Source organism: Alosa sapidissima, chromosome 19, assembly GCF_018492685.1.
Source record: "Alosa sapidissima isolate fAloSap1 chromosome 19, fAloSap1.pri, whole genome shotgun sequence".
Classification (NCBI taxonomy): domain Eukaryota; kingdom Metazoa; phylum Chordata; class Actinopteri; order Clupeiformes; family Clupeidae; genus Alosa; species Alosa sapidissima.
The window spans coordinates 11,296,231-11,440,409 of record NC_055975.1 but is presented as its reverse complement, the minus strand read 5'-3'; the positions used below and the strand labels follow the sequence as shown (position 1 = coordinate 11,440,409).

Here is a 144,179-nt window from a genome sequence, read left to right as displayed (position 1 = left end):
TCGAGAGCTGTCATACCTGCGGGACGATGGGTCATTCAGTGGATTTGGACAGCGCGATCCCTCTGGCAGCACGTGGTACTTTGTCTTTTAATTTAATGTATTAGTTTAGGACCATCATTTCTGTCAATTTAGCTATTCTTACCTGAATCTGATTTCAAGTCATAATCCAATCTCTCTGACACCCCCCCCCCCCCCCCCATTTTTCTCTCTCTGAGTGAAGGCTGACTGCCTTTGTCCTAAGATGTTTCTTGCAGGCCCAGGTTTTCATGCAGATTGACCAAAGCATGCTCTCCAAAGCCTTATCGTGGCTAGCGGAGCAGCAGACTCCAGACGGCAGCTTCACTGAGCCCGGCAGGGTCATCCACACAGAGCTGCAGGGCGGTGACCAGGTGTCCCTCACCGCTTATGTCCTCATCACACTCTTGGAGGACCAGGCCCAAATGGTAGGTTACCATGTGATGTAATAAACCTGTGTAAAGGGCTGTTCACACCAAGAACGATTGAAGAACTATAACGACAACTGAAAGTGACCCCGACAATATAGTTTTCATGTAGTTATCGGTCTAGTTAACACGTAGAAGAGTGAAACTTTTTTGGTGATTTAGAGGTCTGTTTTCAGGGGCTGTTCCCAGGTAATTTGTCCAAAGCCACAGAGTTCCTGGAGACGCAGCTGTCCAGTGGGATCTCCAGTAACTACAGCTTGTCCCTGGTGTCTTACGCTCTGTCCCTGGCCAGCAGTTTGAGTACACAAAATGCCATTGATGAACTGATAAGCAGAGCAGACATTAGAGGTAATGCTCACTTTACAACTTCTCATCAGTCCAATAACCCACCCTTCGCTCTCTCTCTCTCTAGCCTACTCTCTCTATCTCTCTGTCTCTGTCTCTCTCTCTCTCTCTCATCTGCCTACCTACCTTGCTGTCAATGTATCTCATAGAATGTCAAATTATACAAGCTGATATGTATGTTTGCTATGCCTAGATGGAGTTCCACTCTGGAGTTCCAGGAATGCTGACCTGACAGAGTCCTGGCAGCCCTCCTCAGCAAGTGTAGAGATTGCTGGGTATGTGCTGCTCAGTCGGTTCAAGCAGGGTAACATTGTGGAGAGCATCGACCTCATGAAGTGGCTGAGTAGCCAGAGAGGGTCTTCAGGAGGATTTGGCTCCACACAGGTAAAACACACACACACACACACACACACAGACCAATGTTTTGGTATGTTTCACTTATTCTTTTGTACAAATGGTTCAAATCTGTGATTATTCAAAAGACTAGTCCTTTCATGGTAAAGCATTCAGAATGTTCCTGATTGCTATTGATTTGTTTATCTGCCTTTCAGCGTTTAAGCAATGCTCTCTGTCTTTGTTTTTTTTTACCCAATTTAGGACACTGTTATTGCTCTCCAAGCTCTGTCACTCTACGCATCTTTTAGTGGCTCAGAGGCAATTGATCTGAAAATGAATTTCACATCCAAGGCCTCTCTGATGGTAACAAGCTTTACAATAAACTCCACAAACTATTTAACAGTTCGTCAACAACAGGTGAGGATACATTAAATTGAAATACCACACCTTTAATGCTTGATATCAGTTAGATAGTCAAGTTGCACTGTCTCATATTTAACACTAAAAAGCTTTTTTGTTCAGATCGACATGAACACATCGGTTCACATAGATATCTTCATTGAGGGAAAAGGATTTGCCTTATTTCAGGTAATTTCAAACATAATTGATTTTGTTTATGTGTTTATTAGGTCGGACTGATTAAATGTAAACATGTGCTTGCTGAAAGTCACCCCTTTTTGAAAAGACGTAGTGACCCTGAAATAATCCATGATTTCCCACACTGACCAAAGTCTGGGACTGAATGCTATTGCAAATTATAATTTCATGCTCACCTCTTCACCGTGGGTGATGACCATGCAGGGCATTCCAGCTGAAACATAAGGTTAACAGCTGCGTGCGATGGCCTCTCCAGCAGTGCACAATGCCTTCACTGTGATAGGTCAAAACAAAAGGACTGAAAATTAGTGAAGAGCTTGTGTACTCAGCAATTACCATCTGGAAGCAATAGATTCTCCTGATCATATCTTGGTGGGTTATGATGAAGGAGCGCTGCCTGCAACTGCATTCAATTTAGCAACATCAGTGTCTTCTGAAAAAAAGGGCTGTGTCTAAACAGCTTGCTTTTTAGTCTTCAAGTTCACAAAGACCAAGACTCATCTGGAGTGCATTTTTTTTTAAATGATTAGAATCCATTCAGCTGGAATGTTCCTGTTTTTCGATCTCACTTGGTCCTCTTCCTTTGTACCATTGTCTTTGGGTGATGCTGATTTCTTGTGGCATCAGTGCTGGAGGACCCCCTCAGCTGCTCTTAATCACCACGGGCGACCGTTTCAAACACTAGAGCCTCCGTCTGTGCATCGTTTCAATTTCCATTCTATTCTGAACGCTCAAGTCCCTATTTCGCAATTTTTTCTTCTTTCCCGCAACTCACTGTCTCTTCAAACTCCCCCTGCACAGATGAACATATTTTACAATTTGGAGAGCCTGGCTTTGTCTCAGGCACAAAGGCATGCCACAAGCCATGAGGCCTTTGAGCTGAGAGTTAAGGTGTTGGATGAAGAAAGAGACACAAACCATATCCTTTTATCCATCTGCACCAAGTAAGCTTCACACAGAACCATACAGCCTTTACTTAGAAGATGTGACAAATGTCTGTATAATTGATTGTTTGGGAAATAATATAATTTTTCACATGTTTTTGTCATCTATTTTAGACTGTTAGACAGTCAGAGTATCAAGCAGACAGGAATGGCCCTACTAGATGTCCAGATTCTGAGTGGATTTACGCTACGCCCGAATGGCATTGAGACAAATTATCTGGTGAAGAGCGTGGAACCTCTGCCTGGGAGAGTGGTGCTCTACTTGGATTCAGTAAGCAGACACAGAACATCACTGGCAAACAATCTCTCTGAGAACTGAAGCATGAATTTATGAAATATGAATTTAGTTTCAGTTGTAGCATAGTCTGTAAACAATCTCCTACTTTGCAGTTGGGAAAAGCTGAGAAGTGTGTCAACATATCTCTTGTGAGACAGTTCAAAGTCGCCCATGTGCAGCCAGCATTGATCCAAGTTCTTGACTACTATGAGCCTCGTAAGCATTTGCATTTTCAATAGTGATTTGTAGTTGTTTGTTGTCACTGTTGTGATTGTACAGTAATGGGCACTGCATTTCCTAACCTTCCTCATCACAGGGCGGAAGGCCGTGAGACTGTACCACTCCAAGGTGATGCGTGACCTTCCAATCTGTACCTTCTGTGGAGACACATGCGATCAGTGTTGGGGTAAAATAAGCACTAGTGATACCACAACTATTAACTTGAGAAACAGCGCCATCTACAGTTTGGGGTGTTTACTATTATTTGTTGTCAGAATGTGACTAAATAGAATGCTTCTGAATTAGTATAGTAGTAATATAGTATATATACTCTTTTGATCCCGTGAGGGAAATTTGGTCTCTGCATTTATCCCATCCGTGAATTAGTGAACACACATAGCACACAGTGAACACACAGTGAGGTGAAGCACATACTAACCCGGAGCAGTGAGCTGCCTGCCCGGGGAGCAGTGAGTGGTTAGGTGCCTTGCTCAAGGGCACTTCACCCGTAGATGTGGGCATGGGAGAGCAGTGCTCAACCACTTCCCCCTCCCACATTTCTCCTACTGGTCAGGGATCGACCCGGCAACCCTCTGGTCCCCCCCCCCCCCCCCCCCCATGATTTGTCGATCAACATGATTTAAAGAACATGATTTGTCATTTGTAAAATGATTTAGTCATTTGTAAAAATGTAATGTGTATATATTAGTAAAATGTCATAAATCACATTGTCAAGTCATGATCCGACACAAAGGCTGTAATCATAATATACTTTGAGGGGGACACCCCCCCCCCCCCCATGCTCCAAATGCCCCAAACGATTGTTACAAACTGGAAAATGGCATGCTAAACAGTTAAATATCTGATAAATATCTATCTACCAGGAAAACACTGACTTGACTTGCACAACAATCCTCTCATGAGCCAATGCTTACTGTATGTGAAAGTTGTAGAATATCATGGAATAATAAAATAGCAAAATAAGAAAAAAGCTGATGTACAGATTGGTCATTATTTCTGAGAAATGATGCACTGCCTTCTCTCTGCACCCTTCCTCTCTTGTAGCATTTGATCATACAGTGCACTTACACTTACCCCATCCACAGCCGTCGTCTGTCCCAGCCCAATTACCCAAGTCATCATGATTTCACCCGCCATGCACACCCCCCCAAAATACTTTTTTCCTGTGTCATTCCACTTTATTACACATAACTTTAATTATAGACTTTAATGTTTGGATTTCTTTATATGTGTGGATTTCCTTAGTTAATACTAATGTCTGGGAAAACTTTATGTGCATACCCTTATGGGAAATATACTTAGTGAATTTTTTTTAACGCGTCGTTCAATACTTATTTCTAAAACGGATAGTTCAGGTCCTTGTTTATGATTGGCTGAATCACGTTCGATGCTGTAAAGTCCAGCACAAATGTACACCTTGACCGCATTTCGTTCTATATCACTGCACTACCACAACTTGATACAAAAGAAAGTAAAACATTTCGAATCTTTTCAAAAATACTGATCCAACTTTTATCAGTATATCAATATGTAAAGGGTTCAGGGCATCAACATACATTCCGATGCATACCTTCAACTGATTACTTACATGTGCTTAGCAAACATAGCTGGGCAAACCAGTGGGGATATATCATCAGACTAAAGTGAAAGAAAGACCAAGAGTCCAATAAAGTGCTCAGTAAACTGGATAGACAAGCCATGATGTGCCAGATTGAACTGGTTACAAGTTGGATTACTTTGTAATAACTTAAGAAGACTGGAGAATAAATCTGACTGCTCAGTTCAAGAAATAAGATGAATTGAGGATTTATAATTGAACACATAAGTCAAAGACTGACTGTTCACATCCATTCCAAATCATCAAACATAGTCAATTTCCTGAATTTATGATATTAAATAGACCGACACAATGCAAGAGCAGAGCCATATGGCCACATCTCTTTGATTGTGCCCTAGGAAGTGAATATTAGAGACAGGTTAAGCCCCAGCCATGAGCGCATATTTACAGTGCTAGTTGACTCTCAGCCCTGGCCTATTCAAAAGGTTTTACTCCCTTGGCAAGTCCATCCTCTCTGTGCACATATGGATGTTGTTGTGTGCTCCAGACAGTGATTGAGAGCATGTACATGTATATGGACATACATAAATCTAGCCATGTAGTCCCTCGTGAGACTGAAACACCTGCACTTCCTGTGGAAGCCGGCGGCATTCGCATGCCTCTCCTAAACCAACATCACCTGTTTTGTGCCAGCTTCAGGTACGCCTAACTCACTGCATCTGTCCTGTCAGGAATGGGCACACAATTAGTGGATTTTTCTCTGTGTGGTTATGCTTGTAAGGGTAACGGTCTTCTTTGGGTGCTGCAGTACATGCTTAACTGTACTATCTGGGCTAATAAAAATAATAACTACTCTCTTATCTTGGGAAACGTTCTCTTTGGCATTTATTATAACTGTGCTCAAAATGACTCCCTGTTAATCTCTCCAATAAACCTGTAGCATCCTTGTCATGGATGACGGGAGAGGAAAGCAACATCCCCACTGAGCGGCAAATCAAAGGACTGTGATCTCTGCTCAGAAGACTGCCTCCCCCATGGAGCTTCCAAATGATGCTATTTTACGTCTCTCCCCCCCCCCCCCCCCCCCCTTGCCAGAAATGTGTCCTTGTTATCCCTGTTATCTCAGGGATCAGAGGAGCTCTGATCTATAAGCCTTGCAGCAGCAGGGAGAGCAAGCCCTGTCTTCAGGACTGTCCACCACACGTCTGCTTCATTCTCATCATGCCTTTCATGTTCTGGGAATAAGTAACCAGGCCTCCAGGAGACCGCTGCTTCGCCTTTCCTGTGCCGGTGTGATAGGGTTTCATGGCAACATGCGAATACATGTGGCAATTGACACACTGAGATTAATACAAAGCTTATTGCTCGCCCTGTTCGAGATTTTATTTTTGTTCAAGTGACAATAACAAAACTTTGGCAACGTGAGGTATCGATTAAAAACAGGTGCAAGAGGCCGGGGCAGACACGTGGGACTGCTAACACGTCCAGGAGGGCCTCCTTAACCTCATGTGCACAGCGACCGCACACTAATCAAAGACACCATGTTACGTAAACACGCAGCTCCCTCAACTGTGGCGGCACGCATCTCTTGTGCAGGAAACCTTTGGGAACATAAACAAGATGGAGGGCGAAGGGAAAATGCAATTTTCCCGTAGGAAAACTTTTCAGACTGTAAACCCTCCCTGGCTTTTTCATTACTGATTATAAACATGTCAGACAGCATGTTTATGTATACTGTACTCTGATCATGCAATGCTGGGGTACCCCTGACATTATAGAATGTCAAACATACACATTTCATTAAAACTGTGTAGCTGGAAAATTGTATTAGATAGTGACAGTTTGTTTCATTTCTTTGCATGAAAATAATTCTGTTGTAACAGATGGATGTCTACACAAATTAGTCCAATACTGTATTGGCAGTTTGTCATGGTTGTTTGTATTCAATGCTTTCACATACTGATAATAACATATTACATTTGAAATTACATTTCATATTAAGGGTATTAGCCGCTCATAGATATATGCCATAAGTTGTTTACTCATCTGTTTGTTTGTTTACTTATAACATAGCTTGTTTGTATCCAGGTCTTAGACCAGTTGTCAGTTATTAGATAGTGACAAACTCTCTGATTACTTGTAGAGCATTGCAATACAAAAAAGAAAAGATCATCCATGCGAATATGAACACGGTATAATTATTGCTGAAATCAATGCAATATATTTTAATGGAGTAGCAACATCCTATACCACAGTAATCACAATTATTATTATTACACGGCTCTTCACAATGCAAGTAGAACACTCTATTGACTTGAATGGGATTTCCCAAAGTTCTAGCAGACAATATTTTAGAGTAGAGGACCTAATCTCTGTCAATGGCAACGGAGTTTGTGCTTCTAATTCAGGTCTTTCATCCACTGCGCGTCGGGGTCTGGTTCGCCCTGTCGGGACTTATTTTCCCAATAATGACCGCCATTCTATACATTATCCCTTACTTATTATTATAGAAAGGTTTTATCAATGCAATGTACTTGGAGTAGCAACATCCTATACCTGTGATTGAGTTTTTTCTTGTGATTAACCTCTTTCATTCTAAATTTGTCTCAGCCCTTTGAGTTACAGATGTTAGTGCTATTCATTGTATTGGACAGCAGATGGCAGGCTAAATAAGCTTTTCTTAAGTCAAAGTGCAAGTGGGGTGCAAGGAGGAAGTATAGATATCCATCGGGGGTGGGGGGGGGGGGGGGGGGGCAGGAAATATTGCACTGACAATGCTGTTATCATCCCCATCCTATAATTACAAACATGATGACTGTTACTGACAGTAATCTCATGTGTTCTGGAGCCATTCTACTCTCTTTCTCTGGAGCCAGTCTACAGAGAAATCAACTTAATTCTGCCACAGATTGTTCACATTAGAGATGTTTGTTTGGACAGCTGCAAACCTTCATATTTGTGTACTATAGTACTATAAACACATTCATACATGATTATTAAGTATGTATAATGCCCCAGAATGATTGGCATTGAAGTTCATATAATTATTTTGTAAAGCACAACAATGTTTTAATATTAGCTCTTACAACGTGAGGTATCATAATTCTTTTAACCTACCTCCTGATAATGGCACGGATGACATTGTTGCCTTATGTTAAATGCTGTTTATTCACCAAATGCCCTTTATGGAGTCATATGTGTGCAAGCCTTCATAGTTGTGTGACAACATCATAACTCTTTATGAATGCAGTCCTACCTAACAATATATTGTTTTGTAGATGCCATTATGCATGAATGTATGGCTACAATGCATCGGTAATACTTACCGATGCATTGTAGCTTATCAACATTTCTAAATGAGAATGAACGTTAGGAATTTGCGATTGTGATTTTTTGAAATGGTATGTGGCTTTTTTCATTCATTACTTGTTCCCAACAGAGTAAAGGCCTGACAGCAGCAGGCAGATATCATTGGTTGACTTGTAAGAGTTTATTAGTTTATAGAGTGTAAGGACATACCACGTAATAGTTGTTTAATCAAAGTCAAAGTCAAAGTCTGCTTTATTGTCAATTTCTTCACATGTCAAGACATACATAGAGATCGAAATTTCGTTTCCCACTATCCCACGGTGGAGACAAGACATATTTTACCAATTAAGTCCACAGACAAAACATAACATTCAAGTAAACAATATAAAAAGTAAATAAGAAGGCACATACAATGAAGAAATAAGAGCAGCAAAATCTGGGTTGAAAATGTGCAATTGTGCATACAGTAGACAGTCAATATAATAGTGCAAAAAGTCAGGCCAATAAATGGCTGAGGTAGTTCTGTTTGACCTAAGTATGCAAGTGACATAGTGGTGCAAGTTATGTAAGAGCAGCTGAAGTGTGTTCAGAAGTGTTTTCAAGACAACAGGACAACAACAACAAGTTACAAAGTGTGCAAGTGTACAAGTGAATAGTGCAAGTGGAGTAGTGCAAGGCAGCCATTGTGGGTCCAAAGTCCAGGACGTTATGTAGCTGAGGGTGGAGGGTGGAGGGGGGAGAGAGTTCAGCATCCTAACAGCCTGGTGTATGAAGCTGTTGGTGAGTCTGGTGGTGCGGGAGCGCAGGCTTCTGTACCTCTTCCCAGAGGGCAGTAGATCAAACAAATTGTGAACGGGGTGACTTGCATCACTCACAATTGTGGTCGCCTTGCGGGTGAGGTGGGTGGTGTAAATGTCCTTCAGGGAGGGATTATGCATTATGAATACTTAGTAAACATTTCTAAATGCATTAATAATGCTTGATATATATCCAGTTTTACAAATAAAGTGTTTCGTTTATTATTTGTGGCACCTAGGAGACCTATTTTACAATGGTTTATTGTTTTTGTAATTAGTGTGTTTGTGTATGTTTTCCCTGACTGGCTGCATTTGTGCTACCACTCCCTACTTCCCTAAGGGAGGTATGCTTGCTAGTCCCATCTCACATAATTGATCCACCCATAGGGGAATTAGCATCTTGTGTCCCAGTGTCAATGACCTGTGTGTCTCTGTTACATAAGGTATTGAATAAGACTGCATTTTGGAGCTCCAGGGGTGCATCAAAAGCCAAGGCTTCCAGCTGCGACAGAACCTGAGTTCTGAGTATAGATTATTATCTCATTCTCATCATAAGCCTACGATGACGGGCCGTTCTGAATGGGGAGAGGCGGTGGGGGAGATCCTGAATAACCCAGCAGTAGGGTTATAGGGCCGTCATGAAACCTTATCACTGCATTCCTCTTCACTGATAGTAGTGTAGTAGTGTGGGGGTCAGCCCAGCAGGGGGCCTACTAATCTACCTCAGAACAAGAGTCAGTGTTGGGAGGCCTTGGACTGCTCCTCTGCCTTGACTCTGAACACCGGCCAGGTATTTCAGCCGCAGAGAGAGCACCTTAAGAGAAGGGCTTTGGCTCACGGTTACACCTACCTACGTAATGGAGATTGTTCTGTCTTGCGTAATCCTGTGGTACTGGAAATTGCAGTGTGCATGTAAACATTTTAAAGTGGTGTTAATTGTAGTAACAGAGGGTTAAAGAGTACTGGTTAAGATTAATTTTCTGTTCATTATCTTTGTCTATAAAAATAACACTGCCTTGACAGAAGAAATTTCAGTCCTGACGTAAATCACTGAATATTTTGCTAAGTGTTCATGTTTAGTTGTCGAGCTGGTCTACCAACAAATTAATCTTCGAGCCATGCCAAAACATAGGCTTTGTAGTAAGATCCATTGACATGACTTAATCACTGAAGGAATGTGGGGCATTTTGGAGGTTTATGCCGTTTAGCCTTACACTTCTAATGAACTCCCAGTGATGAACGATGGCCCTTGAGCGCAGGGGCGCTCACTGAATAATGGCATTTATGAAAAGAGTAAGCTTGGTGTAAAAAGTGTATAAATAATGTTTGTTTCGCTGCATGTGCAACATATTAATCAAGGCTGTTAGAACAAAGCTTTGCGCTGTTGGTGCTGGATGATATACAATCCAGGAGGAATTTTTAAAGAATGTTGTCAAGAATTCTCTTTTTTTCTGATCAGAGAACTCTGATGTGGTGCATTGCATGTGGAAAGGACAAGATATGAATACCCTTTAAGCACGGACGTCGGAACAAGTTGGAGAAAGACATCAGCTGCATGGCGTTAACCAGAACGACACACACAGCAAAACCTCTTTATCAGAGAATGGTGCCATGGAAAATGGCATGATCTGGTCGTGCGAGCCATAATTTGATGGGAGCTGGGTTAGGGTTCTTTACTGGTGGCATCAGAGTTTCTGTTGCAGCAAAAACAAAACAGATTAGAGGAGAGGAAACTAGGACAGGACTTCTGACATCTGTTTGGAATAATGGAACAAGATACTGGGCTGACCACTGAGGAGATGGCATCTGCCACTGAGACACACATGGCTCGGTGCTTGTGTGACTTATCCGTACATGTGTGGGTCTTTGGTGAGCCTGCATTTTTCAGGGCTGGTGCTGTGTACCAAATTTAGAGCTCTCCGTCAGCATCACATGTACCTCATATCAAAAAGAAAACAGACATTAAATATACAAATGCAGAGGGCTTGGTGAAATACAGGGCTCAAGAATAGAGTAGAGGAGGGGGAGGCTTGGGAAAATCTCCAGCAGTCATGTTGCACTGGTTTGGATACGATGCCGCTGTTTGTGAGCCTGTGTTAAGTGTCCCGATATATGGAATTAATGGACGAGGTGGAGGCATAGTACTCCATGACGCGAAGTGGAGCGAAGTATTTATCTATTTTTTTCCAGATCTTCTTCATAGGTACAGTTAATAGCCCTCTGTCAGCCAATCAGAAAATAGTATCTCTTGTCTCCGGGGGAATAAAAGCCATTAAAAGGACTCTGCTGAACCATTGTGCTCCTATCCATCCCACCCAGAGAGTTTGTTTACACAGGCTGATGGGCCCTGAGTACCAGTTCAGCGCCCCAGGCTCAAGACCAGGAACCACTGACAGGAGCCACTGTGGGGAGACTTAAGTAGAATCCTGGCCGGAGCCAGAGCTGGTGGGATTATTGGAGGAAACATTGATATTAATCTCATGTTGATGACACAAAAGAGAAACACTGAAAAGCATTAAGATGTCAGGGGAGTTGTAATGTACCATAAGATGATGAATTGTTTACAACACCTGAGCAGTTTGGGTGATCTGACGGAATCGCTGGTTAACGAGAGCGCAAATGTCCTTATATGCCTGGTCGGACATTCAGCAGACCCCTCAGGAAGTAAGTCAGCCATTTCACGTGGGCTGAGGGAGGGGATCCTGAAATGGGAGGGAATTACTTCTTTTCAAGGCCCATTTGGTTTTCCGCCAACACAAGCAGTCAGGCCTGAAGCTGCCAACAGGAGACATGGGCTTCCTGAGGTGATGGATGATGTCTGGCTGCGAGAAGGCTCTCGAATCATCACTTCAGATCTTGATGAATGTAAAATGAGATGCAACAGTGAGTCCCCCAAACCAGCAGGAGGGTAAAAAACTGTGGTTCCATGAAGTGGTAACATTACTGATTGACACCCTACAAGAGGGGATCCAGTTCTGAAGTTACAATGACTGTATTAGTGTCCAGATAGATAATCTAATTTTGTGGTGGTAAACCATCACCATGGACAAATGCAGGCAAAGACTCCATCACACTGAACACCTTACACCCACTGAAAAATAAATTCTTCTTCAAATGGTACACAGTGGCAGTTGGAGTCAAGGATATGACATAGTGCACATACTCACCAGCTAACTGTAGACCCTCGTGCAATCCCTGACCGAAGCCGTTGGTTACTTAGCGAGCTGAGAAGCTCTCTGTTTGCATTAGTCCCTGTGCAAATATTTTAGTACAAATTTCAGATGGCTGCCACACACTTCCTTTACCACAATGGCCAATTAGTATAATCGGAAACAGGTGGGATGGCGCATGGCACCCCAGACCCTCCGTGCGCTTTTGATTGGCATACAGGACGGAGAGAAGATTAGCCCTGGAAAAACTGAGGGCCCAGACGGCCGGCGAGAGCCAGCTACCAGGAGATCTCCACGAGTCGTGTCTGGTGACGCCGGAGGGGCGCTCCACGATTCCACGACTTTGATTGTGCTGTCATGTCGGGAAAAGAAACATCAGGCCGAAATTCCCGGGTTTAAACAGAAGTGAAATCCATACGCAGTAGCAGGGAGCATGAGACTGATGAATGGCCTGGCTGTGAAAATAAACCCAGCCCCTCTGTTATTCCAGTGACGTATTTGTTGATGATAATAAGGATTTGAAGGAGAGAAAGAAAAAGAAAAAAAAAATGCCAGTGGAGAAACGCTATGTGAAAACAGATTTCCTCGTCTGGCCAGGCGGAGAAGCTGAAAACTACCCCCCCCCACCTCCATAGCCTGCCTGATCTCCTCTCTCTGCCCAGCCTCATCTGGGACCAATGGCTCTCGTGCGGGAGACTGACAAGGCTGGGCTTTCTGTCTAAATATTTCCTGTCACACTTTAAAGACTTTTGCAGGATGGCGAAGAGTATAAAAGTCAGCGGCGTGCGTCCTTTTCCACTGCCGCTCTGGCAGACGTGCTCGGGACTTGGCGCGAGGCCTGCCGCAGCCTGACGGATGACCACAGGGGTGCTCGGGGGGCACTTCACTCCATGTGAGGAGAAGCACTGCTGCCGGGGCCCCACGGATCTTTCTACGGATTCTTTCTGTCCTCCTCCGGGAAGCGAAGCTGCTGCGAGGCAGACAGTGACTCAGTTGGTTTTGCCATTAAGACTATCAGTTGGGTTTGAGTCAGGGTTACTCATCAAAAGACTCAAATTGGTAATGTCTTTGTGCTGGTGTATATCGTGATACCAATGGCTAAAACAGTTGTCTGGGCAGATGTTGGAACGTGTATGAGATTTACAGCATGTTAAGAAAATGTTACATACAACACAGCACAGTTCTATAGACTACACAAGAAAACAGGTGCCCTGTTTTCCATTGAGCTTTCCTCACTGTCCCTAGACTTTAGGTCTATCGCAATATATTTCTGGTGAAACAATGTGATTAAGAACATCATTCATAGTTGCAGCATCTAAAAAAGTGTATGACATGACGTTTGTTGTTTGTTTCACTAACAAAGCAGCCATTGATCAAAGTTCCCACCACACATGAAAGAATTAAAGTGTACATGCCAAGACTTTTAAACTTCCAGGCTTACTGCATGTGCATTTATGAACCCTGAAGATGAAAGACTTCTCACATTTTTATAGCCAGTGTTTTCTGAAGTTACGGTATTTGAAGTATGTGAATTCTCCAAAGCATGTACGTATATACTTTTGGCAGCATGTTTCAAAAGTGGTACATCATCAACATTTATTGATTAATGGATTTAACATTAACACTATTTTGCGTAAGAACCCAGACTATTTTAAAGCCAACTATGTTCAACAGCGTCACTACTTCAACAGACGGTATGGTAATGTCTTTCCCATCCTACTGATGGGACCAGACACAGACACACAGGCATCATTCACACAGAAAATGCCCATGAAATACAAATAGGAAACAATAAAAAATTAAGCAATGCACATTATTAGGACATGTACCATATAATTTTGGTGTCTGTTTTAATAGACATGCTATTAAGAAAGGAATTATTACCCTTTGACTGCAAGGCAGTTGCACTGAAATATGAAACAACAAATCTTTAAAGTTTTCCCTTCCTGACTTTCAACCAAGTCCCCTAAACTACCAGACAATTGTCCAAATGTTGTTCCAGTTTGGTCCCAGGCCCAGACTTAATTTGTGCGTCTTGGACCAGAAAATAAAAATACTACAGAACCAAGGACACTTTTGACATCTAAAATGAACACTGACATCTAAAATGAACACTGTGAGATATGTCCATGCACAACTGAGCCTCATATAAGATGAACAGAAAGTTGCAATGGGCACTCTCATTTCACAGCCTCATAAGCAGGTTATATAAGACTGTATAGTGCCAGCTATCATTAGCTTAATTTGCCTCATCTTAATAAAACCTTTAATTTCCGATAATTAGCGCTTCTTCTCATCCGCCACACCCAATGGTATGATATGGGAGAGGTCACTGGTTAACAGCAATACCAGCTGCAGCTGCGCCCCTGCTTTTGAAATATGTTTCATAGTTGAGTCAGTCCAGGCAAACCGTGACATGCTTGGACATTATTCACCACGAGGGCAGGCTCAAACAATGGCTGTAGTGAGGAGGCTGACGTCGGGGCCTGTTCATGCAGGCGTGACCTTAACTGCTGTAAGTCAAATCGGCATGGCACTGAAGATGAGTGAGGCTCCGGGTGACCGATACGCCGCTCTGGGGTAGGGGGGTCACTGAGAGACCAACCCGTGTCCATACTGGCTGCTTCTTTTAATGTTACCAAAGTAGTCAGGCCTCACGCCTGCCCAGAGGTGCACATGTTCCCTTCTCAAGAGAAGCGTTTTGGTTCCCTTCCTGAAGGAGAAAAATACCAGGAACAGAGAGAGCTGCGTCTGAAATATGCATTCTGAAGAATTTTTCTTTTGGCACGCACAGTACATCTGAGGACCACATGAGCTCTGATGTCTGTTGACAAGATCAAGTCCATAAGATTCAGAGCAAACCCTCCCATTTAAACACATTTTACAGTGTGTTCGCAAGGAGAGGAGCACGAGACATTGAATGCACAGTGACGTATGTGTTTGCACAGCAATTCAAAAGACCACGTTCAAAGATACTAACTGCAAGATGCTTAAAAGCTTGGAGATGTTAATTTTATTCGGTCTTTAATGTAACTAGATCTTTGCTCTTTACAATTTATGACCAATCAACACTTGAATGTACCATGTGTGCATGATCTGCATCTAAACCACATAAAAAACAACATGTTGACATTGTTAAATTCATTGTGACAACATTTTTCTTTTTATCAAACCACACATTCTTTTGTGATCATCTGTGCACCAAACAAAGTCCATAGTGAAACTTTTTTTCTCACAAAGAAGGCGGCATCTACTCCAAGTTGAAATTGTTCTGGGATTACCCAGAACAATTACATCTCTTTGTCATCAGAGAGACTAGAACAAAAAAAAATACTGAAATTAAATTGCCCAAGGCCATGTCTCAAAGAGATATGCACCACTTCACACAAGGCTGTATTCAGCTATTTTCTAAGTACAGGGGCCACACTAGGTCATCCCTTTTAAAAAAAATAAACCCTTTATCTTGCCAGCTGGACTCCCTGTCTACCCGTAAAGACTTCCGCATTGTTATCCATCCTTAAATCTTATTGCGGAGCTCACACAGGAAAATACGAGAGTAGGAGAAAGTGCAACCAGAGATGTATTGGGAGGAGAACGAAACCCTCCACAGATGAGCGGCAGTGAAGGCCATTATCTTGTCTAGACGGTCACTGATGGATGACACCACTCTAGTCACGAGAACCCATGGGGGAGGCTTTCCATATGGGCCCGTCTTAGTCCAAACATTCCCTCCTGCTCAGGCACACTCTACCAGCAGACGCCTCGGAGCCTTGGCCAACAGTGACTGGAGCTTGAGTCATGGAAAAGTGGGCATGGGTGGTGGTTGTGGTTGGTGAGGGGGGGTGGGGGGTAATTGGTTAATTGGAATACATTGCATGTTTGCTGAGTGAACAGAAACCAGGAAGCTCTGTGGGACCTGGGCATTCAACGTGGGGATTTGGTTCAGCTCGGCTTGCATGTCCACACAGCTGCATCAACCTGGGGTTGTTGCCAGTGTTTGGAATGATTTATTTTCAGCAACATTATTTCACACAGTTAACTGTTAACAGTTAACAAATTTGTTCTCATAATTAACAGGCATTAAGTGGCTGCTAATGCAGTAAACTAATTTGACAACTATGCCCCAACCCCCACCTCTGTGTCCAAGAAATCAGTCAGTTAAGAACATACCAGTGACTTAACCACTATTCAACCACCGTGAAACTTAGCCACCAATGCAGCATAATACTGAGAACTTCAAAACAATGAGCACGTTTTCACACTACTTATGTGATAGTGGAAATGTCAGAGAGACATATGCTCTGAGGAGGCAAGTTGAGACAATGCCGTCATCCTCTTAAAGCGCACCCCAAAATAGTTTTGATGTCAACTCTCTAATGTTCCCATGTCTGAGAAAAAGGAAGCCTTGATTCTTGGAGGCAGTTTGATTGCTTTTTAAGTGGTTTCATATACCTCCCCACTTCCTGGTTTTAAATGCTAAGATGATAACTTAGAAAATGTAATGAGTAGGTGAGTGAATGGGAGTTTTTGAGCATGGCTTTGAGGCTGCAACACTTGGAAACTGCTGACTAATGTATGCACACACACGCGTGCAATCACACACAGACACAGACAGACAGGCACATGCTCACACACACACATTCACGCACACACACACACACACACACACACACACACATTCACGCACACGCACACACCCACAAGCACGTCCTCGCACACACACACACCCACACTTATACACACACACACACACACACACACACACACATCTTCACATGTTCCATCCTATCCCCTGCACTATCCCCTGTGGATATGACAAAAGTGTTACAATTTGTGAGTGCTTTGGTTCCGAATGGAAAAAGACGTGGTGTTAAAGAATTTTTAATGGGATAGCATATGTTTGGCTTAAGATTTATGCCCTCTAATCCTAGTCACTGTTCTATCCACTTTTTTTCTAGATGCTTCTAACAGAACTTCTCTAGGAAATGGCAGACAAATCAGCACCCTTGAATCAAATGTAATGGAAAGTTGATGTCATCAACACTTGGAAGTACATATTAGCACCGCTTCACATGTGGCACAGTATCAACATTTTCTAGACGGATTACAATTTAATGGCTGAAACGTGTCGCAAAATATGACTAGACATTGGAATCGTCTGGAAAAGTGTGTAGCCATATCAAAGAAATGATCAAATTCTTTGATGATGGACATCATCGACTGAGCCATTAGATTGGTGTCAAATTCCTCTCAAAGCTACAGTGTGTAGCAATCCAGGCATTTAAAAGGTGATAATATACCAAATCAGTTTGCCAGCACTTTTGCGGTTCACTCTATCTGCCAAAGGCACCCTGTAAACACATGATAAATATTGTAATGTTTTTCTCTCATTAGGAATACAATGCATTTATTTTTTCAGATCGAATTCATGTACGGTAATGCTGACTGTGGCATTCCAAGTTATTAAAACCTGGATGGAGGATGCACAGAATTGAAGCCATCTTGTGAGGACCCCTTTATATGCGCTTCCAACATACCAACCGACCGAACGACGGCTTTGGCTTTTCCCCACTGGACCCTCTGGCCACCCCCAAATTCTTTCCGACCCAACAATGCAAATATAGCTTGCTTGCACGGCTCTCGTTTTCCACTTGTTAAAGTGCAGATCCCGTGTCGTCGGATCATTTCCCTAAAACAATACAGTGACTCGCCGAGTCAGCACTCGAGGGGTGAGCACTCTGCTTCTCTCATCACGTCATTTTATGGGCTGTCGGAGGAGACTGCTCAGCTCAGCGCAGGTTAAGTCTGTGTTCGCGCGGAGCGGAGCCATGCCGTGCCGAGCGAGTGCGGTTCATGGGAACGTATGTATGCGTTCCCAGGGGAGACATGCGGAGTGCTGGGCCTGTAGCTTTTCATGCTGCAGTCTGAACTGTAACATGTTTTTCCTCAATCACTGTTTGTCTGACAATGTCTGACTACACTCCAGTCCAAAACGTTTTTGTTGTGAATCACCACAGTTTGGACAAGCAAGGGGAAACAAGCTGGACATACTACTGTATTTTCAGCTGGCTAGAACATTGTTTGAACAATCTGTTTTCTTTCAGAACTTCAATTACCAGCTCTGTTTTTAGTTGGTAATAGAGATAAGCTAAATCCTGTTTTCAGTTGTACCCTTGTACCCCAAGGAGTACATCCCACACTTGCAGTAAGTGTGACAGAAGCGTATTACCATGACACAGTGAATCACTGGATGGCCCAGGGATGTGCCCTTGCTGTTAATACTGCGCCCTGGGACCACATTGGCAGGAACGTGATGTATATTCAGCAGATAGATATGACCCCCAGACAAGGGGTCATATCTATCTTTAGTGTCTCTGAAGTGCATGGGGCATTACACTTACTGGTATTTACGACACACTGGCGGTGGCAGTGAGTTGGACTACAAATCTTGTCCTGCATCATACAGGCGCAGCCCTGTGCCTCAGCTGAATGCCTGCTGGGGTTCAGCTGGCTCTGCTCCTGAGGAGGGACGAGATTTTCGGGAAACCCTCCGTCTCATTGTTTTTAAGTAATAGCCAGCTGTCTTGGGGGAAAGCTGTAAAATGCTGGGTTAGCTGTAAACTGGCAAAAATGTTCTTGTTGGGCTACCAGCCCTGGATGACGTATGGGGTCACGGGCAAAATTATACCATCAGCTGTCTTTGATTAACACAGGAGCCGTGGCAAACTATTAGCAACCTATAGCTCCAGTTTTTTAAAAACGCTACAGTTTCATGAGCATTCTACTTTTACCAATCTTACCAGCATCATCATGGTGGTGGATCCCGTGGGATGACATTTAATGTCCCGGAAAATGTGATCCAAAGATCCAAACTGATGGTAAATCTACTTTACTTTAATTCACTTATTTGTATCGCATGGGTGCATTTTTAACACAAAAGTGCAAGCAGTGAATTGAGTTTGTTTGCTTTGTCAAGCTAAATTGCAGCACCAACACTTGTGTCACTATTTAGTTTGGCCCATTATTCTACTGGCTGAGCTAGTCCAGGGAGTGTGTTTCCCTCTAAGAGGTGTGCCGAAATTGTAAACACACCCCTGCTTACAAAACAGCCTGGTGTACCTGAGAATGGGGCCATTCTGAAACTGCCAGGGAATCATGGACCACACACATTCAAGCACATGCTTTTTGCACGTACACAGCAAACACACAATGTCCTGCACACCTTTACACATGTGTTAACATATATACACACATGCCACACACACACACACACACACACACACACACAGACACAGACTGCTAATACAGCTTTCTTTCACAAGTAGGGAGGAGCATACCTCCTTCCCTTCGACGACCTCAGTGATGTAATAGTGGCATGGAGCCATGTCTTACAGGAAGTGCTAGTGAAATCACCGCAAATTGATGACATCTCAGGATTAGGAGTGAGAATACAAATCCTTGATGGAATTTCTGCAGAGCGTCCACTTTAAGACCAATGGAATTTGAATAAAAATGTATTCTTTAATTTATCTCTACTCACATATCAGCTGCAGGTATAGCTAAGCAACAGGACATGGATCTCTATGAATGATCAGTCCATACGTTACAGTAATGTGATCTCACATACTGTACACACTCTTATATGAAAACCTGCCGTTCCTTGAGATGACAAATATGAATGTAATATGAAAGTAATGACACTCTCTCCACTCCCATGCACTGAGTAACATCTGCTGAGCACTGATCAATTTAAGACTGGAAATGCCAGACAGTTCTGTAGCTTATACTGCAACACATGCACACATATGGAAACAAATTATCTACATCTGGATTGTGTAAGAATAAAAAATTACAGGAAGAAGCAAAGCCTATTCATAACAATCTCCCCCACCATTTAGTCTGATTCCAAGATGGATTTCTCTGGAATAGCAGTTAAATACTGGCAACTTTATGCACAATTTAGTTCTTTAACTTCTATTGGTTTCACTCCATTCCTAGCGCATAGTTTTAGGGTGTCTGTTCTGCTTCAGACAGTAAAACCCTCACTATCATACAATGAATGCAAATAGTTGGTGAGATTGCTCGAGCGCATTTTATTGTGCAGTGGCCACACAGATGTCGAGTTTATCATGCTGGAGCAGCAACAAAGCCAAGTTCATAAAGTATTGGTTAATGGAACTGAAACACTTTACAATGTTCAAGTCTCTTGTAAAAGCAGAGATCACACTTCCTTTCCTTAACTAAATAAACATGCAGTCATCCTTGATATGAAATACTACTGTTGGTCTGAGGCTGGGGCACCATCATTTGTGAGCTCTAAATGGAGTTTATACAGTTTTACTTGATGGCATTTTCAACCTTTGACATTCAAAATACATAAATTTGGGGTGCAAGAACAGCAACACTGGAAAATCATACAAGTGACTGAGAATGTGCATGTTTGCACAGAGAACTGGAGTCCAATGTGGTCTGAATAGTGTTCTGAATAGTGGTCTGAATAGACAGCTAAAACCTACAGTGCACAACTGAGACACAGACCCAAATGCATGCGCACACAGGCTTTTTTCACAGCAACTTCTTTGAGGAACTTTGCTTGATAACATTCATGGAGATTCAAATCCAAAAACATTAAATCCTTTGATAACTTGATCATACATTGTACAGAATTTAAACTTCTGGCAAAAGTCAAAAGCACTGAATCATCATAGTCAACTAGCTTAGAGGGCACAGTAAGCCTATGTACTGTTTGTCTTCTGTAAGTGCTGAGTTACTACTGAGTACTATATATATACTACTATATATATATATATATATATATATATATATATATATATATATATATATATATATATATATTTATTTTTTTTAAGTTTCAACACATTAATCAAAGAGTAAATCTTCATCAAACATGTGAAAAGAACCACTAGGTGGCACTAAACATCTGTAAAGCCAGGTTCTACTCCAATGTGATGGCAAACCACCCAAAAGCCATTCAAACAGTATAGAGCCTGTTATTTCATTTCAAGACACCACTTCCATCCAAGCTCTCTGACCCCACAGACTGTGCCTTGCAATTCACCTTCAACGGGCCCAGACAGAGAGTGCTTCTTTTTCCACTACCTCATCTCACCTAGCCATGACCTCCTGGAAACACAATACCTTTAAAAAAAGGTTGACAGGAACTCAAGTCTTCATTTAGGGCACTGGTGTAGATCATGTGATATGTACCCATTATTTACTTAATTTAAAAAATAAATAAACATTGCCATTATTGGTGGTGTGGTTGGACCGGTGCTAACCACAACCGTAGGAAGCCACTTATTTTTAATGGTTGTGTTCTAGTGCCCTCAGACTCTCAGTGACTCATAGAGGTTTGACCATTGCTAGAGTTCCTTGTTCTTGTGAAATGTCAGACTTGACCATAATTCCATTCTGAACTTACAAAGACCACAGCAATCTATCATCTGAGATGGCAGCATTGTGTCAGCATTTTGTCAAACAAAATGCAACCCTGAAAATACTTTTTTAGTAATTGTAAAACTGAAATACTCCCCATGCATTACAAGTCAAGAGGATTGTGGACCTGGCTTACTACAACCTTTGAGAAGATATATGTGTGCATCTGTAAAGTGTATGTATGTGTGTGAACGGTGTAATAATCTTGCTTCTCTCCCTGTGTCAAATCAAACTTACAGGTTTGACATAAGGCAGAGCTACTTAAGATGACAGTGTTACGCCAGTGGCAACGGACTATCAGTGCAAGCTGAGTATGTTCAGGGCTCAACATATAAACTTAAAGGGCTTAATGAGTGGTTGATGACCAGACAAATGCCTTGAAACAATTTGTTACCAAATTGGTCCAGGGCAATTATATTCTTTAGAAAATCAGTTTCGTAAATAACAGGATAGACCAAACTGATGGTGTGCCATCATTGGCAATTAGTGCCGTACTGCATTATTGGACTAGCGTATCATTTAGCACTGTCCCCACACTTACAGGGAGAAATTAGAGACACTTTGGCTGTGGCTGCTCGACACCCCTCTGCCAGGATTTCATTTATCTAGCTCAAACATCCACCCCACCAAAAAGTGCTTGGGCTAAGTGCTAACTTGTATTCCTCTAATAGGCAAATAAGATCCAATTTAGGTCTGAGGCGGGCATTCAACTGAAAGACATACTGTCATAAATTCTGAATATAGACAGGATGGCATTTAAGGGCATATGCATAACTGGTCTTATAAAATCCAACAGCTAGCATTCCAGAGTCTGGGTCACTCTGTGTGGCGCTTGCAATAATAATCTCTCGGCTGGCTGCGAAAAGAGAGTCAAGGCCACAGAAATGGCAGCCCTAATAATGAGCAGCGCATTACAAGTTAAGGACACATTAATGAAAAGAACACATTCCAGAGGTAACCTCTGGAATAAGATGACAGAAGTCCAGAAAAAGCCTCTAGCTATACGCAAAAATAAGTTGTGATGTTCATATATAAAACATTGTTATCCAAAGCAAGAAATTAGGTGAATAAATATACATGTATAATGGGCTCTATGGTGAACACATATGTAAAACAAGGGAAGGCAGAGGCCTGAAAAACCACAAGACTTTTTTTACAGTAAGGTAATCCTGAGTTTGTTTTGCAGTGTGTCTTCAAAACTGGCCCTCATGTCTTCCAGGTGCAAACCAGATATGAGCGTCTGGACTACTGGCACAAGCCCTACACAAACAAAACAGGAAGCTTTTGCCCAGCGACTGAACTCGCTTCAGTGCTCAGCATAATGGGTCACTCAATATCTTAGTGATAAACTCTACCGGGCAAACGTACTGTACAGCTTTGAAAGTTTTTGATAGCTTTGTTTTGCTTTTGTTTGCTTTGAGACAGTGAGTAAAAGAGAAGCCTAGAGAAAAAAGAAAAGAAAAGAGAAAGAAAAAAAGAGTAAGTAATTTGTTCCATTTGCCCTTGTTTAATTACGAGAGGAGAGAAAAAGACAATCTACTCAAGAGGCACAGACACAACACACAAATAGCCAAACAATCCAAAATAATGAGGGGAAAATCATGTTTGACATTCACCACTGGCAGTATGCTCCTGTGACGGCTAGACAGACAGCAGCTGGGACGCTTCGTCATAGTGATGGTGGCCATATTCATTACACGGCCAGCCAGGAAGATATTTCAGCAGGGTGGGATGGAATTCCCACTACAGAGTAACCTCTCACAGGAAAAACAACTCAAAGGCAGCATTGTCCACTACAACCACAAGAATCAATGAGTCAGGCCTAACAAGCCCATCCATGTCAAGTATGACAATTTCCCGTTCATGACCTTGCAAAAGGCCATTAAAGGTTCTCTCGCACCAGACAGGCAAACTAAAGAGATTCACAATGTCTTAACTAGAAATTAACTACGTCTTAAGTATTAAGTACTAAGTCTTAAGTAAGTATTATCTAATATTTGGGCTCTCTTCATTATGCAACATGAACACATCAAATTTAAGAGGGTCTTGTATAACATGTACAGTCCAACAGAAGAGCCGATTAAAGAGGATCTTGTACAGTCCAAAAGAAGAGCCAGGCAAAAAAATATAAAAAAACACATCTTTTCTCTGCTGTTGACATGAGAGGAGCCCATCCCATAATCAATTAAGTAAGAATGTGTTTTACCTCGGACCAAATTCATTTAATTTCCATTTCCTTTGGCGATGATCAAGATAGTTCCTTTTTAAGTGTTTAGGCAAAGTTTCCTCTGTTTCCGGTATCTGATTCCTGTTAAATTCAGCCAATGTGAAAACTGCTACCATGCATGCCACAATCAGTTAAATCACTGGAAGGTGAAGATTTTGTAAACATTCAGGATTATCATGCAAGCAACACAGACTTCTGTTTGGAGTCTGTGTACAGCAAGACAGCAAAAAGCTAGCTAGCCTGCATCCCATCACCGCTGTCATCAGTCAAGTGGAGAAAACTGCACTAATTTCACTGATGCATCAACACTCCGTTGGGGTCCTCAGGAAGCAGGGTTGCTATAATAAGTCCCTTGATAGCAATCACATCAGCAGCTTTAGCTGTTTCAATGAGGCGTAGATACTAATGTTTACAGTGCGTTATGACCAATCAACAAGCTAATTCCAAATATTTACAGATCCAGATTTTGAAGTATCAGGATGTTTTTTCTTCTTCTACTTTTCCATGCCATTCCATAAATGATCTTAAACCTGCTGACGAGTGACGCAGTGGCTTTACACGAAATCTAATGAACTTAGAATTCTAATGAACTGACGTAATTCTTGGGATACTTAACTTTTTGAATGCCTCCACAAGAACTACAGTATGTGCCCTACTCTGTTAGAGTTTGGGCTACAGATGGTGTCACAAAAATCATACAAATTTATATAAATATTTAGATCAATTGTAAACTAAACACAAGCATAACAGGCTATTGCTAACTATTTTGTTTCTCAAAACAACTCCAATTAATATCACTTTGGTCCCGAATGAAAGTTTACACTTGTTATCACCCAAAGACAGATACTAGGTTGATCTTAGACTGGAGTTCTCCTTTAATATAATTGATCATTTAACTACTGGTATAAAACTACATCTGAGAACTTCTTGTTGACTTAAAACAGGCACCAAACACACTTTCAGCAATGTATTTTGGCCAGTTTTCTTGGCATTACCCCACAACATAGAAAAACTGAACTTAGGGATGTTGCAAAGGCAGCCATACCCTTACTCTTAGAGGTAGTTATCAATAGCTGATGTTTGGCCAAAACCACTACTCGACTCCTCTGAGAGAAGTCTTTTGCTAAGGTATGTTTTCACTGGAAACACCACTGAGGCAGAGCAATATAAGCAGAAGGCAGAAACATATAAATAATGAGAACAGGCAAAGACGTCTTTTGGAATGTTACGTAACACGGCAAAACAGAAGTAAATTTTCCCATCTCCATTTTAATGGCCCAGAGCGTAACTCATTGACCATGCTTATTTTGTCTTCTTTTAGGCCATCTTGTTAGGATTGTGTAAGCATGTATAAGAATTCACCCATAAAATCATGTCATGTATGACTTGGTTATGTACATCTTCTGTATGGCTATGGTTTTCACACTTGCACATTTGCAATCTCCTAAGTAGCAGTAGGCCTACAGCAAAGCTTGAGCTGGATCCTAGTTAAACTAAGTGTAGGCCTACACTTGCTATTTTATATATTTACATGTTTTTTTGATTAATAAAGTATATTCTTTAAAACATGCAACATACTTGGACAAAAATGTAGAAAATGTACTGATGTCCTCACACATAAATGGCTAGTGCTGTTGCCTGATGTAAATTATATGTAAAACCTGATGTAAATATTTACACTGGCTCAATTACAATCAGACCTCGTCTTTACCAATGTAATAAAGTGCTGAGGTACTGGGTCTATTTGTAATAATAATAATAATAATAATAATAATAATAATAATAATAACAACAACAACAACAGTTGTGCTGAAGATGAAATAGATCAAAAGCTTGTTGACCGAACATGCAAAGACAGAGAGTTTCAGGAGTTGGCAAGGTTAATATATGTTAGACCAGAACAGGTAGTAGTGATCAGTGATATATGATGTAATTTTCATAACATATGAGGAAATTAAGAAAAAACGGAGTGATTTCACAGCATAAGCAAAAATTCAGTCTGTGCTTTGCTAAACTTGTCCTGGCCTGCATCCAAAACAAATCTGTCTGACTTTTCTCCTTCAACACACCCTTCATCACAGCATTTAAATCACTTGAAGTGACCAAAACCAACATAGTGCCTTTAGGTAAAATGCTAAATGCTGTCATATTTCCATCTGTTTCCCAGCTTGAAAATGAAATGGCAATGCATGGCCAGGTTCTTTCTGAAGGGACATTAATCATATCTGAAACACTTTCTTTCTGTTGCATTATGCACGCTATCTCAACACTTTCATTTGGCCTTTAAATTAAGTCTTCATTAAATCTTGCTATTATGTTATAAGAGTCCTGATTACTGATGTTTGATGAGTATGCAAATTAGAATATCTTCATCCAACTGTGATTTTAAGCCAAAGCACAGTCTGGGGTAGTTGTGTAGAATGGCTTAATTTCTCTACCTTGTGTCTCTTGCTTCTCACCACAACATGGAGGAACCATCAATCAGCCTCAATGTCTTTCCTAAAAGAAAACAAACAAAGTATAATTAACAATGTCTCTGGTCATAAGTCAAACAGTGTAACTTTTACAAGAAAGGACAGGGTTTGATGTTGACATAACTCACTCAACATCAGTCAAAGTCAAACTTAACATTAATCATGACATTTAATATTTCATTTCAGCAATATGTCACTGGCAAAACGCAGACAGATTAAAAACTGGAAGATGAATCATAAATTAAATCTGAAATTAAATTTAAAAAATCAAAAAAAAATTAATAATAATTGAAATGTCTAGCACTAACTTAACTTTATTTCAGTATTTATGTCTGAGAGGTGTGTGTGTATAGTGTGTGTTTGTTTTGTGAATGTGTGTTTCTGTGTGTGTGGGTTTGCTTGTGAGTGTGTGTGTGTGTGTGTGTTTGTGTGCATGCACACATGCTTGCGTGTGTGTTTTTATGTGCGTGCCTGTGTGTGTGTGTGTGTGTGTGTGTGTGTCTTTATGTGTGTGTGTGCCTGCATGTGTGCGTGTGCCTGCATGTGTGCGTGTGTGTGTGTGTGTGTGTGTGCATGTGTGTAGCTGATATGGCCCCCCATGAACGGAATTCCATGAAACATTCAGAGGGTGTCAAATTTCAATTTTCAAATGTTGTGCAGTTCAGCTAATGATACAGTACCTGCGATTACAATGCCTTTGCCTTTTCATTTTTAACTAGGCGGCGCTATACCTCAAATGAGGATATGGTATGTGTTGACATGGTCTCTGGAGACCAACATACAAAAATAATTTGGTCATCTTAGGCCCTACAGTTCGCAAGATATTCACAGAAAACTGTCTCTGGCCATCTACAGCCCCCCCCCCCCCCCCCCATGAACGGAATTCAATGGAACTTGGCATGCATTCAGAGGGTCATAATGATCCTACTCATCAAATATTGTGCCGTTTTGAACATGTCAGCCAAAGATGCCTGCGATTACAACGTCTCATTTTTGCTTTTTCATTTTTAACTAGGTGACGCTATACCTCAAATGAGTGGATAGGGGATGAGTTGATATGACCCCTTTAGACCAACATACAAAAAAAAGTTGGTCATCCTAGGCTCTACGGTTTTCAAGATATTCATAGAAAACTGTGTCCGGCCTACCCTCCTTTCAGGGGGGCCAGTGCGGTGGGTGAGCACGAAAAACAATGGTTCTGTGTCATCCTTGTGGGGCTACATGCCCACCAAGTTTCGTGCAGCCCGGTCTTTCAGTGACCCGGGAATTGTGGATGTAAATTCACTGAAGAAAAAAAAAAGAAGAAAAAAAAAAAATTAAACCTATATGACCGCCGCTTCGCTAGCGCGGCGGTCATAATAATCAGTAGAGAGTGTAAGAGAAAGTTGAATGGCAACATGACCTCAGCTGCAGTCCAAATGGAAACAAAATACTACAGACCAATGACAACTACCCAGGGATAGTGAAAGTACCATTTTCTGTAAAAAAAAATTCTATGAAAAACTTGTCAAAGTATGACTATGTTACACAAAATTGCAATTGTTCAATGCAACAGAGCTTGAAAATGTCTGTCAATGACCATGGATTTGAGTAGTGATGGATGTAAATGTGGGAAGGAATACAACAGTTTTCTAGATTTGAACAATTTGATAGATCGGTCATTTTACCATTATCAATGCATCCCTGCTTAGCTACTTATTGAAGTACTTAGCTTTAGGTCTTTGCTGTGTGTGTTCCACCAAGCCACAGTATACGTAGATCTTGATTAGGGAAGGTAAACAGCAATCAAGAACTTTTACAGTGAAGACAAGAAAGGCTTAAACCACAGAAATGCAGGTCAATGTTTGTGTTTCCTGCAAAATGTATTTAATGACAAAAGAACTATGTACAGACAGAAGTGTTTCCTCTATGTTGCCTTTTAAATGATCCTGCCGACGTGTCCGTGTCCTTTCCCCTGACTGCCGCTCACATTGCAATTGCAAACAAAGTAGAACTAGTCAGAGGTTATTAGGGCCCGTCCAGATTCACTCCACATATTGATTGGAGGTTGCGGACTGGCCTACCCCCACTGCTAAAAAAAAAGTCTAGAGGAAACACTGGACAGTGCACTATTGTTTTCACAGAAAACATAGTTGGAAGGCAGGAAAGTTTGATCACGGACAGGCATCTGCAGCTGTGGATGTTGGGGGAGATGGTGTGACCGTGTGGATTATGTAAATGTGAATTGTAGTCTGGTGTTCTGTGAAACATCAAATGATGCATGCCTTTTTTAAAAGACACAAAAGCAAAGTTGTCTTCATTTCATTTTCCCTCTGAATAGCCTGATTTATTAATTGTTTGGCTCTTTCTGCGCTTTCAGATTTTTGAAAATTTGAAAGCAAACGCCTTGTAAATACTACCAAGTCATGTCCCGGGAAGTTAAACTAAAACACATTACGCAACTGTTTTGCAACACAGCCTTAATGTTTAAAGATTATGATTTATTGTTATTCCTCCAGAAATGTTACAAGGTTTCCATGTGAAATACTGCAATGCCAGATCCACTAGGTTCATTTTAGAGAAACAGAAAGAAGTCTATAAATATGTCTATGGCTGCCACCTCCTGCCACTCTAACAATGTTGGTACAGCATGCAAACTATTCTATGGTAGTGAGGTAAAACCACCACAAAAAATGTTAAAAGAATAACTTTTAAGGAAAACCAATATTCTGTTAAAATCACGTCACCTGAACTTTTAATCCATCAATTATCACCACGTCAGGAACTTTATTCTAAAATTATGTTTGATGTTTCAGCCACTGAATCTTATATTATATCCCACTGACATTCATAAATATATGTGAAACACTAACACTATGGTAATGTTGTCAACAAGGGACTGTGAGGAAGCTGGCTTAGTTGCTCATATGCTGTCAACAACCCTTAATGTAGAACAGCAGATTGTTCTTAGAGCACACAGCGAACAATAAGACTATTGACTGTTCAAAACTGTGAGAAGCACATGTTCTTGATACATGAAGGGATATTGTGTGCAATGAACACCTTACATTTGAATGTGCTGCCATTGTGCCATTTTTCCTGATTGTTTAAACACATTTACCAGATTTAAAGGCATCCAAACCATCTTCAATATCACTTCTCTTTGCACAAAAGAAACTCATATTGCAAATCTGTAACACATTTGAATTGATTTCATGCTTTTATGAAAGTAAAAAAAACACTCACCCAAATCCAAATATATTATTCAGAAAAGCATGAATAATGCTTCATAAACAGATACCGAATCTGCTCAAATATATGAGTCATTACTCTGAAAAAAGTCAGCTTGATGAATGATGGTGCATTAGCCAATGTTTCCTCAAATCAATTCATGAGAGACAATAAAGAATGGCTATTTGGAACCTCACCAGTATTAGCTCATCTTCTTTAGGTGGCAGCTGATACCAACTTGGCTGACTGTCACAGTTAAAAAAAATTACAGCACTGACCAATAAATATCACATGCTTTCACAGTTTCCATACTTATTTGTGTGTGTGTGTGTGTGTGTGTGTGTGTGTGTGTGTGTCTGTGTGTGTGTGTGAGAGAGAAAGAGAGTGTTTGTGTGTGTGTGTGTGTGTGTGTGTGTGTTTGCGCATTTGCATTGTATGTCTTGTCGATGGATGCTTTTCAGTTCCTCTGTGTTGGCTGTTTAAGCAGTGCTGACAGAAACTCTAGTGCTGAATCTAACCAGTTTTGTATTGAACCACTATTTTTTCACCTTTGCTCGGAAGCGTTTGGAACTTGAATTTAATTTATGGCTAGGCAGTGAGGTGAATCCACGTGGTTTACTCTGGAAAACTTAACGTCAGAGGTAATGATGCTCCTCTGTTGACTTATTGACAAATGATCCTGATTGGCCAGTCACAACTAAGCCCTGTCTGAAAAACAGCAGTTTTTCTAAGAACAGCTCAGACGAGAGAGAGCTGATCTAGGATACTGACGTGTGAACAAAGCAGACATGAACTGAGCATGGCTTTTACATTCGTTTTTGATAAACAATCCCCCCCCCCCCCCCCCCCATCTGTAAGGAGGCATATGGAGGACATGGTGATTTTGGTCAATTATGGTGTGACAGACATGCAAAGTCGTGTCCAAAGGCTAACCTATACATCAGCAGCCACACACTCTGCAGTGTGTAAAAATGCTGGAGGCTATATCACACAGGGAGCGCCATGGGTTCTGCATTTCATGCAAAGACACCTCACTTGTTCACCCCTGACAACTTTTGCAGAGTAAGTGTCTTGGTTTCAGGTTACCTGAGCCTGGCCAGATAACGGTTTCAGGGGTTTTTTTTTAGACTGTTCTAATCTGAAAGGACTATTATGTCAAAGAGGGTGTGGAAAATATAAGCAATAGAACCTCAGAATGGCACTTATGATGAATAAATAATAGAAGTCAAAGAGTAGCACCCTGGAAAACATTTTCCATTTGAAGATGAGATTCCTTCCCGGTACGCTAAAACAATCAGCAATGTCAAAAATGACAAAAACTGCCTGTTTTTGTTCTGTTGGTGAAACCTAAATGGTAATGCCATACCTTGACTTCAGCCTATCACAGGAAGTAGATAATAAGAGATAAGATCACCTGGACAAAATCAGAGAGCAGAATTGAAGACTATTCTGTCCTGATACTGGGTGTTTGCTTACTATGATACAACAGATGTTAATGATGTAAATGGCAATGAGAGTTTAATGTAAATGTCTTTAGAATGAAGTTCCATTTGAGTGGTTTTAAGAAGCACGCAACCTCTATTATTTACATCTGCAATCAATCATGGGGTTACATTTTTAGGCTCGCTCGCCTTCCATCATAATCCGGAAATGACACCAGGTGCAAACTAAACTTAGACAAACGGCATGAAATAATGAAGTAATAAAATCATAAAATCAGGCCAGAAGGATTCTTGGCATGAATAATTTTGGTTAATATGTTTTACGAAACAAATCATTTTTTGCAATTACAAATATATCTAAAAGCTATTACTGTATACTAGCTTGAATTATAAATGGGTTCATGGGAACACCGCATTATGAATCATTCACAGATTTAGTCATGTATGACAATTTTACCAGTGACAATATTCACCGGGATTGAGAAATACGATGAAAATGAAACTGGATGGAATTGGTGACTCTTGAGTGTCATACCAGTCAGGTTGATTTGTGGTGCTGCCACTGCATTATGCAAGTTAACATTAGAGCAAAAAAAAGAAACTTATTTAATTTACTGCTACTCATCTGGTTGTAGTTTATGCACATGTGTGTACAAGAGGACTCCAGAGGGGGAGGCACAGCATATGTTGATAAAAGTCCAAGAAAACAAAAAGGCCCAACCATTAAACAAAGTCTTTTACTATGCTACTGAAATGAAAAGAAGAGAATGAGTATATCAACTGTCTTTTATAGGCTCTACATGATTGAGGCTTTGGAGGGACAAATGTTTTTTTCCTGTTTGGAACAAACCCTGAAATCTGCTACTCCCTGAAGGCACTCCTGGTGTGCTCACTTGCCAGTTTCGGGCTTGATGAAATAAAAAGTGTTCCATATAAGGCTGGAAGAATGGGTAATATTTACCGTATGAGCTATTCTTGACATTTATGTAAATTCTTTGTAATGGCTTCATGGGGAAAATGTATAATTAGGTAAGGCATGAATTAGTTCAGTTTCTTCCTATCAGACCACTACTCTCTGCACAACTTAATAGACTTAATTGACATTGACAATTTTCACACTTACTATTAAAAAATACAAATACTTGGAGGCCCATTTCCCCCACTTGGAAAATAAACCAGCCACAAAGTCAAATTTTTGAGTTAAAAAGTATCTCAAAATGTTTAGCTCAAAATTCTGACTGACTATCTTAAATCTTTCACCTAAAATGCCTAAGTCAAAAGTTTGACTTTGTAACATCAAAATTTCTATTTCGTATCTCTTATTTTGACTTAGTGAGGCCAACAACTAAAATACATTATGTGATAATGCAAGATTTTTCTCATGTTCCTAAAAAAGAACTGGATCGAATAGTAACACTTTTAAATGCTTTTTTTTGACAACAGAAAACAGTTTTAAATTCCTTTCCCTATAGGACATAATTCACTGGGCAGTGTTAATCCAAATAAATACAGATTGTAATCTAGGTTTTATCCTTTCACTACAACTGAATAGATAAACAGGTGTCATCAGAGGTAGTGAGGTTTCATATCATTTTGTTTCAGTGCTGTATCTTCTGTGTTTTCTTAAAAGATTACCCGAGTGACCTTTGGCTTTACCTCAGGTTGCAATGCTCCTAAGGGATTCGGCTTTCACAGGAAACTCTACCTGGGAAAATCATTAGTGTGCTGTTCTTGAAATATTTCTGAAGAACTTTCTGATCTTTCCCACCAAACCAGCACTTGGGTAATCAGAGTCTAGCCACAGATGTCGTGACAATCTAAACACCAATGGTCCCCCTCCATTAAATATCATGTTCTGGGGAACTGGGGGCATCCCACTCCATTAAACACGTTTACTATTTTAAACCAGACAGAAAATATTCAGGTGGTGTAGCCTTCCAGGCTCAACCATGTGTCTGATCTAAAGACTTTTTGATTTAGGGTCCGATTCTAAGATCTTAATTTCTAATACATATGTTTTGAAAGATAAAGTGTTAGGTGATGTTAGATGGGGTTAATGATGTTCTTTAAAGTTAATGATTGCCGTAAAAGAAAGCTTTTGGGATCCTCGGCCTGACCCTAGGACCCCAAATCTTTCTTTAAGACTGCGCTGTGCTTATGTCATCCTGATGGAATGTTTTATCTCTTGACCTCGGAAGTTTTTTTGTAGATGACATGACCAATATGATCTCAGAAAGAACTTGAAGAACCGTGTCTTTTTCACATCCAGTGTCCTATAAAATTCCCCTCATAAGTTACAAGAAGCATGTCTTAAAAAGCTGATGTTTTGAATTGATGCATTCAGTAATGATGTCATTTGTTGATAGAGGGAACAAGCAAGAAACTTTATAAGCCATTATGAAGGGTGATGCTTGATGTATCAGCATTCTTGCATGTAAGATACTACCATGTTTAAAGAGTACAAAAAGAAATTATCAAACAACCTTATATGACCAGAGTCGGAGTCGGCACAAGACCCACCACTGTTCTTTGACTATGATGAAAGGACTACTTGATAGCGTACTTTATGATATGCAGGGGCAGACTGGGACCAAAAATCGGCCCTGGCATATTTGGCCCAAACGGCCCTCAAATCGGTCGGGCACAACTAATTAAATACACAATCTTTGCATTACCCTTAAATATGTATGTTTCTATATATAGTCTATGCTAATAATAAATCACTAACGTTAGCATAGTTAACTAACCGCTGCTAACGTGCTAGCATCGTGTCAGAAAAACATATGGGGCTGTGCACAGTAGTGTAACATTTATTCACTATAAATTAATACATTTGAGTGGTTCTGCAATGTAGGCTATGTTTCCGTTTTTTGCAGTACCATGTCCCTTACATGACATGGCCCAGTGTCCTTGTAACATGCATGCAGCAAAGCTAGATATGAATGTGATTTCAGAATCAAACCACCAATTCAAACCACAAAGACTCGTAACGAGGGATCTGGAATGTTGGTTACCTAGCAACCAAAACGCTGTCTATTGAAAAGGGAACTATTTTTGATGCGTAAGAACGATATCGAAATTAACATGTTTAAACAATAAAGGGGTGTTTTCAGATTAATTAGTTTGTGGTAGAATTGTTGTATAAAAGCAATATAGCACTCGTGATTGTGGGATTGGTCATGGATATTCCCACGGGTGTTGTTCGGCCGACCAAGCCCACTCTCACTCGTGTACAACTATACAATGCTCTATTGGCAGCAGCACCAAACAATTACTGAAGACGTTTTGTAGCCTACATTTCCGTCAGTCTACAGTCTTTTAGCCCATCTTTACCATGATAACATTTCCAAGATAGAACCCTTTCGAGACTCTACTTTGAGAGACCAACCACCACTCATGCCATCGATGTTGAATTTTGGGTGTCTGACGTTAACCCAAAGTCCTTTTAGGCAAGTCCCTCCACTCGGCGGCAGTGGTGGAGGAAGTACTTAAACTCAGTACTTAAGTAAAAGTACAAATACACAGAGAAATATTTACTTTAGTAAAAGTAAAAGTACCACAATGACAACCCTACTTAAATAAAAGTAAAAAGTACCTGCTTTTAAATGTACTTTAAGTATTAAAAGTAAAAGTATTTGCATAATGATTTATTCTCTTAATATCTATATTCTAAAAGGAAAAATCAGTATGGGCTGTGGCATTTTAATTAAGCTAGTATTAGGTTATACTCGACTAGATAGTTTTAAGTTAATGCAATTGTGCTTACCATCTGTGGCCCAGTTTACATTCTGACCTACAATTCTAGAGACTGTAATTCTGGTTATCTATTAGGGTGATCTGCTGAGTAATATCATTCAGCAAAACACGAGAGCCTGAAGTTTAACGGGGTAGACAGGGAAAGGGAAGGGAAACGTCGGGTGGATCGTAATGCCAATTATGCTGATTGAACAGAAAAGTTGCTGAGAAAGGTGTCTTTATGATTAAGTTCAGTTTCACTTGCGCAGACGCATAGACATTGAATGAGCGCTCACGTTACTACCCCCCAATTGTAGGCTATGCATCTTTATTTAATCACACACAATTAAGGAATATTTCCTAATCTGGAAAATGTTACGTTTTTTCCGGCCACCGGTTCATTAATAGTCTACCATTCATTTGTGCCGCAAATGATCAGACGTGTGACAGAAGCATGGGCATAGCCTGTAACTTCGCTGATCCGCGGATAGCAATCTCATCGGAGAGGAGGCCCTAACGCTGCAGATAACAGACAGAGAAAGGCACAGCACACAGTTGCATGTAGTGTAGCTGTAGCCGGCGACTACTGCGTTGTGTTCAGGTGCACTGATGACAGGACGCTGACATTCCTTAGGCACTTTATTCTGAATAAATCAAATAAGAGCACGGATGTGGTTTTTCTCCATACATATAAACAGTAGCCTCCCCTCAGTCTATGGTAAACAGACTGACCGTTGAATTGCATTCATTCAAAAAGCATAAAACAAAATACAATAAAGAATTACTATGGAAAATAAATGTTCGCATTAGGCTGTTTTTTCTCCGATCACATTGCATGTTCTTCTTAGGAAATATATCTTAAATCTAACCTGTTCACACATAGGCTACAACATAAATACATACAGGACTACACCACAATGATTAGATCTTCTTACATAATACATGTAAATGAACATCACATTTGCTAAACATGGTAATGGGAGTACATACCTGAATAAATCAAATAAGAGCACGGATGTGGTTTTTCTCCATACATATAAACAGTAGCCTATACAAAAAAGAGAAAAGCTGAAGCATATAGGCTATCCTGCATGAAGACAAAATGGCGAGAGCTAACAACACACACACGCATAAAACAACGTGGTTAGCTAGTTAGCTATTTCAAACATCTCATTATTCACTTCGGATATACATTAAGGAACACAAAACCACTCATCCCATATGCCCTTGCAATAATATACATGAAGAAATCAAAACCTGTGCTTGAGCTGACGTTAAAACACATTAATTATGTCTTAATGATCACATCGCATATAATACGTACCTCCCCTCAGTCAATGGTAAACAGACTGACGAGCGAACGCGATGTCATTCACTTAATACACTCTTCCCACAGAGGGCGCTGTTACACAAAATAATATAACTCCCAATACCAAAGCTAATTTTATACAAGGCAGAACAAGGATTTTGGAGAAATAAAACATATTGACCTGAACCAAACGCAATTGAAAACAAAAAAAGACTTACACATTTTCTCATATCTGTTACATTCACCCCTCTTTAATTTCACCAAAATCCTGAACACAGAGGGTTAATTCACTAGGAATAAATCATTAATACAAAACATAATGTTCACATTCACATGATCCGAAGTAACCCTGGAAATCTAATTCCTCACACAGCATATCAAGCTACTTACGAGGTAAGTTCAAAGAAAACAGCAGTTGATCAGGCTACTATCTCTTTTAGTAAATATGGTGCCTTTTACACCATATACAATCATGGCACTCTCCCCTCCAATATGAACACCCTATCAGAATGTATGCACTAAACAAAAACTTAACACAATACTCAGATTTTTAATTCATCACTCTGTCTAAAATAGGCTGAGCAAAGACAGTGATCTTCTATTGACCCCTTCAACAAAACCCTTGGTGAGTGGTTTTTGCACCATGTTCTCTATCAAGCGATTGACTGCCTTAACAACCCTACCAGTACGTGTCCTGACTACCTGTCTCTCAGGCCCTTGTGCTTGTGTGGGTGTCTGACTATCAGTCATTGTAACAGGTGAGGTGATGTTTGGGGATTCCGTCTCGCCTAAGTCAGGAGCTGCAGTCGGAGAGTCAGAGTCAGTGTCAGTCAGGTGTGAGTCAGGGGGCACACTGGAACCAGGTAAGTCTCTCACAGGTGAGTATTCGTTTTCCCCTTGACCTCTGACCTCATCAGACTGGGTTCTTGTCGATGTCCGTTGAACAAAGTCTCTGGACAGAGAGTGGGGTATCTCATTCTCCATTTCAGACTCATCAGCTTCAACTTCAAACTCAGACTCGACATCAGATGACGCATTTAACCATGAGCAGGTACGGTCCTCAGAAGCGTCTACTGCCAGGCCACTCAAGGCATCAACAGAGGAAGGCTGGAACTCACTGACCACATCCGAGGCATCTTCATCCAGCTCCTCTCCGCTTTGTTCTGGGACAGGTAAGAAGCTCACGTCCAACATTAGATTCCGATGAACGACTTTGGTTTTCCCACTCTCATCCCTGACTTTGTAAACGTGAGTCTGAGGATTCCGGTCTATGATGGTATACATGGTGGGCTCCCACTTGTCCGCTAGCTTCCTCTTCCCTCTTTCCGCTTTATTGGCAAGCAAAACTCGGTCGCCAACGTTCAAGTGGGTTCCACGTACTCTCTTGTTATAGCCATCAGCCTGATGTTGCTGTTCTTTCCTCGCATGCTGCTGAGCTATGCCGGCAGCCACATGAAGGTTCGCCATCAGCTTCTCTGCATAGGTCTTATAATTCACCACGACTGGATCCTTCAAGACTTGTTTGAAGACCATATCTACCGGGAGTCGGGGAACTCGACCGTACATCAAGTAGAATGGAGGATATCCAGTCGTTTCATGAATGGTGGCATTATATGCAAAGGTCAAAGTCTGTATCTGTTGGGCCCAGTGTTGTTTGGCTGCCAGCGGTAGGGCACGCAACATACTGCCAAGCGTCCTGTTGAACCTTTCGGTTTGCCCATTTCCCATGGGATGGTATGCCGTGGTGTGTGTTTTCGTAATTCCTGTGAGGCTGAGGAGTTCGGATATGAGTTTACTTTCAAAATTGGCTCCCCGATCGGAATGTACTCGCCCTGGAAAACCATAGATGCAGAACACGTTATCCCATAACTTCTTCGCTATTTGCTTTGCAGTTTGGTTGACACAGGGGAACGCATGAGCCAATTTTGTGAAGTGGTCTGTTATGACCAATACATCCACAGATCTTTGCTTACTGTCCTCAGCACTCCAAAAATCAATGCACACCAGTTCCATGGGTGCCGAAGTGCGAATGCTCTCCAAGGGAGCTCGAGCAGCTGGTTCAGGGGTTTTTGCAAGGATACAGCGTTGGCAGCATTTCACATATTCCTTGATGTCTCCTCCCATTTGCGGCCAGAAGAAACGCTGTCGGGCGAGGTGTGCTGTTCTAGCCTGCCCTTGATGTCCAGCGAGGTCATGCACACCAGCGAGAGCCTTGGCCTTCAAGCTAACAGGCAGCACAAACTGATACCTCTTCTCTCTGCTCAAAGGGTCTTTGGTTACCCTATATAAGACTCCGTCCAGGACTTTAAGATGATGCCACTGTTTGCACAGTGTCTGGGCCGTAGGAGCTAACCTACTTCTCCTTCGCCTAGGTGGTGGCTCACCCCTCTGAACGAGTGGCAGGACCTCCCTGATAACTGGATCAGTTTCCTGGCTGTGCCTTAGCTCGCCGATAGACAGGCCTGGAGGTGCATCCTGTTCTGGGGGCACCGCCTGGGAAAGAGCGTTGAGAAACTGTGTTGCTCTTATCTCTGCTCCCCTTTCCCACTCTACGTGAGCTTCACAAGTAGATCTCACATGCAAGGGTTCTTGACTGCCAGCCAGCCTGTCTCGAGCGGTGCCCATGGTTACACAACAGCCTGCATCGTGTGCCTGGAGACACTGGATCTTGCACCGAAAGAGATCCTGGACTTTTTCCTCCTTGGTTCCCTCTGCTTCAGCCAAAAGACTTTTATATGGCTCGCTGATCAACCTCTGACTCACTGACTTAGCAAAAGGATCTCTACTTAGGGCATCTGCCACGATGTTCTTTATCCCAGGGATGTGTTTGATACTGAAAGTGTATGGGGAAAGTTTTGCCACCCACCTTTGTTCACAAGCGTCAAGTTTTGGTTTGGTCATTATATAAGTTAAAGGATTATTGTCGGTCCACACTGTAAAAGTGTGGCCCTTCAACCAGTGGCTGAACTTTTCACAAACACTCCATTTGAGCGCCAAGAATTCTAGGCGGTGGGCAGGATACCTCTTTTGTGAGCCAGTGAGGGTCTTGCTGGCAAAGGCGATCGGGCGTGCCTTCGTTTCTCCTTCTGGTATCTGGGACAGAACTGCCCCAAGACCATCAAGAGATGCGTCAATGGACAGAACCAAGGGCTTAGAGAAGTCTGGATGGGTGAGGACTGCACAGTTCAGGAGCTTCTCCTTAAGGCTGGCGAAGGCAGTGTCGCAGTCAAGGGTCCAGTCTGCAGGTTTGAGCTTTCTGTAGACTCCTGGATTCTGACTGTACTTTCCAGCCTTTCCTCTCCGTTTCTGGCCAGCTGTGAGGGCAAACAGGGGTTTTGCGATGGAAGAGCAATTTGGTATAAAATGCTGATAATAAAATACCATCCCCAGGAACGACTTGACTCTGTGGACTGAAGGAGTGCAGCTATCATATTCCATCAAGTCCCTCTTCGACATTTTGGCGATGACCTCAACCTTCTCCGGGTCAACAGCAACACCGTCACCGTCAACAATGTGTCCGAGGAACTTCACGGACTTCCGCAACAGATGGCACTTTTTCGGACTCAACTTCAGGTTGTGCTCCCGCAGCCTCTGAAAAACAACTTCCAACCTGCTGAGGGCCTGCTGTTCATTGGGGGCAAAAATCAGATCATCTAAATAGCACAGAAGACTGCTGAAGTTAAGATCACCAAAGATACTCAACATCATCCTCATGAAGGACGCTGGACTGTTGCAAAGCCCCTGCGGCATCCTGTTATACTCGTGCAGGCCTAGTGGTGTTGTAAAGGCGGTATACCTTTTGTCCTCTTCATGCATGGGCAGGTTATAAAAACCAGACGTGAGGTCCATGGTGCTGAAGACAGTGTTACCGCCAAGAGCAGCCAAGCAGTCTGATTGATGGGGCAAAGGATGAGCATCCTTGATGGTTCTCGCATTCAGCCATCGAAAATCTGTGCATATACGAAGATCGCCGTTTTTCTTCCAAACCATCACGAGTGGGGAGGCATATTCACTCATTGATTTACGTATGATTCCCTGCTCTTCCATCTCGGTGAGAACCTGGCGCAGCTTTTGATAGTGGGCTGGCGGCACTCTACGATACGGAAGACGGAAGGGACGGTCGTCAGTGAGGCGGATTCTATGTACAAAGCCCTTGGCTTCCCCACAGTCTAGATGGTGCTTTGAGAATACATCCTGATATTTTTCCAGCAATGTCACAAGTTGGAGCTTGGTGGAGGGGCTCGCTTCACAATGATCAATGTCGACATTTCCCAGACCAGACTTCTGAAGCCTGTCTTTCAAATCAGTGTTGTCATCCTGTTTCACATGAGTCACTTTAGCAGAGCCAGCATCACTCTGAAAGGAACCCTGGAACAGCGGGAAGTCTTCAGCTGCAACACAAGTAGACACGTCTGCGAGCTTGCTGTTCTTTCTCAGGGTGAGTGGTTTATCAGAGATGTTGGTGATTTTCATGGGAGTCCAGCCATCTCCCCACAGCGGCGTTACAACTTTCCCCACCATGATGCCCCGAGGCACACACCTAGAGGTGGTGGGCTCGACCACAACTGTGCTCCCAGGTGACTTGGGCACATTACTGGGCAGTCTACCCCACAGCAGGTACTCTTGTTTGGGAAGAAGAGTCACCGCCTGGGTTAGTTTCACTGTCCCTACTTTTTCCGGCACATCTTCACCCCTCCATCTCGTGAGGCTTGCCATCATCTCCAAAAACTGTTCACCGTCTGAAGACCCTTTTGTGTTGCGCGAGATAAGTGTCCAGTAACTGTTCTCATTTTTCAGCTGATGCAGCACGTATTTCAACATATTGGTGCCTACTATGACGTCATCCCTCTGACCAGTGACTACCAGGACTGGGACCATGCACTTCACCCCATACAGACTCAGCTCCATGTCATACATGCACTTGGGGCTCACCCGTACTCCTCCACAGCCAACTAGGATGATGCGCTGCGGGAGTTCTTGCTGTTGGGTCAAGACGCTATCTGATAGCAGTCTCTGCTCTGCCTCTTCACTTATCGTGCAGGCCATTGACCCTGTATCGAGGAGCCCTTGCAACTGAGCACGGCCATTAACTGTCACTGGTGCGTGAAATAACTCGCTGAACGTCTCCACTGTGTGAATATTCTGAACAATTATTGTGCAATTATCTGACATTGCTTTACAAACATTGACATACATCTCCTTTAATTCTTCACTTTCTTCAAGGGTTGATGCTTTAACGCTCACACATCCCCTCTCCGTATGTGAGCCATCTAGTTTAAACTGGCTCCGCCTTGCTCAGGTTTAGGCTGTTCTTGTGCTGACTGTGGCTGGGTGTTAATTCTTGGCCGGCGCTGTTGGCACTCTCTCTTCCAGTGGCCGGGCTTGTAACAGCCCATACAGAGGTTCGCCTGTCTACAGTGCGCAGTAGTTGAGTGTTCAGCAGACTGACAGACTCTACATCTACTCTGAACTATGGCTGCTGGCCCCCTGCTCGGTGGCACGACTGCTGCTGTCTGGGCATTCTGCTCCAGCACACGGTTCAGCAAGCCAATGAGAGACTGGATGCAGGCGCTCTCGGTCTGAGAAGAGGATGGTGGTTCAATTGGCTTCGGGTAGCAGGTAAGGTCTGTAGTGTTATTAGCAGTGACTGTCTCTATTGCTGGTGTCTGAACATGTACACCAATGTTCTTTGGCCGGTAAGACTTGGCTTGAGACATTGTTCTGGCCTCTCTGTGATGTTCAATGAGGTGTTCCTGAATTTCATTTGCTGTCCATTTCTCTGCTGTTTTGCACTTTAGGACACTTGCAAGAGCGGGGTCAGGACAGTGCTTCACCAGCATCATTGTGACTTCATGAGAGGGGTCCTCAACGTTTCGCCCCTGTCTTCTCAGGCACTCATCCGCAACATCCACAGCCTTATTTAAGCGTATCCAATAGTCCATGGGACTTTCTCCGGCCGAAGGAAGCGTGTTATAAAAATCTGCTAACGGCATCGAGGAGTAGGTTACCTCACTGAAATGCTGTTTCAGAATATCAAAGACAAGCTTGGAGTTTTCAGCTGGCTGCAGCGATGGCATGCTGCGCAGGGTAACTTTAACGATGTCTCTAGCCTTTCCCATTAGTCTTGACATGATCTCCTGAGAGTACTCTTGCGGGGGGACACCCCTCTTATTCAGGTACACACTCATCATTTCTTCCCATTCATGCATTGTGTGTTTGTCTGTTCCATCACCCCTGAAGTAAGGCGGCTCTTTGACATCTGTCTTCATAACTAACTTTACTCCAGTCATGTTCAAGTCAGACTGTCCAAGTCCTAAGTTCAGGCTAGGTGTAGGAGTGGTTTGGCTATCTGCACTATTAACAGATCTCTGTAGTTGGCTAGCAATGTTCTCTCCTATTTCATAAGCTAATTGTGTGATGAGATTCCCTAGGTCTGCGGAACTCACATCTGGACTAGACGCTGGCTGACGTGGAGAATGTTCATCTGTATGCGTGTGAGTGTATGAGAATACAGGGCGGCCCACTGAACTAACACCGTTCCCGATGTCTGAAACATCCCCTAACCTACGCATGTGTTGTGCGGGGGAATGTGCATCAGTGTGTAAGCGTGTGGATGAGAGTACAGGTCTGCCTAGTACACCAGCACCTTTAACCGGCGTGCACTCCACCCTACTCATAAGCCTGCCCCTCCCCAAGGTTACCACTGCAGCATCCCCACGGCTAAGGGGTGTCTGCACATCCTTACCATCAGTCATTTTTGCAAAAGTTGTGATGTGTTAGACTATGGTAATAATATGTGAATTACTAGTACATGCAAATATGCAAATAAGAAAAATAAATCACAATGTAAAATTATACTAGCTGAGGTAGAGGCAAATAGTAGTTAAAATTTCCACATTATCATTAGCCCATGTACTTGTCAATGTCCTGAAGAGGTTCCAACTCGTCACAGCAACCACCGGCGATCACCCTGGCGATGATCTGAAGCGAAGAAATCCGGGTCACGGCACCAATGTAGCCGGCGCGGTCTGTACCTCGCCGACTACTGCGTTGTGTTCAGGTGCACTGATGACAGGACGCTGACATTCCTTAGGCACTTTATTCTGAATAAATAAAATAAGAGCACGGATGTGGTTTTTCTCCATACATATAAACAGTAGCCTCCCCTCAGTCTATGGTAAACAGACTGACCGTTGAATTGCATTCATTCAAAAAGCATAAAACAAAATACAATAAAGAATTACTATGGAAAATAAATGTTCGCATTAGGCTGTTTTTTCTCCGATCACATTACATGTTCTTCTTAGGAAATATATCTTAAATCTAACCTGTTCACACATAGGCTACAACATAAATACATACAGGACTACACCACAATGATTAGATCTTCTTACATAATACATGTAAATGAACATCACATTTGCTAAACATGGTAATGGGAGTACATACCTGAATAAATCAAATAAGAGCACGGATGTGGTTTTTCTCCATACATATAAACAGTAGCCTATACAAAAAAGAGAAAAGCTGAAGCATATAGGCTATCCTGCATGAAGACAAAATGGCGAGAGCTAACAACACACACACGCATAAAACAACGTGGTTAGCTAGTTAGCTATTTCAAACATCTCATTATTCACTTCGGATATACATTAAGGAACACAAAACCACTCATCCCATATGCCCTTGCAATAATATACATGAAGAAATCAAAACCTGTGCTTGAGCTGACGTTAAAACACATTAATTATGTCTTAATGATCACATCGCATATAATACGTACCTCCCCTCAGTCAATGGTAAACAGACTGACGAGCGAACGCGATGTCATTCACTTAATACACTCTTCCCACAGAGGGCGCTGTTACACAAAATAATATAACTCCCAATACCAAAGCTAATTTTATACAAGGCAGAACAAGGATTTTGGAGAAATAAAACATATTGACCTGAACCAAACGCAATTGAAAACAAAAAAAGACTTACACATTTTCTCATATCTGTTACATAGCCATGGGTCTGGTGAATATAGCCTACCGAATGCAGATGGCTACAAGCTCACGCTTTGCCTGGTATAGACTAGAAGCTTATGTTTCTAAGAATGCACGTAGCGCTCCAGAATCTTTGGTAGCAACCCCCCGGTAGAACAAACGTGTTTGTCAGAGAGAGAGAAAAAAAACTGATTATAAAATGTATCGTAAAAAGGAACGATGGTGTTGTAGAAATGTAGCGGAGTAAAAGTACAGATAATTGCTGTAAAATGTAACGAAGTAAAAGTCAAAAGTATGCACTATAAATTTTACTTAAGTAAAGTACAAATACGTGGAAAATTTACTTAAGTACAGTAACGAAGTATTTGTACTTCGTTACATTCCACCACTGCTCGGCGGCCATATACCAACGTTTTATGGGCACTCATCGGGCACAGTCTTTGGGTCGAACTGCGCGTGCGCAAGGCTTCACGACACCAATCTTGCTCCAGCGGCGAGATCACAACAGATGATTGGCACGATGTCTTCACAACACATCATATGATTGGCTCAATGTATTCACATCACACCACATGATTGGCTCGATGTATTCACATGTCGACGTTTTGCCGAGGAAGGGGTGGGATATGTGTAGACAACGGCCATATTGGCATGACAAACTAGCCCCATGCATTTCTATGGAGTATTTTTTGAGTGCTGTGTCTCCACATTAGAAAGTCTCTGGTTAACCTGACCCTAGCCAGATGAATTTCGCTCATCCATCTGGAACCGATCCATTGAAGTGTTGCTTCAGAAGGCTGGGCCTAATCAAAAAATGCTTGCATATGATTGAATAAGCCACTTGTCCGTCATCTATTGACGTGCTACTTCAACCACTCACATCGAAGCCAACCCGTGACGCTAATAACAGTGTCACCAAAGATCTTTGATTACTAGCTCCGCTTGAACCCTCTCTGGTGTCACAGTCGCTTCTACGCTATGTCACATCTATGAAACTCCCGCCCTGCGTCCTGATTGGCTGAACCATAAAGTCGGTTGCAGAAATCACTCTCAATGGAAGAGGTCCCAGATGGATGTGAGTGAAGCTAGGCGGAGCTATAGCGGAACGAAATTCATCTGGCTAGGGTCAGGTTAGTCTGATGTAGGCTAAACTGATCAATCTGACCAACAATTAACGTCGATTTGATACTCTTTTGCTGTCCGGGTTTGCAAATCCTTCATTTAGAAAATTCATTAGCCTACCATATAATTACATTATCGCAATTAATATCTCCCACTGAGTTCTTATCATGTAGCCTCAACTAGGCTTTCTCCACCACCTGCTCACTGTCCCTCTCCTCTGTATGCTTGCTTACATCCTCGTTCAAACGTAACGAACTTCAACATGTTGCTGACATATGCTAGCCTACTTGCAATATTGTATTTTTGAAGCTTCTACATTGGTGTTACTTTTGCACAATTGTCACTACCGGCACCCGTCACAATTTCGTGTAGGCAACTTCGATTAACTTTTGATGCGCTCACAGAATCCTGGCTCTGAGCCAAAATGGGAGGGGTGGGGCCTGACAGGAGCTGTTATTGGATCAGTCGTGTGTCAATATGGAAATGTAACCAATGGGCCGCTGATTCTCCTTATTTGGGCCGATCATTGGCCAAAATGATTAAATTATATATAGCCTATTCTATCGGCCCAAAAGGTGCGTCGGCCCACCGGGAAAATGCCCGGTATGCCAGATGGCCAGTCCTCCCATGATGATATGCTATAACCAATTCCCTTACACTGACTAATTGTATGCACTGGTTGGTGTATGCTTTTCTAAGTCAAAGTCAAAGTCAAAGTCAAAGTCAGCTTTATTGTCAATTTCTTCACATGTTCCAGACATACAAAGAGATCGAAATTACGTTACTCACTATCCCACGGTGAAGACAAGACATATTTTACCAATTTAAGTCCACAGACAAACATAACATTCAAGTAAACAAAAAAGTAAGTAAATAAGAGGGCACATATAATAATGAAAAAAATAAGAGCAGCAAAATTTGGTTGAAATTGTGCATAGACAGTCAATAAAATACTAGTGCAAAGTCAGGCCAATAAAAGGCTTGTGTAGTTCTGTTTGACCTAAGTAAGAAAGAAAGTGACATAGTGGTGCAAGTTATGTAAGAGCAGCAGATGTGTTGTGTTTTCAGGACAACAACAAGTTGTAAAGTGTACAAGTGTGCAAGTGGAGTAGTGCACGCGGCCATTGTGGGTCCAATGTCCATGTTCTAAGCATGCATATTCAAATCAGCATGTAGATGAAGGGGAAATGGTAGCGTTGGAGTTCGTCCATTAGAAGGAAATGAAAACATGAGTCAGCATGATCGAGGTTTAACGAGGGGACACCCCGTGCAGACATGAAAGTCCATGGGGACTCTCGGCATCTGCTTTGTGGAAAATCAATTAAAGCCAAATCTTGTTAAAGTACCTGTTTTAAAGCACCATTTCCTCAGCAGACAATTCACAGCCTCTGAACACTCAACATTTGTGGTTACTTTACAGGGACACAAGTGTGCTTGCGCTTTTTTATTTGTTCCTGTGTCCCTGTCTGCAATCTATTTACACCTAAAACCTTATATAACCCCTATCCCTGGCACCACTGGGAAAGTATGTAGAAGAAGACTAGATCCTGAGGTTGCCTTCTGTCTAGGATGGTTGGAAATGTTTTCTCCAAACATACCCTAAGGTGTGCCATAAACACTGCCTTCGTATAAAGACTCAGTTCAAGCGCACATTTGGATCCTTGTTGATGACTGAGTTTCCCTAGCATTCCTCAGAATAAAGAAAGCAAGAAAACAAAATAGGAAATGGAAAGCTAGGGTACGGGAAGGCCTATGAATTACCCAATGCTGGGAATCAGCTGTGGAGTATAGTCACTCATTCTTCAGAGCCATTCCCCCTGGCAAAGTTAAAACCCTACAAGAGTGAATCAATCCATTATTGTTTGGACAAGAGTAAAACCCTGATTTGTGCAATTAAACCACCACTTATTTTACCATTTAATTTCAATTCATAGTGAAAGCCACAGCTTTTAATGATAAAGTTAATGGGCCAGCCATGTGCTTATTTTTTTGTTAATGTTATGGCCTGTGCTGTCAAACAAAACTTTTTCTAAGGGCAACTAGTTCTGGGCATTTGTCCAATGCTGTTGCTTTTGGGTGTCATGGCAACTGACAGGTGGGGCAAGAAGGTGAGTATGGCATGCAGATAAGTAGTGGTGACTCAGTACTCTGTATCTGATGCATGTAACCTAAAGAACATCTGGCTGAGTTGCCCCTGGTACCTGGCCAGCTGTCTAGGCCAGCGGGTCAGAAGACACGAGCCACAGATGTGCGGCATGTGTAGTTAGCTCAGACTGACCAGTCAGGCATTTAATTCATGTGAGGGTGAGATTCCAGTTGCGGATCAGCTTTTCTCTTACATCAGCAACCTGGGTTCAACTATGGTACAGTCATCCAATTCATTATCTTATGTATGAATGATTCATTATTAATTACTTATTAATTAACATATGGATTAACATTTAGAACCTCAATGCAGGCTTCATATATGCACATCTAGAAATGTATTCACGTAAATACAGAAGTAATATTTCTTGCATTTTATATTCTTTCCATATAAAGGCTCTGTACAGCATGTACTGTATCAGACGAATACTTAAAGTCTACTCAATCTCATTCTGTAGGCAGATACAGGTACAGGCACAACAGTGAATCCAAGCCTGACACATATACACTGAGCTGCAATGAGCAACTCTGGTAATATTTTAAATATGTGAAAACCTGACCTTGGTTCTTACACTTAGCAAGGGCAGCAAAATCACAAATCAAAGTAGGACCTTCCAGAGGCCCAGGAGCTATTGTTCACATAATCTAATCTACATTTTAACCATATGTTGCACTTAGTGTACTTTGATCTTAATACACCTGTATGGAAGGGCAAGGGGATGGGGTGGGGTTCTGTTACTTTTTAAATGAGTACATTACATATTAAGAATGACTGCAGAGAACCATAATATTTTGTACTCTTTGTCTCTTAATGACATGTCGACCTAACATAAGCATACTTTTATTTAAGGTGAACTCAACCGTTACAATCTTACACAGTAGCTTAACAGATGGAAAACATTAGCTCACCTAAATCTAATATGTGATTTCAGAGTTTTTTCCCCACTAACAAAGCACCAGACCAAACATTTTCCTCTGCTGGTTTCTTCCACAGCCTGTCATGAGGAATGTTCATTTGATCCATGATGCACAGATTCATTTTTTCTGTTGCATGTATGTTAGAAGCTGCTTCCAGTCTTCAGGTCTGTACCACACTGCCTTGAAAAGGAAGCTGGAAAGAACAAGTAGTGAGAGACGTAATGCATGCACTTGCATTCTTGGTCTGCTGACAAAGACTTTCATAGTGAGATCCAATGCTACTGTGAATGAATTATAAGTAAAGCCAGACACACTAGACAGAGACCGTGCTAGCCACCCTGAAGGATAAATGACTTCACCTTCAAGAAAAGCAACCGTCTTTGTCAAGACATACCAGTCTAGGCTACTAATAGTGGAGATCATATAATACTCATACTCCTTAGAGTGATTGAAACCTCAGAGTCAATTCACTGTTGTGTCATTAATGGGTTTCAGGATATAAATATTGGCTCTTAAAATGGATAGAGCCTCTGATTGAGTCATCCTTTCCAAAAACACAATGTAACCTAAAACTAGATAATGACTACAAAGTGAAAATGCATTTCTGCAAGAGAATGCAAGAGTATGATTGCGTATGTAGCATCAGGACACTGATTTCTCTTACTCTCAAGCTATGCAAGAATGGTTTGGCACTACTACCCTTTGTTGGACCAGGTATGTTTCAGACTGCGGTGTGAGCCGGTAGTAGGAGCTGGGCTAGCATGCAGTAGTAGCGTAGTGGCTAAGGAGCTGGGCTAGCATGCAGTAGTAGCGTAGTGGCTAAGGAGCTGTACAGTAGCCTGACAAGTTGTGGGTTCAATTCCCGGTTTCCACCGTTGTGCCTCTGAGCAAGGCACTTAACCACGTGTTGCTCTGGGACAATGGCCCTTGTAAAATATTTGACACATATAAGTCGCTTTGGATAAAAGCGTCTGCTAAATAAATGAACATAAACACACTATAAAAGTATCCAAGCTATCAAGGTATCCACATTTTGGGTTTGCTACTCCCTGTTAGACAAGTAATACATAGCATCTGAAAGGTGTAGGACAGTAATTCAGAACAAACAAAATGGGAAACACTTTCACCTCATAGCCATGATGCTGGCGGGGATGTACATTAAAGCTGGGTATTATGGTGAAAATGGCTTTGCCCAATGCCAATGCCTGACTGTACATACTGTAATACAACTTTTAGATACTACTGAGGATTCATACCCTCACTCTGACTCATGATTGCATTTTTAGAAACCTAGTTTGATAACGCTGAACTGAGACAGAGCCGCTGACAGATTTATTGGGTTCTTCATTGTCTCATGCTTACTTCTATCTAACAATTTCATGACAATAAGGGAAATGGTTACTTGCTTACTCACAGACAAACAATGGACCAACAGACAAACCCACCAATTACCTCCTTGGTGGTGACTGAATAACTGTTCAGAATAAACTAGTAAAGAATGTGTGTGCAGCTATCATTTAGTCAAATGGACTTGGGAGCTACTATAATTCTCTCATATTCCCAAACTAAATGTATTCTAGGCATATGCAGCCATATGCTGTCGAAGGCTTCAGGCTCAAACTCTTTGAAGTTTTCATGTTATTTGGTTTTGAAAAAGTAATGTTTGACACAATTAATTCAAGACTCTATACAATATGGTTCAAGAAGTTTCAAAGATCAGTGTCTGCATTCTACTAATTGAAGTAGCATTAAATGCAGTAGCTGTTACACTGTGGTGTTTTTTTGTCAGCTTCATATGCTTCCTGCCCCCCCCCCCCCAACCCTACCCTACCCTACCCCCAGCACATGTGTTCTGAATTAGAGTTTTGGCAATGAGTAGAATGGATGTGGCCCAGGCAGACTTTTACTCATCCACCGCTGACAGATCTTAGTGGAAAATCTGTGTCCAGTTATGCTGTGAAAATACTCAAGTCTAAACCTGGTAAATTCAAAAGTAAGAAAACAGTTCAATGACAAGTTTGCCACTATGACCCATCATAACACAATCAACCATTGCTTGTCTACAACATAATCATTATAGATGGCATCATAGCAATTTTTGTGTCCAAAAATAATTCATAAATCATTGGAATAATTCCACATGTAGTCCTCCCACATGTCAAGGTACAGTTAATGAGACAGTGTTATCTTAAATTTACAGAAGAGCCACTTGAGTGAATATTCACAGGCTGGTGTACTAAAATTCACAAATGGAGCGTAAACAGCTCCATTGCCAATCAGCAGAAACCACACACTATTATTTACATTCTATTTAACAAAACTGAAGCTCGTGGCATAGTCAGCACTTTTCTCCACCCCTCTAACATAACATGCAGTTGTAAGCACAGCAAGTTATCATTCACACACAGCTGAAATGAATCAACTGCGGAGGACATTAAAAGGAATAAAAATGTTAGTAATTAGAAAATAATACAATACATGCTAATAAAATGTCAACAAACAGAGAAAATGCAGGGCAGTAGTTCTACTCCACTATAAAATGTGCGGTTAACAAAAAGTAAAGCTTGCTTTTGACATGGTACGAAAAAGCAAAACTGATAGATTTCTCCTGTTCATGCATTTAACCAGAGTCTGGATTATGTTCCGACAGACAACCGGTACCAGAACATGGCCCATAACCGGTTCGATAACTACAAGTTCCGAAAATAGTTCTGATAGGCAACCGGTACATGGCCCATAACAGGTCCAGTAAGGACCAGTTCCAAAAACCATTCCGATAGGCAACCGGTACCAGAATATGGCCCATTACCGGTCCGTTAAAGACCATTTCCGAAAGAAAAAAAACGTTCTGGCAACCAGTACCATGCATTTTTCACCGCAACAAAGACGTGTGCGGTCACCCGTACTTTAGATACATACTCTGGAATACCTAATATATCGCTGTTAACACTTCTCCTCCCATGGTTTTGAGCGAACCTCCCACTTTTCCCTCGACCTTCCCATAAATGCATGTGCATGAGTAAGAAAAGGGCAGCTTGCCCTTTTCTTTGCTTTTATTCAAATGTGGTCACTTTGTACATAATATCATGCCATTTTTCAAGGTGCATGCAACAGGCGGTAATGATTTTGTACATCTGGCCTTTAATGTAATAATGATGCCACTTCGGGCTCTCATTTGAGATTTTGACTTATTACAAAAGCTGGGTTGTGAAGCAGAGAGGAAATCTCTACAACACCACTTAGAAACTGAGAGACTTTTCCTTCTATAATCAAATGCCACAGTGAGAATGTTTATTCCATTTTCATGTCACTGTGTGACATTTCATGAGTTGTCTTTTTTTTCCTGAAGATTAACAAATAATCAATCATTCAAACAAATGCACTTACAGTACATTTCATAATTTGTATGATTTCATATCCTGTGCAGTTATGTGACTTCCCTGCCTGTTTAGTTCAGTGTTACTGAGCTTCATCAACTCCAAATGTGATATAAAGCATAAAAAAATTATATGCAGCCTTTTCGGCCAGAGGTTGCACTTTCAAGAGTCAGACGTACATTACTTTTGACATTCTGCTTATAGATAAGCATACAACCCCAAAAAAGTCCTTGATAGTTCCAGAAATATCAGCTGGCCTCTTTGTTCTTTTGGTCATAACCTTAAGTACCTGTTCTGTTCCAGCAATTACTGTTAAGGTGGAATGGTAATTGAACAGAGACTGAGCAGAATAGAATGGTCTTAGAATGGCTGTGATGTGAAGCATTTCTCCTGTCACAGAGCATGTCCACTGCCTCACATTTACACTGACATATGGCAATACTTACAGTGAATGGAAGAGTTGTTTCCATCTGCATTAAGGTCTGCCTAGCATTTTTATCTCAAGCTTTACTTTCATGCAAGCCCTCTTATCACAACCCACATCTAAAATGAATGCAAACCTCAGACAGATGGTAACCTCAAACTTGCTTGTTGTAAAATCAAAGACAGCAAATATATGCTTTTGAATGGTTGTACCCATTCAATTCCAGTGGTAGAATTTATGATGATATTTGAAATAAGTGATATAAAGAACTGATTGGAATTCCAGTCAGACACAAAAAATAACTTCCCTCAAAAGTTTTAAATCAATGAAGCGAAGCATAAGCTATCAAATTATGCAGTTGTGATAAACCATTGATGCATAATTTGAGGTTACCTGGTTAAGAGAACAATATAATTTGGGGAAATAAATAATCAAAAGCACATTCTTTACACTATTGAAGCTTATGTTATACCATCCTGAAGTTCTATTGTTCTCTCAAACTTCTCAAACTGATTTTCTGTCACATGAGATACATAGTATAGTTTTGATAGATCTGGCAGGATGGATAAGAACCTATTAAACATTGAAATGTTTAGAATGTGTCCTGATGTGAAAACAAGGAGCCAGTCTGGTGTTCTTGTTCACACAGCTCTTGCACTTGCCACATGCAGATCAAAGCATTTCATTTGGGTCAAAGCCCTAACATTACAGGATGCATCCTGGGGCCACTTCCGAGAGAGATTAATGTCAGCAACAAAGTTATTGGCAGGAAAGACACTTCACTATCATTACTGAAGACTTTATGAACAGCCCATGGGATAGTCATATTTCAAATAGTTTAGGCCTATGTCAAAATGCCCTACAAATGCCCTTGAAAAGCGAGCTGTCTCTATGACTGAAGTCTAAAAATGTATTATATAAACAACAATCACATCATAGCAACATAGCAACAACATCAAAATCATGCTTTTGTTCATCTGGACATTGCAATGTAGTGAATATTGTGCAGAGAAACTACAGCACTCCACATGAAAAAGCAACGACAAAAACAACTGTGATACACCCAAGACTGTAATGTGATCAGAGATCATGACATTATAATCGTTTTGTTCATTCTACTGCCTAATTTGTATTTTATTGCGTTTAAGAAATTGGCTTTGTATTTTGTATCAAAGTACTTTATAGTTGTCCATTTCTGTAGTTTAAACATATTGGCAAATATTTTTTTGTAAAAACAATGCTTTTGGTGATGTGATGACACCATAAAAAAGCAAAACAATGAATGTAGCATCTAACTGGTGCTGACGTCGTTATTTGCCCAGAGTTGATTCAGGAAGATGTTTCAATGCAAGATAAGTAACGTATAGGTGGCTCCCACACACATTGCACTCACACCAACCTCAAGTTTATTGAGAACTTTACCCATCAGTTTCTTGAGAACTTTAACCATCAGTTTTTTTTTAAGAACTTTAATCAGTTGAAGACATGGAAACCTTATGTGGTTCCCCTGCATCATTACACAAAAAGTTAGCTGATGCAAGCCATCATCCATATCCCATTGGTGTCAATATAACAACCTTTTAGCGTTTAGGCCTACACAGTACCCAGTTAGTTAAAAAACAACTAAAAGGGTTATGAATCATGATCCAACCTGATCAACAGCTTCACAGTGCAATGTCATTCTGGGCAAGCATTGACAATGTCAGAGACTTCATTCTTTGTATTACTGTATGTCAGTGTACCATGAGTTTGAAGCTGTTATTTTCAGGTAATATAACTGCATTGGGTTGCTTTAAGCCCAATTATGTGGCTCTCAGTAGGTTCGGTGGTTAGTTTGTACCACTTGACAAGTTCAGTTGTGACTTCTTGAGTGAATCTGTTGACTATTTGCTGATTTATGGCATGTCTCCTAGGCAGAGAAAAGCTTTTGCTCTCAAACACTGCCCATTTTAACAACAATCAGTCAGAGTAGTGATGAAGAAATAGGTTATAGACAGATATGGAAGGTTTACAAAGTGATGTCATGCCCCCTTAAAAAAAGTATTTTTCGTATTTTCAAAATACAAAGATACAGTATTTTATTTTGATACATGGTGTGGCTACTCTATTTTGTAGTTTATTTTGATACACTTAAAATTAGGGTATTTGATATTTTATTTGAAAAAACATTTGATGTATTTTTGCCCATCCCTGATTATAGTATGCCAAAGATTATTTCATCCCCGGACACAAGACATACTATTTTCTGATTGGCTGACAGGGAGCAATTCATTCTGTATATCTCCACACCTATTGTACAGTAGGCCTATGAAGCAGATCTGGTATCGGGACATCTCGGAGGCTGTTATCCCTGATATAATCTATCGCTGTCATTTAAGAGGGCGAAAATGCGTCAGCCAAATATAATGTAATGAATTACAATGTTTTCCACAGTATAAAGATTACAAGGCTTATAAAGTATTAAACTAACTCTGCGTTAGGGGATCAACACATGCCTTGACGAATCCTTGGGATGCTTATCATCTTACCCCATATGACTGATGTTGTTTATCATCTTACCCTACATGGCCAACGCTGTTTTATCATCTTACCCCATATGGCCGATGCTTGTCTCACCCTATGTTGTTTATCATGACCGATGTTGTTTATCATCTTACACTACTCGGCCAGTGTTGTTTATAATCTTACCCTATATGGCTGAGCCAATTGAGCAAAAACAATCGTAGCTTCGTATGAAGAAGCCAAAACACACTCTTGGAACTCATCTAGGTCATCTAGGGACATACCTTTTTACCACACATCTTCCACAGGTTCTTCTAGCGGAGTTCTTCTGACTTCATCCAAAAGTTTTTAATTAGCTGAACTCCTAGAACACTTCTGCCAAAAGAAAATCTACATCACCACATCTGAACTACTGCCTTGCCTGATTTCACCATCTCATGGTACAACACAGAAAAGATTGGAGAGGTAGGGCATGGGATTCATTAGCCTATTGTAAATGAAAAAAAAGCAAGTTGCTTTGTCCTTGATTAATGAAAACCCTGCTCTCAATTTCCTTTCTTCTTAATAGTGTCATAGTGTGTAGATAAAGAAGATGAAACAGGTTGAAATAGTAAAAACAGGAAAAAAAAACATATTAGCACAAATTGACATGTACTATTAGGCATAACTAGAAAGTAATGTTGGAACTCCTGAGCCAAAATAGCATGTGTCATAGCATAGCAGAAACATAGTCCATGTTTCTCTCACCAACTTCTGTAGGCCCTCTGGATTCTGGTTCTCGTTATTTGGTAATTAGCTTTAGGCTACTAATTAAATCTGGACCACTGACTTCACTATCTAAACATGCAACACCTGTAGACCTCTACCTAACTAAAAAGGCACTTATCAGAGATTGTTCTGAAACTACCGGGCCAAATTTCTCTTTACTGTACATAAACAAACACAAATAGCCTAGGCCTACTTTAAAATTGTTTTACCCCCAACTCTGGCACGTGAAATAATTAAAATGGAAAAGTTCTCCTATGATTTAGTGGCTAACCTTGCCTACTGTTGGCAGGTTCACGTGTAACGTTAGGCTATCACAATGCTATAGGCTACCTTGACTAATGTTACAGACAAAAATATGGCTGACTAAAAACTAACAAATGTGTAGCCTACTTACTGTCCCGACGTAAGGAAATTGTGGTCAAGTCCTCTCACAAAGAAGCCCAAGCAGGTTCACCATAACTCCATTCAATGTGTCCTGACTAAGCGTTGCTCATTTTGTCATGTGCAACATCCAACTAGTAGTATGGGGAATCGTGCAATTTTAGGAACGGTTCATATAGATTTTTGCAACTGGTGATTTTTTACTTGCTAGGACCCCATTGAATACAAAACAACCTGTTTCCAATTTTTTTCTTCATTTTCAGTGCCAAAATTCAAGATGGTGGACAATATATGCAGAAAAATAATAGAAAAGCTTAAAGTGGTTTTTGATAAATATACACATAATAAGGTAGACAAGTGAGATACAGACTATTTACAAAAAATGTATTGCATCATTTGCCAAGAAATTTGGAGAAAAAATGGGAAAAATAGAAAAACATAAAAAAAATCTGCATTTTGTTTCATTATTGAAGAGTTCAACAAAACATTGTCACTCAAGTATTTATCCTTACCACTGTCACTGTCTTTTTAATATTGGTGCACATCTCCTCAGAGCCTTCACACCTGCAAAGTTGTGTGAATGGTAAGTTGTTACTCTTGCAAGAACACCTTCTACTGCATTGGCTGGCAAGACAACAGCACTTCACAAGCTCCACAACAGCCTGTGGTGCTGGTGGAAGTTTTGACAGAACAGGAGCCCATTGCCCATCAACAATTTGCCTCCATCCCAGTGATAGTGAGTCAAGAATCTTTGGAGCAGGCACTGTATCTTGTGCCCAAACATTTGCTTGCCTGTGTGCTCTCAGAATTTCAATTTCAACTTAATTTCACTTATAGAGTGTCAAAACATTACCCATGTCTCATGGCGCTTTACAGAGTGTTAAACATTCAGACAGAGCCAATGAGTAACAGGCGTGAGGAAAAACTTGCAAGAATTGGAGAAACATATCGGATGAAACCCTAAGCAGATCCACGACTCAAGGGCCTGACCCATCTGCCTGGGGTCAGTTACAGGACAGTAAGGTCTATATACAGAGAATAGAACATGGTATTTAAAGCCACCTGAGGTATATGTTACAAAGTGGTTAGATGGTTACATAACCAGTATGATAATGCATGAATCCTATTTAGTGTTAAGTTCAAATAGTCCAGTGTAGGGGATGAATAGACCATAGGGATTAGGAGTTGTCATCAAGCAAGTAGTGGGTCTCTAGGCTGCGCGGGCAGGAATCCGAGCATGGGGACAGCAATAGGCGATGGTAGGACAATCATAGGGATGGGATTTCCCTAGTTCCCGAGTTCCACTGAAGGGCTTTAGCTGTTTGAAAACCATGTTTTGAGGAGCTGACACACACATTTCTCACATCCAGCTAACACGTCTGGAGATGGATGAGGACCTACTACAAGCCTACAAAGTGTGTTAATGACATCATCATGACTTGATTGACTTGAAACAGAAACCTTTCCTTTCCCATGGGATAAACGGTAAATGGCGGGACAAACGGTTGTCTTTCAATTTCCTGATAGGATATAGGATACAATAGGATACCCGATAGGTCCACCGACTCTATGCACGATGTGATTGGCTGGACCAAAGTTTGGTTTTTCCACCTCACAAGCCAACGGAGAGTTGCTAGACCCTGGCTAGAAATTACATTTGCTGCCACTAGGGTGCGTCAAGATTTCTAGGCTGAGATGTATCTTTTGTCGACGTTCTCCAGTGGCCAAGATAATGAGACTGTCTTTGTTGATGTCTGGTACCCTGCGAAGGGCAAGCACCAAGACATCTGTGTGACATATAGATATATGGGGTTTTGCCAAAATGACTTACTGCTACTGCCACCTTTGTGTGTGTGAACTGTGACTGGCAGTTTACATAGTTCAACAGCTTTATGAGCAAGGTAGAGGACGAGGTTGGCTTTGGTTTCCTTCGATCCCAGAAAGCTTTAAAGTCTTTGATTGGTGTAGTCTTGTATTTTGTATCCCTTATCATGTGCTTTTTCCCATTGTATCGACCTGTCTCGTCCTGTCTTTCATGGAGTTTGTGATGGTATAGTTGTTAAATAATAAGTAGCCTATATGTCATTGTAGCCTCATGCCTCACTTTCAACATTTTCAAAGAATCATTCTGCCAGATCTTAGCAACAGTTCATGTCACTTTTCCTGACAACCATCTCCTGCACAACAGTCATGCCATCTATTAAGATGCTATCCAATGTGTGTGTTAATTGCACTGAGCTACTCTCTGTAGATTGTTCAGAGGATGCTGTTTCTGAAACCAGTCACAATTCATGGATGAAGGCAGACTTAGCTGTAGTGGGCAGCATTAGGCTTGCATATAATCAACAAATTCATATGTTCCCACAATTTCCTGCAAGTCCTGTTAACAGAATTATTGAAGACCAAAGAGCTCATTGTGGACTTCAGGAAGTCTAAAGCTAGCACACACCCTCATTCTCATCAATGGGACTGAAGTGGAGTGTATCACCAGCTTCAGATTTCTGGGTGTCCACATCTCTGAGGACCTCTCTTGGACCCTCAACACCTCTACCCTGATAAAGAAGGCTTACCAGCGTCTCTTCTATCTGAGGAGGCTAAAGAAGGTCCACCGCCTCCTCAGATCATGGTGAACTTCTACCCCTGCACCATCAATCGTATCCTTACCAACTGTGTCACAGTTTGGTATGGCAACTGCTCTGCCCACGACCGAAAAGCATTACAGAGGGTGGTGAAAACTGCCCAACGCATCACCGGTTCCTCACTCCCCTCCATTGAGGCCATCCAGGGCAAATGATGCTTGCATAATGCGCACAGCAGGTTCAGAGGAAGCTTTCCTGCAGCTGAACTCTAGCTCTGCATCCTGGTGACAACCAACCTACAAAGCCACCCCCGCTTGATGCTTCCTTGCCTGTGTCTGTTGAGGTGTCCACGACCATAGCAATCTTGACAGGGACAACAAGGAGGCCCCCCCCCCCCAATGTATGTTGTTTATACATTGTTCACATTACATAGCCATATTTATTCTGCTCTTATAAAGTAACTGCTAACATACACTGCACATATTTATATTGTATTGTATATCACATTGCACTTTTCTCCTTTTTTGCACTTCTGGTTAGACGCAAACCACATTGTCTTCATACTTGTACTCTGCAATGACAATGAAGTTGAATCTAATCTAATCTAATCTATTGTGGCGAGTGCAGAACATTACTTTAATTCAAATGATTATTAGGTTATGTGAAGGAAACTTTTAATCAGTCAATGTGTTTTTCCGGGTATGCCAATAAATAGCATAATGGTGGTTACACCAATCACTGGTTGATAATCATGACATCTCATGTCACCCATGGTCATATTTGTTACCTAAGTCATTCAAATTTATTAGAAAATGTATGTATATAATGATAATACCTAACATATATCCATTTAAAATGTTTAAAAAGGCGATTATTTGCAATTTTTGGTGATATATCCGCCATCTTGGATTTTGGACCTGTGCAGTCCGGGAAAAAATTGGAAACAGGTAGTTTTGCTAACTATAGGGTCTGAAGAAGTGAAAAAACATAATTTGCAAAAATCTATATGAAATGTTCCAAACACCTTTTTTTGCTACATATCGCCCTGCACTATAGGCTGTCACGTTTCAAATGTTTTTTCAATTTCACAATGAAATCATTAAACTGATTAGCCGGCTTAAGCTGTCTGGTGCCAGTAGCCTATTCTGATATTTTAGTTTTGCCTCTCTAGAGAGAGCTACTGTAACTCTGATAAATGTGCTCATTTTCCAAGTGAAATATTTAGTCACTGCAACATAACACATGTGGGAAAAGTCTGCACATAGGCTACTTTGGGAATAGGAAATATTCATTTTTCAGAGGACAAGTAAGCTAGGCTACCAGTCTCCCTATTATTGTGCATTATTACCATAGTGTGGATAACAACATTTGTCTGGTGCACACGTCTGCTCTACACATTCTTAGAGCTAAAAATAGTCCATCTTGGAGATGTCCATAAATGTGTCAGACATGGCTGTTACATGACCCTTCTGCGTTCATTGAATAGGCCTATGTTTGAGCTAGTAAGGAAATAGTCACAAAAGTAGGGTTTCTCAGTAAACTTTGATGTTACATTTGTTTATTGTGGGTTTGCAATGCAATAGATATATGTATGGTGAAGAGTGGTGCTTTCATTCTGTGGCCAATATGAACAAGTCTTTCTCAGACACCTGGGCCTATCTCTATGGACCAATATGAAAAATAGGATCCGGCAGGCATGTTAAAGCTTCACAATGTCAACTGCCCCAGTAGGGTATCCTATTTTCAATGAGGTAGAATGCAATACTATTAAAATCTACATTTGTGCTACATGCCCAACCTTTCCCAACCAACTCTTGCAAGTGATTTTATAATGTGGTAGGCTATTATTTTTTCCAATGTCCAATATGGCCTATAGTGGGAAACTGCAAATGCCTTCTTGACATTGCCCCTTGTGAACCCACTATGAAATGTCATTCTAAGAATTATGGGCCGTTTACGCTAATCCAAGAAGTTAACAGACCAGCATTTCCCCTATAAATTTCATAGCAATTTCCTCCTGGCATCAAGAGATCAAAAATAGTCTTTCCTTTTCATCATATCCTGATAAAAATGGGGACTCAGAAATATAAATATGGGAGACATATCATACTGGATAAGTCGTGGGTCTTAGAGAGGGACAGTAAAAGTCAACATAATACTGCATTTATGTACTGCACACTGAGTGGAGAGTAATCCAGCATGCTCGGAGTGTTGCAAGCTGTATTGGTTGTACAGAGCATGAACATATTGTTTTAAAAATATGGTATGCTACAGAGAATGCATAGCCTGCTGTAAGCAATACATCTGATTCTGATGCATCAGAATTCAATTTAGTCAAATATTTATCTAAGAATGCATGAATGATTAAAAAAAATGTATATATATATATATATATATAGTCAGATCAAAATATTAGCAAAATATTAACTACAATCAAATATGTACAATGCAGTTTGATCCTCCTCATGCCATGATCCTAAAACAGTCCTTTGATATTCACCTCCTTTTTACAGGGCCACCCTCCATCATCAGTTAAGCATTCCCTCCCTAGCTACAACCCCCCCCCCCCCCCCCCCCCCCCCCCACCACACACACACACACACACACACAGCTCATTCCCATCTGCTTTGTCTTGCTCCAACATCCTGATGTTGTTCATGCACCGTTCCAGCTGCAGGTACTCCCTAACAGCAGGTGTACTGTAACTAAGCAGGCCGTGGAAATGACTTTAAACTTTCAGAATATTCACATCTCAGACTCATTAACAAAAATGTCTGGCTGCGCGTAACAGTGGGTACAGTGTGCCAGTCAGTAATAGTGCGTTACAAGCATACACCTCTCAATTTCTAAACTTTTGAGTCTCACTCTTTCTACTATAATTGAGATGAGATACTCAGTCTTGCTTTGTTTACATTAATTGAGTTCAGAATGACCTGACCTGACATATTTGCAGCTGTCTTTTTCTAGATTTGTTTACAACAGTCTTTTTGCACTTTTGATCACATAAGATCTTGTGGTTTTATTTCCCATTTGAACACCACAATGTCTTAGTAGAAACGACTGAAAATTATGAGAAAATGAAATCATCTGACACCTGAGAAATCGGAAACCTCCGGCTGATTAAAGATGAATTACCCTGATCTAAACCCTGATGATTCACGCTTGTGTTTACACATTCTTTCCGTGTGAAAGCAAGGAAGCACGAACTGCAGGGAGTCTGATAGGAGGGTCTGCTTTTCCCACAAGTAAAAAGCCAGGATCAAGGAAATCCTCCACCACAGCCACAAAGCAGCGCTGCCAAATCCACAAACGATGAAAGCATCTGTATCTCCGTCTGGCATTGCACACGCAGTGATAAAAAAAAAAAAACTGATAGCCAAAGACATGCTCACTTCTTGACTATTTTTAGGCCCCTGAAATGGTTTGCTGGAGTGACTGGAAAATGACAGGAGGGTATCTGAACCAACTCCAAGTAATAATTAACACTGCAATGAGGTAAGGACTAAATGACTAATAAAAGGGAATTAAGAGGTGTTTAAATTATAAAACTGTGAATACAAGCTGTTCCATTCTTTAATAGTAAAGTTCATTACTATTTCGGAATGCAATGCACACAAGGGCATGTAGGAGAAAATGAGCTTAGTTTAGACCAGATTTGTGCATGTATCTAGTAGCACAGTAGCCTACATTGTAGGTAACGGAATGGCACAGGCAAATCTAAGTCAGGCTCATTGTTTCCAACGCAGTCTGGAGCTGTCGCAACACTGCTTTCATCATGTGGCCAAATTTCCTGTAATATATTTCTAATTTGACCTCACAACATACTTCAAACATGAGTGTACAGTTTTAAAAGAGGGATGTTTGAGACCAATAAATAAAAACTTGAACTTCAAGGGTTGATGGAAAATGTGTGTATGTCCCATTTGGTATAACAGCAATGTTTTAAGAATAGGCCTACTATTCTGAACAGCAGTTAGATTAAAATGTTACTACACAAAGTGGTCTTTTCTTGCTGCTTAGCTCTATCTGACTAGACATTTTAATATTTAAAGACTCTGTAAACCAAAAATGAATGTGTTCTGTGTTCACACTACAGATAATTCTGAATAAACAAAAAAGCAAAGTATATAAATTAGGTTTCAAAATCATTACAAAATCATTAGCATAGTCTGCTTTCAAATGCTGTGGGTAGGTCAACTGACTGTGCGGAAGCCAAGTCGGAGCAAAGGTGCTGCCCCTCTGAACTGTCATACCACATAGTTCTAATCAGAGCGCTAGACAAAACAGAGTGGGGACACTCCCATAAGAGACTGTGGAAAAAGATGGCAACGATTTCCATGCCAGACTCTGGCATGGGTTATGGAGACAGTTTTGGAACTGAAAACTGCCAATCATTTAGTCAGTAGTTAATGAGTTACTAAACTAAGCCCTCCAGCATCCAGGAATAAATTCCACCCTCCTGCATACATTGAGCACAGGTTTTTTGGAACTGTTGATCGCGTGATGGCGACATCAAGGAGTTTCACAACTCCCTCTTTCTATGGCTCTGGTTCCAGTCATCTTCAAACCAGAGGTGTGTTCAAATTCGCAAACGTAGGTGAACGGTGCAAACATTTTGCAAACAATTTTCTTTTAGCCTTGAGTTTTCTGCAAACATTTGCGAACATGTTGGGAGTTGGATATAGAGATAGCCTACCACTGAGATTGGAAGGTTTAAAGAAAATCATTCAAATTTATCTGTTCATAAACATGTTCGCCGTGAACGTTTGCCTCTGTTCCAGGAATTTGAACACACTGTGGCTGATTCTAATTATCCCAGTACTTCAGGAAGATAGATAAGCTAATTAGTGTAAACACAGTGTGTTTACAGGACCTGGCTGCAGTATCAGTACCACCTTGGGTCCAGGTGGAACCGGGTTCGAGTCCAACCCGGGTCAGAAAGGGATCGATTAGAGCGGTGTAACGTCACAGTCACCCCGTTGCTCCACTAGTTGTGTGCATTGCTCCATTCACTTCAATAGATTCTATTCAATTCTGCCAGTCGCCTGCCGTGAATCGCAGTCGCATCTCTACTGTAGTTGTGTGTGTTGGCCTTTATTTTCATGGGTTTGTTCACCTGCTCACCCAGCTCCTCAGGGGAGGGGTTATGCTAAGCAATGAACTCATCATATCATGAATACCCCTTTTTAGTACTGCCCAAACAGCACCATGTAACATAATGCAAAGTTTACATCTGTTTCATTATCAAAAGTTCAAAGAAGCTTTATTTTTAAGGGCATATACTTAAGGGCTTATACTAAAATCATAACACTGTTTGGGTGCATGTCATAATTTATGTCAATCATTATACATTTCTGAATACTTTATAATCTTTTATGAATGTGTTTTGATGTCTTATGAATACCGGGTTTACAATTGTTATCAGGAATTGTATCTATTTGTTCATTTAAATTAAGTTAAAACATGGAATTCAGTGGAATTCAGTGAGTTCATGTTGGAGTGGTGATCCTCCATTGCTAAACTTGGCTCCAGTGGTCAGTTTACAACTACTTAAACTGCAGTTTCAGCTGAGATGATTGTTACGCTTGCAGTCAGTTGCAGAGTGCAGGCCGGGGAGTATATGACAGACTGACTCATCTCCACTTCCATTCAAGTGATTGAACGTTTGCTTTTAAACATGTCGCTGGGAGGCAGCACAGCAGCACTTTTTCATCAATGTGTCCTTGCTCCCAAAATCATCCAGTTGTAAACTTGGCCTGACCGAGCAAACACCATGGCGACGGTCCAGGAGATCCCATTCTCAGAAGGCATGCAGCCCTGCTTCTGCTGCTGAGTCACTGATGACATCGTGCACAAAACAGTTTGAGTCATTCAAGCCAGGGGGGCTTGTAGTACAGATAAACCTCAACCTGAACTACCACAGTAAAGTGATTAAAGCAGCTGTCCTGACTGCAGACAGAGCACAAGGGCTTGCAGCTGCTGGCTAATTTTGGCATATTCCAAAGGAACAAAAAGTAGGCTATTGTGGAAAAAGGAGCAAGGTTTTACTGGCATATTACAACGTGACTAAAATATTCACACTCTCGCTGTGAAAATCATCAGCCATTTTTAAACATTTTTGATGTTTTCTAAAGTCTGACAAATATGATGTGATGGAAAATGGACAACATTCCTACTATGGGGGGTGGGGACAAGACTTAGACATACAGAGTCGGGCGGCTTCTGACTGCTTTCTACTTACCTTTTACAAGATTACCCCTAGTGTTTCACAGGCTGAGATCAGACGTACACACCTTTGTGGTCCAACAGCTTTAACTGGCCGTGTGTTTACTGTACCTGTTTATGGTTGGGAAGAGTGCCTGAACTTTAGCAGTTAACAAGCCCAGGTTGCCATCTTATAAAGAGATTAATGGATCTAGAGGGGGCACTGCAAATCTGTACATCCTGTTCACACAGTCTAATGGAGTATCAAACAGCCACCAACTCAGATTACCAGCTAAATCAACTATAGGTTAGAGCTGCCATCAACTGCAGTCTTCAAAAATTGGGTAGTTATATGTGAAGCCTTATTCACTGCATGGGGAATCAGATTAATCTGAAACACATTTTCCGATCCCCTAAGGCTCAGTATTGCTATTTTCAGACATAAGCTGAATTACATGTGGGTTAGTCATGTTATTTCCTGGTTGCAATGCAACAGACTGTCTGATGCATTTTATAATGCTTGTTAATCAAGCTCACGTGGGACATACAGAGAGACTTTGATTGACGAAGTACAAATTTGCACTTGTGCTTTGTCTTAAAAAAAAGATGTTGATACAATTGGCAACATTTCATTTGCATTATTTCAAAAAGGTCAGAGCCACCCAGAGTAACAACTCCATAACATCAGGTACACATCATGAAACAGGAAGACAACACACTACTCTCGAAGCATGTCCACTCTGTACCATAAATATCTTCTCTGACCACTGACCCGCAGACTGCCCTGAAAGCGACTGCTGGGTTATTACTGGGCCTAGTTTCCTCTGTATCCCCACGACCCCCAGCTTGCTGAAGGACAGTTGGAAATGTAAAATAAAATCAGCATGGGTCCTTTTCTGTTTCATGAGCGTTGATTACTTTTCATGCTTTTGGGCTCCAGGTCAGTGGGAACTGCTCTGTCGGGGGTGTGTGTGTGTGGGGTGTGTGTGTGGGGGAAGAGGGGGGGGGGGGTGACAGCTGGAGCCATAAGTGATAAAATGGGAGATATTGTTCTCTTTCAAACCAACAAGTCACATTTGGCAAATGGACCAATGAAGAGTGTATCTCATAACTGTTTTCACAACAAACGTTTATTGGCCTATATGAGGAGGTGGCATGGTAAACATTTTTAAATGGTCAATTCATTTGTACAAAACAACAAAAAATCATCATGATTACATGAATTTAAGGTTATGGCTCATGAGTTCATCATCGTCTGTGGCCCCTCAACTTGAACTCATATCAATTCCTGATGATTCATGAGATACTGTGAGAAATAAAGTAATACATAAATCATGAATTTATGATAAATCATACCTACCCTACTTACCGTAAAGTGTTACCAGATATTTTTTCCACATTCTCTGGAAAGGTCAACCTGCAATAGCATACATGATGTGAAAACAACACATGCCATGTGACCTCATTTATAATCTGAACAGGACTAATAATTACATAGCATTCTTTTCTAGCATGCCATGAATGCCAAAAGATGTCAAAAGGCCATGGAGCAAACTGATAACTGATAGTAATAATAACAATAAATTTAATTTTGTATAGCGCTTTTCGCTTAGCACACTCAAAGTCGCTCTGTTTTATTGTCTGGGGTATGGTCCAATAACAATGATTAATTGTTAGTTATATTGGTTGGCATGATTTAGGTCTGATTACATGAGGATTCAGTAGAGGCTTTGTTTGTATTCCATTTTAATTAATGAAATTAAATTATTCCTAAACTACCACAAATTATTCCAATCACTCAGAGGTTCAGTTGGTCTGAAATACTTCTAGCCAACAATAACATTGACAAAGAAACTGCTGTTTTCTTTTTTTCGCATCAGTGTTTGGGTTCATGGCACAGTAGCCAGTCACTGACATTTACTTAATTGATATTTTAATTCTATTCAATACATTATATGAAGTGTCTGATTGTATTTATTCTGAGCTATTGACAGTGACATGTAAAATGGAACCCTGGCTCAAGATGATTGCTAACATACCACTTTATAGTCTGCATTTTGGTCCTGTCTGCGGTTATATATTTCCACCTCTATCATGACTTCAGTGTCAAGCTACTTTCATTTCCTGTTCTGTTTAATCAGTTTAATCTTAATCATAGGGGTTAAGGGCAGTTAGATTTTTATCGTTTGTTTGTAATGTGTAATTATTGGAATTGTTATGTCAGGTGCTTCTTTTGCCAAGGTGTATGTTTCTGAGATTACAGTAGTAGGGCCATTACACTTGGTTTAGCTGAACAGCTCAGTCAGAAACACCTGAGGCCTACAGTAAACATTATTTCAAAAATCTTAACATTAGTTTGCTTGCCATGCTATGAGTTGAGCTTTGACTCAATGACAACTCGGTCGCCATCAACGCAAGTGAGCTGACCAGCATCCAAACCACATCTCACCACTTTCTATTGAGCTATTGCATACCACTCTTTTCCATTATCCAGGCGTGAGGCATTGCTTATGGAGACTTTACGAACTGCGTGCCAGCCTGGTCAGAGGCAAATAGTTGGCACCGAGTTTTTGATTTGAGATCATGATTCACTCAAGTCTCCAGAGACAGGATGGAAAAGGAGTAAAAGTGCAAACAGACTACATCCCATAGTCATCCATCTCCTGTCATCCCAAAGTTAACAATATGTCACACTATGCCCCTTTCAAATGGGGCACTTGTGAAGTGAATACAAATATGATTTATACTGTATGATTGCCTGCCACAGACGTAAAAAAGGGGTATTGAGTTCCTATTTCATTTTAATCCATAAAGATAAAAGTTATGTCTTCATTTTCGTTCCCCCTGGTAGAACTTTAATGATTAGCCTATAGGCTCAGAAGAGGTCATTAACATGTTTTCCCAATATTCGACATAAAACATACTGTACTCCATCTCTTTCATCTCAGCATGGAGAACCGGCTTTTATGCAGAGCCAGCCTCACGTGTAAGGCCCTCTGGTTTACATTAAGACAATGTGCTGAATTCTCCATAAGCCTCACATGTAAGACAGCGCCATCACTTATGTTGCCCGTCATATGCCGCCCATGCAGGGTGCAGCATTTACATTCACCCCTGAATGGATGGAATGCTTTAGGCGCGAGATGACATTGGCCATGGAGAGGTCCACATGCTCCAGGGCCCCTCTGCTTTGAGCATTCGCATGGAAGTGCAGAAGACATTAGTCAGGAGGCAGAAAAACATCTGCAAAGTCCATCACTGATAAAAATGGGACCATCATTGAGTAATATCATCCCCTTGGAATGCCTTGTCACTGCAGTTTCTTGACTAATTTACCTTTGTTTTGTTGGCCATTCATAGGTTTATTTGGAAAACAATTCCAAATTCATCAATTACATGCAGTGGTATATGACAACAAATAATTTTATGTTTTTAAAATGATGGGTGGATAAATTACATTCAGATATCTTTCATGGTCCATCTTATATAAAATAATGTGATGGAGTATCTGTTATTGTAGTTGAGAGTATCATTGAGAATCCATTATTTATCAGAGATTACAGACTATCACATAGTTTATGTATGCCAACTCATGCCTCCACATCATTACAAATGACTAAAATGTCTCTTCAGAAAGTCCCTTGATACAGTACTGGCCATGGCTGAGGACTTCAGGTCCTGTGAGCATTTTGATTAGGGTTTTATATCTGAAAATGTTCAGGGCTCCAAACTGTACAAGTTCTCAAAGGTTCATGCCTTTATGAAAGAATTGGACCCAATATATACCCTGTACTATGAAAGTTCAGTAAAACTGGCAAAAGTACCGTTTTTGACCTATGCACAAGTTCCAATTTTGACAATGTTCCACCACTTGGTCTATTATTGTTCCACAATATCTATAAGGCTCTGTGTTCATTGAATTCAACATGGAATTTCAGAATCTTGAATTGTTGCAGAATGGAATGTTTTGTTAAAATTTTCAAAACTCTGAACACTGAAATGGCTGAGGATTAACATCAGTATTTGTTTTAAATGAGGAATGACTTATATGCTAAGTGTGAAAAAATCGTTCATGGGGAAAACGGTTAGCTCCCACTTTCTGGTTTAGACTACTTCATGGGACAGGAAGATAAACACCAACATTGCTCTTCCAGCATCTGATTAGAGCTGACTCACTCACAGAGCATCTGTTTAGCAGAGGTCCTACTCCTCTTACTCATACAACCCCTTGGGCTTGTATGACAGGGTGTCTTGGTACCGGACATGACCTCTGACCCTTTGTTACATTGGGGAAGGCCTCTCAAGGCCGATTTCTCATAGGCAGATTTTCAGATGTGTTTGTAGGACTTCCTCTTGCTTTCCTCCTTGTAAGGGCCGTGCTGATTCACTTGGCTGAACACTCAGCCTCCAGACCCTTCCACCACCCCACAGAGCCAGTCGACTGAGAAGTAAGGTGGGTTAACGACAACCACAGATCTTTCCCCTACTCCATCAACAATTACCAAAACAGAGTGACTCACCTATCTGAGACCATTTTTGGTTGTGAATTAAACAGAAATTAAACACTGACTTCCAAGGGAATGCCGGGGTTTCAGGCCAAGACGCTATTACCTCATACTGTTTATAGAAAGACAAATAACAGTTTCAGTTCAGGAACAGTAATAGCATTAGAATTAATGAGAAGTCAGTTCATGAACAGTAATAGCATTAGAATTAATGAGAAGTCATTTTATGAGATTTAACAAATACCATACGATTTACTGAACCATCTGGGACATATACTGTAAGCATATGTGGCAAAATATACAGACATGATATATGCTGTTTATTATGAAAATGACCACAAAAAAACAATGCTCAAACACCTATACAAACTGTGTCCCTGGTTCAAAGGGATGGACCTGCAGTGTATTCCACTTTGAAACAACTTTACAATCATGAAGTCCATTCTTTGCTTGAGTTACTGGACACATCCAGGGCTTTCAAGTTGTCCCATGTTGTTTGTGACAGGGTTGGAATGAGTGACCCTGTACTAGTCCACACTCAATCCATCTTCTGGGCTGCGGCCCATACCATCATACATTTCCTTTTCATTTCACAGCTAAGGTTACATGTCCAAATTACTAAAAAAAAAAACTCCTCTGGGTAACGTGAATGTGTTAATGTGATAGGACTGCATTTTACAAGTCCCAAGAGGCCTGTTAACTCCTGGCAAATACTAGACAGTTTTATTCTTAAAACTGGGTTAGAATGTAACAAAACAAATATTACAGTAAAGCTGTTTAGAGTTGTTTGTATCATAATTGACAGTAGCCTTGTAGTCTACTTCCATTTAAGCCAGAAGCTTTATCATACATACTGTAAGAATAAAGGAAGTAATTGTTCAAAATGATGAAAAGTCTTTAGTAAAAAAAAAATACATTGCTCATAATTTCTCTCACTGTCTCTCATTCTCATCTATCAAATGAAAGCCACCAGAGTATTAATTTCCCATAATGCGTTTCCACAATTATTATGTAAGTACAGGCTCTTTTCAGAGAGCAAAGCCTCCGAGCCAATCAAAAGTGAAGAAATCTACAGAGGCCTCGTCCTATCGCATCATTGATTCCTAAGGACCTGCACGGAGCCCATCCTCTCAAAGAATGGTCGTCTTTTACTCTGAGCCCTGGGACAAGAAAGTTGCTCCAAATAGTTCCAAGAACCTTCATTATGAAAAGTCACCAACAAGCTTCATTCCAGGAAACTGAAAACATTTATCTTCAATTTAAGTTTCCCTCATAGCTCCCAAGCAATCAGACCAATTTTTAAAAAGTGCACAATTAATTGAAAAACATCACATACCATTGTAGTTAGGCTGTTACCTGATTGTTTTAGGTAAGTAAAATGAAAAATACATTTAGGTTAGCATGGTATTACACAACAAGACCAGCTAATCGAGTTAGCACTTCAAGATTTAAGAACAAACCTCTCTGCGCTTTCCTGCCCGCCCTCATGATGCTCTGATGACCTCATATCACGCGTTTACACTGTTTAGACTGAGAGCCCGGTGGCCCAGTCACTGATTCAGAGTTCCTTTGTAGCTTCTGGTTGGTGAAATGTACAGACACACTCCGAGAGAATGGGAGAGTTCAGAATGGAGTCTCTTAGTAATGCAAGCCTGACTGTTCAGTTCAACTTTACAGTATGTAACTTTAGGGAACTGTCCAAATGAAGATATGCTTTTAAGCCCATCCCAAAATATTATATTCTCTATATCTCATTCCTTCATAGTATTTTGATAAATGTTGATACTGTATCCCCAGATTTCAGTCCTCTTTGATGTCATGATAACAAAATGAGGACTGAACTACTGAGGAAAGGGTAATGTATCTGTCAATCAGAACAAAAAGCCAAAAAGTAGTCAATTTAGTTAACTCTTCATTAAAAGTAAATCAAAAGTAAATGGACCGATCCCAGGAAATGATAAACGATAGTTTTACCCCAATTCATTACAGCCCCTTGAAAAACTTGTCCAACTAAATTAGGACAACATGTCTATTGGACAACACTACGTTTCAAACTCAGAGAAACTCTACTGAGGATTTATTTCAGTCGTTGCAACCAAATGTCATCAGTGTTAAAAAAAAGTATGCATGCAGACACTTTAACCCAGGATGACTTAAATTTATGACATGAAAAATGTTTGAAGAAAGCTTTTGCAAAACACTGTATTTACAGAAGTTTAAAAGGGATATATTTCGGGAGAGTTTTGTTTGTTGTCACATGGTCTCTAATAAAAAGCCAGGCAGCAGAACTATAGCATAAAAATAGATTATCATCAGCTATGTACTGTTTTATGCTGTATTAATAATGTCATATATTTTATGTACATAGGTTTAAAAAGGTCTTTTGGAAAATGTTCAACACATCTGTCAAAGCAATTGTGCAATCAAACAAAATAGCACATTTTGTCTTGCGCTCCACATTCAGAGAATGTTATGTAACGTTACATTCCAGACTACAGGCTCCGAGGCCCAAGTGCACTCCTTCAATAGTTTGCCTCTCCACTTTTTTCCTGAAAAATTCCTTTGATCGACAAAAAAAAAGAATTTTTCAAAAAAAGAAAAAGTGTTCAAAGATGACTTTAAGGGCACAACTTCAAGGACAAGCATCAGTAACCCTGTTGAATTGTTTTTATAGATCAAAGACTGCAAAAATGTCTTCTGTTAGATGTTGTACACAAAATGTTAGATACTGGAATCCAGTTTTCTATTTACAATAGGTTTCATGCTAGAAGTTGAGGTTAAAGCGATAAACATGGACTCTACTCTATTTAAAAAAAATGCTATATGCTATACATGCTATATAGATATTTCCCAGTTAAGCTTACTTCTTAAGAAAGAAGATGAATTAACACAGATGACCAATTTTCAGTAGTTTTATTGAAAAATGCCTCCTGTGGTCCAGAAATAAATAAGAAAATAAGGCTGTGGAATTCACAATATGCAGTTAAAACAACTGGAGCAATCCTATGTCTATAGTCATGCACACAAATTTCAACTGCATCGGTATTGATATATATAAAAAAAACTATATTCTGGTTTAGAAAAAGAATCCTTACTAAATATACAACACAGACAATTCCACCATTGGTAAGAGTCAGCTGTGAGTTGGTATAATAAAACTGGTAAATAATATTTTGACAGAAAGAATGAAATAAAGCCACATTTTGTAGACAATGAACTGCAGGTGAACATGAACTGACAACCCTCTTTACTTAAATGAACAACAAAAACAATCAATGACAACACTTCCACATTTCAAAATATGACTTATCAAATGGACATGTGGAGACTAGTGGTTAGTTTCACACAAACAGGTGAAATTTGATGTTAACATCCTTAGTGCATTTAACGCTGGCCTTAAATGATCACAGATGCAGACATGTTATAGGCAAAAACACACAACAGGACAATTGGCACACACATAGGGTTTTTGGATGAAGTAAGAGTAAGAAATGGGAGGAAAATGACAAGCTTTTGTTACTGAATTTCATGTTTTATAGTGCTGTGACTCTTTACTATACATCTATCCACATGATCTTTGAAAATAACCAGAATTTTAAACAACTTCCAAGGATTCAGAGAAAACAGTCTTCTTGGCTGATTATGATTCTATATCCTCTCTGTTTCCTCTCTTGATAGAGATCTCTTTCCACGCTGGTTTTGTAAATAACCGGGAGATTGTATTTCTGTATCGTCAGTTTCCCCCTCTGGTACGGAGACTACACGGTTGTTGGGCGCAGGCTGGTAACCGTCTGGTTGGAGATATCGGGTTGTCCAATTGAACAGAAACTTAGTTTTGGATGTTTTTGCATGCATGAACTGTCAAGGCTTTGTATACTGTAAACATACCTCAAGTGTATGGAGAAACATTCATCATCTTTTCATATCACTACAAATATAAAACTTACAAAAAAAAGGATTCATGCTCACTTACAAACCATAATTATCTCAATCTAAGAGACATTTCCTAAAATAATCTTATTAAAAATAATTGTTTTACTTGTAGTGAAAAAACATAGAATAATTAAAATTCTTGTAAAGATTACCACCAGCCATTGATTCTCTAAGAGCCGTCAAGGCCCTCATCCTCATATCATATTGAGGTATAACATGAACAAATTAATTAATAAAAAATAAAACAAGAGTAAACACAATTGAAACAAAAAAGTGACAAGATGTGACCTAATGTGCACCAGTTATGCAAATACAAAGATGTTGTCATGGTTACATGTACAAATGGGCACATGCTACATTGGGAACCTGAGCAAAGGTTGTTTACATCACTCAAGGCAAAAATAACAAACAGAGGTTATGTTGGCAGTCAGCAAGCAGCGTGTTAAAAGGCACAAGCTCTGGATGAGGTGTTAACTCATGGTTTCCCTTTTTTATTCAAACATCATTTACAAGGCACAATTAGTTTATTTACATATGTCTTCCAGGCTGAAGATGTTTGGTCTCAGAGGGGAATGCAATCATGCATTTTAACCACTAAATATCACTGATTCGGATATTTAGCAGCTAAAGTAAACACTCCCCTTGTCTCAGCTACGACATCCACTTGGTTAGTAGTTGGACATGCTCCTTATGTCAAGAGAAGCCCTGTAACACTGTTTCCTACAGTTTGGGATGCAAACAGGCCACCGTATGTTTGCCAACTCTGGCGTTTCATAAAAAAGTAGCTGTGAGATGATGTTAGTGACAGTCCACTTCCCTCTGGGGTTTGTTTTGCTTGTTGCTTTTGTTTGTTTGGCTTGGTTTTTAACGTCGCTCAGCAAATGTTCATTCATCATGTCCATGGTGGTTATCCTTAAGGATTCATCAGCGCGTGCGCTACTATCTCAGAAACAGGACTTTTTTTCAGGTTTTCAAACTGTAAGCAGCACAGGCGGCTCTAGAAAGCTTACTATGCTGTACCTGCAAACAGGTTAAAATTGGGGTGTTAATGCTTTAATGGGAACAGACTCATTATTGTCTTCATGCCATATTCAAATAACATCACTCAACATAACATTAATCTGTTAGCTCTGTCTCCATTAAAAACATGCGTCATCATTCTAGCAGACAAACCCCCTAGCCTAATGTAAGACTCTGTGACTCACCCTGGTACCCTTGTCCGTTGTAAGGAATACCGACACACTGGGAAGAATCACAGTACCCTGGGGGTCCCGGGGGTCCCCTAACTCCTGGGGATCCCTGCCGGCCAGACTGACCACGTTCCCCAGATGAGCCAGGAGGACCGGGAGGGCCGGTCTGCGATTGGCCTTGTGGTCCTGGAAGAAAGAGAGAGAGGGGGTGGGGTGGAGGGTAAGAGTGTGTGTGTGCGTGCGGGTGTACAGGGGGTGGGGGGGCTTAAGACATGCCATCAGCAGCCTACTGACATCACCCTCGCACCGTCCCGAGTGGTCGTGGTGCGGGGGAAAACTCGTTTCTTGCACTGTAATTTAAATGTTTAGATGGCTCAATTAAAAAAACAGTGGGGAAAGCATTCCGTCCTCGGCGGAGTTACCCCCTGCCCTCGTCCGTCTAGACAACATAAACCAAGTTTGGGATTTCCCCCTTTCCCTCTCCCTCTCCCCTGTCTGCTCGGACTCGCTCCCTTAAATCAGCACATGTGCTGTCGATGAAAAGCTCCAGAGAGCAGGCGCTCGTTGAAGGAACAATCTGATTATCCGCCACCACCTCCAGCCTAACCCCCCCACCCCGACTTCTTAAACAATGAGTCATCGGTCGTAAGCTTCCTTCTACTGTACCGCATTCACACACATTTTGCCATCAGTTCATTCACAGAAACAAGACTTTGGCAGTGTCTGTACGAGCGAGAGTGGACTTAGACTGCCTCCGCTTCTCCCCTCCTCAGCATTATAGATGACATCTCTGGGAGTCCGGGGGCTCAGAGCAACTTACTGAATAGTCATTTGTACGTGGGTGATGGTCATAAATGCTGATTTGAACATTTTTTTTTTTTTCTGCCAAAATACTCAACAGACGTCATGCCGGAGCTGTTGAAAACCTCATCTATATCTCCTCTCATTTGAAATCCCACGGACAGTTGGGAGTCATCATCTCCACGACAGAAACAGTGTAGGACTGACAAAATTAGGGGCTCAACTGGGTGAGATAAGTCTTCTGAGTTGTATTTTCACTAGCCTTCCTGACCGATAAGGGACACTGTGCAAGTCAGCTGTGCGTGTCCATGAATGTGGATTAATGACAGTCTGATGTGTACAAACATCTGCCCTAGGGTCACTCACCGGCGAGAGGGACATCAATTCAGGAATAGAGAAGAGTGGCTGGCAATGCATCTGACCAACTGAGATTTAATTTATGATGCACAGCTGCCGAAAACCAGGGTTCAAGAAATACATAAAGGTAAATCTCGACACCCCCATCCCCTCCCAACCTCTCTACCATAATGAGTCAGTCTCAACTGTGATGTTTTGCTTTGCTGTGCTTTCTCTTTGGTCCACATGCGTTTCACAACTCCAACGGCTGGGTTGAGGAATGTGCTGTGGGGGGAGACAGAGCTCTCAGCCTTTCAGCACGGGGGACACACTGAGACTTCTCATGCTGTTGTTTAAAGTTGTTAAAAAACAGTGGAACCACACACAACACAAAACGGTGTTAAGTGTGAAGGACTAGTTTGTTGGTGTGAATGGATGTGTGGGGGTGCGTACCAGGTGGACCAGCTGGTCCTCTCTGTCCTCGCTGTCCGACTCCGGCGCTTCCTCTCTCACCCTTTTCTCCGGGCATTCCTGTGTGATGGACAAGAAGGAGAAGCCAAAAACATCATTATTGGCAAAGAGACCTGAGCAAATTACTGCCTCGTGATCTTATCGCTCCACCAGCGCGTGTCTTCCATCTTGTTCCGTTATCTTCAACAATTTACTAATGGACTGAGATTTGTTGTTTGCAGATATTCATGAAATTCATCAGTGAAATTGTGCTTTTACTGCCAAATGGTGCAAGGAGTTACGGTACTCCACATGCCAACAGGTCTACACCACATTGTGCAATGCCTTAGACCTCACTTCCCTTTCTAAGAGAAGACAGTTTTGTTGGATGTGAAATCCAAAATAAGACTATCTTACGTATTTCAAGTCATTAATTCAAGACGGTTAGAATCTTGAATGAATTGGTTTCAAGGACTGAGATGTCATTCAGTGACTCTTAATGAATCTGAACAGGTCTAACTTTACAGCCGCAAAACTGGTTGGTTACTTTTCAGTGGCTTGCACCAAAGACAACAAATGTTAAGAATACCTCATGAACATAATTATCCAGTTTAAAGAATCGTAGTCAGGCAAAACCAAAAGCCATCAAATAAACAGCCTTGAGAACGAGCTCCTCACCTCTCTCGCCCTGTGGTCCTGGTAAACCGGGGTTTCCAGGGAAACCGCTGCGCCCACCCTGTCCTGGCTCTCCGCGTGGACCCTGGTTGCCAGCCGGTCCAGGAGGCCCGGGAGGACCAGCGACGCTGCTGCGGTAACCGCTCGGGATCTGGTTCAGCATCATGTCGATTCTGCTCATTTGTCCTGTGAACAATTTACACATTTGCATTTATTAATTAAGCAATTTTTTGTCCAAAGCGACAGATGTCAATGATAAAGCGACAGATGTCAATGATATTATGGGGCTATTGTACCCAGAGCAACTGGGGGTTAAGTGTCTTGCTCAAGGGCACAACAGTGGGTATTGAACCCACAAACCACATTAGATGTATACACAATACACAATGGCCTGTCTTTGATGAAAGCACGCTTGAGAGATATACAATGAGGGCACTCACGGTTGACCAGTTGCTCACACACTTGTCTGGCGACGGAGCGCATCATGTTTTGGGATGCAGTATCTCCCTGATGGCGACAGAAAGAAGAGAGTTTAGTCAAGACTTTGATGTCTATTTTCAAAAGCAAGCAGCAAGACAACATGTGCATGTTTCACTTACTTTCTCTCCTTTTTCTCCCTTCACACCCAGTAGGCCCTGAAATCAACACGGACCAATTGAACAACAGGGTTTCACAAACTTCCAAGTTCAATTTATTTTATGGTGTTTTCTATGTGAAACAAATCAACACCACAGTTTCTAATTAAGAACGGTTGTGATTCCTCAAGAGATTTCAAATGGCATGGAAAAGACCTAAAGTTTTATGCCATGTAATGGCTGCTAATTAACACTACATTTCCCATAAATGCTGTTAATAGAGTCCTCCGTTGTTTCACAGCTCAACTCATCTTTGGTTTTCAATGCATCAATGTGTACTGTGTCCATAGGTCTGTTTACACTAAAGAATTGTGTGACCAAAGCGTTAACATACAGGAAGTCCTGGTTCTCCTTGTTTTCCTGTGTTTCCTTGTGCCCCTGGCATTCCGGGTGATCCTGGGCTTCCCTGGAAGAGGGGAAAGAATACACTCATCAGCTGTCACTCTGTTAGTCATGCTGGGTAAAGTCAACCATCACAAACCCTCCAAGCTAATAACTGGGGCTCTTTAAGCACTAACATATGATGGGGGGGGGAACAAAACCACAACTCGGGTTCAGGAGAACACAGAGACAGCGCGTAGTATAGCCATGCGAATGCAGGGTTGGCGTGACGCCTATTGATATTGAGGGGCCATTAACTGGAGGCAAGAGGAAACCACAGCACAGAAAATTAGATGCACGCTTTATTCTCATCATGGGAATGCTACAGGCGTGCAGACTTCGCCTCCTGAAAACGGCAGAGCTAAGCTCTGGAGCCGAGGGGTAATTGCTAAGCATCAATCAGAAATGAAAGTGCACTTGTTTTGCATAAGGACAGGGAAAAGAGAAGGGGGGAAGAGAGGGAGGAAAAGTGGGGCAGGGGGAGCATGGCCCTCACCATTGGTCCAGGCGAGCCTCTGGGTCCGGATGGGCCCTCGGGGCCGGGTTGTCCCTATTGAGGCAGAGATAGAGACAATCACACACTGCAAATGGACTCCACTTGAGTGGCTGCATTAAGACTGACATGACATGAGAGGAAGTTTGGGTTTGGTTGGGGGCATCTGAATTTGGGCATTGCGTTGTTGTTGTTTGGTTGGGGGTTACAGTATCTGAAGTTGAATGTGGAAAACTACCACTGTGGGTGGCATCCCCCATGTGCTATGAGTCTTACCCTTGCTCCACCTGGCCCGGGAGGACCAGTAGGACCAGCAGGACCAGGAATACCCTGTGAGGAGAGAGAACAATTCCTGTCAATACACTACTGTACTCATCAACAGCAATGCAGCAGCTTTTACTTACTTATCATCTTCAATCTAAAGAGACGACCACACAAAGCAACCAAGCTTAATTTGTCGACATGGCCTTGAGGGATGACATTGACATATGCACTACTAATAAGCTATGAGTGCTACTAATAGCGCCACAAGCATTTTCTGAAATCATGATTCATGTGACAGCTGTGGCCATAAATCAAATCACTGAAAAAAGACTACATCAGTGAAGAAAGCAAATCTACAGGAGTGCTCCTCTTTCACCATGCTCATTTAAATGAAACAGATGAATGAAATTCTTCTCCAGAACTGGCAGAGCACTGAAATAAGATTGTTTTGATTCATAAATTCAAGTGTATTCTCCACAGAACATGACATCTGTTGGAATGTGTGAGAATCTAGAAGAGAGCTAAACATTCTGCCCAGCCAAACTACGCAGCCCTTACCTGACGTCCAGTGATTCCAGCATCACCAGCATCTCCTTTCGGTCCGGGACGGCCCTGTGGTACGAGAGACAGCTGTGAGGGTGAACTTTCACACCACAGCCCCACATCTACAAAGCTACACACGTCTATTTTTAACCATCTTCCCTCTTTCTCAGGCATCACCCTCAAGGAAAAGGGAGTGACAACGTAACGATAATGTAACTCAACATAACTCTTGCACTTGAGAGGTCTGAGACGCCGCGCTGTAAATCAGAGAGCCCTGCAGAGCTTTCTCCTCCACAGCGTCTCCCACAGTGCTCAGAATGGATTAGGAAATGCTAATAAACGTCATTGACTGTGTTGCAGAGGCTCATGCACTGAGAGAGAGAGAGAGGTCCGATGATGTTTACATTTTCCCAGCCGGGGTTGTAGCATGACTTACGGGCTCTCCTGGAAGGGACAGCCCTTGTGGTCCTTGTGGGCCAGGAGGCCCCATTTGACCGACGAGTCCTTGCTCTCCTCGTGGACCGATAGGACCCTAAGCAGAACACAGATATAAATATATCACACTGCTGCAAATATGAAACAGGAGGCAGTAAAGCCATCACCGAGCAAGCCTTCCCTCCCTACTCCCTCCCCAAAAAACTCAAACGGTGTCCTATCCTGAGTAATGGCAAATTAAAGACACCTTGTTTGTGATTAAATCTAGACATCTTGCCGTATTTAAAACACAAGGAAGGAGAATGCACACTGTGATTGAGTAGATTAAGTGAGTTCAGATGTGTGTGTGTGTGTGTGTATGTGTGTGTGTCTGTCTGTGTGTGGGTGTGTGTGTGTGTGTGTGTCTGTGTGTGTGTGTGTGTGTGTGTGTGTGTGTGTGTGTCTGTCTGTGTGTGTGTACACTTGATGCAGGCTAACACTTGGTGGCCACTGTTCCACAGCTGTGCATGGGCTCTCGGCTGCTCAGAAGGGAGGATGGGAAGTGATTTAATGGGGCTACTTACCGGAGGGCCTGACTCGCCTCGGTCTCCACGCGGGCCTTTGGTACCGGGAGCTCCCTGAAAAAGCCAGCACAGAAAAGCAGTCAGCCCTGCCCACTTCCCCTGGAGACATCTCCAGAACATGCATCTGAAGTCCGCAGAGCCGAGCCCCTCGGGATTAGAGGGTCATGGAGCACGCGCATGGACATGCATGCTCAGTCCAAGGCTTCTTTGAGTCTCTACTTGCCATCCATATCTCCTGCTCTGTCTCTGTTAACATTTTTTCTGGCTGGGTCTATAAACTGCCTGTTCGTAGGGTGCTTGCTACAGTATATCCTCCAGATACGTATGGTGCTATTCACTAATGCAATGCTAACTTTCTTGGTCAAATGCAGAAGTAGTGAGTGGAGAGGAGGTGTCCCCTTGTTATTGCTAAATCTAAAGAGCAGGCGTGCGTTAATGGCCAGAGGGATAGATGGCCCTCCATCCCTGTAACAGAACACCTTTCCACATCATCACAAACAGCATGCTGAGTGGGCCTGTGATGACTTTGGGGGCCTGACGACTGACAAGAGAGCTTTAATGGATTTACCTGAGGGCCGGAGGGCCCCTGAGGACCAATGCTATCCTGTGCACATGTGCAGGAGTGGGGCAGAGCCGGACATTTAGCCTCATCTCTCTGGGAAAGGGAAACAGGTTTGGGGAGGACAGGAAGAGGGGTGGTGAAAAAAAGAAGGGGAAGAAGACAAAGAGAGTGAGAGATGAGATTGAGTTGGAGAAAAAAAAAAACATTTTGTGGGCGGCGGCTCTCCTTGGTTCTCTCCCTCTGGTAGCCGAACAGAGGGATCAACTGACCCATGGGTCCAAGCTTGGATTGGTGCTTCAGACACAGAGCGCCACATCACTGGTCAAAAGGAAGCAGGAAATTACATTCCGCCACCCCACTTGAGTTTATGGGAAAAGATCCCAGAAACTGTTCAAAGACATTAAGATGAAGGAAGCACAGAGAGGTTCTGCTCATTGAAAAGAACCAGGAGTGTTGCCATACAGTGAAATGGTTCGCTAACTGACAGGATTTAAAGATCACAAAGTAAGCTCCCTTTATATAGAACATTGTCAACCAGGTAGTTAAATAAGAATAATACATTTGTGTTATTAGTATGAAATTAAAGAATGTTATTATATTGTCCTGTAAGGGAATGTCAAGTGATGCAGTGCAATGCTGAATCCAATTGAGACTTATTTTCCAAATTGGCACACTTTTAATCCAAACATTTAGTTAAATTCACTTGCAACCAAAAACTACATGAATGAATAGAGGTACTGTGTAGAACGTAACTAGGAAACACAAAATAAGCTGAATCCTTTATGTCTGACTGGCTTTGCAAATATGGATGTCAAGACTTTTGCTGTTGAACCTTGATCAATGTGGTAGCTTTGCAGAACAGCTGGACTCAATCATCTGTATGACACTGGGAATATATATCGAGCCACATTACATGCTAGACTTTAAAGCATGGACGTTACAGCTGCATTAGGCTTCATGCAAATGACACAATCCAACATGAGTCAAGGAAGCCAGCGACTGCAACTTTCTATACTTTCTGAATAAATTAGCAACGGCAACTTGACTGCATGACTTAAAACAAACTGTAATGACCATTACACCTAACTTCTTAACATGGCTTCATATCAAAACCAAAGCTTTCATATGTTCATCTAAAGAAGTCATACTTTAATATGAAACAGTTTCTGTGAAATATGACAGTTTACAAATGATGATCATACACATTGACTAGTCATCACTTAGATGCTCCTGGTTGTAACTACACTGACACACATAAACCTGCAGTGTCATCCAGACCTTCTCATTCAGTTGGATGCTACATCTGCATGGGAATATATTCACAAATGTATGTGCACGTAATAACATGCTGCAAAGCACAAGACACTGAGGACACTTCATTTATCATTCCTTTGTCTCTCCGCAGGCAAACTGCCCATTCCTTTGAAGTAGAGCAGGCCTGATGACACCCCTAACAGATTCATCTGTGGAGATGACATTGCTGAGAGAAGATTTAGCCCCCCCCTGCCAGGGTTAAGTGATCCGACTGAACAACGACAAAGCAAATCCTCCCCTTTCTCCCCCCAGCAAGACTATCTGTACCAAAAGCATCACTTACCGTAGCTGGCAGGTCACAACATCTGTCTCTGGTGGTCCAACCCAAGCTGCACACAATATCAAACATCTGGAGCTGGAACTGCACAAGAGAGGGGAAAAAAGAAGCACAAACGGATGTTACAGATGGCTTCCATTGACTCCAAGCAATGGGGAATGCAAAAACATGGCCACATACGCAGAACCCACTGAGCACAGGGCAGGTAATAAACGAGTGTCCTGTGCAACTATCCATCCAGCGTTGGGCATTCTTCAGTGCCGGGGCTGGACTCGCCAAGTCTTAATAGCCCATCGATGGACAAAAAAGCTAAGCATAACAATGGGGTTCTTGATTCCTTTAGATAGCTGCTCTTCCTTGGAGATCGCTCAGAGCCTTTTTCCAGCAATTTTTCACTTACTGTTGCTGACTCCCTCTTGCCGCCACCAGACTTCATTTTGCCGAGCACCTCGTAGCCATCTGTGGAGACATTCTTTGCCTCTTTGATTTCTTTTTCGCCAACCTCCTGACAGTCCACGTTCAGCTTAACACTCTTCGGGGTGACTGTGATGTGGAGCTGGAAAACAGCAGAACATAGACGAGAATTGTTTTATTTTTTTCAATCCAAACTGTACAAAAAGAATTGGGACTTTACTTAGCCCCTTCTCAAAAACTTTCACAGAAAGAGAGAAAATAAATATTCCCTTCAGAGCCCAAACTAGAAAGAAAATGAACTTATTCAACCCATCTCAGAGTACAATTTTATTGCAAGCTATATATAGAAAGACTTTGCAATTAACAATAATGCTCGTAGAGACTTAGGCCTACAATTAGATAAATTATAGATTATTATTACATTATATCAGCCAGCGGTTAAATGTGAAGGGAAATCATGCGTCAGCTGTTTTCTGATCAATGGTGCATGGCGGAAAAAAAACCCCCTCTGAATCCTTTTCCTTGTTTGCATTTTCATGTAACATTAGGGCCACACAAGAGGTGCAATCTTCCAACTAATTCTTTCCGTGCTGTTCTGGAGAACCAAAAGGATTTTTGTTGCCATTTCCTGTCAAGAACAGCTTCACCACATCTTGGTATTATGTCATTTTGTGGTATGCCATCAAAAGTGCTCTTGTTTCCATACTTTCCTACGCCGTTGCAATTCTTGGTCTACCCATCTGACAAACAGTCTCTTAACACAGCTGACTTTCTTACTTTGCAGTGAATGATACCAACCCACAGACTGTAGGTCATCTCTCTTGGCAATTAGTGGAGCACTAATCAACTTCCTTGGCAAGAGAACCCAGTTGTTGACTTGCCACAAGTGAAAATGGGTCCGGGCCTGTGGCGTGGATTGCAGTAGATAGCCAACCACCATGTTCTTTGAAGCTTATTTCTTTTAATGATGGAGAGTTTAAAAAGAGGGACTGTACAGTTTCAGATACTAATGCAGACATAATTATAACTAGGAAAACCATACCAAGTTGGATAGTATCCTTTTTTGCAACATCTCTTTTTCATCATAGTATTAAGAAGCAAAGTGGACATCCCTATGCAGAAACGTATCAAACATTTTGGAAAGCTTTGCAATCAGTAATGTCAGGAATATGGAGAAAACCCTCTTTGGAGAAAAGGAAAATATAACACGAGAGGAAAGTAATGATCTAACCATCAAAGGCCCACAAGTCACACACCCTCTCTAACCCCCACAAGCTTTCGGCTTTCTGGCTCGGCTGATATGTTCCGTTCTCACACTTAGTCGGATTCTCCTGACTGGCTTCTGTGGGTGTCTGTGAACACCCAGCATGTGGTTCTGTTTTGGGCTTCTCCTGTCAGGCTTCCACCGGGCCTGTCTGTCTCTCTCCATTTCATGCTCTCTTGGCTTGGCGAGCCAACTCTTTTCCTCCATTTTCTCGCTGCTTTCTCGTTCGGTGACAATTACAATTCTCCACCCCCCCCCCCAAAGCTTATCACCACTGCAGTCTCAGTTAAACTTTAACGAGAGCGCAAAATCAGGTCTAATTTAAATCCTGGTTAATATTAACATTCATCAGGTCCCCCCTCCACATCTTCTTTGTTGACAGTATGATTCACTGGTTGATGGTAACAAATAAAGTTGAAATATACAGGTCAATTTGTTTTACTGCAGTTCAATAGTATAAATTATAATGGTCAATGGGGACATATTTTTTGACTAGCCCGGAGATCGGAAAGGTTTCCCAAGTGAATCAAGGGGCCCAATTCCATTCACAGTTACTGCTTTGATTGCTAAAGCAGTTTCACGATTCATTAAGTCTCCTTGTATACTTCACTAAACATTGAGATTTCTTTAAAGAGCGTTGGATAAAGGGCTACAGTATTAAAACCTCGATGTGAGAACAAAAGACAGGGCCAAGATGTGGTACAGCAGCTTATGGGTGGACTGACCAAAGCGAGCGCCTTTAAAGCTGCTTTGATTTCTAGGAGCTCTCTCCTCGCTCTCATTAACTGCATGGGAATACTGGCGCGCATTCATCTCGGATACACGAACGGAAAGTTTGAGAGTCTGGAGGCTTTCAGAATAATAATACAGCAATTGTAGAGTTTTTGAATCCTGAAAAACATTGAGATAATAAAGTGCTAACGTTACTATTTATATTTGTTGTTAATACCTTTTGTTCCAACAAATGTGATCGTCCAGTTGTCTGCACAAGCCACTAAACTACAGGTAAGTATTCCAAGAAAGGCCAGTTGCAAAAGTTGGCAGACCTCCAAAAAAGTAAACCAAGGGGGCCCTGAAAAAACCCTAAGTATTTGGGATCCCCAGAGGGTTAAGTCCCCATTTACAGAAACTATGATATTGGGGTTTCCTCCTATGATCAGACTGGAATGGATATAACTCTGTGCCCAACCATTAAGCAGGACTTAAAGTAGTCTACGATATACTAAAGCTGTCTGTGAAAATACACAGTAACCACATGATATAAGACACTGGCCATAACCAGAGACACCCATCATCAGACCACTGCAGATAAGGACGGCTGTGAGGAGAGAAATCCTGCTTGTCAGACGGATGCCAGACTTGTCAGTATGTCTCTCCATACACTGCCAATGTTATGGTTTTAAAGTCACTATAGCTCCATGGCTTCAGCGTTCCGTTTGACTTCTTTTTTTTCTCGTGTTGGGTAAAGTAGCCTGTAATCTTGTGACCTCTATGGTGAGTTTAACTCTCCCATTGGTCAGGGTGGTTCGAGCCAGTTGAGGTCTCTTTGTGAGGCCCAGTGGTGATTGAGGAGGAAGCCACTGAACACACAAAAGACCACTGCAGCACACCAATGGTTTCTGGACCCAAAGCACGACAACTACAGCCCAATAAACTGACTGGCCAGGGCTCAACTACAGTCCAGGCGCTGCAGCAACAGTGGGGACTAATAGCATTCCACCAGCCTACTTTCTGATGTTCTTTAAAAGACTCTTTAATTACTTTTCTGTCTGCTTTGGATGGCATGTCTGCTGAGTGTACAAGGTCACTGAGAGAGTAACTATGAAGCAAAAACAAGTACAAGAAACAAACAAACAAAAACAAGCAAGAAAAGGTTCAAATCATGCAAAGGACAGTAAACATTTCCTGCCTTCGTTAGTCTTAACTGCCATTTGATGGTTTTTGTTCTCTGCACAAACACTGCTGTAAGTATGAGTGACTCACACAAAGAAGTGCGGGCTCAGCGTAGCAATCTAAAGCACTGCATGCCTTGTAAGTGGGTATTAGTCATCATGGGTGAACCATATTTCAACAAGGTCCTCTCTAGAATTCAGAAATTCTACAAAAGAGTAACTATAACTCTTTGATAAGTTCCTCTCTAAACAGAAGGATGTAATGAGTGACAGATGGTTCCTAGCATCATGCAGATTCCCCATACCTAAGCTATGATGCGTTCTTTCTCTTGGGAACCGTGCACAGGGAAAGGGCAACTGATCCCATATATTTCTAAAGTTTCCCAAGTGTATTTCAAACTATGTGGTGAATGAGTCACGACGGCATATTACTCTATGGCATGTTTATGTGAGTGAGCCTGAGGTTTCCTGACCTTCGAGGTATGTCTGCATGTGATATGACATTCAGAGTTCCACACTGTTCCATTGTGTTTCTATTCTGAGGAATATCTACCAGTGCAAAAAGGTTTTATCCATATAGGTTTGAAACAGTTTAGAATTGCGTAACTTATAAACATACTGATGTCAGAACGAAGCCTGAAATGTCTGATGGAGGCAAGTGATAGGACTTGGTGTGAGGGCACTAACATCATAACAAGGTGAGAATCCAAGTCAGTAAAGCAGAAGCAGAAGCCTTAAATGTCCACAGATGCCAATACTATCTATCACTAGCTTCTGTTCTCTGTACATTTTTGCTTGGTTTGCAACCGCAATGTACTTTCCACCGATCATTATATTGCTGACATAAAAAAAGTGTGATTAACATTTTTTGGATGACCAGTGGCCAATTCAGTTGGAAATCCGTTTCCAACCACAGAGGAAGAACAAGAAATAGGAGTAATTTATAGCCTTTGCTAAACAGCCTGATTAATAATCCCAAGTGATCATGTCAAAACATCTTGCTTCCACACAGAGGGGGTATAACACACACACAAAAAAAGAGTAAACTTATTGTAAAGAATTCCCATTGTTTCCAGTGGTAAATGATTAAGAATGTTGTAATAAGATACTGCTTGTCTAAACATGCACTGATCCATTGGATTCCAGTGCCATTAGTTCTCCACAGGGCAGCCACTGGGACTGTGGTGAAGAGCTCTCTGAGGCCCAATTACTGAAGTGTTTACAGCTTGCGATAGATCGCGGAGGTCAGCAAAAGCCTGCTGACAAACAACTGTGTATTTACTGACTCTCTGTCCTATTCATCAACATGACTGTCAACAGAAACAGCACTTGTGTAAACCAAGTGGCCAAAGAATTTGTTCTATTTTAAAAAAAATAATGAACTGTTATAGATCCAGTCACTTAATGACCAACATTACTTTTGGTAGATCTAAATTGTTCTGGCACGTACAGACAAACTAAGCAAGAAACAGGCCAACAGAAACAGAAGGGACCTTCAGAATGCCTTAAGTTCCTCAAAATGTTCCTGAGCGCCAGTGACATGTTTAAATACTTCAAGGTGCTGAATGTGATAACGTTTCTGGAGTACTTAGGCTAGCAGGATTTACTCTCCGATGACTATCATGAAAATAGATGCAATGATTAAAAAACTGGCTCTGTAATCAGGAACAACAATTTCAACATGGCCCAGCTACACTGACCAATAAGGAGACGTACAGAGACAAACAGGCGCCACTGCCTGTTCATTTTTTACGCACGGCATAACTGAAGAAGGGAAAAGACTGCTTGATGAGTCTGGTAGCAGTTATCAAGAAATCGCTGGTCAAAGTTACCTCGAGGTCAGTTTTAATGGTGCTTACCTTGTGGAAGCTCCCATGGAAGATCTTCTTCACGGGGGCACTATCAAATGAAACTGTCTGAAGCTGGCCTCTGGTGTCCTTGTTGTAAAATGAGAGAACCTTGCTGGATGCTAAAGGAAGGGAAAGAAAGCATTAAGATCAGCAAAATGTTTCCAACAAGCATTCACAACTAGAAGGTAACATTGACAGAAAAGCAGTGCAATGAATGCAATGAATTTTCCTTAACATTGCCAAGTTTGACACGGTAAGTGTTAAAAAAAAAAAATGCAGCACAGCAGAAACCACTCTGCATTGACAGTCCAGTTGTGCCAATGCTAGTACAGATGCTGATTCTGAGGTTTGGGGCTCCTTCTCTAAGCAATTAGTGTGGAAGATCAATGCAACGTTTGAGCCTGGGACCCATTAAAATGGCTCAACTTTACACACTGTTATTTGGTACAGAGGGAGGGGGGGGATCAGAGACTAGGCTACAGTGGGTACAGATGGTGGCCGTGTTAGTGATACGCTCCACACTAGCCACAGAAAAGGGGGACTTACGGTTCAGGGTGAGTCCGACTTCGGGGTTGTTGTTTCCATCTGCAAGCTGCCATACGTCAAAAGCTTGAGTCGGGGTGTCAGGCAGGAGGCGGAGGAGCAGAATGATGGTGAATGATGGTGGCAGTCCGTCTGGGTGAATCTCCCTAGAAGAAACAGCAAATAAAAACAACATTAGCTCTCTTCTCTTTTCTTTCTCAGATGTTGTTTTGAGTGGTTTCACTTTGTTCGCTGGAAGGACTACAGATACTGCGGGGGGATGTAGCACTAGAATTTGGCACAAACAATTTTTATTTTACTGAATCCAGAGTGCCACTTCAGCGTGCCAGCCTTACAAATACATGCTGCTCACTAAAATAAAGACATTATGCACACATTTCACAGCCCACGACATAACATCCAAAGCAGAACATCCACTCCAAAATTCTTTACTCAGACAGGAGACCATGAGGAGCCATTTCTGTTATAAAAAAATTCATTGTGAGGTTAGCCATTAGTTTCTCTAACTTAACCGTAAAACGAGCAAATGAGACAACCACTGTATTATTTTCAAGGGTACCAGCACAGGTCAAGTACGTCCTCTACTTATGCTAGTATGTGAACTTATGATTGGCACATGCTACACATGATTACAGGCCTGCACTAAATGCTACTGACATATTTTAAGTTTGCAGCGCCATAACAGCTACAAGTTGACCACAGCAAAAGGCTGGGAAATAATCACAGCTGTTGGTAGGCGGTGTCAAGAGAGGGATCCCCTGCCCAGTCAGCACTGGAGACCAATGGAAAAGCCCTTGTTCACATACAGTATGGTCTTTGGGGTCAACCACCCCTTGGTCTCTTTCTTCTTTCTTTTTTTTTGGGGTAAGTGATATTTTCTCAATTGTATCATCATCAACCGCGGTGTATTCCAGGATCTCCACTGAGTAATTTCCAAGACGTTCGAATCAGACACAGGAGTGACCAGGCGCAGACAAAATCCCACCGTCCCCACAAACCCAAATAGACACCAAATTGTTCCCAGGTTTAAAACAAAAAAAAATTACAGCACATTACAAGAATTTTCTCCCTTCCCTCCTCTCTCCTTCCTTCCCCTCTGGTGTGAGAAATGTTTCCATTTGTGGAGTTTCCTATAGCACGCACAAAACAGAAATCATTAAAGACAAATTAACAAGAGACCACTTTGGCCAGGCAGGAAGGCTTCGGCAGGATTCTTTAGTGAGACTGCAATTGCCTGAGGGCATTGTTTTTCACAGTTACAGTAAAGGCAAGGTCCTGACCTCGGGGTGCTAGGATTGCTTTCAGTATGACATGTGTGGGAGTGCACATCATGGGACCATTATTATCCCTAAAACAAATCCTTTTCTCACAGTCACACTTCAGGTCGGTGAAACTGCGGCAACAAACACGCTTGCCCAAGCGCGTTGCTAATGCGAGTCAGGAGGACTGCGGTCTTTGTTGCTTTTCAAAGGCCATTAAAAATAATGGCAAACATTACAAGACATGGGAGAGCCCAAAGGTCTACCACAGGAGTTTGGGAGAAAACACACCACCTACTTTGTGGGTGCGGAGATGAATGCATCCTTGTGAAGTCTGTATGTGAGGAAGCTGTTGAACGTGCCGGGCTCCATGGAAATTCCGTTCATGGCAGCAAATGTCCTATCAGTTACATTGAAGGCCTCCAGCATTCTGAAACCTGCCAATTACATTTCATTCAGTTGAACTCCCATAACCCATGCTAGCATGGACAGATGTCTTGATAGTTTACTTCACTGTCATTTACACATTATCTGATATGCATGTTCAATAATGCATAACATGTTCTAGGTCACAGGTAAAGAGGACCTATAGATTCAAAGGTGTTGGTATTTGATCATCAGCAGGTATACTGTACTTTCTGTCCTCATTCTTACCAGGTGTTGTGAAGCCATCCAGGTAAATCAATGGGCAAGCTGCAGAACAGAGGACAACATGGTGTGAAATAATTCCATGCTTTCAGTGGCAATTATCTTTCTAAAATGACGTATGATAGGGTCTTACTTGATGTTGCAGTTTCGCAGATAAAGGTGATGAGATTATCCTGGATCTTTGTGAAAGCATCAAAGTCATCAACCACAAAGACATGTCTGTCACTCGGCTTGCTTCCAATGTTTCTCAGCTCTACAACATCCACATCTGCAACTCCGATGACGAACACGCTGTAACCTAGAGACAAAGACAACATTTTTAACATACTGTAAGACACTTATCATTGAAAAGACAATAACACCACTACTAAAACCTTTTCATAAATGATGGCACTCTATGTGCATAAGCCTCATCAAACAGCAATAGATCAAAGACTTATGAGCAAAGCTGATGATTAAAATGTTTTAACAATCTCCTGTCAGCTTTACCATGGATCTATACCAATTTCAGTCTTCATGTTATCTCTCCTGAGGAACCATCTCTGACTTACCAGAATGCTGGAGTTTCATGGCACTCTTCTTCACGTCATCTTGAGCACGTCCATCGGTGACCACCACCAGGACCTTAGGTACATTCCTTCTCATGCCACTGTCTGAGGTGAAGACCTTCTCGCCAACGTACTTCAGAGCAGCACCTGATCAAGACATGAACATGAAACAAAACCTAGTTGGAGTTGCACAGTAAAACATATACCACTCTGGGGATAGGAATGGGAATGGGACAGCAACATTATATATATATATACATGTATGTATATATATTGCTAATAAGGTATTATTTGCATGTAATATACCTTAGTTATTAAACACTGGGTCGCAATTCGGAACAAACCTGTTTTTGTATTTCCTCCTCTGTAGCGAACCAGTTGAAGAGCAGCCAAGGCCTTTCCTTTGTCCTGGTACGTGTTTAGCTTGAACTCGGTCTTGGCCTCATCACTGTACTGCACGAAGGAAACCTGTTTCCACAAAACCAACAGTCAGCACACCTGATGCCTAATGACGCAGAGAGGAGGTTTTTTTTGGCTGAAATGCGAATGAGGGGTTCTGCCACACACCTGCATGCCTTCATGGTTGATGACATCAAAGGAGCCGATCATGCTGAAGACAAACTGGATGACTTTAACGAAACTCTCGTCACCAATACTCCAAGAGCCATCGATGAGGAAGACCAGGTCAGCCTTGGCACCTTTGCAGACTGTGGCAGACAGAAGCACATTTTGAGTGTGCTGCGTCAATACTAACAAATGCATGAGCAGCTTAATTAAACACATGGTGGTTTGAAACATACCCTCCAGGGCTCCAGGGATGGTGGGTGGTGGGGGGGCGGTCGGGGGCTCAGTTGGTGCCTCTGTAGGCTTAACCACTGAGGAGAGAGACAGACAAACGTTGTCGTACCGAACCACATCCATTTTAGAAGTAGTAGTCAAAAAATCAAATCACTTCATCCAACCCAAAAGAGAAAAGTCCTTACGAGTTCTCTCCTTGACACTGACTCCAGGGCCCTCCAGGCTGGGGGTTTGGGTGAAGACGGTGGTGTTGTACAGAGCGTCTGGCGTCAGCCCGTCGAAACAGTACTGGCTCTCCGCTGCTGTGATGGTCACCTCCTGGGCACCGCTGTTTGTAGCTGTGAGAGAAAGAAGACACCGAGAAGCTACAGTCAAGGACACAGTGGACGAGACGCACTGGACGAGTCCAGGACACTTTGCACGAGACAGAAAATGCCACTGTGATGACTCACGCCTCATGAGGTAAAAGCAACTGATGAAAATGAGCCCTTAATTAAGCAGCTGCACTTCATATCGCAGTTTGATTCATTAAGAAAGCACAAGTGCTCTGGTTTTGCTCAACTTAAGGATCATTTATCTAGAAAGAATCACACCAGGCATACTGTATGGATAAAGAAATGGTGTATATTTTCTACAAATGACTTCTCGGCAGAATCGACAAGCGGATGATGAACAGGTACACTATGGAGACCGAGACCATGGCGGTCTTTATTTGAAGCAGCAGCCACCCTCTAACACACACAAGACTGCTTCGACTTGGCAAGCTTCTGCGCTTCCATCTGTAATTGCTACCATATACAGACTTAAATATTCCAGGATAGCTCGTTTTTTTACAACCCTCCTCCAGTCTGCTAGCTAATAAGAAACAGGGGATCGGAGCGCAGTTCAAATGAGCATAATGTATTATTGTTAGACTTTATAACAGCTGAACCTTGAAGTTATTAGCTCCTCGATTATCTGGGCATGCAAACTAAGAACTACAGTAAACAACTCTGAGATTTGTGGATTACTTCTGATCCTTGGGCACAGTACATGTCAATAAACATTATATATGCCTGGCCATGAATTGTGCAATTGTGAATTGAGACACTGTGTGGAATTGAGATACTGTGTGGAAGAGCTAATTAGGAAGTCAGCTAAACACATAAATCAAAGATTGCATTACAGATCTAATAGCACAAATTAGCTGTGCTATATTTAATGAGGATATGTAAGGATGTGTTGCCTTGGACTTACGCTCGAATGGGTTGATTTTGAGGCGGTAAGAGGTAGCTGCTCTGTGAGGTGTCCATTTGACACAGTAGGAGTCGTAACCAACGTTGTATGTCGTCAGATCAGTCACATTCAGATAGACTGCAGAGAGAGAGAGAGAGATGGGACAGTTTGAAGTCTTCTAATATAAATAGCTCTCTATGCACATCAGTGATACATTGCATATGTTAGCAAATTCTAAAATCAATTCCAAATCAGAGAGGTGTGTATGTAAGAGAGCTGGAGAAGAGGACATACGAGTAGTTCCTTGGCCGGGCAGAACTCCACTCAAGCCAGCATCATACTGAGCGTACAGTTTCAGATCGTAGGTGGTGCCAGGCTTCAGGTTGTGCAGGTGGTAGGTGGTCACATCTCCCACATTGGTCTCCATAACTTCATCAGTTCCTACAGCAACCAAAAATATCACATCAGTTTATGACCATTCTTGCAAGACTAGATTGGTATTTTAGTGTAATACTGTTCTCAGTGGATGTAATCATACCTAGTACAAACACACTGTTATTATTTTCAATTTTCTGCTTTTATACCCAGAAAGCGACTAGCATTACAAAAGCACTAACCTTCTGGCTGATAGACCAGTTTGTATCCATTAACCTTGGCAGGGGCAGCATCCCAGGACACCCTGAAGCGAGTGTACCACTCATCCGAAACACGCAGGTTCCGGGGCGCCAGAAGACCCACTGCGTGTGGAGCAACAGACGGGAAAAAACAGATTGAGAAATTGCATGCAAGCAATTCACTGCCATTACCATGGCTCTGGCTCTGGGTTTTTTTCGCTGCACTTTTTTTGAGAGTGACTGCGACTTGATAGAGAAGATCCAGGGTCTTCCTGCTTGGCAAATGAGATACAGAGGGAAGAGGGGGGGGCAGAGAGAGAGAGAGAGATAGAGCAAAAGAGAGAGGGGGGGGGCTGTGCTGGCGCACCTAAAGAAGAGTCTCTGGGTCTGGAGGACAGCCAGTTCAGAGGGTCTGGCAGAAAGTGCTCCTGACCACGGGCCAAGACCAAAGACTGCTATTGTTTCAGTAATCTGCTCTGATGTTGCCTGCCTTTTGGTCTAACCGGGGAGTCAAGTTAGAGCCGCAAAAACCCCACAGGGGCAACAAAGTGGACAGAGACAATAGGAGTTCCATACATTACAGACACATAGACTGATTTACAATGCAGAGTCTATACATAAAGTATGTCCACATGTGCGTATGTAGTGTGTACAAATGTATATACTGTACATTAGGCATGCATGGTCAAATGCTTGTATGTATGTATGTATGTATGTATGTATGTAGTTCGTACATGTGTGACCATCCCCAGACAGCTCTCCTCCAGGCCCATCTGGGTAGATGGCAACCACGTTGATTTTGTAAGGTGTATCAGGCTGAAGGTTGGGCAGGATTACGCTGTTCTGATTCCCAGGTACTGTTGTCTATACATGAAAAAAACAAAAAAAAACAAGACGACTTTCTTAAAAAAGAATATACCTGGAATTATACCTACACACATACATGCCACATCTACTATTGTGAAAACCATAAGACAGCATTCTGTCTAACTGTTTTGTGTGTGCTGGTCTTAACTTGGCAACTACACGTATACTGTAGAAAGCTATGTTTATTAACACTTGAGGCCACTTACAAATTCCTCAATGGGGTCTCCAGTGGTGGGTGCGTAGCCAATGCGATACTGTTGCACTGGGCCCTCGGCGTGCTCCCAGCTGACCGTCAGACTGCTGGTGGTGGGATCGTAGACGCGGAGATTCCTGGGCCCACTGCGTGGCACTGACCCATACATGTAAAAACAAAACAAAACATGAAAAAAAAAAAACAATCCTAGTTAAGCCTCTTAATCCACTCTGAGCCTTTTAACCCTTAAAGGTGTAGGTTTTTGAACGTTCTAAGTTCTGCAACAATTGAAGGTTCTAAAATTCTATGTTGAATTCAATGAACCCAGATATTCTTTAGAACGTTCATTTCTCAACATTCCCGTCACACCGATGTGACGGTACTCCTTTAAGGGTTAATTCACTCTCTCAGTGGTTTGTACACAGGGCTGCTCCTTACGTGTTTTGCCGTCGTCGGTCACAGAAGGGCCCTCTCCGTCGGAGTACAGGGCTACCACGGCGACCGAGTAGGCCGTGTCTGGGGTGAGCTGCTCCAGGAGTGTGGTTTGGATGTTCCCTGGCACCAGCACCTAGGAGGAAACACCAGGGATGAGTCAAAGGCACTCAGGGGCTTAAGAGTATTCGTCACACTCCGCACAGTCCTTCAAAAACATACTCACTGGGAAGCTACACCAGGCGCGTAACTGAAGTGTTCCGTTCGCTTTGTGTCTGCTGCAACAATTAGCTTCCACTATAATCAATGGAAGTAGCTACACCAGACGTGATAGCGGTGCGTACGTTCGAAAAAAATAGACCAGTCTTCTAAAATGTTCTTTACGCGTTGCAAACTGAACGCTTCAGTTACGCTCCTAGTGTAGCTTCCCTGTTAGACACAGGGCCCTAATGTATTTGGCAGGCAAAGTGCAAAGTCATGCATGACATACAGCTATCGTGTAGCATATCAGAGAATTGAGCAATGTTTGCGCTTTCATGTTTTGCCCATGGTGTTAAACTAGCAAATAGATTTTGTAAATTGGCTTTAGTTAGACTTAAGACTTTGCACTTTGCCCATCATTATGTAAGGTCACCCTGGGGTTGAGTTCAGACTACTCTGTTTATCAGGAAGGGCTGTCATACGTCATGATAAAAAATTGTGCTGAATACTTCGAATATCTAACGAGACTTGGCATGTCGGAGTTCAAGGGAGGTTTCCTGTGTGAGAAATGCACCAGTGAATTAAAGGAAGCAGGGCCCTTGTTGAGACCATCCACTGTGCTCTGCGGCTGACATCTGACCTCTTTCTGTCGCCGACATCTGTTTGTGTTGTCTCTCGGGGATATATCTCTCGTGCCAAACGACTTGGCCTCCACGAGCAGCCACTTGTGTTGGCGTTGCAAAAGTGAAAGGGAGCCCAAGCATGCCTTTGATGTGCCTCGGTACTGAAAATTGCTGTGCCGAGGAACAAGTGATGAGATAGCAGTTGCCAAAGGCCCTCTGTATGGTTATTTCGGGGTTTTTTTTTACCCAGCAGCCGGTCATCGGCAAGTCTAAACAGGACCATTCAAGTCTCCTTGACAGGAGGTGAAAGGGAGTCAACCTCTTCTGCCTTCTTCTAATCCTGCCTTTGTCTACCGCATTCAATGTGTCATGGCTGAGATGAAGCAGTTTAAGATCACTTCTCATCTGGCCTGCATGGAGCCTGACCCCGTAACCTGTTACATAAGGCTCAAATAAGCCCCCTTGTCCCTTATCTGTAACCCCTAAATGCTAGTAGTGTCCTTGAGTCTGCAGCCATTTAGTGATGTGTTGCAGACTTGCAGTATACACCCTCATGCATAAGTGAGACTCGAGCTACATTGCGAAAGATGTGGAAAACTGGCTGGTTTGTCGGAAAAAGGCAAGTCCAGAGTCTATCTTTTCCCCTCATGCAAAATGCTACGGCCTTGGAAGAGGCAGCATCATGGCTAATAACGAAGTAAAAAAAAGAGCACACCAATGGTCTATAATGTAATGTTCTTGCGCCTTCAAATAAAAAAAATGGCCTTTTGTTCCAAATGTTTCCGACAGATGTTCGTTTTCACGCAGTGTTAATCTGCGCAGTTATAGTTGCCTGACGGGCAGTCTGCCTCCGCAAGCACTTTACACCCCACTCCGTAGGTCACATGTCACCAGTGAGGCCTTAACGACCGCAAACAACTTGACTAAAACAAGCACAACATCGTTAACAGTGTCCACCCAAAACAGAGGGCTTTTTTTTCTCTCGATGTCCAACATATGTGCAGAGCATCTAGAGCCAATTTATGAGCTGAATAATGGGAGCTGTAACAATACTCTTAGGGAGCCTGACCTCTGCTCTTTGACCCCAGTTGGTGGGCTTAATTAGAGAGTATGGGGAGGTCTAGGGGGGTGGTGACTCACCGACTCAGAGGGACGGTCTCCTCTCAGGGGGGCATAGACCACGCGGTATTGCAGGACCTCGCCGGAGGCTGGCTCCCAGCGCGCATTCAGGGTGTTTGTGGTGGGGTTGTAAACCTGCAGGTTTCTGGGAGGGTAACGCTCCACTAAAAACAAAGAGAGAAAGAGAGATAGAGAGAGAGGGAGAGAGGGAGGGAGGGAGAGAGAGAGAGGGAGGGTTGAGGAAAGTGAGAGTTGTCATGCACCATCAATCACACATGCATACTACCCTCGTGAGAACAACAATAAACTGTTATAGCCCAGAGCCAATAAGCTGAAAATAAAAATGGGCAAGGATTCTAACTTAACAGTTACCTGGTCTGAGTAGACTGTATCTTTCACCACAAAATATAATAACGTTTTACCACCATTGGTGAAAATTGCCTTTAAACTATAACAGACTAGCAAAACTTAAGGTTCACTGCCATGCAATAAACTCATAAAATACTGTACACAATGGAGAGCTTTTTTTCAACCTCATCAGGCACTTAAAGGCTCTGGTGTAAGTGATACAGAATTGCTCGTTGTTTACTAGCATTAACAATGGAAAGATGCCAAGAAGAAAGCCTACACAGTTGAATAATAAGGCCATAAAACAGTTAAAATAACAGCGGCCTGTTCTTTACCCATGGGCTCTCTACATGAGAGGCCATTCAAGAGGACACGCATACAACACAGACATATTGCTAACAGAGACATCAATGAGGGAAAAAGTGACCCTCACTACATCACGGACCAAGCCAAAGAGTGTTCAAATGAAATGGCCCTTTGTTGTTTCTATCAATGGGAGCAATGGGTCAAACGCAATAAAAAAAGGCCCCCTGTCATGACACCCCCTCCCCGCCCCCAAATGGAAGCCGGTTTCTCACATCTGCCTCTGACGGCGATGGCATCACTACCAGTCATTACACCCAATAAACGGAGCTCATTAACTCCAGACTGGAGACACTTTTATAGGGTTTCTAACGCGTAGGCATGGCATCCTGAGTAATCAATCCACTGGGTCTGACTCATGCTGAGATACAGGCACAGACTTAGCTCTTACTGACAGGGGCCAGCCCAGCAGGCTACCATGGAAATGGGCTGCATGTTTGGAACTCCTAACAAACCCATTGTCCACTGGATTACTGTACATGTTATCTGGATGAAATGGCATTTGTGTGTTGCAAATGTGGACTTACGTGTCTTTCCATTCTCAGACATGCGCTTGCCCTCGCCCTGGGGGTACACAGGGACCACAGTGACGGTGTAGACGGTGTCGGACATGAGGTTCCTCAGAACTGTGGTGGTGGTGTTTCCACCGACCTGAGCCTTTAGGAAGAAACAAGAAACAAGCACGATGTCATGAGTCTCCTGCTACACAGTGTCTGAGTAAAAATGATTTAAAGTAATCTATCAGAGACAGGCATCATCAAAAAGTTGTGCCACTAAAACACTACCTGACAGTTTCAAATACATGGATTACGCCTAGTTCTAGACTACAGCTTTTGTTAGTGGAGATTTTCATTGAAGTTTTGTTTGATTCTAGAACTGGGCTTAATCCCTGTACAGGACCCCTGCTCTACAAGTCAGATATCAAGAATAACCATTACAATAACTATGTTGAACGTTTCATTGTATCACATGTTAATTTAATTTCATAATAAATGATTAGCATCATACCGTCTCCTCCACACCACCTGCGGCAGGCACGTAGTAGAGCTTGTACTGGCGGACATTGCCCTCGGCTGGCTCCCAGGTCACCTTCAGAGTGCTGGTGGTTGGGTCTGTGACCTGGAGGTTTCTCACGCCACCCAAAGGCTCTGCCGGCGCAACCGTTCAACACACAAACACCATCACTCAGACACTCAGGCGTGGTGAAACGGAAGATAAATAAAAGGGAATCATGAGACTGATTAACCAGCATGCCATTCTGAAGACTCATTCGCTGGCCACTCACTTGTGGTGCCTTCGCCATTTAAGTCCATGGCTTCTCCAGTGCCATAAACAGCCGTCACAGTGAGGGAGTATGTGGTCTCGGGAGTGAGTTTCTGCAGATTCACTGTGTTCTTCTTGCCACCAATTTGAGTCTAGGGAGAGAGAAAATTAAAACCTTAACCCTCTCTTGAAGATGACCTAATGTCACACGTCATATTTTATAACAAAAACACTAACCAGTAAGGTATAACTATTTGGAGTATGGGTCAATCTATTATCATGCGATCCAGTCAGTTTACATCAAGCTGGGTAAACATGACATGGGCTCATTCAAACCCCAGTGCCAATACGTACGAACATGCTGCTTTCAAAATGTCCACTGTCCGATAAACAGCTCCATCACACAAAGCTTTCCACCATATTCATTTAATTGAATGTTTGGTAAAAAACACAATCTTGTGATTCCATATATCTTCCCATGGAAGTAATACAGGAAGCACTTTTTACACAGAAGATACCAACATCTATTAAAGGTTGTATCAGCGATTTCAGGCCCAAAAAAGGCCCAAACATAAATGATCACATTCATCTAATCTTTCCTAACAATCCGCTAGCTGTCTGCCCCATAAGCAGGCCGGGGGAGGGAGTAGCGAGCTAGCTCTCTGTTTTGTTCGAACAACAGAAGTGACGTATCCCTGCTATCGCTGATACAACCTTTAATGTATGTTCCAAAAACAAATGTCAAAATAAATGGCTGTGTGTTTAAAAAGTGTTAGAAAGTTTTATTCTGATTTACAGGTACAGGCCCCAACCTATTCCACTAAGGCCCAGAAGTGAATATAACTCAAAGAACAAATGTGACAAAGGAAACTTCAAATGGGCTTGAGATCAGCTTCCGTTGATGATAAAACGCTTGAATTACTAAAGAATGCCGACTTGGCTTTGCCACTGTGACTTCTTTGAAAATGGAATTCATTGGGCAGCAAAAAAGAAGAAAAAAAGAAAAAAACACAGTGAACATTCTGAGATCTTTTTAAAAATAATCTGCTTCCCAAGGATGCAAAGAACACTGTTGCATTTTTGTTGTCCCATTAAGAGAGGGGACCTCGGTCCACTAATGGCCAAAACAGTCGGAAGGATTGTCAAAAACGTTAGAGCTGGATTTACTGCCCTGCCTCTGGCTACAGGACAGACACTGTTAAAAAAATAAAGAACACAAGGTCGCTGCTATACACAGATGTCTGGCCTAGAAAAAGAGAAATAGGCTGACTGTCTATGAGGGTGTGTGTGTGTGTGTCTGTGTGTGTGAGTGTGTGAGTGTGTGTGTCTGTGTGTCTGTGTGTGTGTCTGTGTGGGTGTGTGTATGTGTATGTGTGTGTGTGTGTACGCAGACATGAGGGTATGCCTGCATGTGTGAGTTTAGGAGTCAGAAGTGACTCTTTGCCAACTCTGTGGTGAAGCAGCCAGTCTGAAAATCGGTGGAGACTTTAACTTGGGTGAGACAGTGAGAATCTTATCAGCAGACACTGGCAAGCTCTGCAATGGTGTCAAATCTTTCCAGTCGGCGCTAACCGGATTTTCATCGCCTGATGCACAAGGGGTGTGCGTGAAAGAATGTGTCTGTATGTATGTCTGTGTGTGTGTGTGTGTGTGTCCTCTCACTGAAGCAGACCTCTTCCTACAAATTGGAGATAGCAGGCGCTCCCAAAGCCCCATATATGTGATGAAAGGAAGACCAGAGAACTTGGCACGCTGCTTAGAGACAGCTTCCAGCTTTCCAGCAGTGTCTGAGTGTTTAGCAAGCAATTTCATCAAGGCAGTCTGCTGATGGCTATCATGACAAAAAGGGTTTCCTCTCATTTAGATGGGAAAACATTCCACTTCCAAAACACCATGGAAATTTGGCATCAACAAATAACTAACGTATCACTGAACATTATATGAGTCACTTTTTTACTATGACAGCATGCAATGAAAATATCAATGAGAGGGAAAACATCCCTACTTTTATAGGGAAAAAGCTGTTATCAAAGTTGTTATCAAAATATCAAAATTTGATAATGGGGCATAAAACCTTAATGTAACTGGTGTAAAACCACACAGAAAAGAATAAAAAAAATCTCTTGAAACGACCCAAGACCAATATATCTCAGAGATAAAGGCAAGGCCAAATGGATTCCTCCCAGACCATTTACCATTTAGCTGAAAGAGAAAACACAGCCTTGCGCAAGGCTCTATTTAAAACCACACATCCATCCTTGACTAAATGACCTCTTCTAGAAAGTTCTGGGTGACTTGTGGTGAAAGATGCCTTTGACACTTACCATTTGAGTTCTGCCGCCTGCAGCTGGTACATATGTGATCTTGTAGTTCTGAACACGGCCTGGGGCGTGGTCCCATCTTAGGGTCATAGTGGTGGTGGTCTCATTGAACACCAACAGGTTTGTAGGGGGTCCAGTGGGGGCTTGATGAAACAGTTAATTAGACAGATCAGTTACATCTTTACCACTCTCTCTGCACTGAATCCAACACCTCATCTAGTTATGATGAAAACACTTACCAGGGGTGATGACAATCTTGGGAACTATGGGGAATGAGAGGAAAGAAAAGGCCACAAGACCACAATTACTGATGCTTACTTACACAGGCTTGATTACACAGTTTAAGCTATTCAGTTAAATGTTGGGGTTTCTTACTGCGAGCTACTCAGTTAATTCAGTTAAATGCTCTATTTAGTTAAATGCTCTATTCAGTTCAGTGTTGGGGTTTCTTTCAGCAAGCTAAACGTTCCCAGCAGTTAAATGTTTTATTCAGTTCAATGTTCTAAGCAGTTAAATGTTCTATTGCTCTGTTCAGTTCAATGCTCTGTTCAGTTCAATGTTGGGGTTTCTTACGCGTGCGCTGGCTGCCCAGCAGGTCCTCGCTCTCCGACTCGTCTGGGTAGATGGCCGTCACAGACACGTCATACAGTGTGTCCGGCTCCAGGCCCTCCAGCACTGTGGTGGTGTCTTCAGCATTCAGGATCTCCTGAAACAAGAGTGGGAGAGATGAGTGACCAAACCTATCAAACTGAGGGCCAGGGCCAGCCAGACAGCCAGTCACCACTCTATTTTAAAACTCGGGTGCTTACATATTGGAAGTTCGTCTCGCCCTTCTTTGTCCATCCAATGCGATACAGAGCAACATCAGGTGCTCCATGTTCCCAGTGGGCCCTGAAGCTGGTCTGGGTCACTTCAGAGAACCGCAGGTTTTTAGGTGCAGGGACAACATCTGTTGAGAAGGACATCAATTAAAATTTGTGATGTGATTAATCTGTCCGCCTAGATAAAGAAACATCTAGCACCTCCGCCAGACACACTGATACACAAAGCTTTATCCAGTCATTCATGTGCAGTCCTGCTAAGTAAGGCCTTGTGTGTATCTGACTGAAAGATGTGAGATATATCTCCACACAGAGCTAATGTGAAATGTGAAGCCTCATGGTAGCTCTTTATGAGGGAAAACAAAGCCCTCACCTGTGATGGCTCGGTTCTGCATGGGACTGCCAGTTCTGGAGTCATACACTGGTGTAACTGTAACATCATACTCCGTCTGGGAGATCAGGTTATCCAACACCCGCGTTGTGACGTCCCCTCCAACTTCAAGCTAAAAGGGAAAGAAATAGTCAATATTGTCGCAAATCCCAAAACCCCTTCAATATCCTTTCCACTGGTGCTAAGTAACATAGTCTGACACTATCGAAGACATTTTCATTAACACCAGGAAAAACAATCAGCTTGATGAGTGATATTACACGGAAGGGGAAGTATTTGCTCATTCGGATTTTGAGAGAAGGAAAATAAATTGTCTTGGTCAAAAACAAACATCCATTTAAAATGCAAAATTGCAATGGAAATAAGCAATGTTTTTTTTAACACTACATATTTCCCAGTAAATATGGCATACTAATCTCTGTCAAGGCTCTAGGCACATAGAGCTGGACAAAAACCTGGACTAAATAGTAATGCAATCTGCTTGAAGTAGTAAATCCTCAGGTGTGGTCTCTCCGGACTGAAGAGGAGCTTCATGTTTCCATGGCAAGCGAAGGCTGTGAGCCATGGGCCCAATGGCACATAATCATCCATCAGGTAACGGGAGACTTCGCCACTTTTCGGGCAGTCAGCGACTAAACAGGATTGTCTTGAAGCCTCAATCCACCCGGGCCTCCCCGCGCATGTGTGTTTAATTCATCTCCAGCTCTTCAACAAATAAGACTTCCAGCCACAACCACGCCATGATTTATACCTCAGGATGCTCAGGGCCTGAGCCAAGTCTGCCATCGCCAGCAAAAATGGCCGAAGCTCTCAAAACACAAGATATATGTCCACGCAAAATGGCTTTTGGGATGGAAAGGGGACGACGCGGCTAGCGCATATCCTTTGAACAACACTCGGAAAAATATCTTCGGCGCACACGTTCAGGTCATGTCTGCTGTCTCCATCTCCATCTCAATCGTTTCCCACCAGCCCCTCTGTCTGTCTCCCAGCACAGGAGTCTCGGAGTGCTGCCGGCACAGTCTCCCCACCAGCTGCTCTTCCGATCCAGCCGCTCACCGCAGAAGCTGCGGTGCATGGGTGGTGCATGGTCTCTGCCTTGGAAGGTGGCCCAGCGTGTTACACGCACTAGACGTGCCGCATTTCCGGAATATCTCCCACCGAAAAAAAAAAAAGGTCTCGCCCTCCCTGCTGTGAATTTGGAGAGGGCACTGAAAGCACAGCGGCCGCTGGGCGGTCTTACCTCTTTGGCGTCAGCGTCCTCGTGCTTGTAGCTGATGATGTACTTGCGCACAGGGGCAGGGGCCGCGTCCCAGTCCAGGAGCATGGTGCTGTGGGTGACGTCGGTGATCCTAAGCTCTCCAGCCGGCGGCATGGGCACTGCGGAGCAGAAAGAGATAGAAAGAGATAGAGCGAGAGAGCGAGGGAGGGAGGAAAGAGAAAGACAAGACAGGACGATGCAAGAGAGATTAGGATCGACAAGTGGAGGAGGGAGCCCAGTCTCGGCGGGACGTTACGTCACATGACCTATCTCCACGCACATGACCTATCTCCACGAGTTACACCCGTATCTGTCAGGGGGTCGCTGGCTGCTTCGCCGTGTAGGGCGAAGACCGACAACGTGTAGGCCGTGTTGGGGATCAGCTTCTTGAGTTGGATGTCCGTCTTTTTGGTCCGGATCTGGGGAGGCAACCAGGAGAAAGTGCATTAGGCGGATGCCGGATGTCAGCCATGTCAGGAAGCAAGCAGCATGCTCAGTTTTTGTTCCACAGCGCAGTATTTTCCATAACAGTGGGTGGGCAACGGCAGGCGCAGTGGACAGACATGGAGGCTGTTCTCAAACACCTGTTTTCCCAAGGCTAATGAACCCCTCGGCCCGTGTCCAGTGAACAGGAGTCGTCTGCCAGCGCTGGCTCTGACACGCTGAAATAGTGTCTCTCATGTCTCTGTTTTAACATAAGACATGATTTTGTGTGGAAAAATAGGACACCAGCAGGCTAGAATGAGCTAATTACTATGGTCCCTTTTGGGGTGGCCTTGAGAAGAGCTTCCAAATCAAGACACTACACATAAACATGCACAAAAATGTTTGGCAGTGACATGACATGACATGTAACAACAACAACAGCAGACAACTGGTAAACTAAATAGAGATTAAGATCAAACTCCAAATAGCAACTAAACATTGACTAGCAGTGACTAGCATACTTTTACTTTGAGGATCTTGGTCCAGATATGTCAGCAAACCTCTTAACAGCATTAATAACTCTCAAGATCGTATACTGAGATCATACCCTTGAGAGTATGATCTCAGTATACCACCTTGAGAGTATGATCTAAGTATATGATCTTGAGAGTATGATCTCAGTGTCCACCCCCACCCCTTCTGCCTACTCCCGCCCTCTGTTCCCTGAGGATGCGTGGCATGCATGTACGTACGTACCTCTGCCTCGCGCGTTGGTCTGGTGGCGTTCAGGGCGCTGTAGAGCAGCATGTAGCCCGTGGCACCGGGGGCCGTCTCCCACTTCACCCTCATGGTGGTGGTGCGCTCGTCGTAGACGGTCATCTTACGCACGGCGCTAAGAGGCACTGCAGAGGGGGGACAGTCTTTTTCTCTCGTGCTCGTTCTCCACGGACACTCTAGCTGGACACCCTCGGGAAAGAGCGCAGGCATCGAGGGACAAGAGGCTGTGCCATTCACAGGACGGGTGACGGCCACGCGGTCACTGGATGGCACGCGGTGGTGGGACACCGGGGACGCCACAGTGATGGAGCAAATGCAAAATGGAGGACGTGGAAAGCATGGTGGGAGTTGATGAACAAACAGCGTGATGAACGACATGGGGGGTGGGGGGACAGATGAAAAGCATGATGATGAACAAGCACAGGGACAGTGGATGGGGTGTGGCGCTTGTCCAGAGCACCTGGCTTTTGTCATGCATCACATCCATGTCCAGTGAATGAATAACTGAATGAATAAATGGATGGATGAATGAATGAATGGATGGATGAATGGATGAATTGATGAATGGATGGAGAAGCTCGCCATGACTCTGTCCTGTTAGGACTGCAGACATTGTGCACCACATTGAGCATCACATCACATCAATGCAGACCATCCCTGGGCATGAATGTCATGCCCTAGTGACAGACTGCAATGTCCATGCAGTAGTGTCATGCACAACACAAACACATTTCGACAAATGTATTTTTCTTTTTCTGTTATAATCAAAAAAAGCTGCAAGACGTCATGTTAGGTTTGGGACAAATATTCATGTTGACAAAAGCACAAATTAAAAGCTCGAGCACACACACACACACACATAACATACTGCCAAACGACAACACAGGTTATTATTCAATTCAATTTCACAGACATTTACACAACACGACAGAAGTGTTTGGGAACGGCTAAAAATCCTATGGAGTAAGACTACACTGCAAGGAAACTACAGTGTTCATTTGGAAATCACTGGGTCTTGAGTCAATGCCAGTGATTGTTACAGTTATGCATCCAATAAATGCCCAGCCCAAAGTTTGCTGCCATTACTCTGCATGACAAAAACTATATTTTCTGGTGATCCAACTCTAGTCATGCTACCATATGTTCTATTTTTCCTCCAAAAGTTGGCAACAGTAATGAGGATCTGTAATACCGAACTGAACAATCACATGTATATCTGAACACTGCACTTCAGTCCATTTAAGAACATCCGTAAGCGGCTTGTATTAGGTTGGAAGTTCTCGTCTTTCTACTCCTGTGTGGAAAGGAGCTGGATGCAATGCACTGGAAGACTAACAACTGCTTTGAAGCGGAGTGAGAATGGAGGAGATTACTTACGAGTGGTCTCTGTGCCTTTGAGAGGTTCGCTGCTTTCGTCCCCGACGACGGCATAGACCATGACCACATACTCAGTCAGTGGGTCCAGGTTCTCAAGAACAAGTGTGGTCACCGCACCGTCCACAAACACCTACAGATGGCATATGAGGGCAGATGAGTCATTCGTTTTAACTATGGGTGAGACCGCACTGAGGCCACAGTTGAGAATTTTCTCTTCACTGACCGCTGTGGGATGGATTTCCTGTCCATTCCTCACCGAAATGCAAATCCAGCACAAAGCAAGCCTTTTAATCATTTACAAGTGTTTTTCATTTGTGCTTACAGTGAACACTAATCAAGTACAGCATACTCCAATAAGTTTCCTTTCCTTTTCTTGTGTTTAAACAAGGATGAAACGGCATACAAACCGCATAGAACCTACACACTTAATAAAGAAAGCTACATCTTGGCCTCCTTTAGTTATAACATTGACAAAGCCAGGAAGGTTCAAATCCAAAAGGCTTGTGCTCGTTTCAATTTTGGTGGTCGGCTAACCATTGGTGGAGTTCCACATTCCACCAAACAGTTGGAAATCCCTAATAAATCTGCTCATAGCAGCTCGAAATGATTGCTTTGGCCCAGGTGGGCCGTGCACAGCAAACACAAAAATGAAAGACGACTGTGTTCTCACATCCTTGGAAACCGACAGCGGCGTGCAGCCTGCTTGACGTGCCTACCTGCTGCGCTTGTGTTCCAGCCACGGTCATGTACTCCACGCGGTACTTCTCCACGGGGCCGTCTGGGGCGGTCCAGGTGGCGCGGAAGGAGTAGTGTGTCACCTCCGAGGTCACCAGGTCAGTAGGCCCCGCCAGCCCTCCTGAGGGGGGATCATGAGGTAAGTGAGAGGTTGCATGCCAAAACTTGTCCTGCAGGCTTAAGATGCAGGGTTTACACTTCACTTAAAGTGAAACCATTACGTCTCTGTGAGGAAGGAACCTTCAATCATCACGAAAGTAAAAGACAGAAATAAAGGCTCGGTTCAGTGGTTGACATCTAAATGTCTTAGTAACATATTTCAGTGGTTGACATCAACATGGTTACCTCCCTAGTACTACTGATTACTTTTCATATTTTTATTCAATCAGACCAGCATATGAAGAATATCTGATGGATGAGGGTACTATCTAACTGCCTGAGATGCCCATCTCATCCCATAGCATGTTTGCATACTCTACATACAGATATAGCAGCACTTAATATCTGATGAACATCTGCAAGAAAACAAAGTGGGTGATCTGACTTGCAGACATTACAAAATCATTATTCATCATTATTAAACAAGTCCAACCAGTAAAGAATCAGGTGAACAGGTTTGAAAAAAAAGTAGAAAAGCAGAAAAAATGGTGATGTACTGTAGACTTTGGATAGTTTACCTGGACCTTTCACGCTGTTGCAAAGATTGACGGAAAGGTCATCAACAATGTCAAGCAGGAATGAGAAGTCATTCACATTGTACATGTGGATCTCATCAGGATCTGAGGCGATGGACCGCAGCTCATTCTCATCAGCATTCTTCACACCTTTAAACCAGGACAGCACACATACATCAGCAATGCATCATTGCTTATAGTAATAACCCATCATTCTTAACTACAAATCGCATTCCATGGGTTTATTTCAGTGAGTTTTTAATTTAAGAAACATAGTTTTATTGTTATTACAAAAAAATGCTTACCAATAGCATATAACTCAATGTTCTGATCACGCAGATTCTGAGAGTTGACAATGATATCGTCCTGGGACTTGCCGTCAGTGACCAGAACCCCAATTTTACGGGAAGTTTCACGCATTCCAACGCTGGCTTTGAAATTGTTCTGGAGGATGTAGTTCAAGGCCAGGCCTGTGAGGAGACAGAAGATATATGTCTACAGTGATTCATCATCTCTGGACCAGGACATTTTTATGCCATGGAATTCGCCTCTGTGGTTGTAATAGCCATAAATGTCAGAATGCATTTCAGGTGAATTCTACCAAGCTTCTATAACATCTTTACGTTGTTGAGCCTCAGTGTACCTGTCAGAGTGTTGCCTCCCTTGTATGGCAGGTTGGCCACAGCATCCAGAAGCTCAGTTCGGGTCTTGTGTGTGTTCAGGTGCCACTCGGTTTTTGGGTCTCCGCTATACTGAACCAGACCTAGGAACGCACAAAGGGTAAGTAGTTAGCCTAAAATGCATGGATTCATCAATGGCAGTCAATCACAGAATGTGGAGGCCTTCAGTAAATCTAATGATATGTGAGAACCTTACCAATCTGGACACGGTCTGGGCCAATGTCAAAGACACCAACCATACGAGCGATGAAGGCACGGATAGTTTTGAAGTTCAGGCGTCCAATACTCCAGGAACCATCCACCAACAAGAGGATGTCAGCCTGAGCAGTGGTCTTGCATGTAACATCTGTGCGGCCAGAGGATATTCAATTAGAATCGGAGGCAAACAGAGGGATCTATGAGACAGCATGTAAGAAATTGATTGATGAAATATGACCAACGGAATTTAGAGGAAGTAGAGGAATATGAAAAGGGTCTGAGAAAAGACTGGGTTGAAAAAAGAGAGATTTTTTTTGAGGAGAAAAGTCAAGGCATAGCATCAAACACTTTGACACACGACACTTCAGGCGCCATTTTATTGCAAGATTTAGACAGTTTCAGTTCAGTTCACATAAATTTTCCTACAAAATCCACAGTGTATTAATTTTTCGGCATGGCGTCAAATATTTAATTAGGCTTTTGTCTGATCCCTCTGAATGATCTTCCAGCTCTGTTGCATGATAAAAGAAGCCCCCATGACATGTGATATATGAGGGTCTTTATGCGAATTATAGAGCATTCCTTCATCCAACGCTTGCCCCAGTTTTTCCAGACACCTGCACGAAGAGAAAGGGGGAGGGGGGAGGGCAAACAGCACCCAGCAATAAGGCAGCAGATGTGCAGTCATGCAGACGTTGCATAACCTGTCGCTGTACTGTAACTGAAAACAGGGTTACATGACATTTGATTTACCGCCTCTCACTGGTTTGAGAAAAGAGAGGCAAACACGAATTATAAACATATGGAGAGCAAAGAAAAACACAACACAACAACCCCTGTCAAGTCCTTGAAGTGTGTAAAACATATGTTTGTCAGACAGGCTCCTGATTGAACTGCTGAGATGCTGTAAAGCACTAAGGCTATTTTAGACGCAGAGGAAGATTTATGGAGCAAAACAGATGCTTGTCCCATGCAACAGCATGTAGCCTTTTCAAATGCTAGGCTTGCTCATGTGTGTTTACAGTAATAGTTCCTGTAAACTGTGGCACTGGTTCAGTCCATTGCTTTCACTAGCATTATATGGCTAAGATGAGGTATTCTTGTGACTGAGTCTGCTAATACAGTAGTCTGGTGATTAATGTCCCACAAATCAAGACTGGCCATGTTTTTTAATAAGCAAAGCTCCCATCCAGGCTCCAATAATTTTTGGGTTTGAACGCTGCTTGGCTGCTATGAACAGGAGTAGGAGAGGAACATTACTAAGGTATTTCAGTAACCTGAAGTAATGATTTACACGACCCATAAAGAATCATGAAACACCTGTTCTAGCACTGAGGTGTTGACATCTCTCCAAATATTCATTCTCGTAGAGAGCTACCCTCAACCATAACAAATAGATGTCAGATGAAACAAAGACTTCTTTATGGGAGCTACTGTAAAGTCAGCAGATATTATATGTGTGCCAGCAGTTGCATAAACAATACTCTAACAAAGTCCCATTAAAGTGTTCTGTAATTAAAATGAGAAATATTACTAACAAAACCTTCTGTTTGAAGCTCTAGACCGCCTACTCACGACTGTCCAGGGCAGACAAGTCTGGCCACTGAATCTGTTCCCAATTAGCGATGGAATTCCTACCCCACGATCCCTTTGCTCTCCTCCATCGGACATGTCACATTTTCCCTTCCTCACGCTACGTCTCTTCTGTGTCCTCGAACTCACCAGTTAGTAATTGTGAGCAGACCATTGAGCTCTTTAGACTAAAAGTCTCACGTCTCAAGTCATGCGTGATTAGATGTTGCACTTGTCATGTGGATTGCCACTTGTTCATGACATCGCCAGCTCTAAGGAAAGCCTTTCAAATACTCGTCTGTTTATCTGTGTAGGAACACCATTACCTGGTTCAAAACTGGTTTGAGTTATGAAATATGTGGTAACACTTTACTTGAAGGTATCTACATAAGAGTGGCATGATACAACACATAACCCTACACTACACTACAACACTAACCCTAATCCTAACTTGTCATGACAAAAAACAAATGACACTAACCCTAACTTGTCATGACAAAACCCGAATGACACTTAATCACAGAAGCGTATGTCATAAACGTTTATGACTTGTTTATAATGTTTATGACACATTCATGACAGTGTCATGTCACTCTTATGTAGATACCTTCAAGTAAAGTGTAGACTAATATGTTTAACAATGTGACAGAGAAGAACTCACATGGGAACTTCACTGTGGCTGCACTACACAGAGCATGATCATAGCATTAGAGGAGGAGCATAAACTTGGGCCACATGATCTAAGTGGGTGTGAGCAGGACCAAGCAGCATGGTGCAGTACCTGGAGTGTAAAACGGTATCTCAGGTGCATCAGACAGAGTGGTCTTCTCCTCTCCAGCCAATGGCATGCTCATTCCTCCATCGAACATGCCAATGACATTTACACTGTATTTGGTTCCAGCCCTGAGAAAACGTGTAGGAATAATTCAGTGACCAATCTGCTACAATCCAGTGCATGACTATAATCTACATTATAATCTTGATATATGAAGTACCTCAGTTCTTCCAGAACAACTGTGTTGTCATATGGTCCTACAAGAAGCTCTCCAAGGTCTATATCATCACCTAAGGGATGGAAGGTGACTTTGTACCCTTTCACTTCCCCAGGGGCTGGGTCCCAAGTCACCCTGAAACTCGTCCTAGTGGGCTCAGATGTCTGCAGGTTTCTAGGAGCTTTATACGGTGACACTGGAGGGAAAAAAATGATCACATAAGTGCAATATATGTGATTTTTTTGTCAAAAAAGCAAGTAATGCCTTAGCACCTGTGTGGTTCGTCATGGATTTATTGTATGTTTCTGATGTATTGAGTAAAACCAATAAACTAAATACTATGTAAAGCATTACACAGAAATTGAAATTATTCCACGATCTGACCACACACTCCCCTCCCTACCACACTCATGCCAATCAAAGGTCTATTGGCACTGATCAGCAACCCAAGTGTTTAATTATGGACCAACGTACGTGTCGTTCCTACTCCTTGCCTTGCTTTTCCTTCTCCTTGCCTGTAGACGGGTATCACTGTGATGTCATAGGTGGTCATGGGCTGCAGGCGTCGCAGGACGGTCGTGATGTTGCCCCCTGGCGTCTTGGTGGCCAGCTGCCGACCCCCGACCTGTGGCTTGTATGTCACCCGGTAGTTGACGACAGGGCCAGGGGCCGGCTTCCACGTCACGCGCATGCTCCGTTCCGTTTCCTCGGTGACGGTCAGCGCCCTAGCAGCTGCGGACACTGTGAATGTGAGGAAAAGCACCACTATTAGGCACAGAAATTACATCCTCTCAGGGATTAGTTCATTTAGCCCGTGTAAAGAGGAAAGCACCATGTCTCCCTAAACGGTGTGAAATTGCATCTTTAAGCAATTGGAAAATCTAAATCCCCTGAGCTCATGCTGAATACCTTTTCCACATTTTGGTGTGCACGCATCCGCCAAGATAGATCTATCTGATTCCATGGCCGGATGTGAAAACCAGTCATGTTGAGACAGTGGGTTTCCAAGCCAAACGCAGACATTCTACGCCTGCCCACATCACATGTTCTCTTTCCATATCACGAGCCACGCTATGGTATTGGCATGGGAAGATCAAGGAAGAATACTCAAGGCTCATGAAGAACCTTGGAACATGATTCCAAATCTGGATGTTTTTTTTTAAACATGGCTCCCAAGTTTTCATCCTGAATGCTATGGACCCAACACACGACTGCTGGTTTCAGACTGTCAAGAGTGCAGAGACCACAAACATAAAACATACAGTACTTTTGAGGTGCACTCAGGTTGTTTTTCTGTTCAAATTGTACTCTGTCTGGTGGCCAAAATCAATAAATAAAGCGGGCGACACTTTTTTCCGTTAGCACATTTTGTCCTAGCAACCAGTGCATAAATTCCCAAATCCGAGTCCGTTTTAGCACAGTGTATGCTTTTCTCATCTTGATCCCCACGTGAAGTGAAGCAGAGAAATAACACACTCTGCCCCCACTACCCTTAAACATGTCTGAGTCCCACAGCCCCCCTGATAACACAGAACAGGTGTGACACAGTACGTCATTGGCCCTGCAATGTTTTTCTTTCACACAAACATCACACATTCTAACACGCAGACAGAGAAACTAAAAAAGGACAGGACCTTACCCTGGCATTTCTAAATGAACAGAAAAATACCCCGCCAACAGAGATGACGCCAACACCATGCTTAAAAGAAAGAAGTTATAACTGTCACCTTTTTTCACTTTTTCCACATAAAGCTAGGCACTGGACGCTGAGGCTGACGTTTCTGTCTTAAAGGTCTGTGTTTTTGACATTCCTCTAAGTCTCGAGACTATGTTTTTAAAGTGAAACTTTAAAGTGGGCTAGGATATAGGCCTTTGGACTCTAGTATATGTCTGAGCACACCATCGTGCTTGTGTAATGATGTATTTATTCCGTATTATTTCTCCTCAGTGTTTATTGTCACAGATAATTAGTGTCTCGAATCTTTTGCACACAAAGGTGCAGATAAACTATAAAAAACATTTTTTAAACATTGTTGCTCTGGCCAATGAAACCAACTAGGGATGATGTCCAAACACCACACAAAATTGCCTCGCCTCATAACTACTTTGCCTCATTACTATGAGAACATGTTTCTGATACACTGATATTTTTCCCCAATTTCCAACTAAATGTCTATATCCCATTTAGATGCTGTTAAGCATTTTCACATCACACATTTCTGGTTTTTTTTTTAGTCTTCCTTTTCAGGCCTGAGGTAACCTGGGGACGAGAAAAACCCATCTCAAGCAACAAGGGGGAGAGGGGTCCCGGCACCTGGTGGAGACATTACGAGGGTGGAATGAGCTTACCATCTGTGGTCTCCTCTCCCACTAGAGGCTCCCCCTCTCCATGGCCATAAGCTGCGTAGACGGAAACCTTGTAGCGAGTCTCTGGCGTGAGACCGTCTAGCACCGTGGTGGTCACGCCTCCGGGGACAGTCTTCTCACCCGCCTCATCAGTGAAGAGGGATTTCCAGGTGACCCGGTAGCGGCGCACGTTGCCAGGAGCCGCCGTCCAGAGGACAGCGAAGCTGGTGTCGGTGACGTCTTTCGTGACCAGGTCCTTTGGGGAGCCAAGTTCTGCATGGGAGAATGAAGCGGGGGTTAGAATGGAAGAATTAACTCACACAGACACAGACACACATAGATAAATATCACATGACAGCTAGGATAAGGACGCCAAGGAAGCAGTCTTGGCTGATATTTGCAGCAATCAAACACCAAAGGCTCAATCCCTTAATTTCTCTGCGGCGAAGCAAAGATTCGTCCTGGTCCAGACAAAACTGCACCAAAGCCCCTGACAGGCGGGCTTCTCATCCTGCTTAACCCTTTGGGCCCTTTTGGGCTTGTACAGATTTACTCTGTCTATAATCGGGCTGCCCCTGGGCGAGTGAGAGAGAGAGAGCTGCAAAATCCATCAATCCATCAGGCATCATTTCTTTCTTTTTTCCATCAGGCACGTAACCCGACCTACTAAATGCTATTTTCAAAAATTGCAGATGGTGCGCCCTCTCTCTCTCTCTCTCTCTCTCTCCCTCTCGTGCGCGTGTTCCCTCGAGGGAAAGGAGGCAGCAGAGGAGGAGGAGGAGGAGGAATAATGGGATGTGAAATGATGGGCAACGGGTCTTTGCGGCGGCGCTGATGACGCCCATTGAGGCAGAGCTCTGGCAGCGGCAGGCCAGCTCCCTCTCTCTCTCAACACTTCATCCAAGTATGCAGATCAGGCCACACGACGGCTACCTGTCTCCAGCCCCTAGCCCTCGGATGTGGTCTGGCGCCCTCACTCCACTTTTCCACTTGTAGATGAAATGTTGGATCTAAGTTGCAGTAGCCACAATGCCAGTGAGTGTGACTCCAAAAAGTAGTCAGAGGAGACCACAAGACCCAGGAGTTACCGAGTGCACACATTTTCTTTCCGACTCGGTTATTGAGTCTGAAGTTCTCAGTTCTCAACTACAAATCAGATAAAATGGCTGTCTTACTTGATATATAACAACATACAAGAAGCTTATGAAATTAAGTTTCATCATTAAGTTTTGAGCACCCTGCTAACTACACTGTGCGTTTCAGTTACCTAACTAGTTTATATGAGTTGTACATCTATATTTTTCTACGTAACACAGATGTGGAAGTGGATGTTTATTCAAGGATTCAGTATGTGACAAACCCCCTTGCAAGGGGAATGAATTACTTTAAGAAAAGATCCAGATTTGAAAAAATAAACTCTATGAGGAATTCCAGTCTTTCGAGTGCCTGTCTAATATATTGTGCCGTGGTAACAGTAGATGCCAAGTGGCTCTGATCCAGGGAACGCCTACCCTGCCAAGCTCCACGAACTGAATTTACCGACGATGCACAACAGGGACAAGCTCATATGATAATGACTTCTGCAGACAAAAAGACACTTTTCCACCATTCAAATGGAGAGAGAGCCAGTGGCTCAACTCATGCATTGTGATGTTTGTTTACTAAGATTATGCATTCTCTTTTCAAACACATAAAAGCCAAGAAAGATTAGGTACTAAAGATATCCAAACCTGTCACGTAAAACTATTACAATTCCATCAGTGGACACTGAAGTGAGAGTTCCTTCAATGGATCAGGCAAATTGTCTTAAAGATATAATATCCATTAGTAGATTATGATTGTTTTGCTGCCAATGGGTGCTTTGTCTTTTTAGTTCAAAGCATGTCAGTTTGATATATAGTAATTATTAACTAAGCTCCACATTCCACAAGGACCATCAATCTTGGTAGTCCCCCCATAAAAGCACTCCTCCTTTTTGGACAACAATTAATTAATCCTAATTTTAATGGCCCATAAGGAAATCAATCCCAAACTAGACTATGATGTGGCTTGTGCCTTGTATCTTTTGGCATGTTTTAGCAAATCTGTAAAATGTCTGAGATTCAAAACATGTCCTATCTGTGAAAAGAAGGCCCTTCAGCAAATTCCACAGGGAGCAGTCCATATAAGCATTGAGTTATGTTTGGTCAAAGTGGCTTGTGGGAGAGCCAATGACATATAACATGGGCATCCTACCCAGTAGGACAGCCTTAATCTTCTTAAATAAGTACCTGATGTTACAGAGAGTGGGCCAACATCTCTCTCATTCTGTCTGCCCGTGATATTGGTTGTTGATGCAACCCTGCAATTTAGAGTGGACAAAGGCCAACATCTTACAAGACAAACAGCCCTCTTAGAGAGAAAGACATCTTTGTTCATGCAACCTTTTTAATTTGAATATGTGGTCAGCTGTAAGTTATTTCAGGACAGTTTCCCCATCGAGAGACCCTGATGAGCCCAACCATGCCACTCTAATTCCGAGGGCTCTTTTGAGTTTCATGACTTCCACTGTTTTATGGTGCCTGTTCTTGGTCCACCTGGGTGTTCGTTTGGCCAGGCCGCCTCCAACTTCACCGGAGGCCAGAGGATGCCCTTTTCTGTCCCCCTCTCCTCAGACGACCTCATCATTAAAAAGGAGCCGGCTCTGGGTCATAACTCAAAGGGCTGGCACATGCTCAGTCTGCACGGCCAATTTTCCAAAAGACCCTTTGATGAGAGATGAAATGCAATTCACTAGTTCTACTGCAGTCACCTGATGGCTTCACTCTCACATAAAGAAGAATAGTTCTTGATAATTAAACATGAAAAAGGGCTTGAATGCAATGGATGGGGCCCAACTGTACTCACTCTGACACACAGTGAGAGTTTGATGCTGAGTAGGAAGAAAACGCTGGCCAACAAACCACTGTTTTTTTATCAAATCATCCCACACTGTACCACAAGCACTGACGACATGGAGTAACAAGCAAGAGTGCATAGAATTCTGCTCGGATCATGCAGAATTCCCGAACTGTAATTATGTCTTCCCACCAGCGGGGATAGCGGTCCAGTGGGGCATATGTCATAATCCACTCCCACCACAGGCCCGGTTCCCTCAGACTGTTGCTTGGCCATTGCGCTGACTGGACGGATATGCCTCCTACTGAGCGTGCCCAGAGGCTGGCGGCACCAGAACACAAAGGGCGACCTTGTTTCTTGCGACGACAGTGAGCCCGGCGTGGGTCAAGTCAGGGAGGCTTTGCGTCATTCACTGAGACAGTCACTGTGGTGAGTCAGCAAGTCCACAAGTCTCTAAACAGGCTCTAAATCTCCACGGGGCTACCGCTTTCAGTCAAATGGGAGAGAGGGGAGTGGGGTGAGCAGTGGAGCGGAGGGTGGGGGCGGGGGGTGGGTTCTCCTGAGGAATTTTTATGGCTACTGCTCATGGTTTCACCTCATAGGGAGGGAGTTAAAGTTTAAGCCATGGTGACTTTTCATGGTGGAACACTTCGCTGTTGTTCCCAAAAAGCCTCTGCAGAGTACAAAGTGCCCAGGGCTTAATGTCATCTCTAATGACCAGGCTGCTGCCAACAGAAAAGCGAAGCCACTGAGAGACAAGGAGTTCGCTCGGTTTCCTTGGAATGGGAAATCACTTCAATGCCTTTGTAGGCCTTTTGCTTTGAGGTAAAATGTCTTCATTCTGGCTTTAGCTACTTTCATTCATCCAAATATGACATCCAAGCTCATGAGTCTACCTGTCAAACTAACCAGGAATTAGAAAATTGACTGGCCCTCAATGAAGGTTAGTGGCTTAAGTCTTTCTTATTAATTTGACCTTTCAGGAACTTGAACGAAGAGTGCATGATTAGGCGCATGCAGAAAGAATGTGTAACAGACACCACGGCAGTTAGTCTGCTTGTAGCAACTTTGGCAAATTCACTCCCTTGCAGCCTTCACCGCAAATCACACATCTACCTGCTCAGGTCCTACTGCCTGGGGCCTTTACGCGACCCGTCGACTCTGAGTCTGTAACATAAACCAGCTCCGCTAATTCTTCTCGTGACCCCTGAGTCCACACTTGACAATCACATTACACATCTATGCTGCTGACAAGTCGAGATGAGAGATGTAGATCTAGATCTGTCCCTGATGGTCAAAGCTGCTTTGGCTGTGATTGTGGCATAAGCGTCCAGATCTCCTCCAGAAACAAACCCCTGGGATGACCTCTTTGATGCTAAGCCGACATCAACGTGACGAATCAGTGGCCTGTCAGTTCCAGGTGAACGGAGCCCAATGACCATGTGGCCTCCGACTGCCCCAGGATGTTAGTCCTTCCTGACCCCTGGCCAGTGGCCCCTGTCCATCACAGAGGACTTTACTTTTGCAGTGGCCAACCTGGAACAGATGGCTCCACTATTTGTTATTCTTAAGGGTCAACACACTGGAGTCTGCCTCAGTCAAAGCAATGGGGGAAAAAAACACTACTTTAACTAGTGACACCAGTGTGTGTGTGTGTGTGTGTGTGTGTGGAATTAAAGAATAGTTTGTAATTCAGGAGGAGCCACAGTTAGGAGCCCTCTTTTTCAGCAGCCTGATGGCAATGGGAAGGCTTGCGTTGCTTTATGGGGTCTGCTGTTGCCCCCACCCTATTTCCGCACCTCAGCGTGCTGGGTGGGAGTTAGACCTCACTCCGACATATGGAGCACACAAAAGCCATGTTACTGAAGCAACATGTAAGGAAGGAGGAAGCTTTGAAAACTCAGCCCCCCCCCAAAAAAAACGGCTCAAATCTGTTGCTCTGTTAAAGTGGGAGGTGAGGAAATGGAGAGACGCACAAAATGTGGTGTGCACATGGCCAGGCCATGTTGAATGTTTGCCTGGGATCAGTGGAATGGAGGCTGGAGTAATCTAGCAGGGGCCAGGAAGTTTTTCCCAAAAACAGCACAGCAGCGCCTGTCATCTTTACTCTGAGATAAAAGGTGATCAAACAGAAAGCAGCCTCCTAAGTAGCCTTGAAAGTAACAAAACCAAAACCTTCAGCCCACCCCGAGGCCACCATGTCAGACACTATCCATCCGATGGTTTCAGCCTCACAGCACGGCAGCAGGAAGGACGAAAAAAAAAGAGTCAGACCACAATACCGCCACAAAATCCTCAGTGGGTCTGCTTCCCGGCACCAGTTGTGCCTAGAGCAAGCTTCTAAAACTTCGACATCACACCAAAAACCCACTGACAGATAGTTAAAGCTGCAAGACTCAACAGCAACATTTTCCCCCCTTACCTTCCAAAGTGGTGCCTTTGCCCAGAAGCGGGTCGCCGATTCCAGAGGAGTACCGCGCACTCACAAACAACTCGTACTCGGTGGCCGGATCGAGATTCTTCAGCTGGACCGTGGTGGTGTCGCCCTTTACGGCCTCCTCTTTCCTCTCTCCGCCCTCGGCTGACTTGTAGGCCACTCTGTACTGCACCACGTTCCCGGGCGCTGCCTCCCAGGAGAGGCGCATGGTGGAGATGGTCTCGTCAAACACGCGCAGGTTGCGTGGAGAACCGGTAGCTGTAGGGGATACAAGGGATTTACATTACATTAACATTTACTCATTCGGCAGATGCTTTTATCCAAGGCGACTTACATATGTCAATTATGTTACAGCCATTGTCCTCAGAGCAACTCGGTTGCCTTAAGTGCTTTGCTCAAGGGCACAACAGTGGAAGCTGGGAATTGAACCCACAGCATTTCAGGGGGTATCAACTCGTCTGTCTTTCTCTCTCTCTCTCCAATTCACATCACTATCCATAAGGTGTACCATACACTAATGATCACCTAGCAATAACCCAACAACCTTGATCACAAAAGTTTAGATGCTTTTAATTGAAAAAAAAAAACAGCTTTTGTAAATATCAAAGCTCAACTCAATCCTTGACTCAGCTGCCAAAATCCCTCACTCAACGCCATTAACTTGATTGGTAAGTCCACAGGACAGATGTTCACTCTCCCTACGAGTGAGAGTGTTACTGACCTTCCTTAGTGGTGCCGTCAATTTCCATGGCTTCTCCCTGGCCAGATGTGTACTCTGCGATTACTGAGACCCGGTAGGTGGTGATGGGAAACAGCTCCTGCAGCACAATAGTGGTGGTTTTACCATCCGTCTCCGCCTCCAGCTGCTGCCCAGGGTCCGAGATGGCATAGTAGAAAAGCCGATACCTCAGCACTGATCCAGGCGCTGCTTGCCATGACACTCGGAAGCTACTGGTAGTCTCCTCTGACACCCTGAGGTCTCGAACAGTTCCTTGTTCTGAAACAGACATGGCTCTTGTCAAACCGTGCAGGCAATGGTGTGATTATTTAGCCCTACTTAACATTTTTACTATTTGAATGCCAGAACAGATCAGTGCAAGAACCAACACAAAGGCCTTCTTCTCTTAGCGGTTTGTGAGGGCTCAGATGTTGGCTTCTTACCTTCTAGTGTAGTTTCTTCGCCTGTTAGAGGAAAGCTGTCTCCCTTGTCATACTGGGCAATGACAATGACCTCGTATCTGGTCAGAGGAATGAGGTGTGGCAGGATGGCTGTGGTGGTGTCCCCTGGCACTACCAAGGAGATGTAGTCACCAGTGGTGTCAGCGGCAGGCCGGAAGCGCACCAGGAAAGACATGACATCTCTGGTGATATCGGAGATCCAGGTGGCACGGAAGCTCCTTGAGGTAATCTCAGAAAATGCCAGGTCTCTTGGAGGCACCAGGCCTGTGGGGGGGGGGGGGGGGGGGGGGGTTAGATTAAAGCCAACTCTTCACTTTCATATTGATACCTGCTTAATGATAGAAAGATGAAAAAAGAAATGAAAAAAATCGGAGCCCTAATAGATCTGTTTAGCAAATCTTTCGACACAATTACAAGTACAATATATCAAATTAAAGAGCAACAGATTGGGCCAAAGCAGTGACAGATACAGAATGTTGTTGAAACCTCCCTTCTGGTGATTTAAATTCCCTTGTCCATACAGTCCATTACAAACAGATTAAGTCAGTATTGCTAACGTGTTGCTACTGAGGCAATGAAACGCATCCTTCATTGTGATTTTAGAAAGCAATCCCAATGTCCCAATCCCAATTAGGATAGTAATTAGGTCAAACTAACAGTGAGTGTACTGTTGTCATAGTGTTGAGAAACTTAGCGATAACACATGCTGTAACAATATCCTTCGAGATTTAGGCATCTGGATCTTCAGTATTTAGGGGCATGCTCGGCTAGACTTAAAACAATCAAAGCCACACTTGTGTTTGCCGGACGAAAGCCCAGCTGGACAAAACAAGTGATCTCCAAGATTGACATGAAACAGATCAGGTCTGCTCACATACACTTCACAAGCACAATATTTATTCCGTGCTTTGTCAGTTGAAGCAGAGTTGTTTTTCTATTCTACAACAGTCCGGAAAACTTCTCCACCTTTTACTATATTGTCCAGACAACTTCTCAACTTTCTGAGTAGTGAAGACATTCACTCACAACAGAATAATAACCTAATACCTGTGATAACCATGGATGTAAATACATGCCATGGCAAAGCATTCATTTTGAATTCACTTACTTTTTCTTTTGATGTTTAGCAGCTCCTGCTCAATCCTGAGGCAGATGGACTGGGTGAGCTCCTTTGAAATCCTCTCGAATGCATCAAAGTCCTCCACCTCGTACACGTGCGTATCGGCTGGGTGGTTGGCAATGGCCTCCAGTTCAGAACGCACAGCATCTTTCACGCCCACAGCGAAGATCTCCACATCCGCATTACGCAGATTGGTGGCTGGGATTTTGAAGGAGTCGGAGGATTTGCCATCGGTGATGAGGACCATGACCCGCGGTACGTTATCACGAGCCCCCCTGACTGGCAAAAAGATCTTCTCTCGCACGTAGGTCATGGCCTTCCCAGTGTTGGTGGAGCCACCCCTGTATGGGAAGGTCTTCACAGCCTTCACCATCGAGGCGATGTCATGGTGCTTGCTTAGTGTAAACTCAGTGTGGGGGTCCCTGCTGTACTGGACCAAGCTGATCTGGACCTTGTTGGGACCAATGTCAAAGGAGTTGACCAGCACTTCGAGGAAAGCTCTGACTTTGGCAAAGTTAGCCAGTCCTATGCTGTAAGATCCATCCACCAGAAGGACCAAATCTGCCTGCACATCCACTCCAAGAGAACAATCTGTGAAGGAGAAAAAAAAAGGAGAAAAAAATGTGCCTAGTTCTTATATATATATATACTGTATGTATATGTATATATATATTTACTGTATAATTAGCAGATAAGAATAGCCTCAGGCTCACCCATGGAGACTTTGATAGGCTGGGTCTTCTCCATGGCGTTGACAGGCTCACTGGGGCTCAAGCCCTTCAGAGCAAACAGGCTGATCTCGTACTCGGTCTCAGGTGACAGGTCCCGGACGTTGACGGACGTGTGTGTGGGCCCTGTGTAGAGCTCTTGCCTCTTGCTGCCTGCGATCATGGGGATCAGCTGGAGTTTGTAACCTGTGATGTCACCAGGGGATGGGTCCCATGTCACCCGCATTGACTTGGAGGAGATCTCAGTGACTTCCAAGTTTGAGGCTGGTTCAATAACTGCGGAAAAACAAAGAACAAATATGAGTAACTCTCAAGTCTTTAGAGGTACCTTAGTCCTTCCCTTTGAGGTATCATGGGGCTATCAAGAAAAAGTGTCAATACACATGCAATATCAGACAGATTCATACAACGACTAGTGATTAGTTCTCAAACAACTGATCCATCAAATATGGTAAATGTTCTCAATGGTGTGTTTAGTTAGATTCTACTTACGTTCATCCCCACTCACGAGTGAACTTAGCTGGTCCTCAACTCCTGAGCAGACTTCATTGATAAGCTGTCGCTGAACATCTTTGATCACGTCAAAGTTGGGGACATTGTAGACATGTTTGATATGAGGAGTGGAAGCCATTTCTCTCAGCTCTTCCTCGTCTGCTCCCTTGATGCCTACAAAGACAAACGAGAAATGTATGCATTTATGAATTATAATTCATTTGGCATACACTGGATAATGCTACAGGATGTTACTCTCATTACTCACCCAAGACAAAGATCTCCACTCCAATATTTCTCAGTCTCTTCGCATACTCCTCCACAGGATCCTGGGATTTACCATCTGTGATGACCATGGCTACTTTGGGGAAATCTTTTCTTGATCCAGCTGCCTCAGTGAAACTATTTTTCACCAAATAATCCAATGCATCACCTTGGAGAACAGAGTGTACAACATAACAGTATTGATGAACACGATGAATGTTCTATTAAACTCTGTATAGTAACAGTTACAATAAAGAAATCTATTGACACCGCTTGTAAAACCCTTGTAACAAATTTCCAACTCTGCAAATCATTTCATTTAGCGCGGCAGTTGGCAAGACTAAACTGAATACTTAGACTATTAACTATACACATTATATACCCGTCATTGTGTTGCCTCCTTTGTATGGCAAATTTTTGATGGCTCGCAAAAGGTCTCCACGCCTGAAGTGCTTGTTCAGGTCGAACTCAGTGCGAGTGTCGGTACTGTATTGCACAATTCCCACCCTGGTCTTATCCTCTCCAATGTCAAACGCTCCAGCCATGGCACCAATAAAGCTGCGGATATGCTTAAAGTTATCCCGCCCAACACTCCATGAGCCATCCACAAGGAAGACCAGATCTGCAATGGCACTGACCGAGCACTCTAGAGACAAGTAGAAAGCAAGAGAGAGCTGGATTAAAACAGGATGCTTTCATTATTAGACCATTTCCCTTGTGACAGTGAAAACTGCCTTTTGCATTTGGATAAACACAAAATGTTCATTCCCTTGAATGTTCTAATGGACGTACTGTATGGCCAGACAGAAACGCACGATTAAAATTGGAATAAATGATTGTCTAGTCATTTTGATCCTCTGGAAACATTCCACCTAACATCTGCATGTGCACTGGGGTAAACTGCACTGGTTTTCTTCTATTCCCAAATTATGTAATCTAGAAATCTGTAAAGAAAATGTTTTTAACCAAATTTGGATGCATTTTTGGTGAATGAATACATTCTTACCTTTTGAGATTTGTTTAATGCAGTGTCAGAACTATGCACAATACTCAACTGACAAAAACTCAAGGCCAAAACTGTAATGTTTTCCATTTCTTTCAAAAAGTATGCCATGTTTGGAACTGGCAAAGAAGTGACCTCAGCTCACTCTATGCATTGTGGGAATACAAGGACCTCTTCATTCAACAACGCTGAAGTGGACAGGGTTCTTTTCAAACTCTCCCTCCATTTTGACGCCATAACTGCTTTCAATTACAGACTTATATGTGTGTTTCCAACCACTGTCTTTGCCTCCCTGCTACTCTTTCTGTTTGGGCAAGGATGAATCTATTCAGTCAAAAGGGGGGGGGGGGCGCTGAATCATTTATGGGAAATACATACTGCTGTCCCCTGGAAAAAGCAAACAAAAAATCCCATAACATCTGCTAAGTGGTTGAGGAAAATTATGTGTTCTCAGTTTTTTTTTTTTTTTGGAGAGGGAAAATATTTCAGTGAAGAAATAGGGAAGTCGGGGCTGAAATACTCACTAACTGCATCAGACGGCTTCTTTGGAATTCCACTTGTGTTACTTGATTGAACTGAAAGAAACATTTTAAGTTATTCCAAGCATTGTTGATCTTTCTTTGGTCGACCATGTTGAGTTCAGATATACAGATATAAGATAGTAACTGCTCATATGGATATGTTACAAGGATACAAGGATACAAGGAAGTTTATTGTCACATGCATATAGTTACTGGAAGTAAGAATGTCTGGTGTCAGCCTATTTGTGCAAAGTGGGGGGGGGGGGGGGGGCAGTGCAAAAAGTGCAGTAGAAGAGGGGTTTAGTAGATTAAGTGGCAAGGGCTGCATAAGAAAGGTGAGGGAGGATTGGAATTGGGGGGGGATTGGAATATGTTAGAATATTATAGGTTATGTTACATATTGTTGTTATATGTATTTATGAAATATGTTGAAAATAGGAAGGGAATCTTAATGTTTTATTCCTGAACATTATTACTTACTTGTCAGTTGGCCAAAAATGGGTATACTCTCCTCTGCCCCAAGATAAGAGTTTATAGACACTGAGTAGTCTAGGTCTGGTGTAAGGTCAGTAATGGACATAGTTGAGGCTGAGGCTGTAAGACTGAAATCTTTGGATGGTTCATCTGCAAGAAAAGAATCATACCCATTAATGGACATACATGCATTTTCATTAAAAAAAAGTTCATATTCAGAACATATTTTGTAAAACACAACGCATGAAAGCTGTGGTACAGCATTAGAATGATAGAGGAAGACTCACCTGTGTCTGAAATAACTTGAATCCTGAACCCATGTACTGGTGATGTAGGGAGCCTCCAGGTCATCTCTACTGTGTTTTCATTTAGGATTTTAAATTTCAAGTCTGAGGGAGGCTCCACTGTGAACAAAGAAGTTATCGATGTTAGCTTCTCTAGTACAAGTGAAATATGTACTAAATTTGTAATTATTTAATACTTTAGGCAAAATATTTTTCCCAACGACAAACACTTCACGATTGAAGCTGATCGTTTTGTTGTTGGGCAGGACAAAAAGAGCCAACAAAGGACGAGGTGACGAAAAGGTAACATAAAGTGACATATATATCGTAGTGAGCCATTTTATGGTAAAATGGCTTTTGTTTGAGTTGCAAAAACCAGGTAACTCATGGTATGCAGCTCAAGCACAGAAAGTCAAGACTCAAAACATGAAGTACAGACTACCTCCACACAAATATAGAACCCAATGCAAACATTGAGGTGACCATACATAACATGCTGTATGCAATCAATTCAAAGCATGCCCAACCAGCCCCAACACATTAACTATTTACAAATAAAGTTGCATCAGTACAACATGACAATACAATGTTTTCATTCCCAAGTCATTGATTATACAATGGAATCCAAGATGCCAGATCACAGTAGAAGTGGAACTGACATTATATTATATAGAGTACTATATGATATATATACAGAGTATATATACATATATTTCATATGTAAGGTGAAATCTTTCTATGCTTAAACTTTAAACATGCCAATGGCACACATCCATTGCAAACCTCTTAAAAAGAATACACATTCGTCATAGAAGACTTTTGTGTACTTCCTTTTCATTCAGAATGTATACACAAGATGCCATGAGATAACAGGATACTACTCAAAAAATGAAAGGAAAGTTTAAAATGAACTGCACATAAAAATAAAAAAAAATATGACAGATGCATTCTGGGGAATAAAAATACTATGCACATGTCCATACTGAGGTTGCCGTCACTGCATCATGCACATGTACATATAAAAGGTGTGCAGACCAAACTGAAAAAAAAAAAAAAAAACGGACAAACATTTCCATGTACGACAGGAACCACACAGAGAGACCATAAATATATTTTAAAATGATATTCTCAGGAGACTGCTTGCATGCCAGCAATACCAGAGGGGGTTAAATACCATGCCACAATGAGAAAAGCATTATAATAATAATAATGCTTGATATTATATGGAATGCGTATTACTGTCAGTATTATGAGTGAGTATATACATTAGTATTATAAGGAATGATTGTTTCAGGAATGTGTTTTAGGGAAAGTGCTTGTGAAGGTGTATTGTCCTGTATTTTATGAGTGACATTTCCATTACAGGAATTACCTATTAAGTAAATCTACAAATTGCATTTAGTTATAAATTATGAAGGAATAATAGCATCTACTTCAGACTTAACATAGTGGTGCGAAAGACAACATGCGACTGTCTTTGTTGACACATGCAAAACCTAGTTTGTTATAGTGCAATGAGCATGCATTTTGGATTAAGTATACATTTTCGTCAGTGGAATGAACTATGTGTACAGGTGAGTTGTGGCCGGGGGGTGGTGGGTGAGGGTGGGGGTGGTTTGATGATAACAGCGGAAAGGCTAACGGCCACTGGCGGCATCTGACGAGCGTCAAGTGATGCCAAAGTTTAGAACTCCTTTACTTTTAATGGAACAAAGCCCACTGGTGGTGCCTGACACGCGTCGAAGTTAGCCTCGACGTTAGCCTTGAGAATATCGGGGGGTGGGGGGGGTGGTTAGATGATGAGAGTGTGAGAATATCATTTTAAAATACTTAGAAGAGGAAGCCATGACACATCAGGTGCACAGGCAGACGACACACATGACCTGAGCAAGAAGCTTAGGCCATGGAGACCACTCAAAAAAAGAGGCTCACCAACCTGGCACGTTCAACTGTATGTTGCTTTCCTGTGTCCAAAGGGGCCCTTTGCTGGACCCACACATTGTGCTGCATGGGAGTAGTCTTCACCAATTCCCAAATAGTGAACTGAGCACACCATTGCCACCGAACCATAAAATGTGTATACCATGTGACAAATGACTTGCACACGTGATGACACAATTGACTTTGCTCAAATGTTTTTGTCCAGCTTTTAAATGATACGCATAGTGCACAGTCTTCATTAATTTAAAGTACCGGATAAACAAATAGAAATACACTTGTTGTATGGAAATGTTATTATTGTTTGTTGACATCCACCAATTTCTTTTCTTCATTGCCACTGGTGTGCCAGAGGGACCCACCGACTTATGAAGAACACCTCTCCCTCTCTCAAGAGAGCTCGCCTGGCCAGTGTCAATAACCTCTGCCTCCAGGCAGCCAGGCATTCATTTTGGCCTGTGCAACTGCCAGGCAGCTAGCAGAAAAGGCTGGAGTCTCCCAGAGAAGGAGAGCAGATGCCAAAGTAATTCCACAACATGTGCTGACATTAAACATTACTGCATATTAACTTTCCATATGAATTGCAACTCAGCATTTTTGAAAATGTCTGAAAGAAGGCTAAAAGGCTCTTTGTCTTTGTGCTGTCTGAGGACTAATTTGCCTCTCTCATATTACATCTTTCCATTCTGTTGCTGAAGATATATGGGGGAAGACATCTGATACCCCAAAAAAGTTTGAGGGGAAAGAAACAGAAGTTTCCATTTTGTCTTCCAATTTACTGTAGAGCCTATACAGATCAAACATTTTTTTTGAAGAGAATGATGACAGTTGGTAAAAGCTTAAAATGTTACTGCTTAATTTGGCATGTTGTCCGAATGTAAATTAACGATGAACAATCTGTTGAAGAAATTTCTGATAAGTGAAATATAACAAAAGTTGAAAAAAGTTCACTATAGCTCTAAAAGTTTGTGATTTTTACCTGATTAAAGGGCCTGACGTTTTGTTTTCGTTGGATAGGTCTGACAGCCTCAAGTTGAGAGAAATTGACTAGGCTACCAACTCATATTGATGACCTCATACCCTTAGGTATGTTGGGACTGCATTAGGCTACTGACTATAAAATGATATCAGGAAATGTGAAAAATCATACTGCTTCAAATGTTACACTGCTTTGAGTTTATTACCTCATCCAATTATACAAATTGTTACATTAGTTTATGTCCCGACATCCGTTATTAACAAATAATTAATGTTAAAGATAATCAAGGGTTTCAGTTAATTTGTTCAACACTTTGCTTGTTTAGCTGAGAATACCCCTCACGAATGCACAATAACCAATCATAATAATATGCATATTATAAGTTTAGTGAAATGTTGACCATATTTCTGGGTGATGAATCACTGAAGAGAAAGCTGTTTGGAATGATACGCCTTAATCATAGAGGAAGGGGGAGTAAAGAGTGAGGGAAGAAAGGAGGGACCATTACCTTGTGCATCTACTGAATTCAAGAGCAATGCAAGGAGGGCGGCTGTAGCCACCAATAGTCTTGTCTTCATTTTCAAGCAGGAGGTCAGCAGAACATGAATAAATCTATAGAAGACACATCAATGATTTATTAAGCCTATATTGCATTGAAGACTTTGTGGCTAAATAAGCTAAATAACGAGGTTAATTAAAGTAAGTTAAATTTAGACCGTGTGGCACAAAAAAATGCGCATAGGCCAGCCTATATTATTATGTAAGATACCCTTTGCAACCTAAAAATTAAGTAAAAAAAAGGTTAGCATATCCCTCACAAGAAATGTATCCATACTCTTGAATACATTATACCACTGGAATTGTGTCTTGCAAAGGCCTCCACTGACAATTCTAATTAGCCATGAGTGACAGTAGGCTATTCTAATTAAAGAAAGGTTGGCACTCTGGCAGCTCGAGGAGAGTTAAAATTGATATCTGAATTCGTATGGTTATTGAGCGCCCCCGAGTGGTTATCTAATTAGACGTCGATTGCCAATACTGAGGTGATGTTTAGCCTAAAACATGCATAGTTCTAGACAACAAAATCTTACTAGAGGTCGAAAATGGTTGGGAACGGAAAATAAACAAACAAACAAAAAATACTCATCTAAAAATGGCCTGTTAAAAAAACAAAATCTAAATTAGAATAAATAGTGTAGCCTAAATAAGGCTAGTAAATAAATAAATAAACAACTAGGCTAAGTAAGAAAATAAGTAAACAAATAAATAATTGGGCTGGCTAGATACATAAAACATAAATATTGGCCTAATTATAATCTGTGGCGATCCTGTGACATTTCCTAGACTGTAAAAAGAAACAAATATAAGCTAGCCTACAGTGGAGCACTGAATTTGTAAAAAAAAAAAAAAAGAGAGAAGATATCTGAACTAGGCTAAATTTGCCTAAAATCTCTCACACATAGAACACTGATTTAGTCTAATTGGACAGATTAAAATAGTCTGAAAGGCTACATTATTTTAGACTTACCTGATTAAGGTTGGGAAAGTTTAAGAACTATGCGTTTGCGGAGATGCCCCCCTCAGAAAACCGGTGAAGCTCCTACTGGGTGCCTAGAGAAGACTTCTCTAGTTGACTGCTTGAAGCTCAGTCTGCAGATGGGAGCTTCTTGAGGGACAGCCTCTTTTCAAGTGGGACGGAACTTTCCTCAGTCGCCTATATGCGACTTAATAGGGGGGAGTTCCTGCCTCTCACTTTAAGAAACTAAGGGAAACTCTGCTTAACTCAGAGTGCTGCCACAAATTGGGCAAAATGCCCAAGTACATGGTAGCCTCTCAGGCACTCCCTCCCTCACGTCTGAGGTATTTATTTCTAAAGATGTAATTAAGTAGGCCTATGCTTCGTCATTTCGATGGATGCAACAAGGGTTGGCTATAAACTATATAGTCTATAGCTATTGCTGTATTTTTTTGATGTTGATTTTTCACAGCCTTTCAAGTCGCTGTCAATAAAAAGCGCGTTCACTGCTAACAATAGCCTAACTGGATTTAACAATTGGGCCATTTTGCTTCGATATTTTATCCCACTGACTTACTCATTCACACATTTTTGTGACTTATTGGCTCTGATTAGGCGAAGTTAATTCTCAGTGCCAAAGATGTCAGGCGTTTGCCCAAACGTGTCATTTCTCATCATTAGTGAGATGATTTTGTTTTTCACATCGCAATTCTGTAGCCAACACATTGTTGAATAATGATGATCATAAAAATAAAATACGATGTCCCCCATCTGCAGCATTTCTCATATTTTTATGATTGTTATGAATTCGGAGTTTCACGATCATGGGCAGAGGATGTTATGGTAAATGCTGCCCTCTAGTGTATCAGGAATGTACCAGCTCAGATGAAAACAAGCTAAGTAAAATATCTCATGATTACATATTGTGGGAGAAGATGTGTCGAAAAGGTATACCAACAATTTGAACACCTCTTTTGAGAATTTCTGTCTCTTGTCCTTGCTCATGTTAAACAAACAACAAACAAACACTGTAGAGATTTTATTTACTATTTGTTGATTGCAACACCAATCAAGTATTGATCCCATTCACATTAAATAACACTCATTGACGAGACAAAAGACTCCCTGATTACGAATATGTACACTGGCAAAAAGTTGTTGTACACAGGGGTAAGTCAAATGAATCAGTCCTTCTTCTTTGGGCAAGCAGCGTTGAACAGCTCATATAAAAGGTATGCAGTACCTGTTCAAAAAGAGGGGGAAATCATGCATAAGATTTTTTTCCCATTCATGTCAAACTGGTAAATCTACCAAAAAATACAACAAAACAGATTTTCATAAACAGTGAGGTTAATTAACAGCCCTAAAATGAAAGTTCACCCACCCCCAATAGTCAAGGTCATGGTTGCCCTGTACAGAAGAGCATCTTTGGGGCCTCCCTTCAAATGAATGGGTATACCATTGTCCTCCTAGACACATAAAAATACATATTATTATGGAGATCCGAGTGTTTATGAGATCTGTAGTGTATGAGCAGCTATGACTACAGATGAGCTGATATGCATGTGCACTGTGATAAAAGCAGGGAATTACTGTATGCTCACACTGGGGAAACAAGAAAAGCCTTGGGCTAACCCCCATCCTTCATAGAAATAAGCCAATAATGACACTGCAATATGGCCCAAATCTTTGAAATTGCACCACCTCTGGATCATATTGCAGGTAAGTTACTATACAGATGTAGGTTGCAATGCTAACATAAGAACATAGGATAAATCCCTTAAGAAGCCATATTGTAGTAAAGGGGGTCCCCATCATGGGGGACTCGTGTCACATGATATTTTGTAGGACTTGAGACTTGCTTGATCAACATGTATAAAAGACTTGACTTGGACATGCTATTCATGACTTGAGACTTGTCTTAGACTTGAGGCAAATGACTTGAAATGACTTGACTTTATTTATTTTTTTCCTCTTTCTATTATGCTTTTTAGTAACAAGATATTAGATTAAAATGTGTGAAATGGCAAAGTGAAACATTTTCTTGTCTAAGTTTAATCTTGATATGCTAGCGAAAATGTTGCCAATGTAAACTAAAGTTAGCGCCTCTCTTTCTCCCTCCCTTTTAAACACGTCCCTGTTCCATACGTTACAGCCTAGTAGTAACAACTGTCAGTAGGCCTAGCTAACTGCCAGAAATCAGCATAGAGTAAAGTAAGTTTACTTCACATGTTAGGCTTATGTATAATGATATAGCACTGACTGTCCTAAAACCTCCTAAAACCCATTGCGCTGTCGCGCTTGTCAAAGTTTGGCAGTGATGTCAGCGGCAGCGTTTGATTGATTAGTTCACTTTTTCAACATTATTGGGTCCCTGGAGATGACAGGTGTAACTTGAACTGTTTGAATATATTTTTGTGATAGCTTACCTAATAGTTGAGGCATATTGAAACAATAATAGGCTATTTTGTAATAGGTCTACTTTAAATAGCCTACATTTATTTTTATTCGTATATATTTAATCTTATTCTATAAATCATTCAGATGTATGTGGCTTGAATGAATGCAATGTCTATTTGATTGTTGCAAATAAAACTCCAGCAGTTCATAACTAGCCAACTGTAGCTTATTTTAAACTGAAAACGTGGGTAAATCATGAATGTGTAAGATTTGGCTATGACTTGACTTGAAGGTTAAGGCTTGAGACTTGCTTGCGAGATTATTAGATTTAAATGTACAGTGCAAATGTTTGCCTCAAGAAATAGGTGAAGGTAGGTTAGCCGAGGTCAGGAGAGATGGAGGCGCGAGTGTAGAGCTTAATGTTCATACATAGCCTACAGCCAAAATTAATAAGATTCTTAAATCTTAATAGTGAGAATAGTTTTAATAAACTATAAGTTAATAGGGTTTTTTTTTCCAGGCATGTCTCCGTTTCGGCATACAGCTGATAATTATTATTATTTTTAAGCTCCCAATAGAAATGACAATCAGACCAGTGTGATACTAAAGGCAGAATTACTCAATCTCAACATCCAGAACTCAACTTATGTGACTAGACCATGTTAAAATAAACATAAAAGGAAACAAGATGTTATCGCTTATCAATTGCAATTAAGTGGCAGGTAATATCAAAGCAGTCTAGTCTCTAATATGTTTTGGACTGCAGACTCAAGAGCGTGTGTCAGCATCTACCACAGTAAAACAGCTGCTCAAGCAAAGCCTTGAATCTGATATTGTTTGTATGTTCTGCTGAGGGTACTGGCAAATCACACTGCAAACATGCATTAGTCATCACAGCCTTCACTACCAGTGAAACCCTGGTTAGCATAACTGTACTTATCTGGTTTTCTATAAAGGCAGAAAAAAATAATCACTCCAGAGCCTGGGGATAAAATGAAGACTTAACCATAACATTATCATTACAATTATCATTATAACATCAACAGGACTAATTTTGTTCTGACAAATAGAACAATCCCATTACATTAACGAATGCCAAAAAAAAAAATCAGGCAACATCAAGTTTCCGCAGACTCACCTGAAACATCTTCTGCTTCAATGGGACTTTATTTTCAACTTGCCTACAGACACTAGTGCCAATACTCCTCCTGGAAATGTGCCTGAGGGCCTATAAACACAAGATGCATGAAAAAAAGAACTTGCTATGCATTCAGATGACTATTGTGTTTAAAATACAAATACAACAATATGCTTAATACAGACCCTAAAACAGTGTGGAAAACAGTAACATTAATTCAGTGAGTGACTTATCACTTATCGGGATGTGTCGTGAGGGAGCACGTAGCCGAGCTCTGCTATCCCCATATGGAGCATACATAAACGTAAATTAGCTACGTCAAGAGGCCTATTAATAACTCCCCACATAACTATGTGAAAAGATTATTTCAAATGAATTCCTATGTCTATTGACATAACCATTTCTAATTGTACATATATTATATAAGCTATAGTGTCTGTGACAGGATCAACCTAAACAACTAAGCAGTATTTAAAACATATCAAGTTAAACACGAGGCAATGACGATTACGCCACAAATTATCGCAGCAGGAAAACAACACGTTCTATATAAAGTTAGAATACTGGTCTCAAAATAACACTTTCTTTGACATATTCGTAAGGGCATCACAAATGTGGCTAAGAACAGCCTCTACTTAAAACCAAAACAAAGTAACACTGGTGTTGGCTAATACAACGTTACTGCTGATTTCTAGTGCGAAGTTCAGGTTTGCGACCATTAACGTAGAGCTGCTACAAATGACAAAAAATAGGTTCGGGCATTACCTTGTCGATAAGGTTTAACTTACGTTAGTTTTTCGCTAATTCTTGAAAATACAAAAAAGTCGCGATGCCATCGACACATAACATGTCCCAGGGAAGTTAACTTTGTAACGTTAACGTACTGTCTATAGGTAAACCCATAGACAGTAAAAGAAACCATAGGGGTTACAGTACCTCAACGTTAGCTAACTTAGCATAGTGAGGTAACATTGACCCACTAATGTTAATTCACACGAATATAAGACTTCCACAAAAAGGGATTCATATTCACAACAGCAACATTTCAAAAGTTCATATTGCAAAGATAAAAATAATACATACACCCACCATAAAGTGCCTGTACATGGACATTTTCTTTGCTTTATCAACCGTCTCTGACACAAGGACACAAAACCGCTCTTCCGTGATATCCCAGATACCCTTGCGAGTATTCTTCTTCTTCCGCTTCTTTTGTCGGTTGGTAAACCGATTTTGGTGCATTACTGCCACCTTCCGCATAGGAGTTACTTTTATACTCTCCAGAGCCCGTCCTGCAGGCTGTAGCCAGAGCGCTCTCAACTATCCATCTAGCACACCACCATCTGGCAACAGAAAAAATGGCTATTTCACTGGTCTTACCTCTACCATTCCTAGAAATTTAATCAGATTCGTTTCAGATTTGGTGTATGAATTTGCAGGCGTCCTAATTTTATATTATGGGCTCATTGAGTGTTGTGGTCAGCAAATAACCTTACCCCCACACACAAAAGTTGGTAGGGATGTGGACCTCCCTAAGACGAACACAAGGGGATGGAGTCATGCCCCCACCCCCTTCAAGTGGGTATGCTGAAAGCAGTTTTTTTAGGATAACTAGTCAACTGTTGCATTGCATTGCACAGCATATCACAAATGTGTATGTCATAAACTAACTAGAAAAGCATTTCCTGAAGGAAATACAGTGCATGAAAATGCAAAAAATATGATGTAAAATATCATACAGAGTAAAAACAAACTATATTGGTTGCTAAGTAGATGAGGTTTAATAGTTGGAATGACTGAACAGTTAAATAGGTGGATAGTTTATATAGTTAAATGATTTACTTGCAGTGGTGGAATGTAACGAAGTACAAATACTTCGTTACTGTAGTACATTTTCCACGTATTTGTACTTAAGTAAAATGTATAGTGCATACTTTTGACTTTTACTTCGTTACATTTTACAGCAATTATCTGTACTTTTACTCCGCTACATTTCTACAACACCATCGTTCCTTTTTTACGATACATTTTATGATCAGTTTTTTTTTCTCTCTGACAAACACGTTTGTTTTACCAGGGGGCTGGGTTGCTACCAAAGATTCTGGAGCGCTACGTGAATTCTTAGAAACATAAGCTTCTAGACCAGGCAACGCGTGAGCTTGTAGCCATCTGCGTTCGGTAGGCTATATTCACCAGACCCATGGCTACACTGTACATGCAACTGTGTTCTGTGCCTTTCTCTGTCTGTTATCTGCAGCGTTAGGGCCCCCTCTCCGATGAGATTGCTATCCGCGGATTAGCGAAATTACAGGCTATGCCCATGCTTCGGTCACACGTCTGATCATTTGCAGCACAAATGAATGGTAGCCTAGACTATTAATGAACCGGTGGCCGGAAAAAAACGTAACATTTTCCAGATTAGGAAATATTCCTTAATTGTGTGTGATCAAATAAAGATGCATAGCCTACAATTGGGGGGTAGTAATGTGAGCGCTCATTCAATGTCTATGCGTCTGCGCAAGTGAAACTGAACCTAATCATAAAGACACCTTTCTCAGCAACTTTTCTGTTCAATCAGCATAATTGGCATTACGATCCACCCGACGTTTCCCTTGTCTACCCCGTTAAACTTCAGGCTCTCGTGTTTTGCTGAATGATATTACTCAGCAGATTATCCTAGTGTGGCCGTTGGGAGTTAGAACCCAGTTGTACTATACCACAAGATGGTCTGACTACGCCACTCCCATTTATTGGACTGGGATGAGAGACCCAACTAGTACAGTAGGCTAAAGATGTACCCCACGCTAGTACTATTCAAGTGAATGAAACAATTGGAGGCTGATGTAGCAAAAACAATGTAGACATAATTTATTTATGGTCTGCAGAGTTATTAAAATAGGTGCTTCGTACAGGAACAACATTAATGGTAGTAACACATCATGGACACATACATGCGTTCTCGTAGCCTTCGTAGGAGATATTTACACTAAATATTGGGCCGGACCACAGTACTCAATGTTGACAGGAAATCCACCTTTAGTTCATCATGAGCACAAGGCTCCAAAAGGATTCAGCACACCAAAGACAGCAACAAAGGCTACACTGCATTAACCATAAAGTGCTTTGTTAGTACACACAAATTCTAATCACACCACACAGTGGTCACCTTAATACCTTGAGCATTGAGCTCCGCCCACTAGCTACGAGAACCCAAGCAATGGCCACTTAAATTTGAGAGCAAGTAAAGTGCGTGAGTGCTACTATGATGATCAGCTAAAGCTATCCAAATTGCACATGCCCACTAGCACTTTCCCCTGTCCCCCCGTAATATTGCACACTGCCCAAACACAACAATTTCTCAATGGTAAAAGATTAATGACCGGATCGAAGAGCTTGACATTAACCCTATAAGTTCATAGGCATGGTATCAATGAATGATAAAAACATACATAAGTTTCATACATGAGAAAACAGTGGCTGGATGTCCAAACAAAGTAAACAAGACCTAAAAAAACAAAACATACAATTATTAATTTATCCACATAACACACACACTCATTCACCTTACTGATGATATACATTGAAAGAACTTAAACTTTCAAGCACTTACGAGAGACGGGTTCATTCACAAAAGGCTTCTAATAACCTCGTGTGAAGACACACACAGACGCCGGAGCGCACAGAAGCCAGTGCACACGTATGACGGGGCGCACGGGACCTGGTATAACAACGGGCTACACATAGAATAAGAATGAGTCATTGCAAGGCCAAAGTCTAACAGTTAATTAGATAATCAGGCTAACACATACCTACTTTGGCTAGGCCATCCGCCCAAGCACACGGCAGCAATTACAGTATACAAACACCCTGTAACCCCAGCACAGTCTGTTGAAAAACATTTGATATTAATATTCTCAGCGCGCAGAGCAGGGGGACCGTCTCAATGCTTTGTTGGTTATACGCACCTGGCCGCAAGAGTGAGAGAGTTCCCAGCGGATATCGAGATTCGTTCTAGTTACACGCCCATTCTACAACATAGATCATAATAAAAATCACAACACTGCGTATCTCAAGGCTCACATCAAAACCACACTCTTTAAGGGAAGCATACCTACCGGCGTTAAACCCAGAGACGCTTCCGTGATTCAATTACTGGTAACTGCACACAAACCCTTCAACATACGGAACGCCAGCACACTGGCCACCAACACTCATCTGTAATCTACCAGAACGAACAGACTTATAAGTGCCATAACCCATGATGAGGCAGCTAATGCTGGCCTAGTACAACAGCGTGCCAAACAATTCAAACTTACCGCGGTTCCACTCCGCTCCGTTTCCCTGGCTAAGCAGCTGACTGAAAACACAAGAACCCGCCCCTATGGACACCTCAGCCTTTAAGCCCTTGCTACTTGCTCCTGGGTCCTAAAGTCCCACTGGCTACACTAGTAACCAGAATTACAGTCTTGTAGGTCAGAATGTACTGGGCCACAGATGGTAAGCACAATTGCATTAGCTTAAAACTATCTAGTCGAGTATAACCTAAAACTAGCTTAATTAAAATGCCACAGCCCATACTGATTTTTCCTTTTAGAATATAGATATTAAGAGAATAAATCATTATGCAAATACTTTTACTTTTAATACTTAAAGTACATTTAAAAGCAGGTACTTTTTACTTTTACTTAAGTAGGGTTGTCATTGTGGTACTTTTACTTTTACTAAAGTAAATATTTCTCTGTGTATTTGTACTTTTACTTAAGTACTGAGTTTCAGTACTTCCCCCACCACTGTTTACTTGGTAGATAAGGTTTAATATAGTTGGAATGATTGAACGGTTAAATAGGTGGATAATTTAAATGGTTAAATTATTTAGGTAGATAATTGACGATAACTGACAGTTGGAATGGCTCTAATGTTTGCTAGTAGTTATGCTAACTATGTTATCAAAGATAATAATGTTAACCAAGTTACTTAACTTAGCTAATGTTTTCATTTTTAGTAGTTATGCTAACTAGCTTACATGGTCACACGGTTAACTATGTTAACCATGTGACTTAGCTAACCTAGCTAATCATTTTTAGTGGGTATGCTAACTATGCTAACTAGCATGCTAACATGCTAACTATGTTAACCATGTTACTTAGCTAACCTAGCTAATTATTTTTAGCAGTTATGCTAACTAGCATGCTAACTATGCTAACCTTGTGACTTAGCTAACCTAGCTAATAATTTTTAGTAGTCATGCTAACTATGCTAACTAGCATGCTAACATGCTAGCATGCTAATTATGCTAACCATATTACTTAGCTAACTTAGCTAATCATTTTTAACAGTTTTGCTAAAAATGTTAACTAGCATGCTAACATGCTAACTATGTTAACCATGTTACTTAGCTAACCTAGCTAATCATTTTAGCAGTTATGCTAACTATGCTAACTATCATGCTAACTATGCTAACCATGTTACTTAATTAACTTAGCTAATCATTTTTAGCAGTTTTGCTAAACATGCTAACTAACATGCTAACAATGCTAACCATGTTACTTAGCTAATCATTTTTAGCAGTTATGCTAACTAACATGCTAACTATGCTAACCATGTTACTTAGCTAACTTAGCTAATCATTTTTAGCAGTTTTGCTAAAAATGCTAACAATGTTAGCAATGCTAACATGCTAACCATGCTAACTAGCTACAGTGGGTAGGAGTCATAGTTGATGACAAGTAACAGTTACAATGGCTGAACAGTTAAAAAGTTCAGTAGTTTAAAGGGTTAAATTGTTTAACAGTGAAATATTGTAGTGAGGACTTTTATTTTGAAACAGTTTTTGGCAGAGGAAGCAGCTGAACAGGATGTGTAGTCTTAATAGGGCCAGTTTGTATAATAATAATAATAATAATAATACATTTTATTTAGAGCGCCTTTCATGTCACCCAAGGTCACTTCACAAATAAACAAAACAAAAAGGTTGTAAAATTATAGTCATCTCAAAAACATAAATTAAAAGTAAAAATAAAAAAGTAAAAATCAGTCAGTCAGTCAGTCCATAAGCCATCTTGAAGAGATATGTTTTAAGTGTGCTGTTAAAGTCAGTAATTGAGTCACAATGTCTCATGTAGTCTCTCAGTGAATTCCACAGCTTGGGGGCTATGTAGCTGAAAGCCCTCTCTCCCTGGGTGCTGAGGTTCACATTAGGGACATGCAGTAGGCCTGCTGAGGAGGATCTCAGTGAGCGGGCAGGAGTGTAGACTTCTAGGAGGTCAGTGAGGTAGGTGGGGGTATAATTGTGTAGGGCCTTGTATGCCAGGAGTAGGACTTTGAAATGTATTCTGTAGGCAACTGGAAGCCAGTGCAGTTGCATCAGTAATGGTGTTACATGACTAGTGGATTTGGAGCCTATAATAATCCTTGCTGCAGAATTCTGAATTAGTTGGAGCCGATGGAGTAGCTTGTTAGGGATTCCGGACAAGATGGAATTACAGTAGTCAAGGCGCGATGTCACATACGCATTTACAAGGACTTCTGCACTCTGCTGGGTGAGCGCTGGGCGAAGCCGTGCAATGTTCCTTAGATGGAAAAAAGCACTTCGAGACATACTGTTTATGTGCGCACTAAATGAAAGTGTGTTGTCCAGTATGACACCAAGGCTCTTGACCTGTTGGAGCAAGGGATGGTGCTGCCATCTATACAAAGGGTGAAAGGTTCCATCTTAGCAAGAGCTGATTTGGAGCCAACCACTAAGAGCTCAGTCTTACTGCTATTCAGCTTCAGGTAGTTTTGTGTCACCCACAAGTTTATGTCATGCAGGCAGGCAGTAATTGCAGCTGGAGGAAGAGTGGCAGTAGGTTTTGTAGATAAGTAGAGCTGGGTGTCGTCAGCATAGCAGTGAAATTGAACACCATGTTGCCTGAGGATAGTGCCAAGTGGGAGGAGGTAGATAATAAACAACAGAGGGCCCAACACAGACCCCTGAGGTACCCCTCTTGTCACAACACTGCTCTCAGACTTGCAACTCTGTATTTGTACAAACTGTGTCCTTCCAGAGAGATAGGAGGTGAACCACTGGTGAACGCTGCCCCGCACTCCGATATTGGCTAAACGTTCCAGGAGAAGATGGTGGGAGATGGTGTCAAAGGCTGCACTGAGATCAAGGAGAATCAGAATGGAAATAAGTCCATCATCAGCTGCACAGAGGAGGTCATTAGTAATCTTAATCATGGCCGTTTCAGTACTGTGCATAGGACGAAATCCAGACTGGAATGGCTCGAAGAGGTCATTGTCCTTCAGGTGATCCTGGAGTTGAGTTGCCACTATCTTCTCAAGAACTTTGGAGAGAAAAGGCAAGTTGGAAATAGGCCTGTAATTGTTGAAGTTGTCAGAATCCAATCCAAGTTTTTTCAGTGTTGGTCTGACAATAGCAGTTTTAAAGGATGGTGGTACAGTGCCAGAGAGAAGAGAGGTGTGAAATATTGATGTAATCATCGGAGCAATCGATGGCAGGCAGCTCTTAACCAGGCTTGTTGGAAGAGGGTCCAGCTGACAGGTGGAGGAATTGCACTTTTTGATGAGGCCACAGATGGTACTTTCAGCAGGGAGACTGAATTCACGGAGTTCATTGATGGAAGGTGAGCCCAGAGTGCTCAGTGAGTATGATTGTTTCAACTGAGTAATGGAACATTCTAATTGTTGGTGGATTGCCTCAATTTTGGTATTGAAAAAGTTCAGGAAGGCGGAGCAGCGTTCATCAGAGAGTTCCTGGTGGGAGATGTTATCAGGTGGCTTAAGGAGACCATTAACAGTAGAAAAGAGAGCCCTGGTGTTTCCTTGTCCTTCACTGATTATCTTTGCATAGTATGATGTTTTTGCAACACAGAGTGCGTTTTTATACTGATGCAGGTGTTCAGAATACATGTCTTTGTGTACATTAAGACCAGTCTTTTTTGACAGCCGCTCCAGGCGTCGGCCCAAGGATTTCATATGCCGAAGTTCAGGTGTAAACCAAGGAGCAGAGTGCACAAATGAAACAGTTTGCGTCTTCATAGGAGCAAGTCTGTCAAGTGCTGTAGACATGCAGGCATTATAGTGGTCAACTAAATCCCCCAATGAAGTATTAAAAGCAGGGGAGGGATAAGTGGCAATTAGAGAAGTGAGTTCCTCTGGGTCCACCTTTTTAATGTTGCGATATGACATCACACGCTGAACCTTGGACTTCATGACAGGCAGATGGGTGTCAAACAGTACAGCTTTGTGGTCAGAGATGGGTAGTTCAGCAGTACTGATATTGACAGGCTTGATACCAGAGCAACAGACCAGATCTAAAATATGTCCTTTGTTGTGGGTTGGAAAGTCAACATATTGTGTGATCCCAAAGGAGTCAAGCATATCCATAAAGTCTTTTGTGAATGCATTAGAACATTTGTCCATATGTATATTAAAATCCCCCATCAGGATGACATTAGGAGACATTGCATTCAAAGCAGTAAGAACAGTTGAAAGTTCAGGAATAAACATATTTGATGGTTTAGGTGGTCTGTACAATACTGCAATAATGGTGGGTATGGGTCCTCTGAGTTTAACAGCCAGCAGTTCAAAAGAGGTGTGATCAGGCACAGATAGCGGTGTCAGTTTCACATTCTCGCGATAGAGCAGTGCGAGACCACCTCCCCTCCCGGATGAGCGGGCTTTACAGATGTAAACAAATCCATGTGGGACTGCTTGGTTCAGGTGGAAGAAATCATTGCTCTGCTGCCACGTTTCCGTCAGGCATAGAAAGTCCAGTTTATGGTCCACAATGAAGTCGCTGACGAGAGAATCTTTGTTGGTGAGGGATCTTATGTTGAACAATCCAGCTTTCAATCGGTTTGACTGACTGTGCACATCCGATCTGGGCAGACGGGCAAGCACAGTATGGTCAACTTGTTGATCAGGCTTCAAATGACCACGATCAACAGTCCAGAGACAGGGGATTATTTTGTCATCTTTGCGAGCCATGCAGATTTTGTTGCGACGCGATCCTCGGTGGACATACTTTGGACATCGGAGAATGTCGCATTGACACAGAAGCTCCGCAGAAGGTGCATAGTTCCCCCATAGCCGGTAAAGTTCACTTATTAAATATTTCCTCATCCTTACTCCAGCAGATGTAGCCGATGCAGGAATTTGTTGTGGGTAAGCCTAGTCCTAGAGCGCTGTTGGCTTAGGCTACTGTGATGGAGTTTAACGTTAGGCTACTTGCATCCTTCGGTCAAAGACGTATGCTTAAAGCCTGAGACTGGCAGTTGATCCAGGTGGCCTGAACACCTGCCATAGGATTCTAATTGCTTAACGACTCTATTGTGATGTCATCAGCCCATGTTAAGTCTATGGGGAAATTTTGAGTAGTTTTTAATTAATACCGACGTAACATAGTTTGAATGAAGTTTCTACGTTAAACGGTTGAAGCTGCATTAACTGCGTTAGAAGAAGAATAATAAAATGCCTAGGAAGAACAGTACAGTGCATTTTCATGCACTGTAATAACTTGGAAGCGCATCATTGTACCCTACATATTAATGGTGCAGTGCCACCTAGTGACTACCATCGGTGTAAAATGTCACACCCAACAGGAAGTGAGCGGGTGCTTCCGCTGTAGAAAACATGCACAAACAAATAGCACACACGTCAGATATGGACCGCAGGTGCTCGGGCCCGCCATTGTTGCTTGCAGCTATATTTCCAATATCTGATCATATTGATGTATGATAGTTGAGCAAGCACACTTTTCATTTTCTGTATGGAAATGCAGTCGTTTCATCGGTCATCTTTATTTAAGTATCTCATCCTGACATATTGGGGGTTGTGCGAAAGCCCACCCACAGTGATCGCGTAACGGGAAATATTGCGCACACTGCACACAGCGAATAGGCCTAAAGGGGGCGGGAGAAAAAAAACAGCGCCTGCTTTAAAGCGTATCACGGGATTTAAACCGGCAGTTTTACTGGCATAATTAAGCTTGTGTCTGACAGTGCGACGGCTTCTCCATTGCGCTATGCAGTTTACAATGTGCTCTGTACATTCTAATCGGGTACCTACAGGGCTGTTTATTGCGTGTAGGTCTGAGACAGGAATTATTGATCATAGGCTTTGCCGTAGTGTGTACTTCCACATGTCAGCGAGTGGCAGGGCCGGAGTGGGGCCACTTTTCAGCCCGGGAGTTTCAGGCCCAAGACCGGTCCACGTTTTCCATAGTGGTGGAAATTGGATAAATTAAGCAACATTTCAGCTCTTACTATCCTGTAGTTTTTATTAGTACCTTCAACAAATGTGTAAAGGTTATATTAATTCACTTCAACTGAGAAGTTGAAGTGAATTAATATAACCTTTACAAAAATATTCCACTCATCCACAAGTTAACAAAAACAGAAAGAAAGAAAGACAGAAAGAAAGAAAGCCTTTGAAATGTAGCCTATTCCACGCTTCCACAAAGAGGCATATTTAACTAATGTTTAGGCTATTAGGCCATGTTTTTTGCATGCTATATTGTTGTTTGGTGATTTAGCCCACTCATTTACTACACACTCTTCTAAGCAAAGGCATATAGGTTCATCATGTAGCATAATTTTTTTGCTCATTCTTACATTAAATAACTTTAATTTATCCTCTCTACTTGTCCCTGTAGTCATGGCCTCCTCATCACTAATTTCGGGCTCATCATTTTCAGTGGTCGACTGGTTGATCTGCTGCTCAGGCTACCATTTTTACCGCATAAGCCTACACAGATCAAACTTCAGTTTTGTTATTAATATCTGCATACTGCAAAGTCTATGAATCGTCAAGTGCACATCAGCCCTGCTACAGAGCACTCAACTACAGTAACTATTATATGAAAAATTTCTGTTTAATTGCTCAGCCCTCCACTAGAGTATCATGACAGTCATTGTATCATACAATGTTCAAATTTAGTGTCTGCACAATATCAAGTAAAATGGTTCTGTAGGGCTGTTTCGTACCACCAGGTCTTTGTCATGTTTTGTGCGGTCATCCCCACATTAAAGACTAGGCTACATTGCAAATAAAGTCTATTCCAAAATAAATCAAATGGGATCAGCCAAGTCAGCTGCAAGCATAATGAATTAACATTTGGAACAGCAATGCTTTTGCTAAGCATATAGCATTACGGCTGATGCTCAGGTAATGTACAGTACAAGAGTGCATTCTAAGTATAAATATAAGTATATATACTCTTTTGACTTGAGGGAAATTTGGTTTCTGCATTTATCCCAATTCGTGAATTAGTGAAACACACACACACACAACACACAGTGAGGCGAAGCACACACTAATCCCAGCGCAGTGAGTTGCCTGCATCAACAGCGGCGCTCGGGGAGCAGTGAGGGGTTAGGTGCCTTGCTCAAGGGCACTTCAGCCGTGCCTACTGGTCGGGGTTCGAACCAGCAACCCCCTGGTTACAGGTGCGAAGTGCTAACCAGTAGACCACGGCTGCCCCTATTCTGACCATGCCTGACTCATTTCAGCCACTGTCCATTCAGCCAATGATATGTAGAGCAACATGTTACTAAGACAACCAAGCACAAAGTTAAATCAAACACCCTTTATTTACCCCTCTTACAAAAGAATCAAGTTAAATAATGGAACAGTCCATCAAAAAGTTCGGCCTTCTGTTTCAAACCGATGGTCCTTGATACATTGAACTATATACCTTTGTCCCATAAATGAAGTTGTAACAAAATGTAAATACAATGTTCACAGTAATAAATATTCAAAACAAAATCCTTTTTTTACAATCACATATAATATATATTCATATATTTATATAACTATATATGGTAAAAACTTTATTCTTTCAAGTTAAAGAAAAATGCAAAAGGATAAAACAAAAACAAAAATGGCTGATGAGCAGAATGATGATTGCATTTTTCATTCCCAAGGCAACGGTTACCATGGCGATTCAAGATGGTGAGTAATAAATAGCTTGATATATCTTCAAGATTGTAGTGCATTACTGTAAATCAAACAAAAACAAAAAACTATAGTGCAAGCCTTTTTTCTTTTCTATGAAACAATGTACTATTTCATAAACTGTGAATAAATGAAGAAAAAAAAAACGGAATGACAATGAAAATCGCTGAAATAGCTGACCTGGTCTGAGGCCACTCCTGGGATTT

General features: G+C 42.1%; 5 protein-coding genes and 1 long non-coding RNA gene across 14 annotated transcripts in view; 1 reads left to right on the top strand and 5 right to left on the bottom strand.

Annotated features, from left to right (window-relative positions):
• Nucleotides 1–3,550, top strand: part of LOC121693128 (CD109 antigen-like) — an 11,940-nt gene extending 8,390 nt beyond the window's left edge. The window contains exons 20-29 of the mRNA XM_042072330.1: nucleotides 1–75; nucleotides 221–443; nucleotides 620–791; nucleotides 982–1,172; nucleotides 1,386–1,541; nucleotides 1,647–1,712; nucleotides 2,523–2,665; nucleotides 2,780–2,936; nucleotides 3,056–3,158; nucleotides 3,259–3,550. The exon at nucleotides 1–75 is cut by the window's left edge and continues 7 nt beyond it. Of these exons, the coding sequence (XP_041928264.1) occupies nucleotides 1–75; nucleotides 221–443; nucleotides 620–791; nucleotides 982–1,172; nucleotides 1,386–1,541; nucleotides 1,647–1,712; nucleotides 2,523–2,665; nucleotides 2,780–2,936; nucleotides 3,056–3,158; nucleotides 3,259–3,443 (1,471 nt within the window). The 3' untranslated portion in view covers nucleotides 3,444–3,550. The remainder of the gene's footprint in view (nucleotides 76–220; nucleotides 444–619; nucleotides 792–981; nucleotides 1,173–1,385; nucleotides 1,542–1,646; nucleotides 1,713–2,522; nucleotides 2,666–2,779; nucleotides 2,937–3,055; nucleotides 3,159–3,258) is intronic.
• A 31,636-nt stretch (nucleotides 3,551–35,186) lies between these two features.
• Nucleotides 35,187–41,070, bottom strand: LOC121693691. The gene is made up of 2 exons (XM_042073287.1): nucleotides 35,885–41,070; nucleotides 35,187–35,608 (listed from the first exon to the last, which is right to left on the bottom strand). Exon 1 carries the CDS (start codon nucleotides 41,063–41,065, stop codon nucleotides 36,437–36,439), a length of 4,629 nt encoding a protein of 1,542 aa, XP_041929221.1. The 5' UTR covers nucleotides 41,066–41,070; the 3' UTR covers nucleotides 35,187–35,608; nucleotides 35,885–36,436.
• A 30,613-nt stretch (nucleotides 41,071–71,683) lies between these two features.
• On the bottom strand, nucleotides 71,684–128,675 carry col12a1a (collagen, type XII, alpha 1a). 4 transcript variants are annotated; one of them, XM_042071784.1, is made up of 66 exons: nucleotides 128,487–128,675; nucleotides 127,467–127,570; nucleotides 124,045–124,161; nucleotides 123,764–123,907; nucleotides 123,287–123,337; nucleotides 122,142–122,405; nucleotides 121,764–121,928; nucleotides 121,496–121,669; nucleotides 120,989–121,279; nucleotides 120,264–120,866; nucleotides 119,138–119,419; nucleotides 118,698–118,973; nucleotides 117,962–118,234; nucleotides 112,666–112,935; nucleotides 110,791–111,057; nucleotides 110,320–110,512; nucleotides 110,106–110,227; nucleotides 107,751–107,900; nucleotides 107,518–107,637; nucleotides 107,180–107,344; nucleotides 106,878–107,024; nucleotides 106,182–106,321; nucleotides 105,466–105,595; nucleotides 104,068–104,213; nucleotides 103,166–103,304; nucleotides 102,868–103,004; nucleotides 101,607–101,736; nucleotides 101,222–101,361; nucleotides 100,986–101,118; nucleotides 100,652–100,675; nucleotides 100,416–100,555; nucleotides 98,114–98,243; nucleotides 97,837–97,976; nucleotides 97,356–97,485; nucleotides 96,139–96,281; nucleotides 94,181–94,310; nucleotides 93,756–93,898; nucleotides 93,417–93,546; nucleotides 92,686–92,805; nucleotides 92,363–92,509; nucleotides 92,090–92,206; nucleotides 91,039–91,191; nucleotides 90,856–90,930; nucleotides 90,623–90,762; nucleotides 90,400–90,523; nucleotides 90,059–90,202; nucleotides 89,641–89,805; nucleotides 89,514–89,552; nucleotides 89,158–89,296; nucleotides 87,604–87,746; nucleotides 87,067–87,176; nucleotides 82,038–82,193; nucleotides 81,644–81,721; nucleotides 80,053–80,139; nucleotides 79,485–79,538; nucleotides 78,923–79,018; nucleotides 78,502–78,555; nucleotides 77,956–78,009; nucleotides 77,683–77,736; nucleotides 77,140–77,211; nucleotides 76,770–76,805; nucleotides 76,611–76,677; nucleotides 76,174–76,356; nucleotides 75,499–75,576; nucleotides 73,924–74,094; nucleotides 71,684–72,576 (listed from the first exon to the last, which is right to left on the bottom strand). In XM_042071784.1, exons 2-66 carry the CDS (start codon nucleotides 127,534–127,536, stop codon nucleotides 72,434–72,436), a joined length of 9,348 nt encoding a protein of 3,115 aa, XP_041927718.1. In that variant the 5' UTR covers nucleotides 127,537–127,570; nucleotides 128,487–128,675; the 3' UTR covers nucleotides 71,684–72,433. The 4 variants fall into 4 exon arrangements, with proteins under 4 accessions (XP_041927718.1, XP_041927720.1, XP_041927721.1 ...); XM_042071785.1 differs by having other exon boundaries at nucleotides 72,441–73,738; XM_042071786.1 differs by lacking the exons at nucleotides 103,166–103,304; nucleotides 104,068–104,213 and having other exon boundaries at nucleotides 128,487–128,673.
• Nucleotides 128,676–129,498: 823 nt separating this feature from the next.
• LOC121692843 (cytochrome c oxidase subunit 7A2, mitochondrial-like) lies at nucleotides 129,499–133,287 on the bottom strand. 2 transcript variants are annotated; one of them, XM_042071788.1, is made up of 4 exons: nucleotides 133,096–133,287; nucleotides 132,013–132,102; nucleotides 129,859–129,943; nucleotides 129,499–129,717 (listed from the first exon to the last, which is right to left on the bottom strand). In XM_042071788.1, exons 1-4 carry the CDS (start codon nucleotides 133,270–133,272, stop codon nucleotides 129,659–129,661), a joined length of 411 nt encoding a protein of 136 aa, XP_041927722.1. In that variant the 5' UTR covers nucleotides 133,273–133,287; the 3' UTR covers nucleotides 129,499–129,658. The 2 variants fall into 2 exon arrangements, with proteins under 2 accessions (XP_041927722.1, XP_041927723.1); XM_042071789.1 differs by having other exon boundaries at nucleotides 133,102–133,287.
• A 1,569-nt stretch (nucleotides 133,288–134,856) lies between these two features.
• Nucleotides 134,857–136,422, bottom strand: LOC121692844. 2 transcript variants are annotated; one of them, XR_006025362.1, is made up of 6 exons: nucleotides 136,329–136,422; nucleotides 136,128–136,234; nucleotides 135,978–136,040; nucleotides 135,826–135,897; nucleotides 135,623–135,746; nucleotides 134,857–135,517 (listed from the first exon to the last, which is right to left on the bottom strand). It is a non-coding gene; the product is annotated as an uncharacterized LOC121692844 (long non-coding RNA). The 2 variants fall into 2 exon arrangements; XR_006025361.1 differs by having other exon boundaries at nucleotides 135,826–136,040.
• Nucleotides 136,423–143,590: 7,168 nt separating this feature from the next.
• Nucleotides 143,591–144,179, bottom strand: part of pcnx1 (pecanex 1) — a 62,285-nt gene continuing 61,696 nt past the window's right edge. For all 4 annotated transcript variants that reach the window (XM_042073357.1, XM_042073358.1, XM_042073359.1 and 1 more), the window contains one exon: nucleotides 143,591–144,179. This exon is cut by the window's right edge and continues 2,031 nt beyond it. The gene's annotated coding sequence lies outside the window, so the exon portion shown is untranslated.

What these genes read in the sequence shown, in the direction of transcription:
- col12a1a (XM_042071784.1), bottom strand. Translation starts at nt 127,536, where the DNA reads ATGAAGACAAGACTATTGGTGGCTACAGCCGCCCTCCTTGCATTGCTC. An exon ending in CATTTTTGGCCAACTGACAA is followed by an intron (nt 123,338 to 123,763) that starts GTAAGTAATAAT and finishes TGTTTCTTTCAG; the next exon opens with TTCAATCAAGTAACACAAGT. An exon ending in GGGAGAGGAGACCACAGATG is followed by an intron (nt 111,058 to 112,665) that starts GTAAGCTCATTC and finishes TCACATTCACAG; the next exon opens with TGTCCGCAGCTGCTAGGGCG.
- LOC121693691 (XM_042073287.1), bottom strand. Translation starts at nt 41,065, where the DNA reads ATGTATGTCAATGTTTGTAAAGCAATGTCAGATAATTGCACAATAATT.
- LOC121692843 (XM_042071788.1), bottom strand. Translation starts at nt 133,272, where the DNA reads ATGCGGAAGGTGGCAGTAATGCACCAAAATCGGTTTACCAACCGACAA. An exon ending in ACAGGCACTTTATGGTGGGT is followed by an intron (nt 132,103 to 133,095) that starts GTATGTATTATT and finishes TTGTGTTTATAG; the next exon opens with GCCCTCAGGCACATTTCCAG. An exon ending in CATGACCTTGACTATTGGGG is followed by an intron (nt 129,718 to 129,858) that starts GTGGGTGAACTT and finishes CTTTTTGAACAG; the next exon opens with GTACTGCATACCTTTTATAT.